Genomic DNA, 144,034 nt, shown 5'->3' with positions numbered 1-144,034 from the left:
AAATCTTGGAACCAAACACCAATGTGTTTTGTATTTCATGGTTTTTTTTTTTTCTAATTTTGTATTTCCATGAAGAGAATGGAATGTCCTGTGACTGAGACCCAGGCTTGAATATAGAATTTGCATATTGTCATGCACAACGTATACACTGGGTCTGAAGGTGATGTTATGTAATATTTTAGTGCATGCCTTTTGACTTTGCCCTATTTCTGTTCATGGTATGTCAGTATTCAGAAGTTTCAGATTTGGGGCATTCCAGGTTTAGAATGTTCAGGTTTCAGGTGCTGAATGTACAATAGAAACCAGCAAATAATGTAGCCCTGGCATACGAAGACAGTGATTACCACAAAGGGAAGAAATGCTACGGTGTTAATTGTGTATCAGGGTGCACATGTACATGTGTGTGTGCACGCATACACTTGGGAACCCACCCACGGAAGCCGGAAGAGGACACTGGTGTCCCTCTCTGCTTTGCTCCCTTCAAAACGGTCTCTCACTGAACCTAAAGCTTCCATTCTGTCTGGGCTGGAAGTCCAGCTAAACTCCAGGATGTGCCTGTGTCTGTCTGTGCTGCCATGCCTGGCTTTTTCTCGTTGGTGCTATGGATTTAAACTCAGGTCCCTGTGCTTGTTCAGCAGACACTCTTGCCCACTGATCTATTTCCCTGCCTCCATTTTAATGTTCTGAAGTGGAAAAAGGAGCACTATAGTAAGGAAATCAAGGGTTCTGACCCAACTATGTGGAAATGCTTATATACCAATTCCTCTCTACGCCCTTGCATCTGGATCACAAGTGAAGACGGGGGACAGTGGGGAACAGAAGAGGAAGGACATGGAAACTTCTAGGCCCAGACTCGAACTCCCTGAGACTGTAATTGCAGAGATCTTAGGTCAAGCCATGAATCAGGATTGGTCCAAGTGACATGGAGTTCATTAGAGACCTTCATATTTAGAACTACAGGCTTTTGGCAAGTTCTGCACTGCCTTAGGCCGCCCCCATAACTTTCCTCCTTCTGGCTTAAGATTGCCTGGTTCTAGCTATCTCATGTATTCTATGCTGAATAAATGTCTAACTTGTTTTGCCTTGCCTCCCCCATCTGTAAAAATGGGAGTTACATTAGCTTGGAAGCCGTTCTAAGTAAATGAGCAACTGCCAGAAGCTGTAGCCAATGTCTGCTCTCTAACACAGTTGCTGTCATGTAGTTCTAAGTCTCAGATAGACTCCTTTGACTTCTGTAGTCCCGTAGAAAGAAAAAGGGCAATTACTTTTAACTAGAAAAAAAGTGATTAAGTCTCAAAAGTCTAAGGAGATTTGATTGGCTATATCACACATGTACACATGCATACACACAGTTTGTGTGACGCCTTTACTTTCTATGTGTGCATGGTGAATTCAAGAATACCAGATTCAATATTACATATTATGATAATATTCAAATGATGGATGATGTATTACATTTTTTCAGATCTTACAGTAGCCATTCAGTTATGATTGTGAACCCATTTTCCAAGAGAGAAAGGCGGTATTAGCAGGTTGGTGTGACACTCAGGAGCACGCCATTTGCTCCTGACTACTTTTACCCTAGTGAAGTAAGAAGCAGGCACCGGCCCGTAAGTGGAGGCATCAAGGGCACACTCAGGACTCAGAAGAACCACACAAGCCCTGCACCCTCTTCCACATTGAAAGAAGGTGGGAATCACTCTGTCATACTAACTGTTTAAGAATGAGCCGTCAAAAATAGTCCCCTTGGCTGGCTTGAATCCCAGCACTTAGGTGACAGAGGCAGATGAATCTCTTAGTTCGAGACTAGCCTGATCTACAGGGCAAGTTCCAGGACAGCCAACTTAGTAGAAAGGCCCTTGTCTCAAACAAGCAAACAAACAAACAAAAATGAGTCCCCTTGAAATTTTCTGTCAGTTTTCTTTTTAAAGGAGGCTTCGGAGGTTACATGCAAGGCTGTTACTTGGATGCTGGAGGGCAGCACTATGGTCCCTTAGAACCTCAGGTCCCACCCACCTCAGGAATGTGCTATCACTCATCCAAAGTGAAGTCATCTCAGTGAATTCTTCCCATGTTCCTTTTCGGAGCAGGGATTGTCATGGGCCCTGAGATGATATGTACCTTCAGTGGCCTCCAAAGTGTATGTGGTGTAGGGTTGCCTCCAAGCTTTGGCACTATGGGGAAGTGGTGGTATTTTAAGGAAGTTAGGCACAGTGGGGAGTATCATCACTGGACTGTCCCCTCAAAGCACCCATTCCCTCCTTCACCTCTCTGCGGTAATGCGATAACTTACCAAGATCTAAGAGCAATGGGCCAGCAGGTCCTTCACTGGACCCTCCAAAATATTTTCTTCATTAATTTGTTTCAAGAGCTCGTTGAAATGGCAGACAGTCTGACTGACGTAACATCTATGTGTGTGGTACTGTTGGCTGCACCAGCTGTATGTGTAAGAAGCATGCCATGTTTGCTTTCCTTGTACAGAGTCTGTATTTTATTAGCATGTGTTGCTCCCATCAAAATGAATTCCCAGCAGTAGTTTCATGGATACAATTTATTTTGACCCTATTCTCTTTCCCATTCCTCTCCCGTGATCCCACCGATCTCTTCTTCCTCCAACCTGGTCTCTCTTTTACTTTTACTTTTTTTGTTGATTGATTAAGTAATCAATTTATTGGTTTTGATGACCCAGTGAGTTTCATTGTTTACAGAGTCCTGGGTGCGGATTTATTTGTAGGAGCATGGGTCTCCTACCAGTGGCTATATCACTGAAGTAAATCTCTCCATCCCCCAGCAGCCAGAAAATGTTCTGGAAGGGCTGGGGCCTCGTGAATCATTCCCCAGTAGCTACCATTGTCTGCTTGGAGGTTCTGTGAAGGGGCCTGAGGGTCCCTTCTCCTCACTTCCCACATGGTAGGATGTTGACCAGATCAATCTTCTGCAGATCTTGGGTCAACAGTCTGCCACTGGGGGATTAAAAATGTTAGTGATATCACATGTAAAGACAATGTTCTTCCCATCTCACTCCTTCCTCTTTTGGATTCTCTCTCCTCCATCTTCTGGATGGTTCCTGAGCCTTGGGGGAGGAGATATTGAAATACCATTTATGGTTGAGCATTAAACCATCTCTGACCCACAGCACTTTAATCTCTTAATGAGTCTCTGTGCTTACTGCTGTCCACTTCACAAAGGAGCCTGTCTGCCCAAGGATGACAGTAGCAGAAACCTGTGACTATAAACAGAACTGCTTAGAGCAGCAATTTCATGGGCACAGCTTGTCCATTTAGCAGAGCAAGAAAGAGCAGGAGCTTCTCCACTAGGGCCTTTATTAAGTGTACTTTTCATATTGGTCCCTTTTGTGAGGCTCTTAACATCCTAGAATTTGATGCCCAAACCACTGTTTACCTGGTACCAAGACATAGGAAACCTGGAAGATGTTCCTGGTCAGAGAAGGAGGAGCCTGAGGCAGTGAACCAAGTCTTTTATTAGACTGGTGGGTAGGGAGGAGCTGTGTGAGGATTTCAGGATCACTCCTGCCTTCCCTTTTACTCTCAGGAAAATTAAAAAATGTCTTTAAACAGCCAAGCAGTCCTCATGTCAAAACTGGCTTTAAATCAGGGAAGAAGAAGAAAAAAAAGAAGAAGAAAATGTGGTTCCTTATACAGCACAAGAAAGTGAATGAGTATGATTATTGGCCTGTGAGGCAAGGGGTTAAATGAGTGCAAATGCACTAGAAATTTTTCTGACCAGTTAGGTCAGATGTGCACTGTTTGCACCGAGAGATAATGGTCTGTAGCATGCAGAGGGTATTGGTCCTTCTCCAGATGGGCTAGGCTAGAGGGTATTGTTAGGTGACTAATGAAAATCTAATGTCCGAAAGAGGCCTCTGGGTGTCTCCCCTTTGAAGCACCTTGTGTTGGCTCACGTCTCTCTTCGTCTCACATCTCTAGGGTTTGTGCTGATGAGGCAAGCTTACTCAAGGCCACACAATTACAGGGTGCTACAGCAATTAGTCTGGGTGGAGAACATCTATTTAATGTAACCCAGCTCCAAGGTGGATGAAAGGATTTTAACTTTAATGTCTCTCCATTGAAAACTCCAAGCACTGAGCCATGTGTGAGGGACAACAACTCCCAAGCCAGAGCAGCTCCTCTGTCCCAGGTCCCCAATCACAGGAGACCTTTCAGCATGAGAGGCAGGCATTAAAAATTCCCTAGAAAGATCGTCTTTGCTTTACACAAGAGATATGCAACAGCCATGGAGGACTTTTAACTGACTGGAGGGAGAAGCTATCATCCCCCTACCTGCCTGGCATCAGTAACAGAAGCTGAAAACAAGAAAGGTTTTACCACTCCCCTTGCCATACAACGGAGATGTGGGTAAGTCTGTGTCGAGCCATCTGACATTTTCCCATAAGCTCCATGTGCCAGCCAAACACTTTATCAATACCAGTTGTGTTGTAATCTATATTCAAGTTTCTGCACACTGTATGATTCATGGTATCAGAAATGAGTCAGAGATCTCTCTCTAGCCCTCCGTTTCTCTAGCTCCCTGTGGGCCAGCCTTCTTGGTGTTGCAATTAAATGTGTGTAAATTTCCACCTCACCCACCAGAGTGACGCCCTTACACCTTGGGGTAAGTTGCTCTTATGCCTTCTTCAGTTCTCCCAGTCTCTTATCTTTAAAATGAGGTTAATTATACCTACTTCTTTGAGAAGATGGGCACGTAATTAGCCTGGATGGGGAGTCTGAGGATGAGAAGTAGTTTACTGCTGTTGGTCGTGCTGGTGATATATGTTCCCGGTGAAGGGGCATGTCCCTTGAAAAATGAAGAATGGAACTATCCCGTTGTGACAGGGCTGTGGTCGCCTCTCAGCAGGTGAGCAAACATCTTCTGGATCAGGATTCTTCTATAGCTCCTGAAAAGAGCGCTTTTCTAATCAACGTATTCCTTTGAAAACTGACTCAAAGAGAAAGAACACGTGGTTTCTGTGTTATGAATCTTAGATAACTAAACAAAGTGAACATATGAAGGTAAATAAAAAGAGGCTTTCATTTAGCTCATAAACACAAGAGGAGGTGGGAATAAAACCCCTAGCTAATTCATGTATCTTGGCTCATAGTTTCGAGAATTGTTACCATCACAAAAGGGAAAGTAGCCGGCTAGGTATGTCTCATAACAGACAGCCAGTGCCCCACTTTTAAAGTACTTTTCCTGAAACGTTCAGAGCTGGAAATAATGCAGCTCCTAGGTCTAACTATAGATTTCAGGAAATAAAGGCGATCAGAAAATGACACCATGGAAATTCAAAAGTTTTAAACCAAACTGCAGGAAGTACCCAATCGCCCGCCATTTCTTCAATAGTTAAACTTTAAGGAGAAAATAAGCTAAAGAGAAAACTTACGAACTCAAACGGATGTATGAGACAAGTCCAATAATCGGACTTGGCTGCATTTCGCATCATCCACGCTGCTAAATGATAACAAGGAGGAGGAGGAAGAGGGAAGAAAGCCAAAGGAACTTGAACTCTCATAGAACGTGGAGGATATTAAGAAACTGGGGAAGGGAGGAGGGACTGTATGGCAGTGGTGGGACTGAGAGGCAGCAGCGGTACGGATGTAAAATGGCTAAATTAATTAATGGGGCAAAAAGGAAACCGATGTAAGCCTCAATGGTCACTTTTGAAGTGAAATCATTTTATCAACAAAGCAGAGGCCTCAGTGGCGAGGGCAACAGAAGAGCATGTGCAAGGCCCTGGGTTCGGTCTCCAGCATAGCAGAAATAATAACATGTAAATAACCTGAAACAATTATTATATCAGGTTGCGGTTTCCTAAAACTCCCCTCAAGTAGAGATAATCCTTAGCACAGGAGAAATAGACTGGGAGCAGAACACTTGTGTATCGAGAACTGGTACTCAACCATCAGCATTGCAGAAACAGAAGAGATTTTTTTCATATAAAATTATGAAATTACTTCATTACTGTATTTGTCTCACTTCCAGATATTATTGAAATACCCTATATATATTTTTTAAACAAAAATAGATATAAAAAGTAAGTGTGATAGGTTGGTCACTTTTGAAGTGGAATCATTTTATCGATAAAGCAAAGGCCTCAGTGGCGAGGGCATCAGAAGAGGACACAGGGCAAGAAGAAAACCGGTGTGCCAGAAAAGCACCTCGGGGCAGTTTATAGTAACTCATACTCTGTTAGGCACTTTCCTCAGGTCAAGTGCTAGACAGGAACCAGTATCCCAGGCTGTGCATGAGACTTCAACTCTCCATGTCCCAGCTTGGCGGACTAGGGACAGTTGCTTACCACACTGTCTCCTCCCTCTTCCTATGAGGTAATAGCAATGAGACTCACCTCCCAGAATTCAGAGAATGTATTGATCAGTGCAAGCAAGACGTTAAAGCACAACTTAGCATCGCACCTATGTATGGAAAAAGCTATTGCCCATAGGTTTTTATTTTCATCGGCTGATGCTCAACAACATTGATTATTAGTGAGAAACTGGCATTCAGATTAGCTCAATTCAAAGCAACTCGGTACATCAGCTGTAGGCGATAGCATGGAGGAAATGAAACTCTCATACATTGCTGATGGGAATGCAAAATGGCTCGATTGCTTTCGAAAGTAATTTGGCAATTTCATACAAAACAAAACAAAACAACACTTAGCATATGTTGCAACAGCTCTGCACAAGAGGGATGAAAAAGTATGTCCACATGAAAGTTCGCATAAAAATATACATTTGTGTGTTTTTACAAAAGAGAAAAAGGAAACAGACCAAAGGCTATCAACAGACAACAGACAAATTGTAGTACATTCATACAACAAAATAGTATTTTATAACTGGCATAATGCTATATGACTGTAATTCAGTACTCAGGAGATGAGAGAATTGTGAATTTGACGCCAGCCTGGGCTACATAGTGAGAGCATGTCAAGAGAAAGAGGTGGGTGGAGAAAAGTGATAAGAGATGAGAGAGCGGTGGGGGGGAGGCAGAGACAAAGAGAAAGGAGAAACAGAGATAAAGTGAGAAAAGGAGTAGGAGGGGCAGATGAACAAATGGACAGGGGGGGGGTATGGAAGAAAAGAGAAAGAGAAAGGAAGAGACAGAGACGGAGAGAGACAAAGGTAACCAGGAAGAATCTGAAAGCATTGTGCTAGGCAAAGAAATGTTGATATAAAAAACACATACTGTGTGATTTTGTTTGTACAAAGTCATTGAAAGGATAAATCTTTTTAAAGGTCAGTGGCTGTCTAGTCAGGGGTGGGATAAACTGGGGGTGGCAAATACCAGAATCATGCATGCTGTGCTACAGTTAAAGTGGATGTGCTGTGACATGTGTAAACTTTAATCTCAGTACAGTTGAATTTTAATTCCCAGTCAGGTAATGAGATGAGTATGTGATTTGTATTAGATCCTGAACCAGAGAAGAAAGGAAGGAGAGAGGGAGAGGAGTCTGAATGAGGCTTGTGGATTAGGCACATTTAAGTACCTGGGATTGGCATTACAAGGATGAGCAATGGGAGTTCACTGATCTTGATATTTATACTAGGAAGATACAGAAAAGTTTCTTGTTTTGAGGAAATGTTTTGAGGTAACAGAGCAGCGTGTCTACAATTATTAAGTGAGTCATGGAGAAACAGAATGAATAGCACAGTATTTGTGGTAAATAATGTAATTTGAAGAATTAAGATGAATGTATATGGGAATTCTTCAGACTATCATTGCAAATTTTCTAGGACAGTAATAGGAAATTATAAAAATCTGTTTAAGCAATCTTTAGGTAGTTGGAATTTTTAATTTCAGTTATAATTTCTCTTCTTAACTTATACAAATGAATGGGAGTGTCAAATCAAATTTATTGAACCCAAATACATAGAATACATAAATACTTGAGCCCCAGGCTGACTTAGAGGCAAGCCCAGGGGTTCCATGGAGGTAAAAAATAAAAATAAATAAAAATAAAAAACAGGGCAAGCTGCTGGTCAGAATTTGAAAACATGCCCTGTCCAGTAGATAAGAATGAAGGTGTAAACTCTGAGAAAGTCATCTTCTGGCAGAGCTGAGCTTCTGAGCTCCAAGGAAGTCACAGTTGCTTCGGAATCCTCCCACCAGTCTTGATATGCTGTCTCTCAGAGGTGCAGAGAAATCTTGCTTAAATAATAATAATAACTATTATTATTATAATGAGGAGGAGGAAGAGAAGAAAAAGAAGACGAAGATGATGACAAAGAAGAGGACTAGTTATAAGAATAATAATAAATATCTGTAACCAAAAACATGTCATTCCAGGAAAATCCAGAATACTCTCTTCATATAGAATAGTTTTGGGTTTTCTCTTCATTTTCTTATACTTTAAAGCATGCCTCAAATAAGAGTTTCTACAATTTTTAATTTTAATTTGTAAATTTAGTGATAATAATTTCTGGGCTGGGGAAATGAAATGCTTGCAAGCATGAAGACTACCTAAAATCCAGGATCAGTAGTGCACATTCAGCACCAACCCTAGGGGATGGGGTCCAGTCGTTTGCAGAAGGGTGAGCCTAGGTTCAGTAAGGGTGTCAAAAACTAAGATGGGAAGAAATAGAGGAAGAACCCAATGACCGACCGACCACCTCTGACCTGTGCAAATGCACACACTGGAGTGCACAGCTGCACACACATATCCACACCCTTGAAATGAATTTCCCACTCTGATATTCCTAAAGTCGATGGACTCTTACCTACCAATCAGAAAGAAATGAATGAGCATGATGCCATTTGTTTGCATTTCTGAATGGAAGGTTGTTTTACTCATCCAGCTCATACTAAAGTGGTTGGGTTGTCACTTAATCAGCAGGTCCAAGGAAGATGTTTAAGTGATCATGCATACATCAAAGTACAAAATGATAGCCCCAAAATGAGCAAAGGATTACCGTTTCTAGTAACAGAAATCCAGAAAATCTACTCAACCTTTCCACAGAAAACCCTCAGAAAACAAGAGCTGGAAATTTATTTTAAATGGTCTGCATGAAAGAACTAAGCAGAAATGCAGGACCTCTCAAAGTCCTAAGGAGACAACCAGAGAGGTAAGCTGCAGATTGATGCTATTTCCCAGCGTTTCCCATTCAGAAGGGATGACCGAGAGGGGGTCTCAGTGTCCATCCCAGCATCTCAGGGTCTCCCGAGGATGGAAGTGAAGGACTATGGAGCCAGCAACCATTGGAACCAAAACTGTTTTATCCTTGGTGATTCTTTTGTCTATAACTCTTTTGCTATTCTAAGGCCAAAAGGTGTTGACTTCTGGTAATTAGCTCCTGATGTTAGCAGAAGAGGATTAAGACTTAATTACTTTGGTCTTTTTCTATATAACTCAGACTTCTCTCTGGCCAAGCAGGAGGCTTGGAGTTTCTTAACTCTTTGTGAGCCCGAGAGAAAAGAAACGAGAAGGAAAGGAAACGAAACGAAAGGAAACAAAAGGAAACACAAAAGGAAAGGAAAAAGAAACAAATGTACCGGATAAAACTGAAGAAAAGTGCATCACCATTTTTTGTCATTCTTAGTTCTTATACTTTCTCATGATAATTGATCACATGATTTTCCAAACACCTTTACAGTCCATAAGTTCATAACAAGCTCAAATTCATGTCATAAAATGACAGAGTTTACATGTTTACATGTCTGTCCATTACAGCTAGTACCTGACCAAACACTCATTATCTTTTACTAACTCCATAAGTTCATTGCAAGTTTAAATCAATAATTCTTATGTCATCAGCATGATTTTGTCAAAAAACAAATCATCTGCCTAGTTTTGAAGTTTTGGATAGATAAACCAGTTACTATTTTATTTTCTGTCCTCGCACCTACAATTAATTGTCCATTCTCAGTTTGTGATCTTTGTTTACCAGATAATGACCTCACAGATAACCTAGAAGGAATGTTTTCTCTTATGGTAAATTTGTCCCAAGCCTGCTTTCTTATCCTAGTGCAATCACCACATGACACATGAAGGTTTTCAGAGCCTTATCTGCAGCTTTTAGAGGTCTTGAAATTACTTGTATAAATTTAGGAATGTTATAAAATCATTATTCAGAATTATGAAATCACTAATTCACCTACACAGCATTGCTACATGAGATTACATCATCATGCTAACCTGCAGAAACTCTGCCCATTAGGGTGTGCTACTTCCCAGGAATCGTTAGGCTATGTAACAGTGAAGGGAAAGGCGTAACAGCAGCAAGAATCGATCCTGGGATGAAATCTCTTGGGGTCTTACCTCTGAGCTCACCCATCACAGGCCATGGAAAACAATGGGCCATCTCCAGAAAAGTCACTTGTATGCCTTTAGCCTTTCCTAGGTGGGTTCTGACAAGGGGGAGTAGCAACTGTGACTATATCACAGGGAGAATAGAGGGACTGGGCTTCTTGTGGATAAACACCAGCCTGGTAAACTTTCCAGGGTCTTCTTCGAATCCACAAAGGGGAAAATCTGAAGGAAACATTCGTTGGGGCTTCTACGCCCTCTTACAGGGACTACAGATGAGCCTGTGTTACTCAATTTGTGACACACAAGTGCTGTCCTCCAGTGAGACAGTAGTTTTACATGCTTAGGAGAAGCAGACCTGCATCCTTTCTGGAAGACGGTATCTGTTTGGGAAGCCTCACATCTAATCAACAAATTCTCAACATGAAAATGGGTATGCAGTGGAAGAACAAAAGAAATAAATGTCCTTGCAGGCTAGTAACAGACAGCATGAATAAGAACAAGATGATCAATAATTGAGAGAAAAGCCAATAGATCTATTGCTATGGGCATGCCAAGTCCAATCCACTGAAAACCTAAATAGAGTAGAGAGACTAGGTGCAAGAGTGACCCTCTCCCATCCATCTGACCCTTTGAACTGTGACATCTAAAAATTCTCCAGCCTGGATTCAAATCCAGACGGTGCATGAGACACCAGCTTCCAGGTTCTTACACTTGGAACACAGACTAGAATTATACTTTCAGCTCTGTGGCATCTTAAGATTGCTAACTAGAGATCTTGGAGTCCCTTAGCCTTCATAAATGCGTAAGCTAGTTCCTTATATTAAATACATGCATATCCCCTATTGGTTCTGCTTCTCTGGAAAATATAGTCTACTATGGATTCTGGTACTGATATCTCAGGATTTGCAGTAGCAAATACCTAAGTTCAAGGAAAATCTCTGGACCTGTGTACTGAACAAGGGTTAGAAGCTGAAAGAGTTCTAAGGTGCATGCTACAAAGATGGACATTAAGACTCAGAATAGTAAGGTCTCCAATGGACATGCAGAAAACACTATTAGAAACTGCAAGAAGTTTACCTTTACCACTGTGCCAAAAATATTACCTGTCCTGATTTTATGATCTACTGTTTCAAAAAGTAAAAGTTCTGAGCAATGAAATTAAACATTTAGCTAAAAAGTATTTTCAATGGGATGTTGAAAAGCAGCTTTGTTTCTCGGGGTTTCTTAGAGTAGAATAGAAGAAAAAGAAAGAGAGCAAGAGACAGACAGATAGACAGACAAACAGTGAGAGACAGAGACAGAAACAGAGATAAGACAGAGACAGAGGCAGAGAGAGGAAGGAAGGAAGGAAGGAAGGAAGGAAGGAAGGAAGGAAGGAAGGAAGGAAGGAAGGAAGGACAGATAGACAGGCACGCATGAATTACAGGGGAGTTAAAGAGAAAAGAGCCAGAACTTAGACACTGATTATTTCAGACCTTTCTTATTGTTTATATAAAGAAAACAGGAGAAAGTAATGTTCTGAAGGAAACACCAACAGAGAACTGAATGGCCATTCAATAAAACACTTGTAAAGTTATGTGAGGAAAATGCTGATAGAGTAGTAGAAGGTGGAGACAATATGAAATAAAGCAAGTTGGAGACAATGTGAAAGCAAGACAATAATAAAGCAAGTCTATTGAGCTTCTTCAGTTTGATTAGATAAGGTAGACTTAGCTGTGGGAGTATGGCATTATTCAAAAGGAAAGACAATTCAAAAATACGGTTCATGTAACCATATAGTTAATTCTGAGATTAGTACCCCAATGCCAGCAAGTCAGACAGCTTCTACCTGGAGGCTTTACTCTAAGACCACCCCCATGTCCATAGAATTTGAATTCCTACCTATACTATATACACAAAAATCTATTCAAGGTGGGTCACAACTTAAACACTGGGGCAACACTATCTAAAATCTTGGACTACAACAGAGATCTAAATCTCTGTAGCCTTGGATTAAACAACACTGCATTAGATATGACATCAAAAACACAAGCCATAGGAAAAAAAATTGATTTTATTGCAGTTAAAGTTTTATGTTGAAAAAGACACTACCAGAAAACCAAAAGAACACCCAGAGAATAGGAGGAAATATTCGAAAAATCAGATAAGGAAATTGCATGTAACATACATAGAGTCCTTACCTGTTGACAATTTTAAAAACCAACTTTTTATATGCTAAGGATTTAAATAGACATTTGTGCAATAATTACCAATGGCCAATAAGCACACAAAAGGATAATGAAGAATCCCTAGTCATTGGGGAAATAATCACAAGAGATCACCTTACAGCTATTAAGGTGGTGACAACGTAAAAGACAGATATAGTATGCATGCTAGTGACTATGTGGAGAAGCTGACACTCTTATATTTGTAGTCACAAATAAATAATGCAACTGCTTTGTAAAAACAGTACGATATTTCATTAAAATGCTAGACACTGAGTTGTCACTTGACTCACCAGCTTCATTCCTCATTATACACTCCCAACATGAAAACTCGTGTCCCTGAAAACTCACACATCAATTCCCATAGCAGCTTGTTCAAATGTGTCTGGATGCGTCCGTGGATAGAGACAACATGGTACACCCATACAATGAAGTACTATTTCAGCCTTAAAAACAAATCTAATCTGATACATGCTACAATATGGATGGTCTTTCAAAGCATTACAGTAGGTGAAAGAAGCCAGAAAGAATAGACCGTATGGTGTACAGGTCCCTTTATACACAATTACGGACTGTCAGTGAGGTTCTAAAGAGAAAATAAAGTAGAATACAAGGAGGTCTGCAGAGCAGAAGCTGGAGGGGTTGGCACATAGGGCGACCTTGTTAAAACACTGCTCATCATGGTAGTGGCTGGGGGAGAAACTCACAGGAAGCATACACACATTGCAGACATGGTTTCTTTGTAATTATGTATCAGACCAAAGTAAGCATCTCAGTAACACTGGAGATCTCATTCCATAATTCTCTTCAAAAACCAGAAACTTGGATTCTTAGTGCCTCTGTCAAATCTCACATTCACTATTAAAATAAAAACTTCTGTATTGTGACTTACACTGTGAAGTTCACCCAAAAAAATATTCTGTACAACTTCAGGAAACATTTATGGTCCCTGTATTTAGCTGAAAGGATTCCTTTCTTAATCCTTGAGTCAATGGAGCAGTGAATGGGGCATTTAATGAGAGTGAACAATTGCCCCCAGGAATTGGATGTGTTCTGTGAGTAACCATGAGTAGGTTTAAGGCTCTATAACCTTGCCGACACTTACATAGTCCAGCAGCCGATGTCATCATAGGCAACGGAAACAAGAGATGACCAGACTGTTGTTATGGCCCTCTACAGAGGATGCTGGGGAGAGAGGCTGGGAGAGAGCCTACTATATCAACTGTTCTTTTCCATCTTTACTAATGAATTAATTTTCACAAAGACGCAAGATAATTGAACTTGGAGAAACAAGAGGTACTTGTGCCAGGAGATCCCCTGCAGGCTGGAACAGACTGTCTTTTACTATTCCAGCCACAGCAAGTAGAAGTCACTAGTGTTGATGAGGGAGACCTCATTGTTTCCTCATAACCAGCATTCCTCATAAACACTAAATTTACCCGCTGGCAAGGTTGCATCCAACGTATTGGTCATTCAACCCATCACAGGCATGCTTTTTAAGACACATGATGAGCAGTAAGCTTCTTTTTCCAGAACAACCCTCAGCAGGAGGCACTAAGATACATAGAAAGGCATAGCAGAGAAACCACCAGCACTACAATACTCATCCTTAGGTCAATCAGCAACTTCTCTTAGCCTGTATTTGCAAAGCAGGAATAACTATATGAGACCCATAGAATTATTACAAGGTTTTGATAGACACTTTTAGCTGTGTGTAAACACTGCATTCAACTGGTTGTCAACATTGTTGTCGAGCCGGAATCCTGCCTATCCTGACTGCATGTTAGCATCGTTGCAGAACATTTAGCAAATCCAATTCTCAAGCACTTACTTCCCTCAAACTCTGACCTGGGGTGGCATCCAGGCATCCTTAGTTTTTAAAATGCTTCTGGGTGACTGTAAGTAGCAGCCAGGGTTGAAAAGAGCTGGATAGAAGAGGTCTCGAACTGAGACTTGAAAATGGTTTCAACAGAATCACCTAGAAAAACTGAAATGAGCATTAATGGCAGGACCCCACCCAATCCTACTGATTCGGAATTTCTGGGAGGAACCCTAAAATCTGCATGAACAATCCCAAGTAATTGGAGTATATTATAAAACTTGAAACTAGGGAGGGAGGGAGAAGGTCATTGGAAACCAGTATGTTCTAAATCTGGTTGAAAAGACAGATCTCTGGATGCATGCCCAGAAAGGAGCATCTCTTTAAATACCATTTACTCTACTCTGTGCCTGGACTCAGGAGGACTATTTGTGTTGTTTCTGCCACTGCTACTTGATTAAATAATTAAATGTATGATACGTGGCCAAAAATCAGGGTGTATATGCTCATAAACCAACTTGCCTTCCACATTTCAACAACTAAAAACAAGATTATGGAAACTCAGTAGCTCATTCAATCAGGAAGAAACATAGATTAATAAGGTGTTGAATTCCCTATCTTCTCTCCTCTCCCTACCCCCTTTAAACTTCTTTCACAGCGTTGAGGAAAGTTTAAAAGGAAGATTCAGAGAGAGAGACAGAGGGGGGGGAGGGAGGGAGGGAGGGAGGGAGGGAGGGAGGGGGAGGGAGGGAGGGAGGGAAGGAGGGGAAGGGAGGGAGGGAGGGAAGGGGAGAGGGAGGAAGGTGTAAAGATTTTACTTCAAAAGATACTGTTTAGAGAGCAGCAGGGCCTTTCAGTGTCCAGTGGGCATGGCTGAGTGCAATTGAAAGACAAAATCAGGAAGTGTTGAATGCACCATAGAAACAGCCTCTTCTCATTTTTAAGGAGCCACACATATTCTTCTTCAGATAAGACACTGAGGGACTGGGGTAAAATCTTTGTATAACACTCACTCAAGGCACACAATAAGGTTGCCAACTCCATTCATCTTGTAAAGTTTCTGGAAAGCATTACACTTCTGAAATCCTATTATTTGTCAAGGATGCCTTTGATGCTTGTTTGTTTATTTGTTCATTTATTTATTTTACATCCCAATTGCTGCCCCGTTCCTCGCCCCCCTTCACACAGTCCCTCTGCCGTCTCTCCCTCCCCTTCCTCTCTGAGATGGCCCCCTCCCATCCTTTAACCCTAGCCCAACTGCAGGGCCAGGTGCATTGTCTCCCACCGAGGCCAGACAAGGCAGCCCAGTTAAAGGAACAGATTCCACAGACAGGCAGCAGCTTTAGGGACAGCCCCCTCCAGTTGTTGGAGGACCCACATGAAGCCTGAGCTGCTCATCTCCTACATGTGTGCTGGGGGCCTCGCAGGATTTGGCTGCGGGTCTGTGCTCTGGTTCAGTCAGCTGCTGAGTGGAGCCTCTCGGGGAATAGCTATGCTCGGCTCCTGTCTGCAAGTATAATAGAGTATCATTAATAGAGTTAGGGATTGGTGCTTGCCTATGAGATGGATCTCAAATTGGGCCCATTATTAGTTGGAGATTCCCCTGTCCACTAAAAAGATCACTAAAAGGCTATGCTTCTGAGTAATGTGTTATTAGTCTCCAGGTAGCATCTCTGCCTTGTGGGTTATGATTACAACAATTGCCTAGCATACTTCTTGAAGGACTTGAAGATCATTTTGACAAAAACACCAACTGTTCAGTTGGCCTACATGTATGGAGAGGGTGAAAAGTCTCAGTCTCTCTGATGTCATAGTCTCTTCTTCATCGCCATGAGTTTCTATACTCAACTCTGTAAGCAGAACACTGGGTATTTGATAAATGTATTACCCAGTGTCGGCGCCTGCACTGCCAGTGTGTGAATATCGGGCATAGGTCTGCGGGATTGAAGGAAAACACGTACATGGGTCACCTGTACATGGGCTCATTGATTCCACTTCACTATTCCTGCTGCTCTTGTTGGTCATCCCATAGTACTGGCATCTCCATCACATGGGGGCTTTTCACTGCAACTAGGCTACCAATAGCCTCCCATCGGCTCTCCTCATGATACCAAGCCTCAACTTCTTTGCGTGATGCCTTCAGTCCTGGGCTGTCAATTGCAAACAAGGCTGTTCTTTTACCTATGGCCTTCCCTGGCCTCTCACAATGTCAAACCTCAGCTGCAATCCATGAACCCTTCATGCCTTCAAAACCAGTATCACCTGGGTGACTCTTACTCATTACTAAGTACAGTGCAGCATAAGTTACAACCTTGGTCAACTCTGGAACACAGCTTCTTTGTGCTCTTAGAAAAGACTTCCCAGAAGATTTCACCTCTGTAGTGGTGCTCTCTTCTTAATCACTGCTAATCTCTTAGCTCCAACTAACCAGCATTAATTATTCCAGTCGTCCCTTCTATTCCTGACTCTAAAGCCAGAGCTACATGGCTGAAACTGCTGAGTTCAGCTGCTTCCTAGAGCTGAAACATGGCCCCCTTGTCCTCTTAGATTATCGACAGCTTTCTGTTTTCCAATTTCTTCATTGCCTAAGCTTGGCTGTTCTGGAACTTGCTCTGTAGATTGACCTTGAACTCAGAGATCTTCATTGCTCTATCTCCTGGGATTAAAAGTGTGAACTACCATGCTTAGACCTAAGCTTTTCATGGCCACTATACCTCAAGATCCAGATCAAAAGCCTGTGGATTGTAGTTCATTCCAGATTAAAATTCCAGATGAAAACAATAACCAAGTAAACAACAAGCCTAGCTGATGGAAGCTTGCCCCAAAGTCACCACTCCCTTAATCTGTTTATCCCCTCAATAGAGGAGGATTTAGCTACATTGTGATTCTGGTGCCCTTTTATTACTTGAACCATGCGTTTTGTATTTTTTTCTTTCTAAGCTTGCCAGCCTTCATCAGAAGGCTCTTCATAACACTAGACCACAGCACAGAGTCTAAACTGGGTTGTTTTGAGACTTCCTTTGTCAATGCAATTAATTCAACTCTCTTCCTCTTAACCTTCGGCAGACTCTTCAGACAAGAGCAAAAAGCAGCCACATTCTTCATGAAAGTATCACAAGAACAGTCTTTAGGCCACATACTAAAATTCTTCTCCACTGAAACATCTTGGGTCAGGTCTGCACAGTCCAGAGCACCAATGTCTTCCAAATTCTTACTAGGATGGCTCATTAAGACTCACTTAAACTATTCCACTGATTTTCAAATCCAAAGTCCCAAACTCCACATTTCTCCAAATAAAATGGTCAGGCCCATCACAGCAATAACCCCACTCTTGGTACCGACTTCTGTCTTAGTTAGGGTTTCCATTGCTGTAAAGAGACTCCATTGTAGGATGATGTCATTCCGCAGGTGAAAGCAAGTACAAGATAGAACAAGACCTATAATTAGACAAGAAGGGAGGATGGGCCAGAGAAAAGTTTTAGAGAGAGGAGGAGACTGGAGACTGGAGAGAAGCAGCAGAGAGAACATGGAGGTGGATATTAAGATTGCTTTCTGCACATTTATAAGTTGTTATGAATATTGTCAAGGAACGGATGTGTACCGGGCTTTGTATGTCTAGGTAGGCAATTATATCTTATCAGTTGGATTAGAGGTTGTGTTGTGTGTTCTTTCATGTGGCAATTTAAAGAGTATGTGGTGGCTAGAGACACTAAGCTGCCACGGAATTGAGATGTATATTTCTGGCATTGTGGCAACCTACCTTGGGGACTAGATGGGTAGAGAGAAGCCATGAGCAGTGTGATATGGGATGGAGCAAAGCAGGTGGGAGGCTTTGCTGACTGAGATGAAGATATCCACCAGATACCTTGGGGTGCTGCGGTGCCAGATCTAGTGTGGGATAAAAGACAGTCCATTTTTTATAATTTTACAGCAACACTCCATGACCAAGACAAGTCTTATAAAGGATAACATTTAATTGAGTCTAGCTTAACCGTTCAGAGGTTCAGTCCATTATCATCAAGGCAAAAAACATGGAAACACCCAGGCATTAGATGGCACGGCACTGGAGAAGGAGCTGAGAGTTCTACATCTAGGAGAAGATTGTCAGCTAGGAGGGTCTCAGAGCCTACCCCAACAATGACACACTTCTTCCAATAAGACCACACTTCCCAACAGTGCCACTTCCTATGGGCCAAGCATATTCAACCACCATAGTCACTAATTTGAAATTTATTCTCATACACCCATAGTACTGATTTATATTTGCTTAGAATCAAAATATGTGCTGGAGAGAGGACTCCATGGCTAGGAATGATTACAGCCCTCTCAGAAATCTCAGTTTGGTTACCAGCACCCACACTAAGAAAAACAAAAGATGTTTTTCTCTAATAAATACCAGTGAGGGTTTGCACCTCTTTTTCTGGGCCATTGTTCCTCTCTTACCCAGTCAAGCCTGGTTCCATAAAATATCTAAGAAGTCCATTGATTTCCTCATCAGACAAGACATTTGGCTGCACGATACAAATGGAACTGGACAGGTTCTCTGCCCAGGGACTGGGCATAGTTCCAAGTAGGGTTTGTTTCCAAAATGGCAACACTAACAAGCGCCTACATGAGGACCTCTATGGCTGGACTCTGAGAACGAATGCCTCTCTGTCACACAGTGCCCACACTCTATCTTCAGCAAATCTTGGCTCAAAAAGAGAGGCTTGCACTTTGAGAAGAATAGGGAAAGAATTATAGGGCCCTTAAAAATGGTTCATATTTCAGGTCCTTGGTCACTCCGAGTTACTGAATGGGAACCCTGAGGAATACAACGTAAATATTTGAATCTGTCATCATGGCATGGACCTTACCTTGGGGATATATTTTATGTTGCAATAAGAAAGAAAGTACATATGCACAAATTTTTAGAGATACATTTACAGCTCACAGAACTAGAAGCAGAACTACATGTTTCCCAGGGGAGTCTTTTAAACTTCCTCTCAACGATGACTCCCAAGCTGGTTATTGCCAATGAATGACATAATTGCTATCTCATTCTGACAGCACTTTTAGAGAAATTACTCAGATTGGCCCAGCAGACAGACAAGACTGGGAGTAGGGGAAAAGTATAACTCCTCTAAGGTACTATGTGCTCTTTTTTAATATTGTCAAATATTAGTCAAATGTGTAGGCATTTATTCAAAGTTAAAAAAATTTACTACTCAATAATTAAAGTAAATAATTATAATGACATAGATTTCAACCTCAATACTCTTAATTGAATGCACTGAAAAATGAATAAAAATAATTTTAGGCTTGTAATACAAACCCTCCACAGGAAAAAAGGTAAGTCTTGTTTTCCCTGAATCCGCCACTTCCCAACTGGGCTCAGCTCCCATGGGTTCAGGTTCTGCCTCCTAAGCATTGTAGATGCAAATCCCTGGCCCTGACCATTCCTCTCCCCTGACCCCCATGCCCACGTCTTCATCCCGAGCAACTCTAGCTCTCTCTGAGATCCGCATGATGTTTGCCCACTTCCCACCTCTATGCTCCTTTCCAATCTCATGCTCTTGTGAACAGAGTACAGAGACTGCATTTGGTGGTGTGTATTGTTAGCTGTCACTTCTGCGCCCTGTGTGCAGGTTTCGTTTACACTCAAGGTCTCTCCTGTTAGCCTTAGCATGGCCAGAATTGACAAGACTGAAAAGCAGAAACTATCAGAAAGGGAAGAGGATAGAAAAGCCTCAGTTCTAGCTGGTATGTTAGTTCAGAAAAAGTTCAGTTCCATTTCAGACAGTGAAAAGAACACCCTTTCTAAACAGCATTGGCCTTGGCTTACTTTTGCTCTTCAAATTATAGACAGACCTGAGGACACACTTAGGCAATACAGAGAGGAGAAGCCAGAAGGTTCTCAGCAGAGGAGATCAGGAGAATGGGACATGAGGATAATGTTGGTTAAGATTCTTAACAAATCACATTAACTTCAGCTTCTGGGAGGCAACCAAGGGAATGTCTAGATTATTTTGGAGAGTTTCTCGGAATCCCCTTGACCAACAACTTGATGGGAGGCTTTCCATGTCTGGTATTGGGGTTTTGATAGACAGTCCATGGCTCTAAGAAGCATGGGGAGTGCATTATCACACTACTTGATCCTTTTAAACTACCTGTGTGTGTGCTCACGAACATGTGAACACACACAAACATATTATATATGGATGGATATTTTAAAGCAAGTTTACAAAGTAGTGTGTTTCCCTATAGCTTTTTCAAACATCCTTAGCGCTCTCTCTCTCTCTCTCTCTCTCTCTCTCTCTCTCTCTCTCTCTCTCTGACCCTGAGTTGTTATCCTTCCTCCTCACCTCTCCCCCACACCCTCACCCCCACTGCCACCACAAGTTAAAGTCTCCCTCCCCCCCCCTTTAAGGATATCCCATCTCAACTCCTTGGCCCTGCCCTCTGTGGGCACTTTCTACTTTCTTTCCTCTACACTTGATTTTAGGTGTATGCCCAAATCTGTGAAGATACCACACACTTGCAACACAGAACTTAGAACCTGGAGCTGGAGCTGGAGCTGTCTGGAAGACCCCACCCTCAGAGCTTGTCTGCACAACATTGGAAGGCGCTATTCAAACTGCAAGGGAGAAAAGCAATCTGTTATGCTGCCCTGGTCTAAAGCCCACAAACCATAGCAATGGCCAGTCTGGCAAGACATCCCCAGTGATGTGACTGATGGCATGTTTATCTGGGTGGGGAGACCCAGATGTCTAACTGGGCTCAACAGAGGTAAATTCATGCCTACTATAAACCTAGCTGCCTACCCTGGCTGCTGAGGCAATGGGCCCTGGAGCAGAGCTTACCTGTTATTTTTCCAAGCTGGTTTAGTTTTTAACTGCATTAAAATGCTTATCCTTATACCCACAGATAAGAGTAGCTCTCACCTTTCATCAAGAAGTCCCTTTGTAGGCTCTAGGGATCTCCAAAACACTGGTCAAAATGCAGAAAACAAGTGGCCACACAGTGGGGAATGGGGAGACACACAAAGTATGGATAATGCCACCCTATATCTGGGGCCCAGAGAGCATTGTGGAAGAGGCGGTGGAAAAGCTGTTAAGGCCAGAGGACCAGAACATCTGCTAAATAGTGTCTTCCAGAAGTGATAGGGAAGCTGTGCCCATGAAACCTCAACAGTATGACTGTCTAAACAACACCTGCAAAGCACCAGTCAGCAACACCTGCAGCAGCACCAGTCAGCAACACATGCAACAGCACCAGTCACTCAGCAACACCTGCAAACAGCACCAGTCACTCAGCAACACCTGCAAACAGCACCAGTCACTCAGCAACACCTACAAACAGCACCAGTCACTCAGCAACACCTGCAAGCAACACCTGCAAACAGCACCAGTCAGCAACACCTGCAAACAGCACCAGTCAGCAGACCCACACTAGAGGAAGAGCTCTAAGCAGTGAGGTGATGATAGCTCGCTCATACGTTTAATCCCAGCACTCTGGAGGCAGAGGCAGGCAGATCTGAGTTTGAGGCCAGCCTGGTCTATGGAGGGAGTTCCAGGACAGTCAGGGCTACACAGAGAAACTCTGTCTCAAGAAACCAAAAGGAAAAGAAAAAGAAAAGAAAAGAGGTCCAAGCAGTCTGTGGCTGCTGAGAGGAAGAATTAACCTTCTCCTTGCCCCTCATAGGCTGTCTGCCTCCTCCAAGGGGTCAGACATGAACACTCAGAATGGGCTGTGTGTATGTGTGAAGCAATAATTGTAGTTGAGGTCATGAACTTGGAAGGGAGTGGGGGAATCGAAAAGACGAGAGAGAGAGAGAGGTATGGGAATTATATAAATATAACACTCATGTATGAAATGCTAAAAAAAAAATTAAATAAAAGTTACCCAGGTAAGTGTGGAGCGAAGGTGAGCCTGTCATGAAAGTCTATGATGAATTTTGGTGAGGTAGCTTTCTGACTGCCAGCATTCCACACCCACAAACTCCCGAGTGTATAATTCTTTAGCGCTCATCACTCCAGTCATGAGCCGAGAGAGCAGATGGCTGCAGCCTGTCATGGGAGAGTAGTAGGACCAGAAGATGCATACAGCCGTGTAAGCACGTGGAAGGATCAGGCCTGCGGGCCAGGGGGAAGGGTGAGTACGTCGAAGAGGCAGGCTGGAAAGGGAGATGGACAAATCCTTCCCTTCCAGAGTGAACAGCGAAGAGCTCAGCGGTTCTCAAGCTTCCTAATGCTGTAATACGGTTCCTCGTATTGTGATGACTCCCAACTATAACATTACTTTTGTAGCTACTTCTCGACTGTAATTCTGCTACTGTCATGACTTCTAATGTAAATATCCCATATGCAGATCTCACTACCCACAGGTTGAGAGCTGCTGGAGTAAGTGATGGGTGGAATTTACTTACCTAAAAGCAGAAGTGGAGCGTGTCATTTGGACACATGGAAGTTCTGTGGCAACTGATTAAATGTGATGAAAGTCCCTCAGAGAGGGGGAGAGGTGGAGAGAAGGAAGACACACAACTCTGGCGTCCCCGAGAAGACTAGTAAATACCCAAAACAATTCACTAAAACATTTACGTTGAAAGTGGCAAGGCTGAAGAGAGAGCTCAACAGTTAAGAGTGTGTACTCCTCTCACAGACGACCCAAGTTTCAGAATCCCCATGGGTTGGGGGATGTCATGGTGGGAGGTGTGGGGTAGGGAAGAGAGAGAGTGAGAAGCTTACCTATAACTCCAGCTCAGCTCCAGAGGGAGCCTCGGGTCTCTATGCCCACACATTAAAAGTAAAGTAAATCTTTGGAATTGGTGTATGATATTCATCCTGTGTCGATGGCATACTGTTTTTTAAAGCCCCCTTTTTATAGCTTGGTATTGCTATTACTTTTCCCAATGTGACAAGACCATATTGGACAACCACAGCCAGTCTCCTTCTGTATCTGTAACTTCCGCTTTAGTTAGAATCTACTTCTGGTTTAGAAGACAAAAAAGAAACAAACTTCCCACAATTTCTTTTAATTAGATTCAACAAAAGTCCTTAAAAGAAAAAGATCCTCAAAATCAATAAGAAACATAGTTAGGTTCATTTTTATTTTTATTTTAATCCACTATATACATTATTTCATTTATACACAGACACGTGGCTGCTGGCTCCAACCATGGAAAGGCTTCGGAAGGAGAGATGTAGGCCCATCCACCCAACAGGTGCCTGGCATCAAACACCATGGTTTCCCCTCGATCCCATGGTTCAGTTCCCATAAATGCAAGGACTGGCCCAGAACTTCCAACGTCTGAGATGTGACTCAGTGGCAGAGCTCCTACACAGAATACAGGAGGCATTGTGTAGTAGCCCCAGCACCATAAAGCAAGACAAAACAGAAGCTTGAATGCTTAAAACTCGGAGCATGTAATGTCACATACCTTCTGGATCCATGATTGAACTCTTGCTCCGCCAGCAAGGATACAAGGACACATCAAACTTTAGGGTCTGTGGATGGTAAATTGTAAAGCTATGAACGGGATGTGCTTTGCAAGGGCAGCTTGCTGTCGTCAGTTATACACTGTCCGATACGGAAGCTGCTAGCTCCAAGGACCACTGCTCACCTGGATATGACTAATCTTCACCAAGATGAGTCATATGGAGGAGCCACGTGCCAGACGTCAAAGTCTCTACAACAGAAGACGTAAATACCTTCTCTCTTCTTATTATGACACAGCGTTGGGAGGGTAACATGGAAACATAGGTGAATTAAAAAAATCACTGAAATTAGTTTGGCTGGTTTGGTTGTTCTTTTGACAATGCTGGGATGAACCAAGGCCTTACAAATATTCCCCAAATGTCTCACCACTGAGCTACACTACGCTGCCTGCTTTTACTTTTTAAACAATGTAGTTTTAATTTTAATTTTGCATATGGTTTGTGCTTTTGTCTATGGAGAAACATTGTTCAGTTTCTGACTGCACTCAAGGAGCCATGGCCAGACATAACTCCCATCTTGTTGTCTAACTTGCATTTCTGCCCTGCTATTACCACCTCTGACGATTTTCTAGTTTTCTTTCCTTCTTGATTTTTTGACGTAGTGCTCCTCTGTGTAACGCTGGCTGTCCTAGAACTTACTTTGCAGATCAGGCTGTACTCACACTCAGAGATCCACCCGCCTGAACCTCCATAATACTGGGATTAAAGGCGGATCCCACTATACCTCTACAATTTTCAAGGAACCACAACTAACTACTCATTTTGAAATCTTTGAGATTTGGAATAGAAAGTTGTAGTTTCTAAATTTTGCCAGTAGATGGGGCCATTACCACACTTGACTGAAACTGAAAGCCGCCAATTAGCACTGTTTGGAATTCTGTTTTGAACCAATTCGAGATTGCTCTTTAACCGACAAGTGAACAAAAAATGAGAAAGTGAAGGTAATTCGTACTAAATGAGATAATGAATTTCTTTAAGCTTTAGAGATGAACCCAATATTGGGAAACTGTTTTCATAAGCCTATAAATAACGAAAATGAAAATCAATATTTAAGCGATTTTACTTTTTTCTGGAACATCTTCTGAATTATAATTTAAAATTTTATAAAATTATTTAAAATAATAATTTGAGTACCTCTTCCTGATCGCTAGACACTGATAAATAAAATTACAAATTGTCCTGATGTTATTATTTATAAAGGAGCTTCGCCCTGTCATTTGTATAAAATATTTATAGCCAGGGAAGACTTGGTTGTCAATATTTAATGCTCTACCATAGTTATTGCAATTACTTGTATGAAGTTAATTGTTCCCAGATTCTGGTTCTTTTTGGAACCTTCTGGAATATTGGGATGATAAATTTGTTTCCTTTGAAATATTGCTGTTACTCAGAGCTCTTGCCCTGCTGTTCTTATATTAAATTGGGGGGAACTTGGGCAAAGAGACTCACTTGCTCATGGGATGTGGTGGTGAGAGAGGCAGCGATATGTCAGGGGTTATGGGTGAGCATCAGACGGACACAAGGTTGGTGTGCCTTCAGAGAATTTGAGTTTGGCCAAGTTGATGTCTGACATCAGACTTCCACCCTCTGAGAGAATGTCTCTTCTGTTTGAAGCAATCCTAAGATACTGAACTCTTTGTCCCCGACTAAGGAAAGGAAGTTTAAAAGAGTGGAAATCACTCACTCATGACACTTTTCTCTTTTAAGCATCAATGCACTTGACAAAGTATCTTTTTGTTTATTAATTTAGAAGTTCATTTGGGTCTGCAGAGATGGCTCAGTAATTAAGAACACTGGCTGCTCTTCCAGATAACCAAGGTTCAATTCTCAGCACCCACTTACAGCTCCCGATCTTTAAATCCAGCCTCAGGGGATCGGCCACAGTCTTCGGCCTCTGAAGGCGCTGCAGGCCTGCAATGCCCAAGACATAGGTGAGGAGCAGAGCACCCGTGCACATAGAACGAAAATAGATTTTCTTTTAGGTTATTTTCAACCAATCACAGAACTATTCCAGACTAACGGAATTAGGAAACTTACAAATCCATTGCAATTTCATTTATCTCCACATGCACGTAAGTGAATTCTTACATGATCAATAAAACCACAGAGATGAGGACGGCCCCACCCTATCTGCCATATCTCTATCTGCCTGGAGCTGACCGAGAGACCGGCCTCGCGCTCATGACAAGCTGCTCCCAGTGGCTTCCTGCACCCCTGCCTACTGCTCACACCAGCTTCTGCTGTTGGCCTGACCGGTTCAGGAAAACTAGACAGCACATGGTCCTCTTCTCACACTCGCTGTCCAGCGCCCCACGCTGGCTTTTTCTTCTCCCTGTTAGCCTTAACAAGGGTATTCCCAGCAGAGACGAACTTCTGGACTGAGTGATGGGGCAAAACGAAATGAACACTAACTTGAACGGTCTCCAGGGAGAACCCGTTCAGGCCGCAACCAGCACCCGCCTGCCCTACACCTGCACTCCACAAGCCGCGTCTGTGAACCCCGGCGTTCATGTGATCCTCTAAACTACAGATGCATCCCACCCCACGCAGCTCTTGTTTAGCGCCTCGTGTCTATGTTTTCCTTACCATGCTACCTATATCTTAAGTAACCTGCTATTTTAAATCGGTCCCTCAAAGCCAAACGTGGTTACAGTACTTGAGATCACCATGCATGACAGAGCTTTAGGCTTGACTCTTGGGGACCTAAATAGGGACAAAAGTCTTGGTGATTTTGAAGTGAGACTCAAGGACGACCACTTCAATGCTTTCAAATGTACTCTTACTTTAAGGCAAGATCAGTAACTCCTTCTTTATAAGGCTACTGCAAAGATGAGAGACAATTGGCTGGGTTTTGTGGCCTGGAGTGGAAGTTCAGTGAATGGAGGGGAGAGCATTCCACCTCTACTTTTACCTCTATGAAATACTTACTAGCAAGGGATAGCATTTTGTTCCTAGGAGAAAAATGCAAAATATTTTACAGCAATGGGCCAAGGGCAGTGATTCTCAGCCTTCCTAATGTTGTGACCTTTTAATATAGTCCCTCTGGCTGTGAGGACCCCACCCATATCATTTTATTAATGATTTGTAACTGTAATGTTGCTGTTGTGGATCGTAATGTAAAATTCTGATGTGCATGATGTCTGCTATGTCACACACACACACACACACACACACACACACACACACACGGGGGTCGGGACCCACAGGTTGAGAACCAGTGGCCTAGGGCACCAGCATGTCTAACCCAGTCTTTGATGGAGACTGTTGAGCATAAAAGTGTAGGGAGACTTACTCCTGGCCTCTGTTTGGAGAGCATTATTTTACTCAGGTACATGGAACGATGCGTTTGTGATGTATTGCAGGCAGATGTTGCCGTTATTTCTAGCCAATAACACACGTGGGTCCCACGGGTGTTTAGTTCCCACAGGCTCGAGCTAGTGCTGTGTTGTTGACTGAATGGGGCTTCTTCCGATCAGCACGTTCTTCTCATAGTTTAGGTTCCTCTTTGTAATCATGATTCCTGCTCATCATGGCCTTAATGCTCTGTGCATCTGCATCTTTACCACATTATGGATTCTGTCGGAGGCTTCTTCTTTCTTTTAGTAAAACAGAACAGCAGGCCTGGGTGTCCCATCTCTTGATCTCCTGGGTACCAGCATGACTCTCCGAAAGTTGTAAAGCTCCCATGTCTTGCTAGCTGGGTTTGCTTCTCAGGCTGACTTCTAGCCAAGTGATTTACCCCTCGTCAAGTTCACTCCCTGGTTTGGGAACTAGAATTTATTGTTGTCACTTCCAAGTCCTTTTAGAAGTATATTGTCTTAATACTTTCCCTAGCACCTCCATATCTACTCTCAATTCCTGTTCTCAGAGTTCATAATCCATCCCTAGTGTAAGAAATCAATGTTATGCAATAGTCTGTGACAAGAGTGAGCAGAGTGGTCCAGTGACTAGTGCTGGGATGGGCTGGCTACTCAGAGGAATCAAATCTTGAGCTGCCTTCTGTACCTGGGAGTGCAATGGAAACTGAGTTTTCATATTGTAGCTGAGTTCTGAGGTGGGGTGTCCTTTCAAGCACACCCCTTCTAACTCTCTAAGAAAGGCTTTGGGCTATCAAATTAAAGTCTGGATTCAAACCTAGAACTTGAGGATTCTAAGCCTAGAGAGACCCCTGTCCATCACTCCACAGTGAACAGGCATAGCATATAAAATCACATCACTGTTATTTCTAAGATATATTTGTATTGTAATACCCATGGGTTACATGATCCATATACAGTGCTTCTCTTTCTCCTTTGAGAAATTTAGAAGGACCTTGGAGGGTGTAAATGCTTCTCACATAATAATCAACCTAGTATACATCTCTTAATAGACATGTTGGCCACTTGGATCAATTACAGGATACTTTATACTCTGTGGTCTTTGAAGAGATCCGGCTTATGAATAAGCTAATGTCTCCAACCCCCTCCAAAGTATATATCTTGACCTAGATCTGCCATTTTGGGGGCTCTTATAATATCCATTTTCTAGAGTTTCTCACTTGTTTCTGGCACAGTAAAACTTCTTTGTGTTGGGGCATTTCTTCCCTTAATAGGGATAGTATACTTTTTCTTTTAAGAGGGAACTTGAACCTTTTGCTTTCATTTAAAAGATAGGTCCACAAACACGAGAACTGAACAGTGCTGTACTTTCGTGCCTTTATGTATAATGCTTCTAGGCCTGGCATCCCAAAACTGTGTGTTTAATAACTATGGACACCTTGCCAGAGTAATGTATAGAAAGCATTTATGATTAACTCTAGGAGCCTGTGTGTGTGTGTGTGTGTGTGTGTGTGTGTGTGTGTGTGTTACATGTGTTTGTGCGGGAGCATGGGATCATGATATAGAGATCATCTGTCTTCTCACTGAACCTGAAGGTTGCTGATTCAGCAAGAATAGCTGACCAGGAGACTCAGGGACCCACCCATCTGTGCATCCTCAGTGCACCAAACCACACCTACAGTTTTATGTTACTGTTACGGATCTGAATATCAGTAAGCAAATTATCAACCAAGCCATCTCCCTGGCCCACACATAATTTTATAGACCTGAATTTCTCTTTACAAAACCTATTGGCAATGTTGCTTTTCAGACTACTATCTACTGTCATTTACAGGTCACTGGATGTGTCTTGTGTGATACTCTTTGTGCTGGTCCTTTTTTGTACTAGTTTGGGTAAGCTGTAGAAATATCAGGGTACCAGGAGCAGAAGTGGGGTTTTTTTCTATGAAAAAACACAGCCATTTTGCAACTTCAAAATATATCATTGGCCAGGAATTCCCCTTGGGGATAGCGTGCTTGGCATCAGATACCTTATTTTCCCAGGATGACCCTAGGATATAATTTGGTAATGAGATCATTTGGCAACTTGGGCTTTAATAGTGAAATTAGATAATTGAATTGGCATTGGTTTTTAACTTACACTTAGTTCACCATCGTGGACTTTGGCCAAGATTATGAATAAACATTTGGGCTTTCAGAACTTCCATTTTGTCATTGCAATTTGAATAATAGGAGAAGAAAGCTCTCCTTGGTAGCACTGAGTGTCTTTATGTGAACAAGTAAATTCCTTCATTGTGCCCACTCTGCAGCAGGCACAGTTCAGGGCCAGCCTTTTCTGGAATCATTAAATCTGGGCATTTCTCACCACTTGTTTTTAACTCCTTAAAGCATCCACTTTGTCACTTATCTGGGGATGCAAAAGCTGCTTTCTGCTTGGTTTTTTTCAACTGTAATGCAGATTTTCAGAACAACAAGACCACGTTTGACTTCTCTTTGGTATCTGTTGGATACCAAATTCAACTGCAGTGTACCCATCAGCATCTCAAACAGCACTGGCTGGCTATTTAAAAATTATCACTGGTTCAGGAATAGCTGTGTTACCAACTCTGATGTGTGTTCTTGGAGTCCTTTCCACACTGAGCACTCTCCCTGGCCTGGAATATTTCCTTATAGGTCACATGGGTGTGAGCACTGCGACTACCTAAGATTGACCACTGGAACCCACAATGGATATAGAAACCTGCCTCCTACAAGAGCAGAAGCATGTACATGCACACATACACACACACACACACACACACACACACACACACACACACTCCTACAGATACACATATGCACACACATTATGCATTCATGTACATATAAATGAAATATATTTAATATGATTACATGCTACATGCTTTGATCTAAAATCCAACCTAATTACGGCTATCATAGGAACAGTATTAAAGCCTTCCTAAGTTAAAGCCCTGACCGTAAAGTACACTAAAACATCTGCTTCGAACAACCTTAAGGTTGTTGGTTTGGAGTTTTCCATCTAACCTGTCTTCAAACATTTTTTCTAAGATTCTAGTTTTGTTTTTCATCATGTGAATCTACTTGCATGGGCATGTGCCTGCAAACGCCGGGGACGTGTGGAGGTAAAAAAAAAAAGGCACTGGATTTCTCGGAGCTGGAGGTACTGGTGGCTTGGAGCCGCCTGGTGTGGGTGCAGGAAACTGAACTTAGATCTTCGGCAAGAATGGTACTCATTGCTTGGTCGTCTCTTCAGTCCCGCAAATCTATCTTCACGTGTTACACACAGAAACTGAGAAGTCATGAACACACAGACCGCTTGTAGTCCTAGGTTTCATCAAGTTGCTGATTGCCTCAGGGAGCACTCCTCTATCTTCCTATCTCCTCAGCCTAGAAGAGTATCCTCACTTAAAAAGTTACCAAAGGGGCTCCTTACTCAGTGCTCAGCCAATGAAGCCTCTTCTCCTGTTCTCCATAAACTACAGTCAGTTTGTGCTTTTCATGGGAATAATTAAGTCATTTTTAAAAAATGTTTATAGCTGCTGGAGAGATGGCTCAGTGGTTAAGAGCACTGACTGCTCCTCCAAAGGTCCCGAGTTCAATTCCCAGCAACGCATGGTGGCTCACAACCATCTGTAATGGGATCCGATGCCCTCTTCTGATGTGTCTGGACAGCTACAGTGTACTCACATAAAAATGTTTATAGTTGAGGACTGGGAAGATGACTCCGTGGTCAAAAGTGCTCGTCGTTTTTGCAGAGGACACAAGTTCAGTCCCCAGTCCCCAGGTCAGACGGCTTATAACCACTTGGAAGTGCAGCACCAGGAGATCAGCCTCTTCATCTTGCCCCCTGCACACACATGCACATTTCCACATGCACGAACCCCATGAAGTTGATTTTAAAAATCAAACATCATACCCTGTCTCCAAAAGACAGTGTTTACAGAGTCAAGAACTGATATGTGTTGATCGACTTTAAAAGCAAAAGGGAGAGGTCAGCACAGCCCACAGTTGGACAAAGACTTGCTTGGCGTGGATACAGGAGATCTCCTGAAAGGAGATCCAGGGCTGCACTGCTTTAGAAAGCCAGATTTTACTCTTTTCTGGTATACATATAACTGCTACTCTTATGTTGTGTTAACTTTACTTCTGCTTAACCCTGTTGAGGTGACCTGGTTTAAAAACCGAATAGAAACGTGAATCAGTAACATGTACTACAGTTCCTAGAAATGTTCGCTAAGCTCAGATAACAATACACAAAATTGTGTTGCTCACACAAGTAATCATTAGCTTAGAGATGACACTGTCACTATCTGGACAGTTGTGCTATCCAGTGCCGGAACATTCTATGACTGAACCTAGGCTCCACTTCTAAAGCTCTACGCTAAACCATATGTGGAAGTTGGGGCATTTTAACTAAAAAATTATTCCATCCCAATATCTGTCCCAGTTTCTTTCCTGGGGTTGTGACAAAATAATCAATAAAGGAACCTGAGGGAGAGGGGGTTCTGTAGGCTTAAAGTGCAGAGTCAGCAGCAGAGGCTGGAAGCAGCTGCTCACTTGTATCCACAGTCAGGAAGAAGAAAGCAGGGAATCCTTGTGCTTTGCTCACTTTTCTCTTTAACTGTTCATACTCTGAGCATAAGAAATGATGACACCCACAGTGGGCGGGTCTTCCAACCTCAATTAACTTAATGAAGACCATCTCCACAGGCATGGGCGAGGCATATTTCCCAGGTGACTCTAGATCTCATTCTGTTGACAACTGGGATTAACCATCACACGCTCTCAATCCACAGCTTTATCTTGAGATAGTGACAGTTACCATAGTGAATTTTCACCTGTATAAAGACAACAGGAAAAGTCACTCTGAAGGTGTGCTCAATAGAAAATTAAAGCTCCTTTGTCCTTTTTTTCCCTGATATACAACTGCCAACCACACCCCTATACAAAACCCTAATAAACTTCAGTAGGCAACACACTAACACACACACACTCTCTCAAAATATATTAAAGTAGAAAAGAGGCTATTGGGAAAAGGAAGTGGGTGTAAACATGATAAAATATACACTACATACATATATGAAAATGTCATTGTGAACTCCCTTGTTATAATGAGCATATTTAGTGGGAATTTCGGCTACTCTGCTTTATGCTCCAGCAGATTGCACATGCACACCTGCCCATGAGCTATTTTTGGATTTTCAAATGAAACACGCACACACATTAACCTATTTTTAAAATGCTACCTTGGGCTGGAGAGATGGCTCAGCGGTTAAGAGCACCCGACTGCTCTTCCAGAGGTCATGAGTTCAATTCCCAGCAACCACATGGTGGCTCACAACCATCTGTAAAGAGATCCGATGCCCTCTTCTGGTGTATCTGAAGACAGCTACAGTGTACTTATATATAATAAATAAATAAATCTTTAAAAAAAAAAGAAAAAGAAAAAAAAATAAAATGCTACCTCAAAGGCCGGTCACTCCTAAACTTCCCCTGCTACCTAAAGCCCAATCGGGGAAGTGGCCGGCAGCCACTGACAGGGCTGGTTGGCTTTATCTCCTGCCGCTGCTGTGTCCCATCTCCCTTCCCTGAGTCATGGTGGTTCTGTGCTGTTCCTCTCTGAGTCCTACCAGAGTAACTCTAAGTGCCCTGCCCTGTGCCTGGTCACTGGCCATTGGCATCTTTATTGATCAATCAAAACCAACTGGGGACAAGGGCCTCCAATGTCTGGACATGCAGATTACCAATTGAATCAAAGCATTTGAACCAATCTCCAACAAATAAATGTTAATTAAATATTTGAAAAGCATTTTTGAACTTCTGTGTGGGCTGGAGAGGTTCCCAGCACCTTCATCAGGTGACTCCCAACAGCTGATACTGTAGCTCCAGAGACTCAAGTGTCCTCTTCTGCCCCCACGGACCCCTTCACACACAGAAACACACGCATGTAAGTAAAAAGAAATGTTTTTTCAACAATGATAGGTTGATCACAAAACCCATCCCTCACCTCCCACGCCTCCTCTGGCTGCATAAGAAAAAATGAGGGCCTGGAGAGATGGTGCAGAAGTTAAGAGCACTAGCTGCTCCCCCAGAGGATCTGGGTTCAATACATCCCAGCGTCTGTATCACAGTTATCTGTAACTGCAGTTCTGGTGATCTGACACCCTCTTCTGACTTCCACAGGCATCGGGCAAGTATGGAATACACAGACACACATGCAGACAAAACACCCATCTGAGTCAATAAAATAAAATACTTTACAAAAATAAAACAACCTAAGTGAGAGAGGGCTTGGCTTTCCCAATACTTTAGTGTATTCAGAAAAGTATGCCACTCCAAGTGGGCCAACAGGTTTCCAGCCTGAGAATGCAGGTGAGTCACCTCGTTCACAGACCAGCCCTGCCAGCACTTGGCCTGTTTACTAGTTCTATCCCCAGCCATAGATGAGATGGAAATTCAGCAGGCAGAGACCTGACTCCTGGGTATACATGGATGACTGTGCTGGCTACAAGGAGGGTCTTACTGTTCTGTGCCTCCTTTAAATCTTTGCGTTCAGCCTAAAATGAATTCTCTCTTTATGAAACTACGTTTCCTGTAGAAGTCCTTCAAGGGCTGAATCCACAAAAGCCACCCTGAGCTCCCCCATTTTCCAAAATCCTTACGTCTAAAAGTGTTTCTCTGAAAGGTTTCCCTTGAGGGAGGGGAGTTTCTATGTGCAATTAACATTAAGTAAGCACACAATCTGTAGGTATATGTCAATGTAAGGGCAGAGGGAGTTACAAGACATGGAAGGTTTAGTGCCCAGGGGATGGCAGTCTAAACCAGGGACTTTGGAGATTTTGTGCCTAGAAAGGTAGGATATTGTACCAAAGTGAGAGTAACAGATTTTTCTTATTTGTGATATACAAGCTCTTAATGCACAACATCTAGGGAATTCAAGTGCCAACATATAGTGAGAATGAAGATGTCCCCAAGGTGTCATAGGACATGACACTGGAGCAGGTGCTTGAAGAATCTTTGTGTGCTTATTTAACCAGCTGAGTTAGTCAAAAGCAACTGAGGAACATGAGCTACTATTAACCAAAGTTCTGCCCATGAGTCAGGGCAGAAGGTCTGTACTCCAGGAATGGGGAGTATCCTATTGGCTCTATGGCCCCTTTCCTAAGGTGTAGAAACAAGACGCCTATTCATCCTATTACCCACTTTCTCTTGGTTCATTCTACAATCCCTACATCCATCTTCATAAAGCCAATATCCCACAAATCACAACTTCACCAGAAAGAGAAGGACTACCAAAGCAGGGCTTCCACAACCCCAACGACCTTGAGGAAAAGCCTAGCACAGGAAGCATGAGGCGCTAAGCACTCACCAGTGCCTGCTGATATATTTCTAGTTTAATTGCCTGCCACTCTTTTTCCAAAGTATTTTTGCTTCCTGCGTGCCGGCCTTCCACAAACACGTTGGGTGGCTTTCATCTGTTGTGCATTTATTCTTGCTTTGACTGCTGTCTGAAATGGCCTGGTCTGTGGAAGTCAGTTTAAGAATTTGAGATTCAGCTCACACCTCTCTAGGGCATCCTTGCCCACGTGATCAGAACTGAGCCTCCTCTCCGGGGTCAGGGTTCTTTCAACCTCTACTTGTTTGCTGCAGTTCTCAGATGAGATTGCCCTTGCGGATAAGTGACCTGAGTTTATTCTCCAGCTGTGCAATACCTTCCATCACCCATTTAGCTTCATTTATAAAAATCAGACACATTTCTCACAGAATTCAGTAAGATAGAATATATAGAGAAGTATTCTGTAAACTTTTAAACACATAAAGAATTTCATTTCCATCTTACTTTGATTGAAAAGTTTTTCCAAACACTGTATCTTGACTATGATTTCTCATTCCCTAACTCCTCCCAGGTCCCTTCCACTCACTCATCTCTAGGTTCCGCTTTCTCTCTTTAGAAAGTAACAGGCAGAAAAAGAATCCAGAGAAATCCACACACACATTCTATAAAAACACAGAATTAGAAACTGTAGTATACAGGAAAAAGACAAGGTAGAAAAACATGTTTAAAGTATGAGACAAAAAGTCTACAAAAATACCACTGTGGGCCTATGGCCTGTCCTTATGTGTGGTTTATATACCCAGTAAGACTTCATTGAAGAAAATTAATTTTTCCTTTGCAAGTGGGCATCAGTTGCAGACAGCTTCTTGCTTAGCGGTGGGAGCCCACGTCCACTTCCCCCTGTCAATGCTGGGACTCCATCTGACTTGAACCCTGTGCGTGCTGACCTGGTGTCTGTTTTACGTGCCTCAGTCCTTTCGTGTTTGGAGACCTTGCTTCACTGGAGTCATCCAACTCTGGCTCTTCGTCTTTCCTCATCTTCTAAATAGATTCCTGTGTCCTGAGAGGAGGGGCGTGACGAAGGGAGTCCATTAGCTCTCTCTGAACACTGACTATTCAGTTGTTAGCTCCCATACACTACAAGGGGAAGCTCCTTGATGATTGGAGAGTGAATCACTGATCTATGGGTGTAGCAGAATGTTGTTGGAGTCATTTTTATTGCCATGTTCTTTTATCACGACAACAGTATTTAGTTTTCTCCTAAGACCGTGATTATCCAGTCTAAAGTCCATGGCTACCCAAGCAGTTCGAAGCTTGGGTTCCATCTCATGGAGTGGGCCTTCAATCCAATCAGAGAGTGGCTGATTATTCCTACATTTGTACTAGTACTGAACTAAGAGATCTGCAGGCAGTTCACCATTGTAGGTCCCACGGTATGTAGCTGGCTCAGTGGTTACCTTTCTCCTCTGGTACTGTGCAAAGTACTTCCCAGTACCGTAAATACTAGTGAGAGGTCAAATCTTTTAAATTCAGACTCCATTTAGAGAACCTGACCTAAGTTTAAACTCAGGGAAGTAACAGGCTGGTACCTACCATTAGTCTCCAAGTTGCCTCCCTAGCTCAAGGCTAATCTCCAACAAGACCAGCGTTTCCAGGTTACACCCTCAACAAGACCAGTGTCTCCAGGTTAGTCCCCCAACAAACCTGTACCCCCAGGTTACAACCCCACCCCCTGCCTAATGACCACCAATGCAGAGGGAAACAGAAATTAAGTTTATGATATGACTCTCGGAACCAGCTATTTATGTCAAAGGCCACAGTAGCTTTCCAATTAGAAGCTCGGACATGTACTCCCTGCCTGCTGCTTACTACAAAGCCTTGTCCTAGACACTCCAGCCCCCCACTCCGGTTCCCCTTCCCGCCACATACACTATGGTGTGCTGGGGATGGGGGTGTGTGTGAATAGAGCTAGCGCCAATAGAGTAAAGACCCTTCTGCGAGTTGCATCAGATTGGCTCCTGTTTTGCGGGGGCGGGGGGGGGGATCACTAACATTTCCCTGGCATTATACTAGTCAGTAGGGGTGAACGTTCCATTTACATTATATATGCACAATAAATATTTTATTGTGTTAGAATGTAAGGAGCAGATAGCAGTTATTTCAAAAAGAAAACATAGTTTGAAGTGTTTGCAGGAGAGTTGCAGAAAATTAAAGAATTCCAACACATTTGTCACTCAGCTTTTTCTACTAGCATCTTAAATGACTGCAATATGCTTATTAAAGCTAAAATGTTAATACCAGCTACATTAGCTGAGCTACACACTTTTCTCACACTTTTATCCGTTCTAACTACCAATGTCCCTTTCCTGCGCCAGAATTCAATCCGGAATCCCAAACACGCGTCAGGCCCGACTTCCGCACCGTGACTTCCTGATCTCATTTCGCGAGAGCTCATTTGTGGCGAAACGCATCCTGGGTGACTGGTTAGCGCGTGTGCGGATGACGAAGCGGAAGTGCCCGGGCCGGAGGCGGGACCAGAGCCCTAGGGGCTCGGAATTACGGAAGTTTTGTGAGGAGGGTCTGGTGGCTGCTGGAGTTCCTGGTAGATTTACTGCTCTAGAGCTGGGACTGCCGCTGGGGGTCTCAGAGCCGCCAGCCTCCGGAGCGTTGCGGCTGTGACCCGGGCGCGACTCGACGGCGCTGCTGCGGGCCGGCCTCGTCTGTAGGGGACCCTTTGGATCTCCACCATGGCGTCCACGAACACCAACCTCCAGGTACCGCGGCCCTTCTGGGCCCCTCTAGAGAGCCGGAACCCGCGGGGAAGGGGTGGGGGCCCGCGGTGGGCGGAGAAGCGGCCGCGTCCCTCTCCTGGCGGAGGAGGGCGGGGCCGCGCAGACCCGACCTGGGCGAGGGGTACTTACCAGGAGTGGCCGGCTTTGGCATCTCCTCAGTCTCACAGTCTGTGGAACTCTTGATTTGCTTGTGACATTGGAAAACAAAACAGCGGAGTTTGGAACTGGGCCTGTCTCCCCAATCCGGAAACTCTCCAGTCTCTACCAGGAAGAAAGGAAAAGCTTAATTTTTTTGTTTTCAAACCACTACTCTGGACCAATTTAGAATAAGGTGCTCTTCTCGGTTTGTTATGCTGATGAACAAAGACGTCCAGGTACCTGGTGAAGAGAATAGTCCAAGAAGCGTAGGTTAGAGCGGGCCAGTACACTATCTCCGTGAATTCATTAAGAATATGTCCTTGTGTATATTCTCCCAAATTACTGTATTTAAGATCAGGTTGTATTTTAATCTGTATCTTCACTTTCCCGCCCTCATCACAAAAAAAAAAAAAAAAAAAAAAAAAAAAAAAAAAAAAAAAGCAGTGTTTTCTACATTCGTTTGGGATTCCTAAGAGCTAATGTTAGAAAAAGGTTATTGCTGCTTTGTGGAACGATGTTCATTGACAGATGTTTGTGACTGTCTCCATCGTCCTTGGTGGGTCAGTGGGGTCCAGAAGGTGGCTGGGTATCCCAGACTTCTAGCGCAGTAGGTTAGTTAGTTTGTTACCAAGATGTAAAACAAAGTATCCTTCAATGTTGGTCTTCTGGTAGTCAAATAGGTATTTGTTCAGGGTCTAGTATAAGTAACAATGATAATGTTAGTGTTGATTTAAGTGCGTTTTTTCTCCATAAGCCTTTTCAGCTTTATCAATCAGGAATTTTAGATGAAGAATTATTAAATGAGTAATTTCCCCAAGGAATAAAGCAGAAATCTTTGTAAATTTGTATGCTTTTAATCTAATACAGAATGTGAATAACTAAAAAAGACAACAAAATCCCACCACAATTTAAATACAGTTCCATAAGCTTATAACAGAGTCAGAGGTCAGTGTGAGCTAGCATCCAGGAAGGGAATAGCTCACTCTTCCAGGGATAAATAAGGCATGTTTCTCTGAGGTGATGTGATCTTAGATAAAATGAGCCCTAACTGTAGTTGGCTCAGTGTTTGATGTGATCTCATTGACTCCTCAGAACAGTTCTTCAAGGCCAGTGTTACTCCAGTTTCACAGTATTAGAAACTCGATCTTATTGAGGGGGTGATGTGCCCAAATCATGCTATAAGTCAGTGTTGGTGTTAGTTTTGAATCCAGCTCTGTGTGCTTATAAGCTTGTGGTTTTCTTTGACTGTAAAATTCTGTGTACTTGCATATGAATGCGCTCTCTCTCTCTCTCTCTCTCTCTCTCTCTCTCTCTCTCTGTGTGTGTGTGTGTGTGTGTGTGTGTGTGTGTGTGTGTGTATACATGAGTATGTGCCATAGCATTTGTGGGTGGTCAGAGGACAACTTCGAGGAGTTTGTTCTCATTTTCTGTTGTATGGTTCCCAGGAATGAAACTCAAGTCATTAGTCCTGGTGGCAGGTGTCCTTACCTACTGTGGCATCTCACTAGCCCCATGGCTCTACTCTTTCCCAGTCGGAGTGTTTATGTTCTTTATTATGTATGTAAAATAAATTACAGTGTATTTTATTTTATGTGTATGGGCATTTTGCTTGCTTTACGCCTATGTTCCATGTGTGTTCTTAATGCCCATGGTGGCCAGAAGAGGACATTGAGTTTCCTGGAAAAGGTGTTGTAGATGATTGTGAACTACCATGCAGGTGCTGGGAACTGAACCCAGGACCTCTGGAAGAGCAGCCAGTGTTTTTAACTCCTGGGATATCTCCAGCCTCTAAATTACAAAGCTTAATCAAAGTTTTATTTTGAAAGCCAGATGGAGGCAGGCAGATCTCTCTGAGTTCCAGGACAGTCAGGGCTACACAGAGAAACCCCATAAAAAAAGTTTTATTTTGAGATAACATGCAGTTTTCAGAAGTGAAGAGAAATATCCAGTGGACCCTTCCCCCAGTTGCATGTTGTAAAACTGGTACATTATCATATCAGGATGTTGATGTTGACACCCTCTGCAGTTCTTACTCATCCCCCCAGTTTGACCTGTACTTCTGTATGTATTTGTGTGTTTTCCGTGCAGTTTGGGAACAGTTCAGCCATGAAATCACTGAAGGCTGTCCGCAGCATTCACTTAGGTACAGGTTTTGTGCTAACATAAATGTCCCTTTTCTAGAGGATTGTCTAGGAGTGCAGTTCTTTGTTTATATTGTTAGTAACATATTTTGTTAAGTAAATACGTGCTAGTTCTTCAGATGCTAAACCATTATCCACCAGCATTGATGTTGTCACTGGTTTTAATTTTAGCTGTTGTGATGGGTGTCTGCTTTTTTCACTGTGGTTTTAATTTGCATTATCCAAATGGCCATGTATATGGTCTTGTTGGTGAAGTGTATTAGTTAACTGGGTTGTTTTTAAAATGTGTGAGGGCAAGTCAGAACAGCTTACAAGAGTTGCTTCTCTTCTACTGTGAATCAGTCTCCTGTTCATTCTTCTTCTGTTGAATCAATTAGGCTGGGCAGCAAGACCCTTTATCTGCTGAGCCATCTTCTTTTTAAACTGTTCTGTCTTCAGGGTCCCTTTATGTGTTCTAGTAGATGTGTCACAGCTTCTCTTGGTCTGTACTATGTCCTTTCATCATTTTATCAGAATCTTTCAGAGAACAATCTTTTTAACTGACATCCTCCGTGTTAACATCTTTTCATTTTACACATTATGCTTTTGGTATACTTTTTTGGGGGTTTTGTTTTCTAAAGGTTTTATATTTAAGTCTGCCCATTTTGAGTTAGTTTTAGCTGGACATATCAGATTAAGGTAAGATTCTGTTTGTCCTCTCGTGGATGTCCCTTTGCTGTACCCCTTTAAAAGCCTATTTCCTCATTGTAAACTTGGTTCTCTATCATTTTTAAATAGTTGCTTGGCTATATTTGTATAGTTGGTTCTGTTTCTGGGAAGTCTTCTTTTTTAAATCCCTACAGAAGTTCTTACCACAGAAGATGTGAAAAGGTTGAAAATAAATCCAGATCAAATCATCAACAGATGCCCTTCAGATACTTTCCATGTTTCTAAAATTTTATAATATTATTTTAATGGCCTTTTAATATTATTTAATGTGATAATATTTTGTTTTATTAATGTCTTTGCTCAGTATAGTTTTGGGAACCTTTCAGCGTATTAATATCACATTGCTCCATTGTTTATGCTTTAGGCAAAGCAGCACCAAGGTTTTTTCAAATGCTTTAGGTTTATGTGTATAGGTCTTGTGCCTGCATGTTTGTCTGTGCACTGTATGTGTGCTTGGTGCCCACAGAGGCCAGTCGAGGGTGTTAGATTCCTTGAACTGGAGTTATAAAGGTTTATGATCTGACATGTGGGTACTGAGAATTGAACCCTGGTTTCCCAAAAGACTAGCCAGTGCTCTTAAGCTCTAAGCCATGTCTCCAGTCTACAGCACTTAACTTTTGACACTTTCCCTAACTATTTCTTTGTAATTAAATCTACTCTGCTCCCCCACCCCCACCCCTTTATGTGGGTTAGGGGATGTCATTTGCTTCAAACTTAAGATTTATGCTTTCATTTTAAGTTTATTGTTTTGCTTCCCACACACAGAAAGCAATAGATCTTGCAAGCAAAGCAGCCCAGGAAGACAAAGCTGGGAACTATGAGGAAGCTCTCCAACTCTACCAGCATGCTGTTCAGTATTTTCTCCATGTTGTTAAATGTAAGACGTGCTTCATTTTATTTAAACCTGTACACTGAAAGGGGGAAATGTTACATTTCTAAAAGTTGAAATACAAAGCCACGAGAATTCTAAAGATTTAAACCACCATTAAAAAGATACTCCTTTCTTCTAGCTTTTAGTACTATTACAAATGTGCCAGCTGTTGTAATTATTACTTTATATACCAGTATTTTGTTGTGCATTCAGTAGAGAGAACGTTATTTTATGGGTAGATAATCTAGCTGGATTATATGATTTGAACAACCATTTTCTAAGCATATGTTGAACATTATTTTCTTGTAAAAATAGGTTGGGAGGTATTAAGTTTATTTAACAAATGCATATTTGATGTTTATTATGGGCCACGCTTTCTTCTGGGGACTGGATATTCAACACTGAGAAACAAATGCATGAAAACCTGTAAGGTCCATCACCAATCTTAGTGCCACTGGGTTATTTGATGTTTTTAATTTGAACATTTCCTATTTAATTGTGTGTGGGGGGCTGTTAAAATAAAACTGAGAATGAAATACAGCACGTAAGGGACATGAGGACAGTCTTATGTGTTGCCTGTATTGCTGAAGTCCACATTTCAAAATAGCTATGTAATAAAGTTACTTTGTTGGTAGTCACATAATGTATGCAATTTCCATTACTTTGTATACTTCAAAATAAAGCAGAGAAAGATGTTAATGGAAATAGTTAACTACTGCTTATCATCATCTTTTACATCAGTACTTTATTCACTTCTGTTGATTTCCTCTATCAATATATGCAAAAAGTATACAGAGAGCAAGTCTAGCTTCCACTTTCCTAATCCTCCAATTCCCAGCTTTTAGTACTCCCTACTGTATGTACATTCAGAGTTCTGTTGTTTCTCTTGTGATTGGTTTTATGTGAGATAAACAGTGTTTAGCTGTCTGCAAATGGTTAAGGGAAGAATTTGAAACCTATAGACTGTTACTTTATTGTCACTATTATATAATATTAACTTAAAATATCTACTATTTTGCTGTGATTTTTTTGTTTTTTTTGTAAACTCAAAACTCAATGTTGGCCTCCAACCCTGAGTAGAAAGGAATAGAAAAGGGTTGATGATCACTGGATACAGTGAATTAGAGAAGCTTTGTCCTCCCTCTTCCAACACAGAAGTTGGTTGTTAAAGACTGTATCTCTCATTTGACTCTTCTCTGGATGATGTGATAGAATACCCTGACAGAAAACCAAGTTAGGGAAGGAAGGCTTTATTCTGGTTTGCGTACAGTTAGTTCTAGAGGGAATCCAGCCCATCATTACAGGGAAGGTGAGGCAGCAGGAGTGAGGCCAGCCTTGGGATCAGGAAGTTAACTGACTGCTTCTCATCAACTCATGGGAGATGAGACAACAGGAAATAGAGCCAGGCTATAAAACCTCAAAACCCAGCCCAGTGATATATTTCTTCCTAAATGTTCTATAACCTTCCTATTTAGCACCGCCCACTGTAGACATTTGGATACATGAGCCTGTGGGGACATTCTATATCAAACAAAACTAATGAAATAGTGTCTCATTCCCTTCTACAGATGAAGCACAAGGTGATAAAGCCAAGCAAAGCATCAGGGCCAAGTGTACAGAATATCTTGATAGAGCAGAAAAACTAAAGGAATATCTGAAGAAAAAAGAGAAGAAGCCACAGAAGCCCATGAAAGAGGAACAGTCAGGTCCAGTCGATGAGAAGGGGTATGTATTCTAAAGTGTTAGATTTTGTGTCCTATAACTTTTCGTTTGTGAAACGTTCATTTGTCTAAGCCAGGGATTTTCCAGCCATGATTCATGAGCCTAAGTGGATTTATTGCCTATTTTAATCATTAAGTTTTATTGAGACTAGCCTTGCACATCCACTTATATATTGTCATCTCAGACTGTTTTTGTCCTTTAACAGAGTTGGGTGGTTACAGTAGAGATTGTGTGGCCAGGAAACCAGAAATATTTTCCTTCGAGCCTTTCAAAGACCAGAGTTTGCTAGTCTGTGCCTACTGCACTCTCCTGCTTTCATTCAAGGTGTTTTCAAGTAATTGGAAAAACACCATGGGCGTGACACCAGCACACCCCTGGCTGTCAGTAAGACTGAGAGCTATTGTAGGAATAATCTGTGAATTACATTTGACCCTATGCACAAAGGGAAAATATCAACAATGACATTAATTTTTATTTTATGCAAAAGTGTGTTTACTGTAGATTTGCATTATGTCATCATGAAGAAAGCAACAGCATAATTTTTGAAGCAGTGAGCCCCAGGCGTTGAATGCCTTCCTAGATTCATGAGGTGTCACAAATGTAGAGTGTTGAGTGGATGCATGTCCAGCTCTGCTAAGCAGGGAGGACTTATTCTAGCTAGATTTGCCCTTGATGGTTCTCGAAATGGGTGGGCAGCATGGTCTCGAATAACGTGTTAGGAAAATGAGATTTTCGGTTGATGTGGACTGACTGGATTTGAAACATTGAGGATCCGGTGGGTTCTGGAGCCTGTGATGCTCACAGTTCATGTTCTACAAGGTACATGTGCTACCCAAAGGGACAGAGCTGTTTAGGCTATGCTCCCCTCCCATGCATGTTCACGGTGGAATTTTGCCAGTTTCCTAGGCATTGCCTATTTTAAGGATGGAGGGCGGGGGGCAGCTATAACAATTAGAGTTATAATTCTTAAAGTACGTGGCAGAGTCTGAGGAAAATTAGAAGCCTAGAGTTTTATATTCTCTGTTAAAATCCAGTTGGAAAAATACAGTGGCAGCCAAGAGTAGTTTATATTCTGTACATGCTAGTTCCCAATGTGGAATGCACAGAAAAGGAAGAATTTAACTCATCATGAGTATACAGGGCTTCCACATCTATCTCATGAGCATCTTTTCCTGTCTGCTGGGACACATGCAGTATTAGTGAGGACCCTGTAGTCATCTGCTGTGCTATGGCAGCCAGACAGGGGCGAGCCAATCTTTCTTTTATAATACATGTCTATCAGTCTTGGTTATAAGCAGCAGAACTCACTTTGGCTGATTCAATATGTTCGATTCAAGATGTTCTGGCAGGGATTATATTATAGAATTTTGAGGACAGAGAATCAAAGTTGGGTTCCCATCACTAAGAGAAATAAATACCCAGGATTCCATTTGGGGACAGAGAGTTTTAAATTCATGCTTGTGGTATTTTATGTTCAAGTAGAGATCTTGCTGCTGCCACCTCTCCCACAAGACACTGCTAGGGCTCAGAAATACACTGTAAGGCCCCTGCCACATTTTCCTCAGGGCAAACCATGGTCTTACCTGTAGATTTGTTCTTCACACAAGCAACCTTCACCTCGGAAGAACTCAGGTCTGCTGAGGATGAAGCTCCCTCCAGCGGCAGTGTGTATTGATGATCTGTACAGCATGAGATAGTTTGAATAGATTGGGGTATCAGTGACTCGGTAGTTACTTCATCCTACAAATAACCAAGGCTTTCCCACCCTGTTACAAGTCCTGTTGAATTGTTTTAACCCTTTGTGTGTATTAAAATCTAAAAGTTGGCAGAACTTTTCTTCTCTGGATCACTTTTCACCCAAAATTGTAGCAGGAACATTTTTCCATTACATGTTTCTACAACATTGGTTTTAAAAGCTGTATTGTATTTTGTGATATGCTTTTATTGAACATAAATTATTTGTTTTTTTCCACAATGGTACTGTAGATGTTACTGTCCTTGTAGTGAACTTTAAAACTTATCTCCTTAATGTAAATCCCTAGATGTGATATAGTGCTGTTCTAGTTTGCTTCTCTACTGCTGTGCTAAAATATCATGAGCAAAAGCAATGTGATTGGAGAAACGATTTGTTTAGAGGGTATAGTCCACCACGGAGGGATTCAAAGGCAGGAAGGACTCAAGGCAGGAGCTGGAAGCAGAGAGTGATGGAGGATGCTGCTTACTCGCATGCTTTCCCTTGCTTGCTCTTCTTTCTTGAGTCACCCTAGGTCAGCCTGCCTAGGGACGGCACTGCCCAAAATGGGCTGGGCCCTCCTATGTTTGTAAGTAATCAAGATACTGCCACACACGTGTATTTGAGGTATTTGAGGCAGTTCCTCAGCTAACCAACACAAGTAGGTTGGCCTTTTTTTTTTTTTTTGAGCTGAGGACCGAACCCAGGGCTTTGCGCTTGCTAGGCCACTGAGCTAAATCCCCAACCACCCCTCCCCTTTTTTTTTTTTTGAGCTCATAAGATTTTCACTAGGAAGTTTTATCTGTTCGTGGGACCCTCAGGCTAATGATTACATTGTACATAATTATGTTTTGTGCCCTTTTCTCCTAACACAAAGTCCTGTTGAGTTATAGTTTTTGCCTAGTCCTGAGGTTTTTCATAGTAGCTCATAATTTTCCTGTACTTTCTTTTAAGTCCTTTATGGAATAGTGTGGGGCATACACCTGTGGGTACACATGCACAGGCATGTCAGGAGGATGGAGGTGTTCCTGACTCTATCCCACTCTTGTCCATTTCCAGGTATACTTACCTATTGATTATTCGCCTATTCCCTGTTTTAATATATTCTTAAGTGCATTATTTGAAACATTAAAGTAAAGATAAATTTTGCTGTCAATGTCTTGTGTAAACGTTTCAGGTTATCTTTCCTTCACTTTTGTATTGTGTACTTAGCAGTGAGTGATCTTTTGCATATATTAAATTCTTTTCATTAGGAATGACAGTGATGGGGAAGCAGAATCTGATGATCCTGAAAAAAAGAAACTGCAGAATCAACTTCAAGGTTACTTTGGATTTCATTTTAAAATTTACTCTTATTGAAAATATTCGTGGATTGTCTGATTGAAGAATTTTGTTTCCCCCTTTTTCATTGAGTTTCAAAAAATGGCTTTAGTTGTTGGTGGGTCATAAAATGGTTTGGTTCTAGATTAGAATTTATTCTCAAGGGTTTCTAATAGTTAGGATTTTTTTCTTTAACGGATTACAAAAAGTCTACCTTTAAAAGGCAGCCAGCAGTTACTGTTTTTTTTTTTTTTTTCACTTATTTGCCGCTTGTAAAATAGGCAATATTGCCCCTATTAGCACAGGGCAAGGCCAAGGAGCAGTGTGGCTTAGGAGTTAGGTCCATCCTCTGCCATGGCTGCCACTGACCTGTGGCTTCATTTCCTCCCTGTTCTTCTCCTCCACTCCCCAGTTTCACAGATATGCTTATTTTGTTACACGTTGTTTTCTCTTTCTATGCAGTGTATATATCAAGTCCCTTTGATTCTGGTGTCCTACAGCGTAGTGGCATGATGGAGTGGCTACAAATACACATCTGGGGTCCACTCTGAGGATTTGCCACCTAAAAGTTTTCTAGGTTTGCACAAGTTCCCCAGCCTCCCAAGAATCTGAGTCCCCATCTTGAAAATGGACATTTCTTGCAGGAAAAGGAAATCAAGGCAATGTAAAAAGATCTTAGTAAATTCTTGAGGCCTGTTGATGAGCTCAGGCTATCTAAAAAAGGATCCACTTGATTGCTGGTTTCTCCAATTGTTGAGACGTAATTGTTATTTTGTAAGCTAGCCTATGACTTTCCAAGTAAACTTTATGCTTAGGCACGGGGAGTTTGCAGGTGACCATTAAGTCACCTAAACAATATTTAACTAGAAAGGATTCCCATCTATATTCCCATTCTATTCAGTTTGGTTATTGCATAGCGAGAGTGCGTTTGTGTGTGTGTGCACATGAGTGTGTGCATGCACATGGGTGTATATACATATATACACATATACTTAAATGTATTATACAGAGGGGTATGTGCGTGTGTGTGTGCGTGCGTGTGCGCGCTTGCAGAGGGGTGTGTGAATGTACATACATAAGCATGTGTATATGAGTGCGGAGGTGTGTCTATATGTGTACATATGTGTATGTGTCTATGCATGTGTGTGTACATGTGTGTAGAGGGGTGTATTTGTATGTGTATATCTATGTGTGTGTGTACATATGTACAGAGGGTGTGTGCATGTGTTAGACTTTTAACCTTGCTTATACTACTTTCTTCCTTTTGCCAGTATTTCTGTCTTACCAACCCCACTGGGTTATGTAGGAAAATATTGTAAACCTGGTACACTGAAACCTGTAGGCTAGAGAGCTGAGTTTTTTAGGTGTTGGCTTTTGTTTTTAGATTTACTCTTGTAATTTTACTTAGGTGTGTGTGTCCTTATCTGTATGGATGTGTGCCGCATGTGTGTGCATGCCCACAGAGGTCAGGAGAAAGTGTCAGGTCTCCATGGAGCTGATAGTACCAACAGTCGTATGCTGGACCTGGTAGTGTCAACAGTTGTAAACTGCCCGAGGTGGGATCTAGCATCCAAACTTGATTTCTCTGAAGATCATTATGTGCTCTTAACACTTAGCCGTTTCTCCGGCCCCTGAGAATAGGCCTTTGTTGCCGCTCGGTTGGTTTGGTTTGGTTTATATGCTGAGGACTTTGGTGGCAGTAGGTACAGTTCCTAAAAGAACTTGGAGTTTACACCGCTGCACCGCACCATGTGCAGTGATAGAGCGCTCACTGTGCACACTGTTTGACACGTGTGCACTAAGTAGCTCTCTCGAGTTATAGGACAAGAAGCTGTTTTCTGTTTGCCTTACTGATTTGGGTTTGCTTTCTCCCTGTACGTCTCCGTATCCCTGGTAAAAGGTTAAATCATATATTCAATTTGGAAAATTAGGGTTTTAGCAGAGATTTTTGTAAATTCCTATCAACTATCAATCCTAAGACAACTTTTAAATATAGAAACCTTTGGAATCTCAGTATGAAATACTATGAATGGAGCTTTAGTCTTTTAAGGGGGGGAGGGGTGCCTCTCCCTCTCTTTTTAAATACACACACACACACACACACACACACACACACACACACACACACACTCACACACACTGTCTCATATAGGCCAGACTAGCCTTAAACTTCCTGTAGCTGAGAATGATGTACAATTTCTGATCCTTCTGTCTCCACCTCCCAAGTGCTGGGAATAGAGGTATGTGCCACCATGCCTAGCCTTTGTCCATCTTTTAATGATTTGTTAAGGGATTATTATTCTTATTTGTTCCAACTGGGAAGATAGTTTAGTCAGTAGAATGCGTGCTACACAGCATGATGAGAACCTGAGTACAAGCCCCAGGTACAAAGGCCGGACTTGATGACAGACATGTCATCAAGATGTCACCCTACAGCTGAGGAGGCAGAGTGAGGTGCATCCCTCAGGCCTGCCAGTCTCTGCCCAGTGAGTCTCGCAAACAAGACGGGTGGCTCCTGAGGAACAGACCTGAGGTGGTTCTCTCACATACACACACACTATCACTTTTTAAATTTTTATTCGTGAAATAATATTTTAATATTTTACTCATGTTTTAGACTGTGGGATTTAATATATGATTGTTATGACTTAAAAAGGATTATGATTTAAATTTTCTGTTTGCTAATGTTAGCTAATTCAGGAACTTGTTAGGTTAAATGTCTTTGATTTTTTTACATTTTTTCTGCATTTATTTAATTTACATGTATATATGAGTGTGGGTGTGTGGGTGTGCACGTGAGCGTGTGCGTGCGTGCATGTGAAAGTTAGAGGACAACTTTTAGGAATCAGTTCTGTTCTTCCATCCTGTGGTTCTGGGGATCACACTTGGATCCACAGGTTTGGCAGCAAGTGTGTTTAGCCACTGAGCCATTTTACTAGCCCCTAGGTGACATTTAAGTATACTATGCAGTATGATTTTAAAAGTACATTTATATTCTTGAGGATAGTCAATTTTATTTTTTAGTAGTGTTACCTTTTTAGTTTTGTAAGCCTAAGTTTTGTTTAGCATTTAATCTTTTATAAAATTCCAGTCACCTTTAAACTTAAATATTATTTATATATATATATATATATATATATATTAGATAATGTGGAAATGAGCCAAATATGGTGATGTTCGCCTTTAATCCCATATAGCACTTGTGAGGCAGAGGCAGAGGCAGGTAGATCTCTGAGTTTCAAGGAAAGCCTAAAACATAGTGAGTTCTAAATTGCCAGAGCCGCAGAGTGAAACTCTGTCTCAAAAAAACAAAAGACGGAGGAAATCTGTTACTTATGCTTAGTGCAGAATGGAAGTGTGTGCAAGCTTATGTGTCCCCTTGTGGCATGGGATGTAGAAGCCAGTGATTGACTCTGCTGCCTTCTTGATCATCCTCTACCTTATGTATTGAGGCTGAGTATCTCACTCGAATCGAGAGCTCACCAAGTCAGCTAGTCTAGTTAGTTGCTTGCTCCAGAGAATATCCCATGTGGCCCAGCCTCCCAGCTGGCATTTCCATGGGTGCTGGGAATCCTAGCTCCAGTGCTCCACACTTGTTTGGCAAGCACTTTACCCAACTGAGCTGGTTTTCCAGCTTCTCATGGTTTTAGATCCCATGAAAATCTCAAGCTAGCCAGATGATGTACATGGATATAGTGGATTTTGGTACCAAAGTAAACCTTTTTGATGCAAAACTATAGTTTTATTTAATTTTAGTCTAATAACTAAAGATTTTTATACTTTAGGAAATTTAAGTTACCAAGTATACTAATAGATGGTATTTCCTAACAAGAAGAAATTGGCTTTAAAAGTAATTTCATTATCAATGATTGTGTAAATGGAGATGTCTGTGCCATCTGTGTGTGTGTGTGTGTGTGTGTGTGTGTGTGTGTGTGTGTGTGTGTGTGTGTGGTATGTAGAGGCCAGAGGGTGACTTCAAGCATCTTATTGAGCCAGTACAGCTTGGCTGACAGCCAGTGAACTTCCTGTTTCTGCCCCCACCCAGCCCCAGATGGTGTTACAGAGGTGCACCCTCACAGTTTTGACATGGGTGCCAAGGGGTCTGAACACATATCCTCACACTTGCAGGGGCTTTGCTGACGAGCTGTTTCCCAGCACAGTGGCTGCTCTCCTCTTAGAGCACTAGTGATTCACAGTAAAGCGGGTCCTATATACTAGAAGAATGGGAACACCTGATGAAAGTAGCTGGGAAAGTCTTCTAATAAATTGCAGGCTTTTTTTTTTTTTTAATAACACTGTAGCTTTTGAATATACTGCTTTGAGAAACTAGCTCATTCCTTTAAGTAACTTTGTAATTTTTTTAATGGTTCTGTTTAAAAGCCAGACAAAAAGTGTGATAAACTCAAGAAAGAACTGCTGATCTTTAGGGACACATTTGTCTTTTCTGTCACCTGCTTCTCCCTCATTTCTATCCCTTCTGACTTTGCTCTGATTTCTCCTGTCTTTAGTTAAAATCACTGAAGTGTATGTGTGCTGGTATTCTCTCCTGAGAGTGATAACAAGAGAAACAGTAAACCAGCCAGCCCTATTGGGAAGTACGTTGATGGCCCCGAGCCAGTACACAGCTCTAATACCCACTGTGTCACCTGATCCTTGTGATAGCCTGTCTGTGTCGCTTGGCCAGGTAGGCCTAGTGTCATTTCACTAACGAGGTGGCAGAAATTAGGCATTGAGTCAGGTCCATAGCCATACAGCCATCCACCTAAGTTCCTGCTTCGTGATGATTTCTAACTGCTTCCTTTTTGCATTACTTTAAAAAGGTTTTAGTACTGAGAGCTTTCCCAGACAGTTTTGCACTGTGGATTTTAAATGTTGCTTTCTAGCTTTGCTGAAATAAACTTCTTCTATTGAAAGATAACCGATATTTTGCAGGTGCCATTGTTATAGAGCGACCGAATGTGAAGTGGAGTGATGTTGCTGGTCTGGAAGGAGCCAAAGAAGCTCTTAAAGAGGCTGTCATTCTGCCTATTAAGTTTCCTCATCTGTTTACAGGTGAAATGGCTTCTAATCAACTTTATTTAGAAGAAACCAGTGGCTGCGGTAGAGCACTTGAGTCATGCCAATGGTAGTAAATCTAACTCCTCAGAGATGTGTATATTTGTTAGTGTACATTGCAAAATAGTCTGTCAGCCGATGAGGCTTACGGTAAATCTCTGGAATGCTGCATACTCACTAACATACAGTGTGTGTATCCATATTAATAAATCTAAATCCACATGATAATTTGTTGAAACATGTCTATGTCTATTATAAGGATCAGAAAGAAAATTATAAAAAACATACAGTATGAGTCCATGTTTGTTAAATAGATGTATACTGTTAGAAGTAAATGTCAATAGATTTTAAAATGTAGTAAGTGCCTAGAAAATACAATTGCAGGTGAACTTTAGCCTCTGAATTTTATCTGAATTTGTGCAGTAGTCATGTGTTAGTTTTCAAAGTGTTTTCACTTTTTTAAAAAGAGGAGTTAAGGATTAATTTCCTGCCTCAGATGAGGTGCACATCCTGAAGGGGCAGGGAAAGCACTCCTTACCTCTCAAGAGAGTTTGCTGACCCCCAGCACCAGGGATAGCTCAAGTTCAAGCTACAATGGAAGCAACCATCTGCACTGTGCTGGACTGTTTCTTCATGTTGTCCCTTTTGTGACTGATGTCCTCTGTGCCTGTGATAAGACTACACCCACAATCTAACACAGAGGTGTTGGGGTTTTTGTTTATTTGTTTGTTTGTTTGTTTTAAGATTTATTCATTTATTATATATAAGTATACTGTAGCTGTCTTCAGATACACCAGAAGAGGGCATCGGATCTCCTTACAGATGGTTGTGAGCCACCATGTGGTTGCTGGGAATTGAACTCAGGACCTATGGAAGAGCAGTCAGTGCTCTTAACCACTGAGCCATCTCTCCAGCCCCTATTTGTTTGTTTTTTAAAAAGCAAGTTGATTCCTACTGCAGACTGAACGGGTTCAAACAGTGATGCCACAGAGAGCAGATGCAGCAAAGAATCTGGGCTGCCTCTTACCTACCTCACTTTCGGGTGCTGCTCAGAGCTCAGTCCTCAGGACGTACACAGAGGGACATGCAGGACCTTTTAAGTCAATGTGTCTATACCTGCTTCTTCTCCAGAGATCAGCACTCATCATTTCTAATACAGTAGATCTTCCCTGTATTTGAGCTTCAAGTTTTCTTTTTTTTTTTTCTTTTACTTGGTTATAATTATTTTTAAAACTACTTACTATCTATGATGAATGAAAAAGTGTCTATCAAACATATTTAAAAGATAATCATTTAAAAGTATATAGTACCTAAAATCATTTCCTGTCATACTAGTGTTATGTGCATCAACTGAGCAGTACTCACTCAGGGCAGAATTTACTTAGAGTTGTTTGCATTTAAAAGAGAAAAGCAAAATTCAAGTAATCAAGTCAATCTGAAAGTCAAATACTTGAAAAATCAAATCTTCCATAATCAAGATATTAATCTAGTTTTTCATTAGTTATATAGAGACTAGTCTACAGACACTAGGTACCTATCTGCAGTTTATGTAGACTTTTAAACTTATATTTTATAATTCTATACAGCCTGCTGTGTTTTAGGCAGCACAATCATTTCTGATTACCAAATTAAGGCACAAAATGTTATTTTCCCCCTTGTTTCTTTTAAGTAGCAGTAGGACTTAGAACAGTAGCTCCCACATCATTACCCAAGCATTAGCTGCTGACAATGCCCTGCCTGTGCTTCCTGGTAAAGCAGGAACTCCTTAGAGCTCCCCACAGAGTGCACACCTTGTCCTTCCTCCATAGCTGTAACCATTTAGAAGCCAGACTTTGTACAGCCCTGCTCTGTGGCTGCAGTTTTCCTGCATTATTCTAGCTTTGAACAGTACCCTTTGACTGAACTTTGTCCTGTGAAGCAGACATCCTTTTGTCTGTCTGTATGTCACCCTGTCATCCTATACATTGGCTGAGCAGATGAGTGAACAAGTAATGAACTTTCTGTCCCGTGAAGCACTGAGTGCGCTTCTGCAAGTGTCTCGAGAAGAGCAAGCCGTATACAATTAAGGCATGTGTTAGACCTTTTTAAACGATTTTTTTATTCTTACTGATAGCTTTCAAGTGAAGACCTTTTTATGGTATTTTTTGGTGTGGCTGATGTCTGAAGTAAGTAAAATGAATAGTCCTGAAATTCTCATGTTCTTTTGTAATGCAACTTGTAGGGAAGAGGACACCTTGGAGAGGAATCCTATTATTTGGGCCACCAGGAACAGGAAAGTCCTATTTAGCCAAAGCTGTTGCGACAGAAGCAAACAACTCAACGTTTTTCTCAATATCTTCCTCCGACCTGGTGTCTAAGTGGCTGGGGGAGAGTGAAAAGTGAGTGGTGATCGAAGGGCTTTACACTGGGCCCAGAGGCGGTCCCTAGGGCAGTCTGTGGTTCATGGGTGTCAGGGACCTTTGCTAAAAACTCAAGGGAGGAGTGTAACAATGGGTATTCATCCCTCAGTCAACCTCCGTACCTAGCTGGGAATGTGTTCTGTAGGAAAAAGCTAGTAAGTATGTGTATGCATTTGTACATGTGTGTGCATGCACGCGGGTGCACGTGGCTGCTTCTGTAACTTAGAGGATTGCCTAGTTGTGATATATTATTCTCTACACCAGCAGCATGACTAGGTGGTAGGCGTGCATGGTTCTTACAGCTTTTGTATATTGCCTTGATGTGGTCCTTTAATGCTTTTCAGAAACTGAGCTTTACTCATTCTTCTTAGACTGGTTAAGAACTTATTCCAGCTCGCCAGAGAGAACAAGCCTTCCATCATCTTCATCGATGAGATTGACTCTCTGTGCGGATCCAGAAGTGAGAATGAGAGCGAGGCTGCACGGAGAATTAAGACTGAGTTCCTGGTTCAGATGCAAGGTAGGATTGCTGGACTGTGACAAGACGCTTTCCGGTTCTTCTTCCACCATTGGTGGGGGAAAGTTTAAGCAGAGTTCTCTAGAATATTATTCTTTTCGTTAGTTTTTGTTTTGAGAGAAGGTCTGGCTGGCTATTAACTTCCTGCATAGACCAAGCTGGCCTCACAGAGACAGATCCACCTGGCTCTGCCTCTCTAGCATCGTGCACCACTGCTCCCTGCGCGAAGCTGTCGTCTTTTTAAATTATCTTACAGGGTCCACGAATGTTATTAGTAAAGAGGTTAATATCTCTACGAATTTACCAGGAGCTTCATGAAAGAACATTTGGAAAAGAATATTAATAGTCTTTGCTTGCTTCTTCAGACGATTTGACTGATACCAGAGCAGCATGGTTCTTGATTAAGTTTAAAGTTTTTGTAACGATGAAGATGAAACACTTCAGTGTTATGTAAAGCACTACCTTTCTTAATGGAACATACAAACGGCATGGAAAGTGGATTTAAAAGGGTGTGTGTGTGTGTGCGCGCGTGCGCACGCACGCACGTGTTAGGATTTATTTTTAGCTGCAAAGAATGAAATTAGGTCACTTGCAGAAAAATGAATATAAGTAGAGATAATCATATTAAGCAAACTAAGTCACCCTCAGAAAGACAACTATCTTATTTCCTCTTATTCGTGGTTCCTAGATTGTAATGAGATATGTAAATTTACAGGTCTCTATATTGCTGTGAAAGTTAAATAAACTGCCTCGGGGAACAAAAGAGACTCACTGGGAGGGAGAGATGGGGCGCTGTATGTGCCGAGTGCCTTCCATACTTCTTTTAAAATCTCCCTCGGCAATAGTGTCATCTGTAGTGAGGATGCACCAGGGACCAGAGTATTGTTTGAAATATTGCCCATTTCAATGCAGGAGTTGGTGTGGACAATGATGGCATTTTGGTTCTGGGAGCTACAAATATCCCCTGGGTGCTGGACTCTGCAATTAGGCGAAGGTATGGTAATAGATCAACATCTTACTGCTAACGGCAGGTGTACCAGTAGTTGGTAATTTTTCTTTCCTGTAAGAGCTTACTTTGATGCATTTTCAAAATCAGTTAATGACTCCTAGCCTCGTGTCCTCATGTTGGTTGTGAGGAATCCCTATTTGTTTCCCTCTATAATGACAATAAGTGCTCTCTTGGAGCCTTCCACTTTGGAGAACACATTGCTTGGCATCTGCTTAACTTTATTTTAGTACATTTAGGAAGATTGATGCTTCAAGCTGACAAGAACAGTTTTGGGTCTCAGTGAAAGTTCTTCATATAAAGTGTTGCTTACTCTGTAGCTCAGACTAGCCTTGACTCAGAGCATCCCCTACTTTAGCCTTCTACGTGCTGGGATTACAGGCCGGAGCCACCCTGGCTAGGAAGATAAAGTTTTAGTTTTAAAAGAATAAAGATTTATGTCTGGTATTGGGCAAATTAGCAGTCACCTAAACACCAGCACTTGGGAGAAGACAGGAGAGCCAAGAACTCAAGGTTATCCTCAGGTTTGTAGCACGTTCCAGACCAGCTCGGACTGTATGAAGCCCTGTTTAACAGTAACAAGAGTCTGTCCTTTTTTTGTTTTTTTTTTTTTTATGTGAAGATGCAGCTTCAGCTGTAGGAGCAGTATATAGACTGTTGATAGCTCTGCAGCTCCCTGGCGCATTCTTTAATTGCATGACAAAAGGAGCAGTTGAGTGCACTTTTATCCCCTTCATTTCTGTAGATCTGACAGCGTGCTAGATTAGTGCCCAATACCTCCAGAGGAAGTGTTAGGCAGGGTTCCAAAGCCTGGTTCCAAAGCAAGCCTAGCTAATAAAGGTAGGAGAAACTTTAAAAATGTCACTGCCTCAGTGGGTCTATAAAACATTGTCCTTCACTGCTTCCTCTCTCTTTCCAAATGCCTGAATTTAACAAAGGCAAGTAAAAATACTAATAAACTATTATGTTGTATATAGTGCAGGATTATTCAGAATGAACTCATAGTAAAAAGAACACTTTGTGTAATGTTCATTCTGTAAGGTTTTAGGGAGGTTTACTATTTTGAATTTAGAGAACTCTGGTAACCCTTATTTTATATTATGAATCATTACTTTTCATCATAAGTTCAGAATGAAGTCTTGTGAGATATGCTTTTATGCTATAAATTCCAGACATAAACACAGCCAAAAAGGACCCACAAGTTGTTTGAGAAAGAGTAAACCCCTCAAAACTTGTTTGCCGACTATTTTGCTTCCAATTTTAGTTTTCAGTGTATTATAGATAGTCTCCCCTTAAGTAGGTATATGTGTACGCATGAACACGTAAATATATGTGGATTTCACTGTGGTGTTGGTCACCCTATCTTAGTATAATAGAGACTATCTGGCATTTTTCTAAACGTGCTTAATTTTACATTGAAATTAAGCCTATATACTTAACATCATTTGTATAATATTTTTTCTTATTTTAAGATTTGAGAAACGTATTTATATTCCTTTGCCTGAAGCCCACGCTCGGGCAGCCATGTTTAGACTGCACTTGGGCAGCACTCAGAACAGCCTCACAGAAGCAGACTTCCAAGAGCTTGGGAGGAAGACAGATGGCTATTCAGGAGCAGATATAAGCATCATCGTACGGGATGCACTTATGCAGCCTGTGAGAAAAGTTCAGTCGGCTACTCACTTCAAAAAGGTAAGCAGCGTTACTCAACCCTCTCATGTGCTCTTTAAATGGGACTGTCCCTGGCTTGTTTTCCAAAGGAGTTGAAGTGCGTTCGGTGTTGTATGATAATGTAATAGGTATGTTTATGTAATAAATATATTCCTGTTGCATTGATAATAATTTCTCCATTGAAGATTATTCATGGTCCTAAAGATTGTGTTTTCTAAAAAGTAATTTGAGGTGTTTGTGAGTCATTCTGCTAGAAGTACCATAGCTTACACGGCTGAGAGCCTGCTTTGGGGATAGCCAGAGCAGCGGGGGCAGAATCTGCTACATGTGCACCCTACCAAAAATGTAGATGCAGTACATGCTCAGCATGTCCTTCCCTGGCCACCGTTCAGTATTGTGCTGTGTCACAGAGGAAACGAGGTGCATGGCGAGGGAGTATTAGCCGTGAATCTGGAACGTGGGTGCTAACACACACAGTCCTGTATATTATAGTTCACTTGGGCAAAGGTATAACATTCTCTTAAATAGAGATAGCACTCTTTGAATACTTATTATTGTAAGGATCTTGTGAAATAATATTTACACACAACACTAATCGTAATGTCTGACAATTCACTGTGTACCTTCTCTGCCATTTCCTCTCTAATGTGTAGTACTTCTGTACAGAAGCAGCTTGTTAGAGAGAAATGCGGCTCAGAGTTAAGTATATGCCATAGCCATCTTATTTGGTTTCAAGTTCCCTCTGCACTTAGAGACATATGTGAACATGAAGCCAGGTCTTTCTTAATATCATAAAAGATAAAGCAAACATAATTTAAAACATCATAATTACTAATGTATATTATTTGTACAGATGAATGACTTCACTGTGACACATGCATCACACACGGATAGAATGTACATAGTGTCCTTGATAATCTGATTAGCTTTAACAGTAGGGTTTTGGGTCACCATCTGCAGTAGATATTTCCAATGCTTCCATCCTTCTCCCTTTGAAAGTGTTACAACTAACAAGAACGGACATATTTGCCTGTTTATTTCAGTTATTAGTACAGTTTCGAACATACTAAATCTGAGCACAGAGTTCAATCAGGATGCAGTCCAACAAAAATAAAGACAAAAATCCTGCTCTCATGCAGGTAGGGAAAAAATAAGTGTGAGTGTGAGCACAGTAGGTTTGTACACAGTTAAGGAAGCAAGTATATTTTACACCTATTCCACCCTGAAGTAAAGTTGATCATCATGAAATAGACTTGAAAGCAACCATCTAAATATTTTTTTTTAAAGATTTATTTATTATATATGAGTGCCCTGTAGCTGTCTTCAGACGCACCAGAAGAGGGCCTCAGCTCTCATTACAGCAGATGGTTGTGAGCCACCATGTGGTTGCTGGGATTTGAACTCAGGACCTCTGGAAGAGCAGTCAGTGCTCTTAACCGCTGAGCCATCTCTCCAGCCCCCTAAATATTTTTATATGCAACTTTGTAACAAAGGTTTGTTTTCTAGATATTGCTAAAATCTTGCTTAAACTGTTAGGTTTCATGAAATGACATAGACATTAGTAAGCATGTGATTTGATTTCTATCCTAGTTTTCTATTGCTGTGATAAAACAATATAACCAAAAGCAGTCTGGGGAGGAAAGGGTTTATTTATTTGGCTTACAGGTTCTGCTTCTACCCCATGGTGAAAAGAAGTGGGAGCTGGAACCTGGAGACAGAGACTGATGCAGAGACATGGAGGGGTGCTTCTGACTGGCACTCCTTTCTATAAGCACAGGACTTCCCACAGTGGGCTCGGCCCTCCCATGCAGGTCCTAATCAAGAAATGTTCCACAGACTTGCCTGTAGGCCAGTCTGGGAAAAGCATCTACCTTGTGTCAAGTTGACATAAAGCTAACTAGCACAGAACATAGATGTTTTAGTTACTTTTCTATTGCTCTGAAGACACCATGACCAAGACCAGGACAGCTTATGAAAGAAAACATTTAACTGACGGCTTGCTCGCAGCTTTCAGATGGTGAGTCCATCAGCAGACAGGCATGACACCGGGGCAGTAGCTGAGAGCTTACTCTTTAATCAGCAAGGCTGATAGAGGAGAGAGAGCTTGTCTTGGGCTTTGAGGCCTCTAAGTCAAACCCCAGTGACACACCTTCTCCAGCTAGGTCACACCTCCTAATCCTTCCTAAACTGTCTACGTCTGGAAACCAAGCATTCAAATATATGAGACTGTGGGAGCCCATCTTACTTAAACCAGAACACATGGGTTTTTTGTTTTAAGTTTTCGTTGAGACCTAAAGATTGAATAAGACTAAATTATCCTGTAAAATATCTCAAGTTTTCAGCCATGAGAAAGAGCAACTTGAGAGAATTTTGTAATGTTTGTTTTAGTTTATAAGGTAGGTAACTACCATTTAATAAGCACTAGAGGAAGAAAAGAGAAAAGGGAGCCAGGAAGAACTGTTTAACTTTTCTGATGACGGAAATCATAATTCTTATGTCATTTACTCAGATAAATTCAAGTTACTGTCACTACAGGTTCGTGGGCCCTCAAGGGCTGATCCTAACTGCATTGTAAATGACCTGCTGACACCCTGCTCTCCGGGAGATCCAGGGGCTATTGAAATGACGTGGATGGATGTCCCTGGAGATAAACTCTTGGAGCCAGTTGTTTCCATGGTAGGACATGTTAAATCTTTGTACACTAATTTGTCACTCATTTCTATAGCACTAGAGAATGTTATGATCAACTCGTGTATTTAATACTTGTAGAATTCTAAATATTAATTTTGCTTAGATGTAAAAATAATCTGAAGTTTTGAGACTTGTGTTAATGAGAAGATTGTATTTTGAAAGCACAATTTTCTGACTTTAAGTCATCCACAAAATTTTTACATATATTGCATAAAATATTGTTAGGACTTAAATAAAATATGAATTTTGCCCTTGAGTCTCACATGTTTAAAAATAACCAGAAACATCAACACTTGTATGATACTATACGTAGTATTGTTTTATTTTACTTCTTTAGGATACATAGAAAGTTTAAATAATGGAGTTCTTTACATTTTCAACTGAAAACATTAAGTTTTTTTTTTTTTCAAATATTATATAGGACTTTGGAAAGATTTTTCACTGTATATATGTTTACATTTTAGGAATTAAAGTAACTTTACAGATTTCTTTTGTAAAGTATATCTTTGGAGAACTAGGGTGCTGCAGAAGTCAATTTGGTTGCTGATAAACAGCCAGAGTCAAACTGTTTTGGCCTTAGCTGCCAGTTTTCAGAGTGCCTTATGGTAGCTGGACAGGAGCATGAGGAGAGGAGACTGATTCTCACACAGAGAGCAAACATAGTCTGCGGTGTGTGTCTGTGTTGGGGACACAGGCATTCAGTGCTTGTCTGAGTGTTCAGAAGTCCCTTTACTGAAGTCCTTCGTAGATGACATTATTGTTTAAGTTTTTGCATTCTGTCCTGCTTTGAAGAATTCAAAGTAACGTAGTGGTTCCTTTTTTCATTTGTGATGTAATTTTATAGGAAACATTCATTTTTAATAACTTTCTGATGGTGTATTTTCACTGTTTCACTATTAGTTTTAACTTTGAAAAATATTCTTATTACTATTCCATTTAAGTACAATCAAATGACTTACAGAAATGTATTTTTGTACTAAAAATGAGTACAATTAAATATGCCTAAATTCTCTAATTCACAAACGTTGTCAAATTGTAAGGAGAGGAATATAGTGATATTACTGCAAAGTACAGTTTATAGTGTTCATCGGAAGGATTAGAGTAATATAGAGGGTTTTACTATTATTGAAAGTTAATAGACTTTCAGAATTTGCTGCTTCAGTTACAGAATTCCACAGAGACTGTAGTAAATTATTAATTGTTTGTGCAATTACCATTTTTCTTCTGGGAAACAGACCTTAGTGAAGGTAAAGAGTTAGACAGGAACGAGATGATGGCCAAACGGCGGACGGCCTTGGTCCCAGCCGGTCTTTGTAGGAGGTGGTGAGCATGGGGAGGCGCACTGGGGAGCGGCAATGGAAGTTGCTGTGGAGCTCATGACACAGCAGGTTTTCCTAGTCCACTGTAAATTCACAATTAAGAAGGACATTTACCCTGTATCAAGCCCATTGTTAATATCCTCTTTCCTTTCTCTGACAGTGGGATATGCTGCGGTCCCTATCCAGCACAAAGCCCACAGTCAATGAGCAGGACTTGTTGAAACTGAAGAAGTTTACAGAAGATTTTGGCCAGGAAGGCTAACACAGAGACAGCAAGAACATGTTTATGCTGCATTTCCTCTCTTTTGTAGGTATTTTGCCTTTCTCGGATGGCATTCAGATTATTTCCAGCAAAACTCATTTACCCAGGGAAACATACACGTCATTTGGTGTCCCTTAAGTCTCTGTTGTCCTTTTCCTATACTACCTGTTAAGTTCTCCAATTCACAAACATTGTTAAATTGTAAGGAGGGGAGCCGGGGCATGTGGAACAGCAGAGTGGGGACAGCGAGGAGCCTCACCCTGCTTCATGGACAGCAGCTAGGATTCTCATGAGCACTCACTCAAAGAGCAAGGCCTTTCTTTTTCCTTTTTTAAAAATGAAATTGAGACAGGGCTAAAGCTAATGATATATAAATGTCTTGAAAAAATCTTTAAGCATTTTACCAATGTAAAGTTACTGCTTTATTAAAAATTAAGAATGGTAGAATCTTTACTCTCAGGGATGGGCAGCAAAACGTAGAGCACTGTGAAGAATTTGGGTCTGTGGCACAGGCAGTGCTCGTGTTGAGTTTGCAGTGGGTTGATTTCTCCTGCGTAGATTAAAATGATTCCTCTAAAGCGGGCTTTTATAACTCCATGACTCCTTCCACTGTGCACTTGAGACTTTCTGAATCAGTCATCATCTTTGCCTTGTCTACGTCAGTGTCTTTTGTAGCCAAGATTGACCAAGAGAGGTGGCAAAGAAGTATACAGTTTTTGAGAATTGTCCTGAAATACTGTAATGGGAACCTTTAATATGAAAATGGCTTCCTTTTGACTTTGGGATGTTTCCTGTGGATGATGTGGGTATGTGTGTACATATATATACATACTTTTTTAAATATAGGCTAACAAGAGTCATGTCTTTCACTTTTAAGTTCAGGGAGCAGTTTGTTCTAACCACACAGACATTCTCAGTGTGGTATTTCATGGAGCTTTAGAGACAAACTGGTATCTCATTATGTAATGAAATATAAACATACCATCATGTTATTTTAATGTCTTCAAATACATGATCTGAGGGGGGTGTGTCACACACTTGTGTACCAACTCTTAGTTGTGCCTTGAACATTTGCATTGACTACCTGCAAACAATTACTAGGTTAACTAGAATTGCTATGCAGTTCTATCTTGCAAGTGCTACACAGTAACTGCAGTTTAAAGTATATTTGCACATTTTACATGCTATGCTATATGATTGCCTTTGGGTTTTCTGTACAGATTATTTTTGTTGATATTCAATGAAAATTGTAGGCGGGAAATATATTGTTCCTATGTGAAGTAAATTGCTATAACCTGCTTTTGGCTATCTTTTATGTTTCTTTATTTTGGGACCTTATACATAGGAGAAAATGTCTAAATTGGTTAGATAAAAAAATAGTTTATTTTTATTAATGAGCATATATGGAAGAATCAAGTGTAGAAATGTAAACCTATAATCTCAGGAGTTCAAAGCTAGTCTGGGCTCCAGAGCAAGACCCTGTATTTAAAAGGTCATTAAAGTTATGTCTTCAACAGCTACTGTGCAAAAGCTGGAAGCTATATATTGGCAGAACAATACTGAATTCTTTCTAAAGAATTAATTTATGTAGCATTTTAATCGGTTGTTGATTTAAATTTTAATTAATTAATTAAATTAATTAAGCCTCAATGCTTAACGTTCCCAAAGAAAGACACACACAGCTTTTATATTTTGATATGCCTTAAACAGTGCAACAGTTGGGCCACTTCCTAATCTCCGTGTGGTTAATCCGTGTTCCTCTGATAATCCTGACCTATCACTTACTACATTCTCTACTCTCCCCTGGCTGGCCTGGACCTGGCTGGGCAGCCCTCTGGCCACACTCTCCCCATTCCTTCATTGCAGCTCTGCCTCCCTGTCCTCCACACTCTGCCTGCACGGCAGATCTCCTCTCCTGTCTAGGGCTCAAGCCCTGGGATCCTCAAGTCCCTCTTCTGTCTCCCTGCCCAGCCATTACCTGCTGGCATCTTTATTTACCAGTCAAAACCAACTGGGGGCAGGGTCACCCACTGCAGACTCTGTGTTGCAAACAATTTTGAGGACCCAAATTAACATAAGAATGTGAGCAGCTTTAGGCCAAACCCACTACAGTCAGTGTTCTATTGCTGTGTAGAGACAACATGGCCAAGGCAACTCTTAAAAAGGAAAGCATTAATTGGGGCTTGCCACTGTTTCAGAGGTTTAAACCGTTGTCATGGTGAGGAACATGGCAGCATGCTGGCAGACATAGTGCTGGAGTAGAAACTGAGAGTTCTGTATATCTGCAGTCAGCAGGAAGAGAGAGCCCACCGAGGCCTGACTTGGGCTTTTGAAACCTCAACATCTAACCCTAGTGATACACTTCTTCCAACAAGGCCACACACACCACCTGGCCTTCTCAAGTAGTGCCACTCCCTGATAACTAAGCATTCAGATACAAGCTTTTAGGGACATTCTTACTCAAACATAATCTGTGAATAAAGTATATATAAACTGTCTCGATAAGTCTCTGGTTAATGAGAATTAATATAAAGTTATTTAAATACATTTGAAAGTGAGAATTTTTGTGAATCCAAAGTTCAAAGAAATTCTATATAATTTGGTTAAATACATGAGCAAATGGTAACCATAGTGTTGACAGTAAATGCTATAATTGCACTTAATTTTACTTCTTACAGACAAGGTCTTACCTGGCTGACTTGAACGTCATTATGTAGGCCATGCTGGCCTTGAACTCACAGACATCCACTTGTTTCTGCCTCCCAAGTGCTAAAGACATGCACCACTATGCTCAGCCCCTCACATTTGATTTTTATATCTTCTTTAAGGCCTCTGTGTTTCTGTGATGTGGAGTTATTGCTCCATTCCATAAATCTATTTTTAGGGAATAACTTTATTTATGTAATCTAGTTAGTATCTTTACACTTTCGGAATGGTAAGATTTGCTTTATAAGCTATTTCCGTGTATTTAAAAAGAACATTAAATTGTGTGTATGCTTTTCATGCTATGGTGAGGAGAGCACTTGTGGAAGTCAGGAGACCTTAGTGGAGTTGGGATGTGTGGATGTCGGGATGCGTTTGTGGAGTTAGTCCTCTCCTTCAGCATTTGTGAGTTGAGATTGTCAGGCTTGCCTGGCAAACGCTCCTGTGCACTGACCTATGGTGACAACCTTTTCCGTGTTCTCTGTGTAGAAAAGTAGTGGAGCCGGTGCGTACATGTTCTTCTGCTTCTCAGGTCTGCGACTGCTATGTAGTTTTAGGTAGACATTTTCTGAGCCATCAAGAAGACTGTTGTGGCTGCTCATCTTGAGCTGCACACCACATGGTTAAAAGCGTTATCCCGGGGCTGGGGATTTAGCTCAGTGGTAGAGCGCTTACCTAGGAAGCGCAAGGCCCTGGGTTCGGTCCCCAGCTCCGGAAAAAAAGAACCAAAAAAAAAAAAAAGCGTTATCCCGCTCTGAGGAATCGCAGACACTGATTGTCCAATACAGCAGCAGAGAATTGACTGCTGAGTTCACTGTCTGCTGGCAGGAAGCCAAGATGGTACAGCTCACACTGAAAAGCACCCTTTGCCACTGCCGTGAGATAGAAGAAGTGAAGCTACACCAGGGGTCAGGCATTGCCAGTGGGTTTCTTTGGTTGGGTTGGGACTTGACGGAGTTGGGGCTCTTTGTTTATTTTGAGATGGGATCGCATCCCCTCTTGGCCTCCCAGGTGCTAGAAGTGTAGGCACCTGGTACCAAGCCTGGCTCATAATGAATGTTGCTGATTGCAGGAGATTTTTGTTTGTTTGTAAATACTGCGCATCAGGTAAAAATGTGTAAATTTGAAAAGTAGACAAGCGTGTTGCAGTGTGTCTTTTGAACTTCATGTAAAATATAAAATGTAGAGCAAGCACCTTGCCTAATAACTTTAGCACACAGCATGCTTAGCCTAAAAATTCTTACCCACTTATCAGATAGAAGGGGCAGTGGAGGGAGAAGCTAACAGTACTTACAACTAATGATAGGAATATCAGTGAATATATGATAGAAATTAATCTCAAGCTCTGGGATATAACAGAAGAGTAAGAGTGTGTGTGTGTGTGTGTGTGTGTGTGTGTGTGTGTGTGTGTGTGTGTGTGTGTAAAATAATCTGTTTTAAGACATAGAAAAACAGGATCACAAAGTTACTCATCCGACCAATGTCTTTTGAAGAATTTCTGTCCATCCAAAATGCCTTCCTGGTCTGAGACATGCTCTGGCCTCCACTATGGAAACTCAAATGGGGAAAACCTTTTTCCTTCATCACTGTCCAAGGCTAGTGAGTGCAGCCATTCCAGTTTTCACTTTGAACATCTAGAACAAAGAAAGGCAAAGCATTGAAAATAGGATTGTATTTTTGTGGTGATACACACCTTCAATCCCAGCATTCGGTGCAGGGACAGAGCAGACAGATCTCTGAGTTTGAGGCCAGCCTGGTCTACAAAATGGGTTCCAGAGCCACCCGGCCTACAGAGAGAAACAGAAAGAGGGAGAGAGGGAGGAAGGGTAGGATAGGATTATGGTTAGCAGTAGCATCTAATAGGAAGCCTTTTGGCAGCTATAGTAGAATCACAGTGAAAACTTGCAGAGCACCTGGTAGAGGCTGAGGCAAGGATAGAAGCCCAGGGATCTCCCTTGGCTGTCTTCAGCATTTCTGGTAGTCACAGTACTAAAATAATCTAGGTGGTATTTAATCAATATTTGATTTTGCAGGTTTATAATTTGTGTTAGTCATATATCCAGACTCACCATGTGATCCATAGAGACTTGGATATATGCATTTGTAGCATTGAGAAGAATCTGACTGAGTAATATGAGGAAGGTGTGTGAAAATGGATCATGTTTGTAGTCAGCCTGGAAAAGGAGTTTTCAAATGTAGAGGCATAGAGTTGGCTTAGTGTTTGAGAGCACTTGCTGTTCCTGCAGAGGGCTGGAGTTTGGTCCCCAAGCACCCAAATGTTAACTTGCCACCATCAATCCGTAGGCACAGGTGTGGTGCACATTCCACATTCATTCAAAATATTCATATATATGTAGTAAATATTTTTAAAGATTATAATTCAAATACTATTTCAACATGGGAGCAATTAGTTTCTGCACTATGTTGTAGTTTGAGCTGCTAACAGTGGTTTTAGGCACTTGCTTGATGGTTGAAGAAACTGAACTTGACAGTGTATACTCTGAACTCCAATAACATAATGTAAAAACAAGTACTCAAAAACTTCAGGGACAAGAAAGCTAGAGGAAATTGATTATGTCATGTCACCGGCAAAGCCATTATACTTCTGGGAGAAGACTCAGAGTCCATCCCTACATCAGCACTTAGCTGGGTAAACAGAAAGGTGAGCAATGTGTCTAAGGTCAGTAAATCAATATAGAGTATAAGAAGGCATGGGTTAGCTCAGTTACGTCAGCGTGTATTGTACTGTACTTCAAGCAGTCCCAAACCCTGTGGGCTAGTTGTTGAAGGAAAGCTTTTCCGCTCTCACTAGAGTCCCCTATACAGTTGCTTGCCTGAAGCAGTGGACTAGCGGAGAGCAGAAGCTCTAGGAGTTGGCTCCACATCCTCCTCCATAAAGGCTCAAGGCTTCTGCCAGGGATCTTCCTAGACACACAATGGGGGCCTGAGAGAAGCCATTGCTGTGTGGTTGCTGTGACTGAACATTGCCGAGCAAGTCCAACACACGTCAAAGTGGAGCTATACACCCTTTGCCAGCAAGGCTCAGAAGTCACTGTCACCATACCTTTGGTTGAAGTAGTCACAGAAGCCCACCCAGTAGCAAATGGAGAGAACAAGGGTCCCTCCCATCTGTCACTGGAAGAAAAGTGTGGGTTGGAGAGCAACAGTGGATTTCCCAGTCATATGCAACATGAAAGTGTTTATAAAGTGTCCTGCTTTAGCAACTGATCTGAACCTCTTCTACCAGTGACCAGCACTTGCTGTGTCTGCTGGGAAGAGAACACAAGGAACAAATCAATCAAGATATATGACTCATTCTACCGAAAATGGGCTGATTTCTCCAAAAAGCCAATGTTATAGGGTAAAATAGGTTAGTGAGTCTCATGCTCACTAAACACAGTTCAAGACAGCAGAGTATTTGAACCTTGATTGGATACTGATTCATAAAAAGGAAAGGTGGAACTGAAGAAATGTGAATGTACTATTAAGTAACATTACGGAATTGTGAGTTCTCTCAGACATGCTATTGCTGTTGTGCTTGTGCTGGTGAATGTCATTTTAAAAAGCCTGTGCCAAGTCACAGAGGTGAGGAATGAGAGATGAATTATCATGATGTTCTTAACTTTGAAATGACTACACATACACATTCTCTCTCTCTCTCTCTCTCTCTCTCTCTCTCTCACACACACACACACACACACACACACACACACACACACACACCCATTACCTCCCTCCCTCTCTCAAAAGTAGACCTCCTTAAAGCAAATGTGGATAAACTAGACTGGAGGTTTGGAGGTCAGGAGGTTGGTGCTTCCCTGAAGAATGCTGGCATTGCCTCCATACTTAGCACGGGATGTGAGTCATCTGAACAGGTCCATGCTGCCGTCCTCCCTACATGCAACTGAACACCGTTCTTTTCTAAAAGCCAAGGCTCTGACTGTTAAAATTCCTTGGAAGTTACCAGAACTGTAGTACTTCCATACTTAATCCAAAGATGTCTATAAAATTGTCAGTACATTCTGAAAGGCTTGAGACAGCAATGATTCCACAAAGTATATCCATGTGTAGAAAAGTCTAGAATATTACAAAGAATGCTAAAATTGAAAATATCTCAAGATGACGAGGATGAAGCAATAAAAATCCAAGTAGAGTGTGGGTTCGACATGACTGGGATCATCTGTCATAGCTGTCAGTCTCCAAAGCGATGTACAAACATGGACAAGCTCCACTCCTCAAAGAGAAAAATACTCATTTCTTCACATTCCTGCTGTAGGTTTCAACACAACACAGGGTAACCTTGGACTTTTATTCTGTAGCTGTTAACTGAGTCTTCCACAAGGTATGGTAAGTGCAGGTTCAATTTAGGAAATGGAATCGGGAAAGAAGTCATAGTTACAAGTGATCACTAAATCAAGGTCTGCTATGCTAAAGGAAAGCTGTTGGACACCTTACCTACACACCTCTACTTCAAAGTGCTGTACCAAGTGGTAGAAGTATATACATACAGTTTTGAAAGAAAACTCTCCACTGCTCTTCAGATATCGCCAACGTTTAATTGCACAAGCACAAATAAAGCTCAGCTCTCCCTCCCTGCCAGAAGCAGAGTAGAGGAGTCTTGCTGAGCTGTGTGCAGTAGTTCATATGTTTAATCCCAACACTTGGGGGGGGGGGGGCAGAGGTCAGTTGCTCTACCTATTGAGTAGCCAGGGTTACCTTTGCTGGGTAAGAATGCTTGCTATGCAGCTATTGAGATCTCAGTCTGAATCCCCAAGGACCCATTTCAGTAAGCCAAGCATGACTCATATTCCTGTAACCGCAGTGTGAAAAGGCAAAGCCAGGTGGATCCTGAGAGCTTGCCAATCAACCAACCCAGCCAGAATCTACAGCTTTCTGATAATGAAACACCTTGCCTGGAAGGCAGTCAGATAGGCGAAGACACCATGTTCCTCTGCTTTGTGCCTGTGTGCCCCTGTCCATGCATGCTGCACACACATACATGTACTACACACAAAAAGAATATCTGACAAAATCTCATGTCTTGGTCCTTTCCCAGACTTATGTCCCTGACAGTTTCTCTGAGGCTGAGCCTCTAAGTGCAAGAATGCAGCAGCTAGGGCAGGAGAGGGATGACTCCAACCCTCAGATAAACAATATTGTTTTCAGATGAGACCTGCATCCCCATTGCTGTCTGCAAAGTTCCTTTTCTCCACTGCTCTCCAACAATTTAGCGTCATCTTTTTAGTGACAGCGGAGGCTAAGAGATGGAAAATGTGTATTTTATAGACAATTCTGCTTTGTTTATATGAGGCAGGGGAACATAACAGCCTTCAAATGAGGAAAGGAACAAACACAGAAAAAAAAAAAAAAACCTGATTATTTTAGCAAACCCTACCAAATACTGTAAAGTTAAATCAGGAGAAGTCATGAGAAAAGTCTTGGGCCAAAATTTAATGGAATTTATCTCAGGGTAAAATAAATGACTTATCTTTTCTTGTTTTCTATATTTCATGGAGTTTATTTTGGTAAAAACTATGTAGTAGAATTTGCCATTGCAGTCTTTTTATGTGTGTAATTCCTTGGCTTTCAGTACATTCAGTATTGGTCAGCCATCAGGATGAATCATGTGTAAGACTTACTCTCATCCCTACCACTCTCAGTCCCTGGTAACCGTTATTCCACTGTTTCTTAAGAATTTGTTTGCATCATGCTAAATGAAATAAGTCATACACTTAAGGCCACTTGTAGAGTTGGTCCTTGGTTATCAACGGGTATGCAGGTATCTATCTGAGTGCCTGTTTTCAGTTGTTCTCCATCCATACCCAGCAGTGGATCTTGTGGGTCATGTGTGTTTCTGTTTTGAACCCTTCAAGGACCCACTAAGCTGCGGCCCAGTCGCTGCAGCACTTCACATTTTAATCAGCAGTGCGTGAGAGGTCACGTCTCTTCATTCTTGTCAGCATTTATTGTCCATGTTGTTTTATTATAGACATCATGATAAATTCAAAGCAAATTGTTCTTAACATCAGAAAAGGCTAATAGTTTACAGCAACCAAGAGCAAGGTAATAGTAATCTTTGCTTGGTTATTGGCAATAAGAATGCAATCCAATAAAAGTTTCTGCTGTTCATAGTCTAAGACAGTTTTTGCTGTAGGTTACTTTTGTCTGTTGTGAGGCAATTTTTTTTTTTTTTTTTTGGTTCTTTTTTTCCGGAGCTGGGGACCGAACCCAGGGCCTTGCGCTTCCTAGGTAAGCGCTCTACCACTGAGCTAAATCCCCAGCCCCAGTGAGGCAATTTTTACTATAGTTTCTTAACTATGGTTTGCTTTCCATGATTTTTACATCAATTTGGATTTTTAAAAATCTGTCCCTTAAATATATATACATATATATATATGCATATATATATACATATATATATGCATATATATACATATATATATATATTCATTCCCTTTAGTCTTGTGCCAAAGCTGAGCCCTTGACTTGCTCAGTGAGCCTCGATGGGTCTTGCAGGTTGTTACAGGAAGCATCCTGTATGAACATAACAGTGCTAGTGTGGCTAACCTGAGGCTCCCACAGGCCAGATCTGTTCAATCAATATCGTACACATTCCTACCCTCTTCAGAAAAGAACCCCAGACTGCACTACAGGACAGTTCAGTACTCCAGGAAAGTAAGAAATCCCCTAGGATTTTACAAATTGTTCTTGTGTTTACCAAGAGTAAGTGTGTATGCTCACACTTACACACCCTTCCCACACCTCTGTAATTAGGTCTAGAATCTGGCCATGTTTGTTTTGCCTTTTTTTTATAATCCAACTGCTAAAATCTGAGGACAATATAAATCACATCTGGATTTTATAATACCTAAGAAGGGAAGCCACCAGGAGTTTGGATGCAAAAGAGATTTGTTACCAAGACAACAAGGAGTGTTCCCCAACTGTCAATACCTAGCACCTTCATACAGCAACGGAAACAAATCACCCTTGGTATAACGCTAGCCAAACAACACCTCCTGGACATGTCACCAGATTCCCCACTAATTTCACTGCTGTGTTCCAGGATCTGACCTGGGACCCAGAACTTAACACATTTGGACATGAATATTTCATTATCTGTTAGCTTAACTGTAGCAATGCCCAGCTGAGTGAAGACCACTGCCTTGGGATTAGAAAGTGATAGGGCTGTAGGGCCTGGAGAGGTTCCTGCTGTTCTCTTGACTTTGCACTGAAATAAACTGACAAAAAAGAGTAAAGTTTGCAGGGGAAGATACTAGCATCTCTCCATGGGAGCCAATCCCAGGGATCTGGTTTCCCAAGTGGCAGATCTGTTCTGAGGCTTCTATTCTTCCCTGATAGCAGAGAGGAGCAGAGGGTGCAGACTCTTGGAGGAGTGGTAATTTATTACTGGGCAAAGGAAACAGGCACTGCCTTTGGACCTTGAATAAGCCCACCAGGTTGCATAATGGAAGTCTGTCCATGTGTGTCCATTTTTTCAGCCTTTTTCCAAAGACATGGGCTTACATTCCCTTTTGCAGTCTGTTATGAATACAGATAAAATCCCAGAGGTTCTCATGGGTAATCTGAAGAGTAAGCCTCTCTTTACAGCAAATAGAAAACCACATTGGACACAGTGCAAAGGTCTGCATATCGTGGGGAGCCCCACCCCAATGTATACATCTTTATCAACACCTGCAGCATCAAGAAACATGGAACAGGGAGTAGAAATATTTTAAGAGCTATGCTAGGAAGTCTGGTGAAACAACCTGTCATAGAAATGGCTACATAAGGGGGCTAAAGAGAACCCAACTGCTCTTCCAGAGGTCATGAGTTCAATTCCCAGCAACCACATGGTGGCTCACAACCATCTGTAAAGAGATCCGATGCCCTCTTCTGGTGTATCTGAAGACAGTTACAGTGTACTTATATATAATAAATTTTTTAAAAAATGGTTATATAAGACCAGAACAATGACAATATCAATAGATTTTCTATTGAGGACAGGGGAAATCTCCCGGGGTCACTCCCACTGCTGGACAAAGAACAGGCAACTGGCGACTGCTGAGACACAGACGGTTACCATGTTCTAGGCAGGAGCCCCTTAATTTATTATCTAATACAAAATAGTCTTGAAATCATATACACACAAAGGACAAATAGACTGAGCAGGCTGCATTTATAGATCTTTTTTTTTTTTTTTGTTCTTTTTTTCGGAGCTGGGGACCGAAGCATTTATAGATCTTACATGTAAACACATGTAACTGGTAATCGGAGAAGAGGCTGTTAATCTGAGAGACGCTAGAGGGAGGAAAGGTATCTATTTTAATTGAAAATAAACTAAAAAATCTGTCCATTGAATAATATAACAAAACTTACCACACCATATTTTTGGAGAATCATTTTCTAAGCCCCAAACGAATCTAATGGGAACCTGTAAGCTCAGGGTGGTATAATGCTGCCATATTTTGGTCATGTGATCATGGAGAGCTGCAAACTGGATATAGCAAGAACCTAGTAACGACCACTGTCCTTTGACATTTTTGAGACAGGGTACCATGTAGCCTAGGTTATCTTGGACTTAAGGTATAGCTGAGACTGACCCTAATGACTGATCCTGTCCCCTTCACCTCTCAAGTGCTAGGGTTTTATGTGTACACCACACTGTTTACTCTCAAGTGTGAGACTTAGTACCTTATTGTGACACAGTATCATAGGGTGTTCTTTACTGGGGTTGTAATACTCTGTGGATAGCCAAATGTATTGGGAAATAGAGTTTAAAAGCCTCTGGCTCCCTAATAAACCCTTCAAGTGTTGGAGGTTTGTTTTGCTGAAGTGAGCTTTGCCCAAAGGCTAGATGTTAGCTACTTAGCCAGAATTCACCCTTATCCAGGAATTAAGTTTTGGGAAGGTTTTATAGGAATGTCTTTGTTTAAAGGAGGCTGGCCAAACAGGACTTTAGGGCGGAGCCGATGCCAGCAAGGTGAGCCAAGTTGTTTAGGTGGCTCTTTTGTGCTCTTTTGCTTAGAGATGGACTTCCACTGTATTGACATCTTTCAGTCAAGGTTATATACTTAGGCCCCAATCAAAACTTTGGACATGGAAGTGCTAGTGGGTTCCTCTGCTTACAGTACTGAGTATATTACCATAAATGTGGCTTGCCAGAGCTTCGTGAGAGACTTTCTGAAAAACCACAGCAATAAAAAGGACTGGGCCTCACTGCCAGATTCCAGCTCTACCCAGTCCAGTTGATCATGATCACATGACCAAAGCTATCTGGCAGAATGATACCACCTTAGGCTCGTAAATTCCCCTTGGACTCTGGGTCTCAAAGAAAGACACTTCATGAGGGGTCAACTAAAGCAGCACCCCAAGTCCATGGGAGGCTACAACAGTAGCTTTGTGTTTGAAACCTCCAGGCTGCGCTGTGCACTGTTTCTTGGTACACTCTGAACTTTGTCTTTTCCCTGTCAAAAGGATTCATCCATGAGTGTGTCAGCTCTGCTGAGGCTCTGGGAGTCCATCCAACAAACTTCCTTTCAACCAGAGGGCTTGGGGGCCCTTCAATTTGCAACTAGTTTTACAAGTCCCGGGAACTGTTCCCTCAAATCTACCAGCTTAACTAATACTGGGCACAGATTGATGAAAGAAAAAGATCAATTCCTTTTGCTAGTTGTAAACACAACTACATTTCTCAAAAGAAAGAAGAAGAAAAAGAAAAGAAAAGTAATAAACATATTTACCAAGAAACCAAAACCCACAAAAATCTGATGCATCCACTGGAAAGGTTTTAAATATCCAGAGGACAGAAGCCTTGGAGTGGAGGGTTGGAAAGTCAGGAGTTCACATAACTGAATGAAAAGTTGTGCTACTCCTTAAGAAAATGATTTGGCAAAGCCCTTCAGATGTTGTTGCAGCGTGGCTTGGGGGCCAGTAATTGACAGAGAGCCAAATCGTGCACACAAAAACTTATGTGTGAAAGTAGACTCTGCCATAGATTTGAGATTTAGGACCTTATCATGACACAGTATCACAGTGTTCTTTGGTGAGAGTATAATATTCAACGACTAGCCAAATATATTGAGAAATAGAGTTTAAAACCTCTGGCTTCCCATGCGTCCTCCAAGTGTTGGTTTGTTTTGCTGAAGTGAGCTTTGCCCAAAGGCTAGATGTTAGCAACTTAGCCAGAATTCACCCTTATACAGGAAGTAAGTTTTTTATTTGCTTTGGGGAGGTTTGATAGGGGTGTCTTTGTTTAAAGGAGGCTGGCCATATATGACCTTAGGATAAATTAATTCAGTGAGTGTGATGGTGTTAGTGAACACCAGGACATACTAGTGGAGGTCAGAGGACAGCTTGCCATGTGAGTCTGGAGGGATCCAGCACTTTCTTCAGGCTTGCTAGCTAAAGTCCTTCCTTTTTGACCCAGTGTCATTGTTTTTTTGGTTTGTTTGGGTTTTTTTTTTTTGTTTGTTTGTTTGTTTGTTTTGCTTTTGTTACTGTTTTGATCAAAAAGTGATGAGTGAAAAAATGATCTAGCCTACATTAGGGTCTTCAATAAAAAGAAATTACTGATAGGTACACTATAGAAGAATCTTAAAAACAGTATGCTAAGTTAAAGACAAGAAAAATAAAAAATAAAAAAAAAGAAAAAACAAAAAAAAAAGAAAAAAAAGTTAGGCACTGCAGAGGACATGTTATTAGAACTCTGTATGAATAGACAAGTCCAGAGACAGCTTTGTGATTGCTCATAACTGTGCACCGTTTAAGAGAAAAGGATCTACATGGACTGACCCTGGGCTCCAACCTCATAGGTAGCAATGAATAGCCTAGTAAGGGCACCAGTGGAAGGGGAAGCCCTTGGTCCTGCCAAGACTGAACTCCCAGTGAACGGGATTGCTGGGGGGAGGCCAGTAATGGGGGAAGGATAGGGAAGGGAACACCTATATAGAAGGGGAGGGGAAAGGTTTAGGGGGATGTTGGCCTGGAAACCGGAAAAGGTAATAACAATTGAAATGTAAATAAGAAATACCCAATTTAGTAAAGATGGAGAAAAAAAGAAGAGAAAAGGATCTATGACTGCTAATGACTACAGGATTGCTGTGGAGGGCAACAAAAGATTGTGGCGATAGTTTAGACACTAAACTAAAACTACTTTAAGATGTTAGAATTAAATCTCCGCAACGGCGGCTTCACACCCCCGCCCTCCCCCCGGCTTGCATCTGCCTTGGCAAGGATGTATACTGTTTTCAGCGAAGTTTAATTATCAGAAATCGAAGTCAAGGCGCAAAGCGAAAGGGAGCATTTTCTGAGTGTACCAGAAATACACGAACTGGAACCTGTGATTTCAGAGTGAAATCCCAGGACTTCACCACAGAACAAAATCCATTGTTCCAAAAGCCACCGTTTGCAAGCCTCCCAAGACGTAGGCTGGCGGGCCCAAGGGAGGCGGGGTACCCGGAGCCTACGCACACACAGCCTGCGCAGCCGCAGCCAGATGCAGAATGGGGGCGGGCCCGAAAGCAAGTCAGACGGCGGAGGCCGCCCCGCCCTGGCTCCTCCTCTTCCCCTCGCCGCGGTCCTGCCCTCTCCCGCAAACCCAAACACTCCCGGCTGCTGGTGCATGTGATCTCCCAGTAGACGCTCGGGCAGAGAGATGTTGCTGCTGGCCGCCGCCGGCCTCGTGGCCTTCGTGCTACTCCTCTACATGGTGTCCCCGCTCATCAGCCCCAAGCCCCTCGCGCTGCCCGGCGCGCACGTAGTGGTGAGTGGCCTCCTGTTGCTGAGCTTGCCGGGGCTGCTTGGCCGGCTTGGGCCACCGAAGCCACGGTCCCGGAAAAGGACGGTTGAGTGGGGCGGGTTACCTGCTCCCTTCGCCCCGGCACTACCTTGCCCTGTCCGACCTCAGGAACCCGCCTTCCGGGGCGCCGGGGTATAGGGCAGTGCCACGGGGAAGGCACCAGCCGAGTTTCCAGGGCTCTGGGGTTCTGTGCTGCTCGCTGATCCCCGGAGCATCCTTGTCTGTGACTGTTTGGATCTTCAGTTTTCCCAATGAGTCAATAGAGAGACTGAGAAACTTTACCAAGGACACGACAGTCGGTGACTAGCAGGATGAGGGCGCAAACCCGGATGGGAGCAGCCACAGCCAGGGAATCCTAAGGAGCCCAAAGCAAGGAAGGGTCCGGGCCTCGCTGGCTGGTCCAGGCTGCTGAGACTGTAGGGTGTCAAGTGCAGAGACAAAGAGCCACCACAGGGTTCTAGGAAGTGATATATATATATACCTGAGGGGTGACCTGGCAGGTTGGGCCAGCAGGCTTGTCTCTGAACTCAGCCCAGGCTCTGCTGGTACTGCTCAACTGCAATCCTTTACTCTTCCTGGCGTCGGAAGGATGAGCTAACCAGCTTGGTTTGTGACTTAAGATGGAAGGAATTATGAGTGGTTTGGTTTGTTAATGTCCGGCAGCTTGCGCGTTCCTAACGTGCAGGCTTGATTATGCCTCCACCCCACAGTTCAGCTTCAACCCCGGCATTTCTCATCGGTGTCCTGTATAGACCTCAAAACCGGAGGCAAGGAGTTGTGTCTAAGGACAGCTAGTATCTAGACCGGCAGCATGCATCTCCTGGTGCCCTTAGATGACTTCTGTGAGTTCATCCAAGTGAGTTCCCACTCAGTTGTTTCAGGATAGGGTCGTTATTTATCTTAGTGTGCTTCATCCCAGATAAGGGTTTGTGGATGACAACATGCGTTTCCATTCATTTGTCTTTTGTAAAATTACTGGTCTATTCCAGGCTGCCGCTAAGCATGATGTGGAAAGAATTATTAGAAAGAAAAGGCCAAACTTTACAATCATGCCAAGTTTTTAAAGTTTTACATCCACAAGGGAACTTCTCTTAAAAATCGTGGCTGAAAGGGTTGGATTTAGGGGCTGGGGGAATGGCTCAGTTGGTAAAGTGCTTGCCATGCGTCCTGTCCAGAGTTAGGGCCAGAGAGCCACAACACTGGGGCCAAGACCTGGGGATCCCTGGAGCTCACGGGTCAGCTTGCCTAGACACGGGAGTGAGCTTCGGGTTTAGGGAGAAAAGCCTTGTTCAAGAATGAAGGCACAGGGTGACCGAAATGTCAAACACTGCCTGTTGACCTCTAAACAGGTGCACCTACATACACACAAGGCTAAATAAACTCGTGCTTGGGTAGAGTAGTGGCCCAAGGGAGGAGAGCCAAAGTCAGAAGGAAAACTGATTCAACATTTACAAGGTACTCACAGCTAGCCTTGACACTCGTTCTTGTGTCCCCAGCCCTTGTCACTCTCACCCGGGAGGTGAGGGCTGTTTCAGTAGACACTTCCTTTTTTCCAACATATTATTTTTATTGATTCCTTGGGAAGTTTACATAATACAGTCAGCAGGCTCACTTCCCAGCCCTCCCGTCATCCTTCTTTCATACAATAAAAAATAATTAGCTCTATGCATATATGTATACCAATATAAACAACATGCCATGACTTATTCATAGGGCGTCACTATCTGTCTTTTTTTAATATTCAAAGAAGAGTAAAATGTGATTTAGTTGAGATCTGGGATCAGGAGAGTGAGCTCAACCCTAACTCTGTCAGCATGAACAACTCGTGATATTTTCTGCCTCGTTTTTAGAGCAGTTCCCATCTGCTGGTGCCCTGTGTCTGATCACAGCAGCGAAGGAAGCTGTGCTGGTCTTCTCACCACTGGATGCTGTTTCAGTGTTTCCCCCTTTTGGATGACTGAGAGTAGTGCTTCTAGCAGCAGGGAAGCTGCCTGTGCCCTTAGGAGCTGTGTGCTGTGGTTAAAGAGACAGTGTCATTTAAACGGTATTTGCCGTATCACAAGGAGTGAGAAAGGAAGAGAAACTAAATGGTTATCTTCTGTACCCACCGTTTGGTAATAGTATACATTTAACATTTTCTCAGCCATTGTGAACAGCCCTGTGACAGTTCTAATAGCATCCAGAGGAACATATTTCAGAATGAGCCTAACCGTATTCTTATATGCCACTCAAGAATTAGCTGCTTTGGCCAGATCATTTTTAATGCACCTTGATCCAAAAACTAGGTCTTACTCCTGTGGTGAGAAAGTGACACTATTTCCTTTTCTGAAACTTCTGGCTTTTGTTTACATAATAAATACATCAGAGCATAAAAGATGTCTTGGCAACCTCATTTCTAATTCCATCAGTTTACTGAAGAATAAATAGGGAGACGTTTATTTGTAAGCTTTGATGTTGTTTTGGTTTGTTGGTTTTTTCATGGAAATGGCATTAGACAATATTCTGCAAACTAAGGAAAGTATTTCTTTAGTACCTGCTTGTGCAGACCCCGTATTGTGTGATGAGGGAGACGGGCTGGCTTGGTGTTTGTCCATAGGAACTGTGAGTTCAGCCAGGGGGCCAAGATATATCTAAATCGCGTGCAGGCTACATGGTGACCAGCCGGGAGGAATGACTGATGTGTTCAGGAAAGGCTCTCAAGACTTGGAAGAACTGCTGTGGGGTGATGTGTGTTACAGGGAGGCTAAACAGCCTAAGACAGAAATTTTTTAGAGGCCCTGCCGAGAACTGTGAAGAGTGAAAGTTCATAAACCAAAACAGCCCATAAGCTATCCTGGTATCAGGAGCCTCGGAGACTACATTTAGTCAAGGCGACAGGTGTGCTTTTGTAACAATCCTCAGTAGACATTTGATTAACGGTCGACCTGGTGCATCTCTCCATCAGAACCAAGGTGAGACTAAAGGGAAGTGAGGTATTCTCAAGTACACAGAGAAACATATCTGTGCTTGGAGGGCTTCCTGGCGATGTGAACATCAGTGTAGGAGATGTTCTTTCATGGTTTTAGCGTAATAAAATAGTCAAAGGAAACCAAACGTCTGACCGGAACATGGCTAGGTTTTGACAGAAGAGATTTGTGTTTGCTTCTGATACAGGGTCTCACTATGCCGGCTTTGAATTTACTGTGTAGATCAGAATGGTGTAAATTCAGACAGATGTGCCTGCCTCTGCCTCCAGAGGTCTGATATTAAGGTGTGTGTCACCACTGCTATGTCTGGCCTGGATGGAGCTCTTTTTTTTTTTTTTTTTTTTTTTTTTTTTCCGGAGCTGAGGACGGAACCCAGGGCCTTGTGCTTGCTAGGCAAGCGCTCTACCACTGAGCTAAATCCCAACCCCTGGATGGAGCTCTTTAAATACAGTATTGTCAAGCCTTTTAATTTTCAACATTGGCAGCATATCTCCCCTCCCTCCCTCCCCTCCCCTCTGCACCCCCCCCCCCCACACACACACATTAAGATCAAGGCCAAGGCCTTGCCTGTGCTGGGTATGAGAGTTCTACCGCTGATCTACCTCCTTGACTCTCTAACATGTTTTTACGTAGACCTAGTCTTATGTAAATGAGCTGGAAGGAAATGAGATTCGTTTGTGTTTATAATCTGCAGCACTAATGTATTATTTCTTCCTAGAATTGTAGGGCGCGTTCCCTTTGGTGACCTGAAATGATTTTAGATGAAGTTTATAGCTCGGCACTAAAAACAAAACAAAATAAGACAAAAAATGGTCAAGGCTGTAAGGCCCTGCTGAGAGTGTAATCTTTGATCCTTTCACTGCATTCCAAGTGACAAATCTGCTAAGAGGAGGTTGTGGTTCTTACAGACATTTTGTTTTGTTCTGTTTTGTTTCTGAGGCAGAGCCCCATGTAGTCCTAGCCAGTACCGTGAAACTGTCCGTGAGGTTGAATGGCTTCAACCTTGACCTCCTGATCCCCTGTGGACATGCTCCTGATGTATTTTTAAAACTCATAATTATGTCATAGTCCTTTGTAGTACTAGAGATCAACCTGGGACCTCACCTAGGCAGGTGGCTGCCCTGAACTACACCCCTGCCACTCCCAGCACAAATAGCTCAAATAGACTTTGTACGGAGGAGAGGAGGAGACGTTGCCAGCGCTAAGAATCGGTCTCACTGGTCTCTCTGTAGGTCACAGGAGGTTCCAGTGGCATCGGGAAGTGCATTGCTATTGAGTGCTACAAACAGGGAGCGTTTATAACTCTGGTTGCACGGAATGAGGTAAGCATTCTCGACTCCTCATGACTAACGGACTAATTCAGGAAGTACTAATGCAGGAAGTCCAAGACACCTGTCTTGGCGCTCACGGCCATGTTGGAACTAGGCGTCATATCTGTCATTTTCCTCTGTATTTTGCTAATGACTTGATACGCATCTTTGGCGGAGTCCCCATGCCCCAGGAGAGTTTCATCCCTTCCAGTGTGTGTAGCAAAGTAGTTTTTCCTGTGTTTAAGCAATCGGGGGTCTGTTTTTCTTTGTATTGGGGTCTACAGTCTTGCCAAAATTGCTTTCAGAGCATAAAGCAGTGACTGAAGACACCTTTGTTTCTCTTTGGGGTCTGGGGCAGAGACTCTGGCTTCATGGTCAAAAAGTCAGCCTTGCTTGCCATGGAGCAGACATTCTGTTGAGCAACAAAATGAAAGAAGAGAGGCTTTGGGTGTGCTCCGTGGGTTCAGCACTTACCCAGGGTGAATGAATCAAATCCACACAGTACTCAAGAAAGGTGCAGGAGAAACCTAGCGCTACAAAGTTTGAGGCAGAAGGATCAGAAGTTCAAGACCATCCTTAGCTACACAGCTAATAGTCTAGCCTGGTCTATGTGAGACCCTGTATTCAGGGAGAGGGACGAGAAAGAAAATGAGAGTGATTCCTTGAAAGGGGTTTAGGGGAAAAGGCTGTTAAGGATCTGTGGAGAAAATACATAAAAATAATCACCCAGCGTTAGGCTAAAATAACCATCAGTTCTTTAAACAACAAGAAAATAGTTTTTAAAAGAAATTATGGCTTGGACGTACACACCTAGTCACCCTACACAAACAGAAGCACAGATTTAGGAAAAGGCCACTTTTGAGGTTTTAGCAGGGCTAGAATTTGACAGTGAGTGAGGGTGGGAACTCACGCAGGGCCATGTTGGAATGAATATAGAGAGAGTTTGCTGGCCTGAAGTCGATTTTAGTTTCTCACGTAACTTTTTATTGCAGTTTTTTATTGGCAAAGTCTGAATTCATTCCCCATCATTCAATAGCAATGCACTGTTTTGTCATGGGTATTCGTGTTTGTAAATTCTACTTGTCCTTTGAAGATACCTGCCGGCCCACCCCCACCCCTCTATGAGACAAGGTCTGGAGTATCATGAGCTAACCTGGAACTCTGTAGCAGAGGATGTCCTTGCCAGATGCCTGCGTTCCTTCAGGCTTGGTTTTAGCCTTTCTGGGGATTGAACCCAGCACTTCAGGCGTGCTGGCACCTTCTCCTTGGTTCTTCTACAGTTCTCTTTTCTTTAAATTCATGAAAAATTAAGGTTCTGTAAACACAGATCCGTTTTTATGAATAAGCGAAACAAAATGGAGGACGTGGGAAAACTTCGCAATTATCTGAGTAGCTTTGCAAGTCTGAGGAGTAATTTTGAAAGTAGCCAGATGTAGACTATCTAGTACTTTGTAAGAAGTGATTCAGTTTTACTTGAGGTTATATGGAAGAGAGTTAAGTGCTGATAACATCTCATAAAGACCTCCTGGTGTGGAATCGGCCGCATACCTTTAGCTTTCCAGAGCATTTTGTCGCTGTGTGTTACTCTGTGTCACTGCTAACTATGGGAATGAAAATGTTGACACGCTGCTCGCTTGTAAGCGTGAATGTGGCTAAGAGATATGAGCTTGGTTTCTTTTTCTTCCATCTCTCTGCAACGGACTGAACCCCTTCTGTGACTTACCTGTAACTTCATATATTTTGCCGCTTTCTTCCTCAAGCCTACGGTTCTGTTTTATAGAATGCAGTGTCTGTTCAGATGCTGTGTTTTCTTTTCCTTTTAACAAATGCAGACAGACGTAATTATTTCTGTATTGCTTCTAGGACAAGCTACTGCAGGCGAAGAAAGAGATTGAAAAGTACTCCATTAACGACAAACAGGTAATGTGGGGCCTGCGTTTTCTTTCCTGATTGACACAGTTGTTTAAAGGGGAGGAAGGAGGTCACTTCCACTGCGACTAGACCACTGAAGGCATTTATCATTTTCCCAGTTAAGATATATTTTAGGCTGCTTTTTAAAAGATGAAGTTATTTGACATGAGTAGGATGCAGGCCAGTCAGAAACCAGAAGGTACGGACTCATATATACCTAAAAAAATAGCCAAGCAGTGGTGGATGAGAAAAGGGTTTCGTTTCAATTACTTCAAAACAAAACAACAAGCTACACAACTACTTAAGTGGAAAGGACATTTGAAAAGATGTTGTATGATTTGGGGAACTAAAATGATATATACAATGTAATGTATATTTCAGTGTACAGCTCACTGACAGGTTAACTCCTACAGACCCATCATCTAATCTAAAGAAATGGAATTTAAATGAGTTTCTGACCCCCTTTCTCCAGCCTTTGGGCCCAATGCCAGCCTCTTCTTCCTAGAGGCCACCTTAAAACTGACTCAGATGTTGTTCATTCATTCTTTGCTCTTCTTTGAAATTTTACCATCTAGGGTAGTGTGTGTGCCCCTAAATAGTGTTTTGTATGAGTATATGCAAGCATTCGTGTGTACAACTGTACCGATACGCATGCACATTCGTGCACACACTTGAGAAGCCACAGGTCCATGTTGGGTGTGTTCTGTGATTTCTCCCCATCTTATTTTTTTGAAATAGACTCCTTTGGTGAGCCTGGAGCTCATGAATTCAGCCTGACTTGCTGGTGAGCAGCCCCCCTCTGTTGTCTCTATAACCTCAGCACAGAGATTGCATGGGTGGGTGCTGGGGATCTAAGCACAGGGCTTCCTGCTAGCACCTTGCCAACTAACTAGTCATCTCAGCCCCTAGGTAGCACGTGTGTACGTGCACATGTGCGTGCATGCGTGCGTAAAAATTTCTGGGTTCTGTGTCTTATCTGTTCAAGCTCTGGCATTATCCTTATGTCCCTAAGCTGCCGTAATGAGACCTTGCACACAGAGTGGGTCTGTTTAAGATACCCACTTCCTGAGTTTTTACAAAGTTGTGCAACCATAACCACAATCAATTTGGAAATCTTCCCAACACTGAAGTCTCCAGGCTGCCATTAGTAGCCACACCCTACTCTTGTCCTTCCTCTCCTAGCCCTAGCCAAGCACTGATAACCTTTGTAACTTGATGGACTGGTGGACATTTTTTTATGCAGTATTCTGTAACTTTATTTCTTCATTCTATGTTAATTTTAAAATTCATCTGTGTTGCTATTCAGCTCATGTGGTCCTTTCTTTCTGTTTGTTTGTTTGTTTGTTTGTTTGTTTGTTTAGAGATTCTTTCTATGGCTGTGCTGTCCAGCTAGACTCAAATCCTAGGACTGTTGTATAAAGTTTTAATTCAATCTAGAGTTTCTATCCTGCCTTTGATCATTCACTTCCCAGATAAAAGACACACAACTTATTATTTACAATAAGCCTTAAACCACACAAGAGCTCTGCCCTCTGTGCTATTACAATCCACTTTCCTATGGCTAACCCCAAGTTAATGCTGACTGTGTTTCATCTGGGCTGCTCTTAGCTCCAATTGGCCCAGCCTCATAGCTGTTTCCCTCACTCCTAACCCACAGTGTCTTTCTCTTCTCTTCCTCTCCCCACTGGAGGTTCTCTCCCAACCCCCAAGCCCTGGAACCCTAAACCTGCTCAAGTCTCTTCTGCCCAGCTCTTGGCTGTGGGCATCTTTATTTACCAATCAGAAATAACCTGAGGGCAGGGTCACAGAGCATCACTTGGTCTGTGTGTTGAGTCTTTCTTCTCTGGGGCAACCAGGTCTTGAGGAATTAGTATTAGCATTAGAATACAGCAGCATCAGGCCAACCCTAGGGACTCCAGTGTTTGTCCCGTCTCAGCCTGTTAACAGTATTTGCAACAGGCATACATCATTATACCCATGTTCACTTAAATTTATTATTGATATGTAGCATGTAGTTGTATATATAAACTCCTTTAACTTACCTGTACTGTCACTAATAGCTATTTATTTGCTCCCATATTTTTGTGTTTGTTGTTGCTGCTGTCTTGGCAGTTTTCTTTGTGCACATGCTCAAAAGTGACTCTGCTGCCTTGGGTCTCGTTCCACTCTTACTGGCTGGGAAATGGGGCTAGGGGGTGGAGAACTTCCCTCAGGATCTTCTGTGTCCTCCAGGGCACACCTCAGTAGCCTAAATTCTTTTTCTTATGCCCTACTTTTTAAAGGTTTCACCACCTTCCAATAATGCCTTGAAGACGTTGGCTTTGGGAATACAAATTTTAGAAGCAGACTTTCCACCATATCCCTTGCCACAAGCCCATGTAGGCATACTGCTTTGTGACAGGCTGTTTCTTGGCTGCCCGTGAAATGAGCCCATTTAAGTCAGATTAGAGTGTATTAAAGGCAGGTTTATTGGGAAGCTGCTCTCAGGTGGGCGAGTTCACTGGCCCCAAGGACTGAGGCCGGGGAAGTTGCCATGGGGAAAGGGAGGGCAGGTAGGGCAGGGAAAGAGAAAAAGAAAGGGAAGCACACACAGAGAGGGAAGAGGAGAGGAGCCTCTGGGGAAGGGAGCCCAGCTCCTGGACTGGAAAGTTCAGGGTCAGGGGCCAGGGTATGCCGGGTAGAAACTGAGGGATGCTGGGAGAACCCGGAGGCCAGGTCTGTGGTATGTAAAATGTGCATCTCAGTCTCCAATCCTGGGGTCAGAAGTGAAACACTTTGTAGGTCTGCAAGGATAAATTGGTCTTCATTATTAGAAAGAGTTGGTTTTATTTTATTTTTAATACCTTTACAAAGAGTTTTGATAGCCCAGCATTTTGGTGTATACTTGCAATCTTAGTTATCTCAGTATTTGGAAGAAGGAACAAGAGGGTAGCTGTGAGCCTAAGTTATTCTAAAGTTCAAGACCGGCTTAGGCTCTGTAACAAGACTGTCTCAAAACATAAAAAAGGGGCGCTCTAGAGCTCTCTCTCTCTCTCTCTCTCTCTCTCTCTCTCTCTGTCTGTGTGTGTGTGTGTGTGTGTGTGTGTGTGTGTATGTGTGTGTGGTTAGAACAATCTGAAGATGTCATTCTGTCCTTTCACCATGTAAGTTCCAGGTCACCAGGCTTGGTGCCGAGCACCCTCACCTGACTCACCTGGGAGCTGTCTTGCAGGTCCTGATCCCGTTCCCCCCTTTTTCTTCTTCTGAACAGGTGGTGCTGTGTATCTCAGTTGATGTGTCCCAAGACTATAACCAAGTAGAGAATGTCATAAAGCAGGTAAGAGGCCAGGTGATTTCAGTTCACTGACTGACTTTGGTTGGTTCTTCCCAGGAGTTGGCAAATCTTCTCTGTAGGTTGGGTGGGTCAGTGAACTTTATTGACCTCGTCATTCTGGACAATGGATCTTCCATTCTCTGATGTAATGTTCTGGAATATTCCTCCAGGCACAGGAGAAGCTGGGTCCTGTGGACATGCTGGTCAACTGTGCAGGCACCTCTAAGTCAGGAAAGTTTGAAGAACTTGAAGTTAGTAGTTTTGAGGTGAGTAACAATGTTTGTTCACTGCCATTCAAGGTGATTTCTATATTTTAAAACCAGCCCGCCAAGTCAAAAACTCAGCTACTGCCTTACTTCAGCCCTGAGGAAGTGGACGTTGTGCTTGGCAATGCCACAGTCTTGCTTTCAGTGTCCTCTTTCCTGGGGGGTGGGGGGGAGTTTGGAGAGCTCGACTCTGAAGTTAAACTGCTGTCAGAACCATCTTCTCACAGGCTGCAGTCAACGCCATACACGCAGAGATGCGAGGCCTGCAGGAGAATCAGAGCGTGGTAAAAGGCAGAATGCTGGGACCTGAGTGTCTGAGTTTGGGACACCCTGTCACTGTGTATGCCGCACTGGCCCACCTTTCTTCCTAAGCACTAGGGTCACAGGTCTCTGTCACCACGCTTAGTGTCACCACACCTGGCAGAACTGTTTGTTTACATGGAGTAATTCAGAGGTGCTTAGCATATTGTGATGTTGTGTGACATCTAATTCCAAAACACTTTCATCTCTCCAAAAGAATGTACTTTAGTCAGTTTCTCTCATTACCCCAAACCCTTATTCTAGCTGCTGGCTACTGCTAATCTGGGTCTGTCTTGCCGAATCATAGAACTGTATGACGCCTGCCCTCCTGTGTCTGGCTGTTTTTCACATGGTGAATGCCCTAAAAGTTCCCTCATGTTGAAGTGTACACCAGTGCTTTACGTTTCTGGGTTGGTAATAGTCCCGTTGTGTGGGCAGACTGCAATGTGTTTGTCTGTTTATCATCCCTGAATATTTGGATTGTTCTTGCCTACCCAGCCCATCCCAGAAGCCCTAGGTGTCGTTTGAGCTCTTCAGGGTTGTGCTGCACAATCCTGTCGTTTAGTTTCCCAGTCCCCAGTCAACACTCAAGTTTCTGTGTCTTGCCAAGTGTGTCACAACTTGTTGTTTGTTCTCCAGCTTTCAAACTAGTGTTGCTTTTCCTTTCATTTCTATTTTCTTCTCTTGGGGCTCTTAGCTGGACTAGTGGCTCATGCCCAGAATCTCAGCTCTTGGGAAACTGAGGCAGGAGAATAAGGATGAGTTTGAGGCCACCCTGAGCTATAAAGTGAATTTCAGGCCATCATGTACTACAATATTAAGACTCTATCTCTAAGACAGGCAGACAAATAAATGTCCTCCTTACTGGTGCTTTAGTGAGTTCTCTAAAAAGAGCTGAGGTAAACATGGCCTTTTGTTCTTTCTTAGATACTTCTTGGGGATTCTTACTACTAGAACAATGTCATGAGGGACTGGAGAGATGGCTTAGTGGCTAACTGTCCGTTGCTCTTGCAGAGGACTAAGGTTCATTTCCCAACACTCTGAGAGGTCACACTGTAATTCTAGTACCAAAAGATCCAGTGCCTGCCAGGCACACACATATGTGCATGTAAGACACTCATACGCACATAATAAAAATAAGTTTTAAAGGTTAAAACAAGACAGTGATATTAAAACATTCTAGAGAGAGAAAAAAAAAAAAACCAGGAATCCTGGCTTCCAAACATGATCAGTATTTTCAGTTTTTCTTTGCTTTTGCAAAATAACGTGGTGAGAATTACTATCTGCACATATCCTGCCTTCTACTTTTTAAAAACTCAGAGCATAAATTTTTTCCCTCACTCCTGTGTTTTCAGTTCTTGTTTCTTGAAGTTTCTTAATACTCTGCCACACTGCCATGGTGGTTTGTGTGCGTGGCCTCGACTGGGCTTTGTAGCTGTGCCGGGTGACAAGGGTAAGGCTTTCGGTGTGAAAGGTTCTCAGGTTGAGCATAGGTTTAAGAGTTCTGGGACGAGCGGCTAGGAGTGTCTCTACGGGTGCTTTCCCTCATGGTGGACTAGCCAGTGTGTACCGAGTTCTTACTGTGCAGTACAGACAGATCTGTGCTTGTACCTGGCTTGCTTTTCCTTCGTAATCCTGAAGCATCCTGAGGTAATGCCAAGATTAACCCTATTTCCTGCTGAGGAAATGGCCAGGCTCGTCTCGTGAGATCTGGAGTAGGGGGTGGCATGAAGGCGTAGCTGTCCTGTTAACTGTACCATGTTCTCTGTGTAATCCTTGTTTAGCCGGGAACCCACAGTGTCAGAAGTATTCAGAAGCTTTCTCCTAAAACTGCCTTTCAAGAAGTGTCACCTACAGGGACCTAGAAGGATGGCTTAGGGGTTAGGTGCATTAGCCACTCTGGCAGAGGACCCAGGTTTAGTTGCCAGCATCGTACAACTCTCTTTAATTCCAGTTCAGAAGGCCTCGTTCTGACCTCTGTGGGCACTGCACACACATGGTGCAAAAACCTATGCATATAAAAATTCATTATACAACATTATATACAATATGCAGTGTACTTTTTTGACCATTTGTGTATGGTGGAGGCACTGGTTAATGTTGGTCTGTCTGTCTGTCTGTCTGTCTGTCTGTCTGTCTGTCTGTCTGTCTCTCCCCCACAGCTATTTTTGAGGCAGAATCTCTCACTAAACCTAGAGGTCACTATTTTGGCCCCACTGGCTGAAACTGCCCAGTAAGCCGCTGGGGTCTGCTTGTTCCTGCCTTCTTGCTCCCAGTGCTTGCGTTAGAGCTGTGTGCCCTGATGCCGGGCAGACCTTTGTGTGGGTGCTGGGGATCCAGACGCAAACCCATGCACTTGCACACAGAGTACTTTCCTGACTGAGCCTTGCCCCATGTACTTGCACACAGAGTACTTTCCTAACTGAGCCTTGCCCCATGCACTTGCACACAGAGTACTTTCCTAACTGAGCCTTGCCCCATGCACTTACACACAGAGTACTTTCCTAACTGAGCCTTGCCCCATGCAGTTGCACACAGAGTACTTTCCTAACTGAGCCTTGCCCCATGCACTTGCACACAGAGTACTTTCCTAACTGAGCCTTGCCCCATGCACTTGCACACAGAGTACTTTCCTAACTGAGCCTTGCCCCATGCACTTGCACACAGAGACTTTCCTGACTGAGCCTTGCCCCATGCACTTGCACACAGAGACTTTCCTGACTGAGCCTTGCCCCATGCACTTGCACACAGAGACTTTCCTGACTGAGCCTTGCCCCATACAGTTGCACACAGAGTACTTTCCTGACTGAGCCTTGCCCCATGCACTTGCACACAGAGACTTTCCTAACTGAGCCTTGCCCCATGCACTTGCACACAGAGTACTTTCCTGACTGAGTCTTGCGCCATGCAGTTGCACACAGAGTACTTTCCTAACTGAGCCTTGCCCCATGCACTTGCACACAGAGACTTTCCTGACTGAGCCTTGCCCCATGCAGTTGCACACAGAGTACTTTCCTAACTGAGCCTTGCCCCATACAGTTGCACACAGAGTACTTTCCTAACTGAGCCTTGCCCCATGCAGTTGCACACAGAGTACTTTCCTAACTGAGCCTTGCCCCATGCACTTGCACACAGAGACTTTCCTGACTGAGCCTTGCCCCATGCACTTACACACAGAGTACTTTCCTAACTGAGCCTTGCCCCATGCACTTGCACACAGAGACTTTCCTGACTGAGCCTTGCCCCATGCAGTTGCACACAGAGTACTTTCCTGACTGAGTCTTGCGCCATGCACTTGCACACAGAGTACTTTCCTAACTGAGCCTTGCCCCATGCAGTTGCACACAGAGTACTTTCCTAACTGAGCCTTGCCCCATGCACTTGCACACAGAGACTTTCCTGACTGAGCCTTGCCCCATGCACTTACACACAGAGTACTTTCCTAACTGAGCCTTGCCCCATGCACTTGCACACAGAGACTTTCCTGACTGAGCCTTGCCCCATGCAGTTGCACACAGAGTACTTTCCTGACTGAGTCTTGCGCCATGCAGTTGCACACAGAGACTTTCCTAACTGAGCCTTGCCCCATGCACTTGCACACAGAGTACTTTCCTGACTGAGTCTTGCGCCCAGCCCTCATTCTACCATGTGTATCAAAGATGGAGCTGCTGTCACTATGAGAACTCTCGTCAAACTAGTCTCTAGAGCTTAGGCCCTGAGTGTCCTAGTATCTGCAGCATTTGTTCAGTTCCCCGTACAATATTCAGCCAAGCTCCCAGTCCTGGGCTTTGTTTTAATTGCTATTCTATTGCTGTGAAGAGACACCGTGACCAAAGCAGCTCTTACAAAGGAAAGCATTGAATTGGGACTGGCTTACAGGTTCAGAGGCTAGAGCAGTAGCTAAGAGCTTTACATCCTGGTCCACAGGCAGGAGAGGGAGAGAGGGAGGAAAGGAGGAAGGGAGGAGACAGACAGACAGACAGAACATGAACAGACACTGGGCCTGCTGTGGACTTTTGAAACTTCAGAGCACACTCTCCAGCGGCACACCTCCTCCAACAAGGCCACCCCACCTAATCCTTCCAAACTGTTAATCAAGTAGAAATGAAACCTACAAATAGATATGCCTCTGGGCTATTCACATTCAAACCACCGTAGGTCTGCCTCTCTTAAATAAATTAGTCCTGGGCAGAGACAAACCCCCTAGAGCAGGGCTTAGGCTCTTGCCCTTGTTCCCACCTCATGTGGCCTCTTTGTTCCTTGCAGAAATTAATGAGCATAAATTACCTGGGCAGCGTGTACCCCAGCAGGGCGGTAATCACCACCATGAAGGAGCGCCGGGTGGGCAGGATCGTGTTTGTGTCCTCTCAGGCAGGACAGCTGGGGCTGTTTGGCTTCACCGCCTACTCTTCATCCAAGTTTGCCATAAGAGGATTGGCAGAAGCTCTGCAAATGGAGGTAAAGGGTGCATCTACGTCTGTGTGTCTTCTGAATCAGCGCTGGGGGCTGGGGGCGGGCGGTGTCCTCTCCTAGCTTCTTTGCCAAAGGCTTAGGAAGCTGATATCTGCAAAAACAACAAAGAAAACCTAACTCAGTTGTGAGTTCTGCGTTCTATACTCTTTTTTTTTTTTCTTTCGGAGCTGGGGACCGAACCCAGGGCCTTGCGCTTGGTAGGCAAGCGCTCTACCACTGAGCTAAATCCCCAACCCCTGCGTTCTATACTTTTATCTTATGAAATTTATACACAGGAGGAGGCAAAATGACTGTGAGGGTGGAGGGATTGTCTGCTGTATAGAGTACTTGAAATCCCTTCCTGGCGTTGGTCTGCTTCTGCTTGAGTGAGCAGAGGTATCATTACATAGACAACTTTCTTAAAGATCTGGAGGTGACTCTGGGGGAAATGCTTCTTGTCCAGGTTGGGTACTAGGGTTTGGCTCTCCAGCATTCGCATGTATGTTGGGTTGGTTAGCAGTCTGCCTGTCATTCTGAGCTCAGCAGGTGAAGACAGGATACCCAGAGCACCGTGGCTAACAAGTCCTCTCAGTCTGAGTCCAATTGAGAGAGGCCTACCTCAAAGAACAAGATAGAGGATCATCAAGAAAAACTCAACATTGGGTTTAGACCTCTGCACACACGTGCTGGGTTAATAGGGCATGCGTGGCTGTGAAACTGCAAGAGAAGAGCCTGGTGATTCTTTTGCAGTTACTCTCAAGGACTCTTTGCAGATACCCACGTTGGTGTGTGTACATGTCTGTATGTGTGAAATGTGTGCAGAAGCTTCTGCATGCTACTTTCTGGAAAGGGAAATTGAACTTTTAGTGAATTCAGTGAGTTACTTAGATGCACATCGTCACTTGGTGACAGGTACTAACAAGCCTTAGGCCTGTGACTGCAAGCCCCATCATCCTTCGCAGCAGAGGATGTGGGCGGAAGTTAGCAAGGGCACCTGGCAGCTGCTTTATCTGGCTTGGGTTTTAGTCTTAGAATCTATGCAGGTGCAGAGTTTGAGAGATAAAAATAGATGCCCATTAAGGCCTTTCCCGTGGTCTGACAATAAGATTCACAAACTGATGGCAAAGTGTATCTGTGGGTGACTGCTTTTCATTTCAGAGGGAGCAGGGACCCAGTGGCTGCAACAGAATCCCTGAACTTCTTGATGGCAAGAGCAGTCTTCATGCTGCTTGCTGGAGACTAAGTCTCCTTCACTCCTGTGCACTAGAAGCATTGTTACCTAAATAAACAAAAACACACCATCTAAAAGACTGCCATTTTATTTGGAGAAGATAATTGAGGCTTTTGTAGCAAAATTTGCCTCAAACCAAGATTCCCTTATAAACAAATAATTATTTTTTGAAATGTAGATAATTTGATCAGTTTTTCATGAATAAAATCAACATAGTTGCTTAAATGCTTAATGCTTTAGGTAAACTTTTTGTTTTAATTAACTTTTTAAGTCTTTCTAGTTACCACCCTGTTCCCTGCGACAAACTCTGAAAATAAACTCTGAAAATGTGGGCACAGTATATACTCGAATGCTATGTGGGTATTTTGGATTTGATTTTTTTTTCCCAGAGCTGAGGATCGAACTCAGGGCCTTGCACTTGCTAGGCAAGCGCTCTACCACTGAGCTAAATCCCCAACCCCTTTCTTTTTTCTTTTGCAGTCTCTTAAATACAAATTTATTATTTAAAGGCTTTTCAAAAACACAATGTCTCTAGAACGTGTATTTCTGAAGTCATTTATAGCCAGAGATGTATTCAAGGTTCAACCAAAACGAAGCAGGACTCCCCATCCAGCACCTCTCCTGCTCTTACTCAGACCGTTCCTGCCCCCTGCCCCATCTCTTCCCACTAGTAGACCAGTAAGCTGGAGCTCGGATTCTTTGGTTTGATGTAAGCAGCTGGGGTTCCCTCTCCAGCCCCAGTGTTCTTCTTTTAACAGAACAGCTCTTAGGAGGCACTTCTTTTTTTTTTTTTTATGGTAAACTCCTTCTTCGGCAAGACATCCATTGTCTTGCCTGCTGGAGGCTGATGCCAGGTGGAATGGAGAAAATGGAGACAGGTTGGGAGAAGGCGGGGTGGGAGAGTAGAAAATGGCCATTTCCTAGGGACTGAGAGAAACAAATGAGCTAGGTGTGATTCGGTGAGATCAGATGTAACGCTCATCATCAGAGTCGAATGTTCGCTAAGCTGTCCTCTTTGTGTGGGTTGTAATGTTAACAGAGAGAGGTGTAGGAATGATTCTGTATGCTCTGGTTTTTGCAGATTATGTGAACGAGAGCATCAGGAGACCGGGAACTGGGCGATGGACAGCGAATTGTCCATTTAGTTCATGCCTATATGTGAGAATATGTGGGCGTACAGTAGTAATTTAGTAAGCATTTGCTGGAAGCACTCACCCATAGGCTAAGCAGGATAATTGTGCTTGATGATTACAGAAACAGCGTTGGTTCCAAAGGTGACTGACCGGTTCCTCTCCACCTTGCTGTTTATGGTCCCTCCCCATGAGAGAGCTGTCGTAACTGTAGATTGAGAGACACGACTTTGAATTTTATTTATTATATAGAAGTACACTGTACCTGTCTTCAGACACAGGCTATGATACCAGAAGAGGGCATCAGATTTCATTATAGATGGTTGTGAGCCACCATGTGGTTGCTGGAATTTGAACTCAGGACCTCTGGAAGAGCAGTCAGTGCTCTTAACCACTGAGCCATCTCTCCAGCCCGAAACATGGTTTTGATGATTATAATAACTACTGCAGCCCTAACTGTGGAGGCAAAGCAATGGGGGAGGCACTGCAGAGTGGGTCCGAGAAACCGGTCTTTGTGACGCCTAATTATCACTTTTTTTTTCTTTTGAAGCCATTTTTCTCTGGTCCCAATACAGGGCTGACCTCCAGAGACATTTTATTAAGTCACCATCTCGAGAGCAAGTGTGAGAAAAGTCACTCTCACTCATCACTGCTCAGGCTGGCTCACTTAAGAGTCAGATTGGCCTGGAAGACAGCAAGCACTCCCTGGCAAGGCCAAGCCATGTACCCGCATGGAATGGAACCAACTTTCGTTCCTGCGGTCACTTGGATGGGTGCACTGTACCTACTGTTTTCTCTCTTGACCCATGTAACCCTCCCCAAGGCTTCATAGCTGTGTCACTAAGAGAATCTGGGAGCTGCAGAGCAGGCTCCCTGGTAGAAGGGTGGGGCTGTGGAATGCTGTTGGAGTTCTTCCTTAAGATTTTTAGCCCTAGCCTTGTTGCCGCCCCTTCCAATTGCCCGGATGTCTTTATGAGGACAACAGTAAGTAAGAAGGCAGGCCAAAGTGAACCTGATGGCCCGAACCTTTGGATTGCTGGTTACCAGGCAATAGAGGAGCGGACGATGGCAACGGGGCTGCTGGTGGACAGTTTTGGGAAACTGGGCGTCGAAAAGGACTTCTGGGATCTCTGGGGTGTCTTCATCAGTAGAGTGGCTGACTGGGAAGAGAAAGAGGGAGGCAGACGGTGTTGGAAGAGCTAGAGTGAGGCAGGAATAGGCGTAGTAGCTATAAAGAAAACCAGGGGAACCTATGGAGGTGTGGTGAGGTATGGGCGGTTGGGGGTGCCTCAGCAGGCCCATTTTAAGGCATCTCTTCCCCCTGAGGGTCCCACCACAGATAATATGTTGAGGGCATGGGGAGGGGAGTTAAGAGGGTAGTATGGGCAGAAAAAGGCAGAGAGAGAAGAGTCAGCCATGAGTGTGAGAGAGGGGAGAGGGGAATGAGGAGAGAAAGGACAAAGGGGGAAGAGGGTAGAGCAAGAGGGAACAAGAGAGTGAGAAGGGGGCAAGCAACCCCTTTTACAGTGTCAGGCATACCTGACTGTTGCCAGGTAACCGAGGGGTGGAGTTTAGGATGCTAACAGGCCTGTTTATAGGAGTTGCTTGGCTGGTTCTACTTTGGGGGTCTGTCCAGCGTGAAGATACTTTCTGCCGATGGATGCTGTGTGGGTGGTTGTACAGGGACTTCTGCAGGGATGGATAGAGTTCCAGTCCTGGATTCAGGCACAGCAATGCACAGCAGGGTAGTCACTGGGAGACACAGTATTTTACAGTTGAAATGATCATAACAGTATTGGAAGCAGCCTGAAACGCAGAAGAACTAACCTCATAGGTAGGGCATAGACCTGCCTCCTGCCTTGAAACTGTTCCGTTTGTGGGCAGAGTCTGTGATAAACTTGCACACTGTCGTTCCACAGCACGCGCAGCGTGCACAATCCTCCCTGGGCAGCTCCCAGCCCCTGCCTGGTCAGCAGGAAGGAAGAACCCGACTAGAAGGGGCTTGACACACTCGAGAGCCAGCTATGGTCCAGTGTGGGTCAGGGGAACTCATGCTACTGTTTCTAAGTCATCTTCATGGAGAAGGCCCCTTGGACATTTTGTGGCTGTTCACTGACGGCCTGACAACCATCAGTGTTGTCAATCTTCCCAATGCTATGGCCCTTTCATCTACCTCATGTCATGGTGGCCCCTGACCATAAAGTTGTTTCATTGCTACTTCATAACTGTAACGTCATGAATCAGAATGTATCTGATATGAGGATATCTGATGTACAGCCCCCCAAAGAGTCTGTGACCCCAGCTTGGCACCGATGCTCTAAGAATCAGGGCAGCTGAGACTGGGTACAGGGATGAATACAAATGCAAAGTGTTGTTTACTGAGAATGCAAACCTTGTTTGTGTGAGCAGGTGAAGCCGTATAATGTGTACGTCACTGTGGCCTACCCACCAGACACTGACACTCCGGGGCTGGCGGAGGAAAACAAAACGAAGGTCAGTATTCCTTCATAACGCGTTCTGTGAGGCGTGCGCGCACGATGGTGTGTGTGTGTGTGTGTGTGTGTGTGTGTGTGTGTGTGTGTGAGTGTGAGTGTGATATGTGTGTTCTGTGTATGTGATATGCGTGTTCTGTGTGTGCTGTGGCGTGTGATACATGTATATTGTCTGTGTGTTATGTGTGTGTGATGGATGCTGTGTGTTCTGAGTGAGGTGTGTGTGATGTATTTTGTGCATGTGTGTGCGTGCACACACGCACACATGTGTGTGTATGTGCGTACGTATGTATGCATGTTTGGGAGTGTGCGGGTGTGGATAGAGACTAGAGAACAACCTTGGGTATCCTTCAGGTGGTGTCCATGGTTTTGAGACAGGGCCCCCCACTGTCCTGAGTTGTCAAGTAGGCCCTGCTGACTGGCCGGTGAGCGTTCTCCTGTCTCTGCGTCCTCGTGGCTGGCTTCACAGGTGCGTGTGCTCAGAGGCCAGATAGGCAGGCGCTTTATCTCCCTAGCCCTGCTCTGCAGCTTTAGTGTCATTTTTGTGAATTTACCCCACTATGGCCTGGCCATTTACCAGGTAGTGGGTCTGTGGGGTGCAGGGTGTCAAGCCAAGGTTTGACTTTCCGGGCAAAGCTTCCTCCTCTCTTTTTCTACTCTCCAGTCCCTTTTCTTAAAGTTGAACTTGTTTCCAACTTTTAGCCCAGTGTTCTCTCATACGATGTAGTTGTCTAATGCTGCCTGTGGCCTATTTCTCCCACTTCTGATCCCCAGAGGGAGCCATTCACACATGTGTCTAAAACCAATCCATGCATGCGTACGTACCTACATAACGTGCGTGTATGCACTCATACATATATACATTCATACATACCTACACACAGTCATGCGTATTTTAACTAGGAAAGCTAAATGCTGGGCCTCAGCTCTACTTTGCTCTCCCTGGGTCACCTCTGATGGAGTCAGACTCTATGTTTATGTGCAACTTTATGAATGTTATTGAAGTCGAGCCTCTGTATAATGGCATTTCCTTTCTTGTGTGTATCTATTTAACTGTGAGCATTTGAAGCTCATTCACTGGGGAGAACTGAATCTTTTGGTCCATGTGAACTTGTGGTTTCTGTTACTTTCACTTTTCATCCCTCAAAGCCTTGTCTCATCTCCTGACAGGACACAGGCCCGGGCGGGGGGTGGGGCAGCATCCTCTGCACTCCACTGTCGCTTGTTGGGGTCTGCGCCTTCCACTTCTGTCATTCCTCTGCTCACTTTGGTGGCCCTTCAGTCGTGCCAGAGAAAGGCCCGTGAGAGGTAACATTTGTTAGAACCCGCCTTCACAAAACTGGCACCTTCCTCTTGCTATCTTTTTGTTGTTGTGTTTGGTAGGTTGTTTTACTGGATGGGAGTTAAAAATGATGGTCCTCACAGCTTCTCACTGAGTTCTAGCTTCCACAGTTCCTGGGGACCCACTGACCAAATGCCTGAGAGAAGCAGCCTGAATGGGTTTCTTTTGGCTCACGGTTCAGAGACGCCCGCCCATCAGGACAGGGAGAACTGGGCAGGCAGATCAGTTCTCTTTTCAGGGAGCAGAAAAGGGGGGTACGGCATACAGACAGGCGAGCCATAACCTCAGCAGCACATTCCTCCCCCTGGGCCTCCACCTTTCCCCACCTTACCTACCGCAATGCACTTGGGCCATGCCTTCAGCAGTGACTGAGCACCCTCAGACTTATGGGCGGTGTGGGCTGCTGGCGGTGTTTGTTTGTGACATTCCTTTTCCTTCTTATCTTTTACAATGTCACTTTACATGAAGTGTTCTCGTTTCATATGCTAGATCGGGGGTAGCCCTGTTGTTCTGTCTCTCGCTCACATGCTCCCGGTCTGGAACATCTGCCTCACTCTTGCCCCTGGGAGTACTTGGAAGCATTCTTTGTGTAGTTATTTCGTAGGAGCCCCGCTTTCCTGGCTGACCACATCACCTCCTCACTCACTCACAGTTTCTTTCTCCTCCAACTTTGCGTTGATATTTTGATTTCTACTAATTTTTTTTAAAGCTTAGATCTGTCCGTCATGGGTTTGTCTCGGTGACTGTTCTGTTGTTGTGAAGAGAAACCAAGACCAACATAACATAAAAGAGAGCATTTATTTGGTGCTGTCTTACAGTTTCATAGGACTAATCCGTTATCATCATGGTAGGGATCATGGTGGCAGGTAGGCAGACATGGTGCTGGAGAAGGAACTGAGAACTAAATCCTGACCCACAGGCTGCGGGCAGAAAGAGACACTGTGCCTCAGACCTGCTAAGCAAGCATATTTGCTGCATACTCCTCAAGTCTGAAGCCAGTAAGGTAGTGACTTCCCTGAGAGTTGGTTGTTTAACCCCCAGTAAAGTTTGGGACAGATTTCTGGTGACTAGAGCCTGCACTGATCTGTGGGCCCTGTAGGGGGCGGCAGACACCCTTCTAACTCAGTGCACCCTGCATGTCCCTACCCACCTGGTTTGGAGGAACAGCAAATCAATGGGATGTCTGTCCTCTCAAAATCTTAAAAATGCAAAACAAACAAACCCCGGCTTTTGTAAGCATTTAGCATGTCCCTGTAATTAGAGGTGGCAGGTCAAGGGTTGCAAGCCTGCCCACAAAACCAGACGTGGAAGAATAAATATATTCTAGGCTTTCTCCTCAAGCCTATGCTGAGAGTCACATTAGTCTCCCGTGGCTTACTGCTCCAGCTCAAAACTTTTCTTTTGAAGAATGTCTGGATGTGTGTGTAAAGTGATACTAAGAAAAGCCAATCGGAAAACACAAAAAGGTAACTGCTCACAAGTAAATTAGGACACAAAGTGTGAATACAGAAGTAGCTGTAACATGAATTAATGAAGAAATGAATGAGAGGAGGGAGGGAGAGAGAATAGGAGGCAGGGGGGAGGAGAGAGAGAAACTGAGACACAAGGAGCAAGGAATTAGGAAAGCTGTTCTGAGCTAAGTGTGAGTCTGACCGACCTTGATCTGTCTCTTGAGGAGCAGAAGCCTGTGATTTGTGTAACTGTCTCTCAGCCAAAGTAGGGACTAGGCAGCGTTGATGCTCAAATGCCAGTGTCTTCGCTTCCTCTGCTCGTCCCTGAGCAAGTAGATGCAGTTCTTCAATGGGGCCTCGGCCGAGACTGTCCTCACTCAGGCTCCGTCTGTCCCCAGCATCACTCCTCTGCTCGGTGGGGACTCTATTCAGAATGGAGGCTCTATCCTGAGACAGGCCATGTTTGCTCAGTCACAGGGACAAGCCTCTGTGCACATACTGGCTGGCAGTTGTCTGGCCAGTAAGAGGAGGGGCCCATCCTCACAGTGACACACTGATCTACTCCACCAGCTCCAACCCCAACAGTCCTGACTAGAGCCAGGCTTGCGCCACAGGAAACAAACAGCAAGCACCTCCATAGCATGCATGGGCAGTGGACATGAGCATTCCACAGGTGCAAAACTGACCTAGAATCTAGATTGATCTTTATCTTAAACAGACTTACTTGTTCAAAGGTCGAAAAATGACAGTTCTTTGTAATCAGTCTGTAAGACATTCATTTTAATTCAGTGGACGCTAATTTGTGTATTTCCCCCACTTGCAGCCCCTGGAGACCCGGCTTATCTCAGAGACCACAGCTGTTTGCAAACCAGAGCAGGTGGCCAAACAAATTGTCAAGGATGCCATAGTAAGTAAAAGCCGTTGTGTGGCCTTCTGTCCTACTTGTATTTATATTTCCGAGCTGCACATCAGGACTCACTTCAGAGCAGAGCATTCAGCCTGGGGTCGGGTTTGTCTGATGTTAGCCGCCACAACCCCCACATGCTTTCCATGGATTCAGTACTAACCTGAGGGATAGAATCCCGCTACTGTGAGAGAACTGAAGCTCTCAGAAAGCAGATGGCCACGACATCAGGAGAGGCGCCGTCTTCTGGTTTTTATTTGTAGTGTTACTAGTGTTACTAATGTTACTGGTTTTATTTGTAATGTGTGGGTGTGAATGTCACCTTCTTACAGGAAAGGTTCTCTTCTACCGCAGGAGTCCAGGGGATTGAACTCACGTCAGGCTTGGTGTCTGGGTTTACGCACTGAGCCTGGCCTCAGGCCCTGCTTTATCCCTTCCCACGGTTTGAGACCATCTAAGGTACTTGGTTGCCAGGCTCAGGGTGGGTTTTTCTTTCCCTTCCTGTTTCCTGTTACCACTTTTCTCATGGTTCACAGCCAGAGGTAAAGCACAGGCCGCTGGCCCCACCGGTCCCCGCAGTGTACCTCCTCTCCCACTTAATTTGTGGGGAGTTGGCTTTAGAAACCATTTGAAGCATTATATACAACGCCCACCATGCACCACAGTTCGTAGGACCACATTCCGATTAACCCACTGTAGAGCAAGTCTGAGGGATGTGCATAAACTCAGTGACCTGCATGACTTTGGAAAATCTAGAGTCTGCTGTCATAAACAGTGCCCAGACAACATGGGGCAGCTTCTAAATAGCACAAGGGGTGTTGTGCCAAGATTAGCGGAACACGGTAAGAGCAGCCTCACCAGCACCCCTGAAGGCCTGGTGAGACTGCTCAGTGGGTAAAGGGATGGACCCCCAATCCTAATAACCCACGTTCTTCACACTCCAGTAGTGGAAGGAGAGAACGACCTCCTCAACTCCAGTTCCAGGGGCTCCCATGCCCTCTTCTGGCCTTTCTGGGTACTGCACATGCCACACATATTTTTTAAAGCTGAAAACAACAGCGACAAAAGGACTGAGTTCCTAGCACTGACATAAAAGGCCAGTGTGGTTGTTCCTACCTGTAACCTAAGCCCCATGTGGACAAACAGGCAGATTCCCAGAGCTTGTGAGCCAGCCGGCCCATCCAGGGTCACATGGAGACCCTTTCACAGAAGATATGGTGTAGGGTGATTGTGGTAGACATCCAACATTGACCTTTGATGACATATCCACAGACGTGCACATGGGACTGAGGTGGGGTGGACATACTTTGCCCTGGTTGCCTTCAGACGCTCACAGAAGTGGCATGGAGACATGGAAAGCTAATTTGGTTTTCCCTCGAGTCAAAACAAGCATCCTGCTTAAGATTTAAAAAATATGTATGGTATGTGTGAATGCCTGCATGTAGGCATGTGCACTGTGTATGTGCTGGTGCAGTACCCAAGAAGGCCAGAAGAGGGCACTAGAGCCCTGGAACGGTAGTTAGAGGAGGCTGTGCTGCTTTAGAAGTCTAGAATCCTCTATAAGAGTAAGTGCTTTCAACCATTGAGGAAGCTGCCTCACCAGCCCTGCCCCACCCCACCCCTGCTCAGGGCTTTAATGACTCCAAATAGAGCTTCCAATTTTGGCAAGATTCATCTCCTAAGTTTGCAGAGTTTTCCTTCTCTTGACCCCATTATACTTTTATAAATTAAACACACGCACACGTGTGTACACACACACACACACACACCATATATTTATCTGGGCTATATTTCTTTTGTTTGCTTGTTGGTTGTTTTTTGAGACAAGGTCTCACTATGTAGCTCTGGCTGTCCAAAAACTCACTGTATAGATCAGGCTGGCCTTGAACTCAGAGATACGCCTGCCTCTGCCTCCCAAGTGCTGAGATTGAAGGCATGTGCCATCACATCTGACAGGCCTATATTTCTCAATACTTGCCATGATAAATATTGAAAGTGTAGTTTTTAAAATATTTAATTGCAGGACCGGGGAGTGTAGCTCACTGGTGCTTGCCTTGCGTGTACATGGTCTTGGGCTCCATCACCAGCAGAAGATGGGAGAGAGATTTAGTTAGGAGATAAAGTCATTTGATATCAAAGAAATTGGGACTAGGGAGTGCCATGGTGGTTAAAAGCACTTGTTCTCATAAAGGCTCTAGAATCAGTTCCCACCACCACCCGGGGGCTCAGCAGCTCCTCAGGCAGCACGTTGTACCCACACATGCATGCAATCAACACACACACACACACACACACACAGAGTAGGAAATAGTAAAACTTAAATACATTTATTACCTCTTTAAACAGCTTTATTTATTCTTTTAATGTGTATTTTACCTGAGTGTATGTATGTATGTGCAGTGCCTGCAAAGGCCAGGAGTGCACTACATGCCTGGAACTGGACTTAAGGCAGAGTGTGTGTATGTATGTATGTATGTATGTATGTATGTATGTATGTATGTATTATGTTTTTATGTATGTGCAGTGCCTGCAAAGGCCAGGAGTGCACTACATGCCTGGAACTAGACTTAAGGCAGAGTGTGTGTGTGTGTGTGTGTGTGTGTGTGTGTGTGTGTATGTATGTTTGTATGTTTGTATGTATGTGCAGTGCCTGCAAAGGCCAGGAGTGCACCACATCCCTGGGTCTGGACTTAACAGGCATTGTCCCCTCTCTTTATGGTTTCTTTTTAATTGTGTATGTGTGTGTGTGTGTGTGTTGGAGGTCGGGGGTTAAGTAGGTCTGGGTGTGCGTATGTAAGGATAACAGTCAGAAGACAGATTTGAGGAGTCAGTTATTTCCTTCCCTGGGGTTCTGGATCAAACTTAGATCATCAGACTCAAGTGGCAAGAGCTTTTGTCTGCCAAGTCACACCTTTTCAGTTTCTTTAATATGGGGCTCCAGTAGCTTCAGACTCAATTGTAGCTGAGGGTGGCCTTGAATTACTAACTCTTCTCCCACTTCTCAAGTGCTGACTGATATTACGGGCACGTGCTCCTGTGCATGGTTCAAGCATAGGTGTTTTCAAACAGAAATTCATCAGGAAGAGTGGCATTGTATTTTCAAGAGCCTTACAAAGTCCACATGAATGGAAGCCAGCTGTTTCCGATGTCTGCTTCTGTGGCCAATCTGTTAAATACATTCTTTTTGAAACATTTGAAGAAAATCTGACTTTAAATAGATACATGGTTGGGAGGGAATGAGGTCTTCATGGCTTTTCAGATAATTATGGGCATAATGTTCTTTTTTATATTAACCCCCATCTTGACAATTAGGGGTTTCTTAAAGGTTGGCTGCAGTGTGAAATTAGAAAACCGCACCAATGAGTTTTTTGTTCTCTGTGACACTGAAATCCATGTCTTGTTTCTGTATTTGGAAACAAGCGTTAGTCATTTGGAAAAATATGGAATCTGAGTTATCAGAAGTCACATTCTTCAGAGATCAGGGAAATATCAGGAAGCCAACTGTCTCTTGCTGATGGATAGTTTTCATACATCTTAATTTTTCCCCGCACACATACGTACTCTGTGGTCTTCTTGCAAGCCACAAGTTCAGTTCATTTGTCTGCCCTATTTGTGCTTCAAGCCCAAGTCAGAATGTCCTAGCCTGCTGGTCGACAGTTGTTAAACAGGAAGCTTAGCTCTGAGGGCTTTTCTTCACAAGAAAAAGCCTCAGTATTGTTCCCAGTCAGGCTGGAGCAGTGAGTTTCTTATGTGTCACCTGAGAACAGGAGCCTTGTTCCCAGTGTCCTCCAGGAGATGGACTGGTTCCTGTGAATGCTGTGTATACTCCTGTGAAATAGCCCAGCTGGGGATGGCGCTCCATTGGTAGAGTGCCAGTCTAGCATGCATGAAGCCCTAGTTCCTCCCTAGTACCATATAAACAGCGTATGAGAACACAGGCCTGTAATCCCAGCACTTGTGCGGTAGAGAAGAAAGGATACAAAATCCAAGGTCATTCCCAGTTACAAAGTGAGCTCAAGGGCAGCTCGAAATCCTGCCTCAAAAATAAATAAGCCCCACACCTGTTTAATTGATGGATTAAGGCCCTGGTTATACTGAGTAGCAAAGAAGTGATGCATAGCCCATGGGGGGCAGATCGGACAGCCCGAGATCCAGGTACACTGTGCAGACAGCATGCAGTGGACCATTCTTCCTGGGATGTCCCAGGTAGCTTTCTCAGACCTTGGCTGACCACGGGTACATGAAGAGGAGAGGGGAGCTTGTATGAAGGAGAAATGTCCTCAGGATTACTACTTAATAAAATGGGGAGCTTTGCTGTTTTAATCATGTGTTTTTAAGTGTGATGTGTCTTTCAGGTTCATAAAGACTTTCTGTTGTGTGTGTGTGTGTGTGTGTGTGTGTGTGTGCCCGCGCTTGTGTGTGTTTCTTTGTTGCTGCGATGGTGGTGGCAGTGACTGCGTTAGGCCCATACCCTGAGAAGCTCTGCTTCGTGTTGTAGCACTTTTGTCCATAAGTATAAAGGCCAGTAGCCGAGCAGCTAATGTCTCAGTGTTATGTGACAGTTTCCTTGTCCCTTGAGACCCTGAAAAGGTCTGGAACCCACAGGGATCTGTGGACTCATACTTTCAGAACTGGACATATTTTAAGTCTATGTGTCCACTTTTAGCTCTGGTATATTCTAAGTTGCTATGCTAGCCCACCTAAAGTGAAGGGACACACTTCAAACTAACTCCAAACTTATTATTTATTTATTTTCTTTTGCTTGCTTCTTTTCTAGCAAGGGAATTTTAATAGTTCTATTGGCTCAGATGGGTACATGCTGTCCTCCCTGACCTGTGGGATGGCCCCGGTGACTTCCATCACTGAAGGACTCCAGCAGGTAAGGCCTTTCATAGCCAGCAACCAGGCACACATACAGACAGATAAACTAACAAAACAAGAATTACCGTATCCAACTTCTGTGAGAAAAATACGTGCATAAGTTCTTTCCCTCATGTCTGTCTGTACACCGTGTGTGTGCAGTGCCCATGGAGGGCAGAAGCAAACACTGGGTTCCCTGGAACTGGTCTGACAGAGAGTAGGCTGCCAACCTGGTGCTGGCAGTCAAGTTTAGGCACTCTGGAAGGAGAGCTTATGCTCTGGACCTCTGAACCAGCTCTCAGGTCCGAGAGTTCACTCCTGTTGATAAGGTTCTGTCTTCCCAGGTAGTTAGGTGTAAGAGGATTCATTAACTCTTTAACTCTTAAGGAGTGGCCGAGGCTGGCGGGCAGTGTGGATGGCAGCCGTGTCATTAGAGCTCTGATGGAAGGACTGTTTGGGGACAAACCCTGGCCTTAGGGATCTATGCAAGGTGCATTCAGATAACTCCTAGTTCTTTTTCCTCAGGCATTTTCCTAACCTGTCACATTTGGAAATGTACTCCCTACCGTGTGTACATTTGTCTGACACTAAGCCTTGTTACTGCTGCTTTGGTTGATGTATTTTAACTAGCAGATCTTACTTAATAGAAAGTATAGCACGTTTCCCATATACCTGCCAACCATGGCCTCTGTCATTGAGTCCTTACAGTAGTGTGGTATCTTTATTTCAAGTGAGTCAGTATTGACATACTTTTCTCATAAAGCCCTCAGTTTACACTCTGGGTACTGCTGTGCTTCTGTGAGTCCTGTATCCGCCCATGGCTTCAGGGCACGTGGGATCATTCCACTGTCCTGAAACTCTCCCAAGACACTCTTTCATCACTTCCTGAGACCCTGGCTGTTTGCCATCCTTTGACTCCTTTGCCCTTCCTTGCCCAGTTTCTGTTTAGTTTTCTTGGTTTTTTTTTTTTTTTTTTTTTTTTTTTTTTTTTTTTTTTTTTTTGCACTCACTCAGACCATTACCTAAGGCTTTCTGGGAGAATGGGTCCTCCTCACTTCACTTTGTGTCCCCTCTGAGGCAGCCACCCCTCTTAGCAAAGCCTCCACCATTGTCCCACTGCCTGGAAGTGTGCACCTGCCTCCTGCTGCTCTCTCTGGAGTGCCTGCTGTTGCCTTCAGCATGGACCAGGGCTGGCTCTCCTGCATAATACCCATGCTGATTTCCTTACATAGCCGTATCATCATTACCGTTAGATCTGAATCTGAGAAAATGTTCTTTCTCCTCACAGCTGAAGTTACAGTATTATTTTTTGTCCTTTCTGATATTTTTTTACCCTGAGATTCTTGAAATGGAAACCTTGAACTTGGGATCCTTCTCAAGTGCGTTACCTCAGGTACACGCTGCCAGGCCTGTCTTTTGTGGTACTCGGAGGAAGCCAGGACTCCATGTGTCCTGAAGACACTTAACCAGCTAGCCACATGCCCAGCCTTGAAATTTATTATAAATTCATTGCTGGCCTTGCTCTTCAGATATTTACAAATTTCAAAACACCTGATCGCACGTCAAACCTCTCACTTTCTTTATCTTATTGTCAGAAAAGGATACCTGGGAGATAGTGTGTCCTTAACTCTCTGAAAATGAGTTGCTTTAGTGAGAGACGGTCACTGGGAAGGGTCAATGGCTGTGGATAATTCCCGCCTTACCCGAGACAGTGGTTTCTTCCTCACTTGATTATCTTTCCACCACAAGCTGAGCATATTTCCCCCCCCCCCCCCCGCCTCCTCACCCCCGCCCCTGTCCTTGCAGCCACTTGGAAGGCTGAGCCAGAGGGTCACTGGTGATTACAAGCTGAGAGCAGTCTAAACAACATAGTAAGACTTCGCCTCACTAAATGAACATCCGTTCAGGTAGGAGAGGAATATATACTTCTCACTTCACTCTCCGGAGCACCCAGCAGAGGGGCTCGCTACTCAGAACATCTTGCTTGTATCGAAGCCATCTGGAATGTGGGATTGCACTGTCTCTACGAGTTATAACCCGGTCTTCTAAGAATACCTAGTTTGTTCTTTTTATACTTGGAATTTGTTAATGCAGATAAATGTTGTTGTCTGTGGCCATCCAGTGTACAAAGCAGACCTATTCTGTTCTCGAGAATTCCTGGCATTTACAAAGTTTTCATTATACTTGTTCTTGGAGCAGATTAGATGTGTCCTGGAAACTGTTTAGAAGAGATTTAATACTGTAAAATGGGCTATTGTGCTGTCCTGTTGGATGAGCTGACAGGTCCCCCCTTTATCTTGCAGGTGGTCACCATGGGCCTTTTCCGAACAATCGCTTTGTTTTACCTTGGAAGTTTTGATAATATAATTCGCCGCTGCATGGTGCAGAAAAGAAAGCCTGAAGTCGGAGACAAAACTGCCTAAGTCTTGCCCCTTGGACGAAAGACTGAATCCAATGATTTGTCTGGTGTGCTGCTAATGGAGCTCAAGTTTTGGCCTGCAGACTCTTGTGTCTTGTTTTTGAATGTGTGAGATTGGACCCCATGCTCCTCGGAAATCTGGCTGCAAACAGAGGGACATGAAGCCATCTCTACAACGTTACTGTTAACACTATGCAAATACGGTTTTCTGGGTTTTGCGGGTGATAGTGTAAGTACTAACAGCAGGAAAACAGGGTAAAGAGCAGAAGGCAGAATGCTAAATTCAGCTTTCCGGTTATATAGCCCCATCCTGCCCATAGCGATCAAGAAATGTACTTTGTGGCACATAAGAATTTCTGAGGATTTCTTTTGGTTTTTGGTTTTAACTTTTCATGAAAGATGGTCTGGGTTTTTATTTGTCTTTTTTAATTTTTTGTATTTTTTCAGTGTATGTTATTCAAGGTGTGTCTTCAGGTAGCCCCTCATCTGACTCTCAGCACCTCTTGCTGTGCCTGGGACTCGCTTCTGCTAATGAAGCTGGTTTCTCTCTCTTTGATCCCATAAGGCTCGAGGGGGATGGGAGAGCAGCACAGAGGAAGGCAAGGGGTGAGTCCTTTGTGACAGCAAATGGGGCTTTCTTGTCTCCTTAGACTGACGCTTACCACGTTCTCATTTTTATTCAGGGGGAAAGACAGCCTCCTTACGTGTTATCTGAAGAGAAATAAAATCTCATAGAAGCTTGAAAGTTTACAGTTTCTTTAGTAGCTATGATGACCCGAAGTTCACATTCCATTCCAGCTCAGTTTCTAGTGCTTCTTGACGCTTTCTAGTTCTGCTGATGCTACCTTAATATTTTTATTTTTGTAAAAAAAAAAGAAAGAAAGGAAGGAAGGAAGGAGGAAGAAAAAAAGATGGAGACGAGTGCAAATGTTTTTGACCTGACTTTTTAAATTAATCCATGAATTCATTAAAATAAAAAACTTAAAAGCATTACATTCTTACTCTCAGAGAATACAACGGGGCTTTAGGGAAGGCAGCTGGTTGTGTATTTTTCCGTCTTACTGAAAGACGGTCGATTTTGAAGATGCTCATTTTGGAAGTTGGGTGTTGAGCTGCTCTGTCTCCCACACTGACTCTGAGCAGTATCTGCAGCACGGTAAGGAGCCCTCTGGCCCTTCTCGCCCTCCACAGCGGCCTGTGCGCGCCATGGGTGAGCCAGCAATGCGCATGCGCTGTGTGTTGCAGGCCTGCTGTTCCTTGGATGAGCCTGCTGCACATACCTCTGATGAGTCCAGCCTGATTCCACTCATCCTGTTTGTTGTTCCCAGGTTGCCACAGTTTCTATGTCCTGGCGCGTTTTACCCTGTCCTTCTTGTATACAAAATACTACACTCCAGTTCATTCCATCGGAAAAATACCACTACTTTCAAAGAAAAACTTTTTAACTGTTAAAAAACAAAAGAAAAAACAAACAAACAAAAAACCCCAACAAACAACAAAAGGGTTTGAAAATTTAGAAATTATTACCATGGCAAATGTTTGGTTTTGCTTTTTTTCTTTTTTTTTTTAAAGATTCATTTATTTTATGTATGTTAGTGCACTGTCACTGTCCTCAGACACACCAGACGAGGGCATCAGACCCCCATTACAGATGGTTGTGAGCCACCATGTGGTTGCTGGGAATTGAACTCAGGACCTCTGGAAGGGCAGATAATGCTCTTAACTGCTGAGCCATCTCTCCAGCTCTCCACACACCTTTTTTTTTTTTTCAAAGGTGAGTTTTAACTGTGTGGTCTTTTGCCTCAGCTACCTGAGTGCTGGCAGTATAGCTTAGCACCACCATGGCCAGTGAGCCAAGCAGGTTTTGCTCTTTGAGTTTTCAAACTCTTGACTTTATAGTGGCTTAGTTTTTAAGTAATAAGATATTTGATGGCTCCATTTTTATCAAGGTCTGGAAACATTTTAAATATCATTATAGAAGATATTCTTCATTAAATGCATTACTGTTTACAGGAGCAGGTTAACAATGCCAAACCCCTTCAGTCCGATCTAGCCACATTTTGCAGCTTCTGTCATGTTGGACAGATGCTGAGGTGGAACAGTAGGATCTGGTTCCCAGTTCACAGGAGACAACTGTGCTCCTACCTGGACACTTTCCCATTTTATTTTCTTTGAAATCTTCCCAGACAGTTGGCACCTTCTACTCTTACCTGTTACAATTTAATCCCAGATGTCTGACACAGTACAACTTTTTTCACTATACTATTTTCAAATATTCCTCCACTAGAAGATGGCTGTGTGGATAGCGCCTGAAAAGCTTTGTTCTGCAGTGGGAGGTGCTGACCCTAACCCAGTTTAAACTCAGGTTTGCCAAGACTGTGATGGCATGGAACGAGCCTTTCTGCCCAAGGTATTAGAGGCCTGATTCCCTAAAGGTTAGAATGAGCTTTACTTTTCTTCGAACATCGATACCATAATCACAGGCGAACCTGATGTGAGAATAGTGTCATTTTTATTCATGGCACATCAGCGTGATGTGCCTATTTGCTAACCTTACCAGACGCAGAGCAAGCACCTTGCCTGTCAGTATGTATTCCACCACATTACCTTTGAAGTCCCACAAAGGAACTCTTAATTGATACTGCTGCTTGGGATGCGGCATTGAAACAATGCCAACGAAGATGCAATTCGATTTGGTGGAAAACTACAACTTTTTGCAAAGAAAAGAAAGTTGGGGCGGGGTGGGGAGGACAGTCCCATTGTTAGGGAAATTATCATTTGTTTTCCTCAGAGAGTTTAACACTTTGCATTCTTTACCGTGTGCTAAGGCAGAGTCAGGGCGCTGAGGCTTTTCTGTTTCCTTTGTATCATTTCCTCTGTGTGCCTGAGGGCTTCTGGGGTTTCAGTTCTGAATGCCTGCTCTAAGAGTCAGGTTGTGTTACTTTATTTTAATATATCCTTATGCTCATTTGAAAATTAATATTCTGCTATATACATTTAGGGACTCTTCATAACTGAGAATGGATAGGAGGCAATCATTCCTTTATTAAAAAAAGAAACGGAATAGTGGCCCTGAACTGGGAAAGGGTTTCATTGAAGAACATTTGCCTAGTACACTTGGGACCCTGGAGTTCATTCCTTACTGCAGTCCAAAGACATTCTTTATTAAAACTGTTCTCTCTATAGTTTCAAATTTTAGTAATTATTCAGTTGATATTTAAAATGTTGTCATGGTCCTCTTTCTGTATAACTTAGTGATAATGTATTTATCTGGATGTATTAAACCATATATTGATTCCTGAAAGCACAACCTTTAAGATGATCTTCTAGGTGATGAGAACATTTCTATAACACTTGCTCCACTCAAAGAATCCTATATATCTGTCCTTGTAGAAGGCTGTACAATGAGTTATGTTGTGGTATTTAAGTTTATTACATTGTATTCTAATTGAAATGTGTCTTGCCCAAGACCACAGTTAATAGTCACACTTTTCGATAGAAGATGCTCTCTTTCTTATCACCCTTAGTCCTTAGGATCCCAGTTTGAAAGACCCTGCTGACTGTCACCCTCCGGTTCTGAACTGGATCTTGCTGTTCTGATCATGCTGAGTTAATGAATGCTTATGGGTTTGATTTTTAAAAATGAGAGAGTTGCCATTATATTTTATACTTGTTTGTGGTGTGAGCTCTTAAGGCGCTTTGACATTGGCAGAGAACACAGAGCTGTTTTGATACATTATTAGGACAGCTACTTTAGAAGAAGCTTTTGTGGTGGTACTATATTGTGACAGTGCTGTAATGTGATTTTTATATCTTGTATTTCTAAATTTCACATACAGAGTGGGGAACAAGCTTTACTGATCTGAGAATTTATTTTTCTAGAACATTGTCTTTACAAAAGGTACTTAATCAAACTGAAAGAGTCTTTTATAGTGTCTCTACTTGACTTTCTAGGCATTTCATAGGGCCTGATTTCTATTATTTTTAGGAAGTAATATATTTTATAAGATATACTTAGAAATCTGTACATTTATTTCAGGTATGCTCTGTGTGGGTAAAAAAAAGCCTATGAAATATAGAATTTAATAAAGCTTTTGAACAGTTACATTTCATATACAAATAGATTTTCTGGCCCTTGTTCCTGCTTATTATTCTATGAGCTGTGTCTAAGTTTTGACAGCAAGATGTGAGTGAAAGAACACCTTGGTTTCTTATAAGAATTGTCTGCTCATCCTGAGAAGCTGTTCCTTAAACACCCTTTTCACCATACTCTTTCCTTCGGTGCTTGTCTGCACTCTTAGGGGAAAATGCACAGACATCTCACCAGTACATAGACAGTTATTTGTAAGATTTTCATAGAGAAAATTTCTTAGGTTGGCAATATCTCATTTCCTATTTGCTGAGAGTTTTTTCATGTTTTTTATTAATAGGTCTCAAATTTTATTGTATGTTTTTTGCATCTATATGTTGGCTGTATGTTTTTTTTTTATTTATATCTTTAAATTGCTTTTATTCATTGTACTCAGTGGTGAGTTTTATAAAGACATTTCATTTAAGTAGACCATTTTGGAAGCATCTTGCATTACAAGCTGAAATTTTCTTTAAATTTGAAACGTTTATATTCAAATGGCATGTGATATCACTTCTCTAATTTGTATGTTTGGATATTTAAAAGAAAAGTTATTTCCTTCCACTCTACTAGTGAGTTTATGTAAACCCCCATTTTCCTCATGTTACATATATTGGTTGAATCCCAGTGATGAGCCTGCTGGGCAGGCTCCAGGGGTGAAGACCTGTGTGTTCCTCCTCTCCCTCCCTCCACCCTTGGCTGTCTGTGTTATAGCCTTGTGTGTCTTCCCTTCCCTGAGAACTCCCTGTATCCACCCACATCTTTGGCTAGAGACTTTTGAGTTTCGATAACACAAAGATGTAAATGCCAAGTGCTTTTGTAGACATGGGAGTGTATCAAAGATGTCTCTTCCCTCAAATGGTCCATAATCTAGCAGAGAACAGCCAGAAAGTGTACTGTGATTGACAGGATAATAATTAAGCTATATTAATACTACAGAACAGATAGGTTCAAGGCACTGTTGAGCACTGCGCAATTTAACTCAGTGAAAGTATACGTATGCACACTATGGGTAGCAGTCATTACACCTCTGCTTCTAAATGAGGGAACATGCACAGAGAGAGGTTCATTAACCAGCTCAAGGTCACAGCTATCAGTTCCATGGAGCCAGGATTCCGCCTGGGGCTTCTGGTTTTTGTTTTGTTTTTGTTTGTTTGCTTTTCATCTCTTAGCCTCCAAAACAAACTACATCTAAGCTATCTGGGTGGAGTATGGAGAAGTCAGGGCTGGTTTCACACACAAGTGTTTGAGCTGAAGCTTAAGGGACAGGTATTTCCAAGGTGGAAAGTTAGGTGTGTTTTAGAGAACAGAATGTGGAGGCAAAAGATGCTAAGAACACATTTCAGACACAGCTCAGTGGTAGAGCTCTTGTCTGTCATGTGACAGGTTTGGTCCTCTCTACTGCCAAAGGAAAAATAAGAACAAAGAAAAACAAAAAAGCCATCAAAGGTTAACACAGCTCTGAGAAGGGCAAGTGGGAAGGGAAGGAGGGAGGGAGGGAGGCAGGATTGGGCAGACAGAGTCATAGGAATGAGACACCAGCCTTTGAACTCCATTGAGCAGAAGAGAAATAGCAAGATTGGAGTTTGAGAAGGGTGTGGATAGGCTGGAGAGATGGCTCACAACCAAAAATATAAGAGAAGGGTGTGGAATCCCTTGGAATTCAGTTTTAATGTTTCCTAGACTGAAGGGATATCTATTGCAGCAAACAATCTTCATTTGTTTGAGAGGCACCCCATTAAAGACAGAACTGCTGGTGGAAATGTCACCTCAGAAGTGGCTGAAGTGCCTTGCCTTTGGAAATACGGTTGATATTGGTGTCCTCATTAGTCTCAAACAGAATAACCAATGGCCTTATAAGAATAGGAGAAAAGGGAGCTATGCAGGAAGGATATCTTGATAGGGGCTGAGGTGGGGAGGAGTGACAGCAGAAATGGCGGGGGAGGGAGGAGCATCAATGGCTGCCATCAGGCTACACCAGCTAACTAAGAGATGAGGGAAGACTTCATCCCTTCCAGAGCAGAGGAGTACTCAGCCCTGTTCTAAGTCACACAGCTTGTGGTGTCTGGACACAAACATGCTAACTTAGCTATTTAACTATTTTAATTTGTAGTTAGTATCGGGAGACATGGTGAGGTCTGTTAAATAGCAAATGAGTGTAGTTATTAGGTAGAGGAATGTAAATTCTTCTTTCTTCTGTCCCCTTGGTATGAGTGGTGACTTCCCACTTGTTTGTTCAACCACTTTAGTTGCTATCCAGAAACGAGCAGGCTTTGAAAACTGTCAGACAAGTTCCTCTCCTTGGCCTACTTCACCTTAAATGTTAAGTCATTCATTTGAAAGGCAGGAAAAGGTCGCTTCTCTGTGCTTTCTTTTGTAAACCGAAAGTGAGTACCATTTCCGCATGTCCACTCTCATGCTGGGCAACCCAGTGCCTCGCAGACCGGGCCACTCACACTCCAGGCCCTTGCTCACTGTTAAATATGCACTCCAGTGTGGCTGCCTTCTCATTCGTGCCTAGTGGCAGAAGTGGCTTCTTACTGTAATGGGTTTGTGAGGCTTAGGTGAGTTTCTAGGCTACGGTAAGACTTATTTCTTTTGAGCTGATGAAAGCATTTCCCAGCTATGACAAGAACGGCAGTCATGGGAAGAAAGGTTTGAGCCTCAATGTTCTGGGACCACCAGTGGGCACGAGTGTGTGCCCACCAGGGTCTTCACACTGAGTATGTGCCCACCAGGGTCTTCACACTGAGTGTGTGCCCACCAGGGTCTTCACACTGAGTGTGTGCCCACCAGGGTCTTCACACTGAGTGTGTGCCCACCAGGGTCTTCACACTGAGTGTGTGCCCACCAGGGTCTTCACACTGAGTGTGTGCCCACCAGGGTCTTCACACTGAGTGTGTGCCCACCAGGGTCTTCACACTGCTGTGCTCAGAGGCCCATGGTGTGCACACAGGTTCTGTGAAATCAAAAGCCAGTGCTTTGTCTTACACCTAGGCCTATGGAATGTCAGTTTTTTTAATAGTTCATTTTATTCAGGTTATATGGTGTCAGTCTCAGCCCCACCCCACTCCCCCACCCCGATCCCTAACCCCCATTTACAGATTTATTTCTACTTCATCTGCTTACAGTTTTTTTTTCTTCTTTTTTCTTTTTTACAGAGCTGGGGACCGAATGCTTACAGCTTTTAACCTGAAATAACCCAAAGGGTTTCTTTTAAAATTTATCTTTCTATTATTTTTTTTCTCAGTGAAGAGTCTCTTCCTCAATTTCAGTTAAAAATTCCATAGCTGGAAGGATTTGATATATGTAATTTACACAACCAGTTCTGTGTTCATTCTAGAATATTCTTTTTCAATTTCATAAACTTAGGAAACTTTCACACTGATCCTCAGGAGAACTTCCCGAGTAATGCTGAGCAGCACCAACCAGCAGGTGGCGACCCTCGCAATGAAAACTTTCTGTTTAGCAGAGGATGGAGAAGGGTTCAGACCCTTGTTATGTCAGCCTTCCCTTTTCCCTTCTGGATGGAGGCACCAAGCAGAGGTACCAAAGGTTAGTCCCTGGCCTCTGAGGAGATAGAAGCTACCTTGGGAAGGGGAAGGCCATGGCACGTTTGTCCAGAAGGTCTCAGTTACTTGTTCCCAAGTCAAGGCCAAAATGCCACAAAAGGAGCCGGTCTGCGAAGACCCTTAAGGAAAAGTCAGGAACCATTGCTGTTTCTGGGAGTGGGGTCCTTTCATTCTGGCTGTCCCTGTTGCATAAGTACAGCACTCCTGCCCACCCCATTCCTGTCCTCTTGTTTCCTCAGCCCAGTGCAGGGCTTTAAACGTGCAAAGGCTTTCCATTCCTCTGAAGTAATGTGGGAGGTTAAGACAAGGTTCTAAGAAGATCCCTGAGCCGTTTTTATACCATCAGTGCCCGTTCCATTTCGGTGAGCACACATACCTCAGTGCCTCCCTTCCGTGCTGGCCACCTCTCCAGCTCTGTCAGGGCCATCAGAGAGCTGCAGAGGATCCATTCCCTTCATCCCTTCAGTAACAGACACCGAGGAAGGAATCCATGCTCACAGGACAGAGAGTGGTCTCGTGGCTAACAGTGAGCTAAGTGAAAAAGAAAAAGAAAGTGACGTGCTATGTGTGTGTGTACATACATAGTAAATAAATGCTTTGGTGCCGAGGATGTAGCTCTGTTGGTGTAGTGCTTGCCTAGTGTGCATAAATCCCTAATTCAATCCCCAACATCACACAAATCCTAGCACTCTGGAGGCAGAGGCGGGAAAATCATTAAGTTTATCCTTTGTGCCGTAGCAAATGCAAGGCCCACCTGGACTACATAAGGCCCTGCCTCTTATTGATTATTTATTATTTATTCATTTATTTTATGTATGTGAGTACACTGTCGGCTGTCTTCAGACACACCAGAAGAGGGCACCAGATCCCATTACAGATGGCTGTGAGCCACCATATGGTTGCTAGGACTTGAACTCAGGACCTCTGGAAGAGCAGTCAGTGCTCTTAACCACTGAGGCACCTCTCCGGCACCGAATGAACAGTTTTTCTTGGCGTTTTATTTATCTACAGCTTGATTTTTTTCTGTCACTGTTTATATAGGTGTGCTGTGGGTACATAGACATGTATCTATATGGCTGTATCTTCTAAAGCCATCTCAGGTTGTCTGCTGGTTAGAGCTGAGGACATCAAATCCATACCTATACCATGTTAGGATCATGGCCTTGAACGGTGGCAGGTAGCACTCCCTGAGGTCTAGCCTCAGCTCAGCACTGGGAGCATTAGGAAAAACTGTTCCTGAGTTATTTTAAAGCTCTCAATGCTGCTACTCTCCCTTCACTGGCTCACTGAGAGTTGGGTCTGGCGTTGTTCACCAAATTGGGTAATGACCGGATACAGATTAAAAGGGCCTAGGTGCTCATGTGGTGTCTGCTCAGACACCTCCAAGGTAACTCCGAATACCACTAGTGAATTTCTTCAACTTTTCGTTAACAAGCCAAGAGCATCCGTGACTGCCATCAGTCTGCCACAGTCTGCCACCATCTGACTAAGAAGAGACAGGGAAAGAGCAGCCTGAGGTGCATCCCTCGCTGGTTGTGGACTTCTGCTCTTCACAGCACAGGAGCACTCACACCTGTTCTAAGTTACACACTTGGTGGTTATTCTAAGTATTTTCATTTGTAATTAATATCCTGGACACAGCATTGGAAGCTGCCTCTCTACACCCAAGGGCAGCATACGGGTACCACTCACTACTGTGGGGTCAATGTATGCTTCAGTAATCTCTCTGGCTGCTGAGAGCTGATAACATAATGTTTTTGTTTTTGTTCATGTACGCTACACACATTGCTAGCTGAGGGTCTGTTTGATTTTATACACTACATGTGGTTGTGCACACTACACTGTTTAGAGGGTCCATGTGATTGTAGATACACCACACACACACACACACACACACACACACACACACACAGTGACTGTGTGTGTACACACTTTACATGTGGTTAGAAAGGGTCCATTGGATTGGGTACATCCCATGCACGCGGTTAGAAAGGGTCCATGTGACTGTGCACATGCTACATAGAAACGGTCCATGAGGTTGTGCACACCCCACACCGGGTTAGAAAGGGTCCAGGCGACTCGCCACTGCCTGACCCTGGCAATAAGCGCACCCATCCAGCAGACAGCCCCGCAGGCCCGAGGAGGCCCCTCGCACACTCACTGGGTTACGGCCCCCCGGGAGGCCCGCGCCACCCACGGTCCCCGGCCCAGCGTAGCCCGCGGGTGGCCGCCACCCAGGCCAGCGGCGGTGGTCCGGCGCGCGCTCCCCGGGGCGGCCGCGGCTCCTTTAACCCGGGCGGCAGGCGGGCGGCGGGCGGAGGCGGCGGGCGGGCGCTCAGAGGAGGGTTCTTTCTTCTTTTTTTGAATGAACGGTGACGTACGTACAGGAAACCAGGCGCTCCGACGGAGAATGAAGTAAGAGGCCGGGCCCCCCGCCCCGCGCCCGCCCCCTTCCTCCCCGGCCCGTCCTCCCGCCCCGCGTCCAGGTCCCCGCCGAGCCGCCGCCGCCAACACCGAGGTGCCCGGGCCCTCCCCAGCCGCAGCCGTCACCACGGAACGGGCTGCGCGGCGCGAGCACGAGGAGGCGGCCGCCAGCGCCGCCCGCAGCAGAGGAGGAGAAAGGGTGCGCAGCCCGGAGGCGGGGTGCGCCGGTGGGGTGCAGCGGAAGAGGGGGCCGGGGGGGGGGGAACTTCGTAGCAGTCATCCTTTTTAGGAAAAAGAGGGGGGGCAAACCCTCCCCCACCACCTCCTTCTCCCGCAGCGCACCACACACAGTGCGCGGGCTGCTCCTTGGGCACCGGCGGCCCCAGCGCGTCCTTGCCTGCATTTAGCAAGCTGCTTTTTTTCCCCTTTCGGAAAACGCATTGGCCCTTCGGAGTTTAATCAGAAGAGGATTCTGGTCCCCGTTCCCCGGCCACCGCTCCTCCATCGTCCCCCTGGCGTGTCTCTCCCCTGGAGGTCTGAAGCGGTCTGGTGGATACCGATCCATGCCTGCGCTCCAGCGTGTGTGTGCGCGAGTGTAAATTGGCGAGAAGAGGGGAGAATCACAGGACTTCTGCAAATACTGCAAATACTGAACATTGTAATTCATCTGCTGCCGCCGCCGCCGCCGCCGCCGCTGCCTTTTTGCCCCGCTGCGGTGCTCTTGAGATCTCTGGTTGGGATTCCTACGGATTGACATTCTCAGTGAAACCGGAGTGTGAGGACACAATTCTGATTTTTTTCTTCACCTATCCTCCAGACCCCAACTCCTGATTCATTGCAAGTTTCAAAGAAGCTTATACAAGGAGACTTCTGAAGATCGATGGTGTATTTGTATTTGTTTGGGTTTTACCAAAAAAAGGGGGGAAACTTGACAGAAGATCATGCGGTCCCCAGAAAATGCAGTAAGTTCTTTGCACAGGAATTTGGTTTGATGTAACTTTCAATGGACGCGTTTGAAATATTTTTTACTTAAAGTGCATTCGAGCAAATTTAATTCCCAGACAATTTAATGCATTTTCTTTAACGTGTAACTTGTAGCGGATATACCTTTCTTACAATAAATATATAAAGGAAAACACACCTGATTTTAACTGCTTACATCGTCCTGCCTCCTCACCTTTCAGCATTGCGGAGGAAGTAGATTGATATTAACCAAGCTTAATAAATAATGTGCCTCATGAAATAAAAAGCTGAAAGGAATTTGAATAAAAATTTCCTGCATCTCATGCCAAGGGGGAAACACCAGAATCAAGTGTTCGTCATAACTAAAGACACCCCTTCATCCAAGAATGCAAAGCACATCCAATAAAAGCGCTGGATTATAACTTCTTTTTTCTCTCTTTCGGGCCGTGGGGCGGGAGCCGGGACGCGAAGTGCTATTGGTACCTGCAGCTTCTTTCCCCGGAAGGATGGCGCAAGCCGGGAGAACAGGGTATGATAACCGGGAGATCGTGATGAAGTACATCCATTATAAGCTGTCACAGAGGGGCTACGAGTGGGATACTGGAGATGAAGACTCCGCGCCCCTGAGGGCTGCCCCCACCCCTGGCATCTTCTCCTTCCAGCCTGAGAGCAACCGGACGCCCGCTGTGCACCGAGACACGGCTGCCAGGACGTCGCCTCTACGGCCCCTTGTCGCCACCGCTGGGCCTGCGCTCAGCCCTGTGCCACCTGTGGTCCACCTGACCCTCCGCCGGGCTGGGGATGACTTCTCTCGTCGCTACCGTCGCGACTTTGCAGAGATGTCCAGTCAGCTGCACCTGACGCCCTTCACCGCGAGGGGACGCTTTGCCACGGTGGTGGAGGAACTCTTCAGGGATGGGGTGAACTGGGGGAGGATTGTGGCCTTCTTTGAGTTCGGTGGGGTCATGTGTGTGGAGAGCGTCAACAGGGAGATGTCACCCCTGGTGGACAACATCGCTCTGTGGATGACTGAGTACCTGAACCGGCATCTGCACACCTGGATCCAGGATAACGGAGGCTGGGTAGGTGCATGTCTGGTTGAATGAGTCTGGGCTTTGATCTCAAGGCCGGGATGCTCAGGTTGGGGTGTGAGTGGATTCTGGGTCAAAATGGGCCGTCGAGCCGATGAAATAAAATCGAGTTTGTGGCTTTGCTCCCCTGACCCCTCACCCCCTTCCTCTGGGTAGATCACGCCTTGCCAACCATGTGTTAACTCCTGCCCACTGGCTGTGAGAGAGCAAAGGTTCAGCATTTTTGATCCAGTAGGATTGGGAGATAAGTAGTATCCCTCCAGTGACTCAGAGTTACTTAGTCCAAGTAGCTTGCTGCAGATGTTTTGGGTCCTGTGTAGGAACCAGACCTCCAGTGCTCCCTCTTGACCAGTGCACCTTTAGTTCCTCTGGCGGACTAACAAACTTAAAAAGGTCCAACTAGACAAACAGGCTCCACCAGAGGACGCAGGCAAACCTTTTCTAACTCACTTGGGAACATTTTCCCGAAGAAAAACAATACAGCTGCTTTTCCTGGAAATCATAGCTAAGCTTGTAAAAAGGTAAGCTTAAGTATCCGTGGATGTTTGCGGAATCCAGTCAGTCTGTGCCATAGCCCCAGTGGGCACGGTCGTGGGTGCTTTGTCCATCGGTGAATCTGCAGGGATTTAGAAGTTTGCATCTGCTTCAATGTCTCTTACTTACCTCTACCTATAGTCTACATAGTTGTGCGATCTCCACTGAGTGGACTTATATCTAGGGTGCCTCTGAAAGGAGTGGTGGAGTCCACTTAGCTGGGGGGTCTCCAGCCCTGACAAGTTAAAATGATTTGTATCGAGCGCTTACCTAGGAAGCGCAAGGCCCTGGGTTCGGTCCCCAGCTCCGAAAAAAAGAACCAAAAAAAAAAAAAAATGATTTGTATCCGTAACTTTGATGAGCATCTGTGGAGTGATTGTTTTCTGGTATCTTGGGAGGTCAAGCTTCCATATTTTACCATAGGATTTAAGCTTTTTCCTGGTTCTTCGCCGGCAGAGAGCAGACTCAAGGCTTGTTAGACCTAAAACAATTGAGTTATGAGAAAGCAGTAATTGTTGTCTGACTTTTTAAAAAAGAACTTGCATTAATGAAAAGGGTTTTCATTTTAGTCCTGCCTTGGTAGTATCAAGAGAAGAAGTAAAAAAAAAAAAAAAAATTAGAACCTTACAGGGACAAAAAGCCTATAACTGGCTGAATGTGAACCAAATATCTAGAAGCACATTATGTTTTTACTACAGTTTGCAAGATGTGCTAATATTCATAGGTCCCGAAAAGGAAAAAGCCAGGAAAAATAGATGATTGATATGAACATCTGATCTTATTTGACCAATGTTGACAAAATATTGGTGGCACTGTTCAATGTTTAAAAGTAAAATTAACTCAAATATCAGAGTTTAAAGTGCCTGAAATTCACATGCTGTTTGTGAATTGCATGTTTGTTGACATCCCACAGGATCAGATTGTTAGTGGCGCTGGAAGACTTGGCTGAAGGACAGAAACTAATTTGTTAGATGTTGAGTTAAGTAGGTTTTTTTTTTTTTTTTGCCACTCTATTCAAAGAGGTGGGAACTTCAGAATCATTTTAAAATCAAAGTAAAATTGATCTAGGATTATTATTTCATATTTCTATTAAAAAATAAATGTTTCTTTCTATTTGAAAGAAATCCAAAGCAGTGAATGTGTGGTGTTGATATCAAGTTAATAAAAAGGAGGGAAACAGGATTGTATGTTTCTGATAGAAATTCAGATACAACCTGACCCTTGGTGTCGACGTGCAGTGAGTTAACGTGCCAGACAGCTGAGCTTTCTCTTTAAATGAAGCGTCCCATTTTTCCGTGTTCATCATCAAGTTTTGGTCGTAGGGCATATCTTTGTGGTCAACAGGTATCTGAAGTTGATAAATGCATAGGCTTCATGTTATGAAGCCAAACCACAATGGCATATTGGAAGAGATGCTAAAAAAGTTTTTTTTTTTTTTGACAAAGCCTCTTAATAGTAAACGTAAGTCATATAGAACCACAAATGGATGATGGAAAAAAATGAAGTCTAATAGCTTTCAGAACAACACATGAATGGGTGACTATGCAGGAAAAGAAAGTACATTGACAAGAGTATGTACCAGAAAATGGAATCAAATGTTAACACTTTGGAATAAAAGTGGGGGTATTTGAGAATTCTTAGTGATTGGTCTATATCAGTCTGTGATTTCGAATGTCTTGCTAATGTAAATGTTTGCTTTAGGCATTTGGCATGTAGATTTCCCTTTAATTTTACATTAGTCAGGATTTTATCTCTAGCATGCTTCGTGCTGCAGTGAAATTTTAATAAGCATAGTCATGTTTCAGCTGATAGCTTCTTTTCTTGACACGAGGTAATAATGGGAATGGTGGTCATCATTTCCCATGGTTAGTGGAGCAGCTTGACGATACACCTACAGGGAACATTCGGAGCTTTACATGCACTTGAAGTCACCTTTTGTTTTCTGCTTCCAAGTCAGAGTGCTCCAATACTGGGGATGACAGCGGGTTCCATGTTTCATTGCAGAGAAAACGGTCCTTGGAAGGACCAACTTCTGACAGAGGCTCCCAGAACCTGCAAATTAAATAAAGAATAAAGAAACGATTGGGTTTAAAGCAGAGTATGGCTTGGCCCCACTTCTGAATAAGGGCTTTGTGACGTCTAGAGAAAGGCAAGAAGGAGAGAGCAGGGTGACAACAGCAATCTAGAAAATGTCTGAGGTCTTACAGACCACCAGCATGGGTGTTACCGGGACCTCCTTGGGCAGAGAATCCCAGTCTTCACTCCAGTACCATTGGGTCACAATCTTGGTTTCTTTGTACAGTGAAGTCTGAGGTGCTGACTGCCACTTGATCCTTTCTGGCTATGGGTGGTTTCCTGTTGCTGGCTGGTTCTGTTTTGTTTTTGAAGGGTCAATGCTGCCATGGATTCTGTTGACCCCTTTTGGTGGGTTCCAGAGCCAGAATGATACCTGGAATTCTGTTTCTCAGGTGTCCACTACAGCAGTCTGAACCCCCAAAAGGAGTAGAGAATGAAGGCAAGAGAGAAGTTAAATAAGCCCAGTCGTACTCCTCTTGGGAGTGCTTCTCGTGGTGGTTACGGAGTTTGCGTTGGCATTACGAGCACCATTAAAGTGTAATAGGTTCTCCTCCTCAGCTAAAGGGAAACTCCTATCTCTGTACGCAGTAGAGGTCAGTCCCCTCTGTTTTAGGTAGTTAGCCAGCAAGTACTTTCCCCCTCTGGATCCAGTTCAAATTACCACTCTCATATCCGTGCGTGAACTACAGGAAAGAGCACCATTTCTCCAGTGGCCAGTATCAGCCGCCATGGTTAATTTTGGCAGCAAACTGATAGTATTAAAAATAGCATTATGATGACCCAGTCTTAAATAATACAGTCCCTGATGAACTTTCCTTGGGAAAATGTCTATCTCTGTCTGCTAGGAATCCCATGACCACTTTCAATAATTTATTTTCTAATGGAAAGAGTCATGTTATTGGTCTTCGAGTTCTTAGTCATGTGCTGTTGACTGTCTTTCTGGAACTTCACATGAGTCGCGTTCCCTCCGTTCTCTTTCTGGGTTGGAGTTTTTGCTGCTACTTAGCATCCTCTAAAAAAATGTCTTTTGTGTGTCCTGTCCCTTTGACTTGTGCTTTCTACAAAGAGCTGGTTGCTGATTTTAACAACCCTTGATTGAGCTGCTACATGTCATATTGTTTAAATACCTTAGACCACACATACCTACCACATAACAGAAATCTGCAAAGGGGGAAAACCAAACCAAAACCTTGTTCCCCGCCCCCTTGTCTTCATCTTGTTTTGTATCTTGGATGGATGATAACTTCATGCAAGCAGCAACATGGCTGGGTCCTTGAGAGCATTACAGTAGGGGAGTCCCCTCGTGTCGCACCATCGCACTTGCTTCAAGGACACTTACTGTGTCTTCCAAGCAGGTTAGCAAAGGAGTACATTTGTACAAGAAAACAACACTGCCTTTGTTGTGTACAAGACCAAAGTTTTTTTTTTCCTCCTAGAGGTTTATTGTATGTGAGAGTCAAAGGTTCTACTGAACCTTTTTAAGGAAATCTGATATTACCTTTCTCGGGGATGGCAGTGACCTTTCATAGAGACCACTCTGAGTTCATCTTACGATGAAGTCCGTCTTTCCCTCTCCTCAGTTTAATTCAGACACATACATAATGTCTGGGCAGGTTAATCATTCAAGGACTGAGTTTCTAGCAGAACAACATGGCAAGCTTCACACGTGCCGGGCAATGGATTAGGTTGGGGTCATGGGAAGGAAAACTTCCCCGAGACCTGGATAAATCGCAGGCTAGGGTTCTGTGTGTCCTAGTATGGCGCTCAGGAGCTCAGCGAGCGAGATCCTGGACTCCGAAAGAAAAGCACAAGAAGTCTGTTGTTTTGCATGTGCTTCAGCCTTGATCTTAAAGTTATTTCTAGCCATATGCTTGTTCATGTGTGCATTGGGGCTCATTTAAATAAGGGGCCAAATGCAGGTAATAATTAAAAAATAACTATTTAACATAGACATCGGATTAACAGAACTGAAAGGTGGGGGGAGTTCCCTAATTACATAGTAATCAACTAAACACTCTTTTCACACAGAGTAGACTTAATAAACTCTAATCTACAGTTTTAAAAGAATTTCATTAAAGTGTTTTAAGGGAAAGACAACCAAGGCTTGCACTAATTAGGACATGGTAACTTGAAGGAGTGTCTTAAATAATTCTTTCTTATACACAGAAAGATGCGCATCTGCTTTGAACCAGACAAGAGACTCCCCCCACCCCACCCCCAACCTTTGAGAGGAAGAAAACGCTTCTCTTTTGCTTTGGTTTCGGTCCTGGTACTTTTCTGTTATCAGATGTTTCTCTTCTGAAATGTGATTCACAATTTACGGGGATTTGTACTCTCACTGTGTTCCTCGGCAGCGGGGTACGGTACCTGGGGGCCTTTTTCTTTAACTGCAGATGGGGACAGTTTTAAAATGAATAAGTTCTTTCCCTTCTAGCAAGGTCTTCTTGCAGGTGACTCTTTGCTAGGAGCCAGTTGTGTAGTGCAAGCACTGGCCTCCAGTGAGCATGAGGGTTCCATGCTTTTAATGATGGTTTCTCTCCCTGAGGCTTTCTAGATTCTCTCATAGGCACCCTGGCTTAGCTCCTTGTCACCATGCAACAGTTGAGGGGTAGGATTCACTTGGAGAGCTTGGCATTGCATCTAGATTCTTCCAGGAGGTAGAAAGTAGTGAGGTTTTACTGAAGCCACAGTATAGCTCGCCGGACTCTGATCTTGCCACAAGCAGAAAGGCAGGTGAAATTTCTGTTGGCAGGTACTGCCCCTTGCCTCCAGAAATCATGAATTCCAACACAAGCAGAGCAGAATAGCAGCCGGCATAGTCTTTTTCTTGTGAGGATCCCTGCAGTGGGTGATTCCAGCAGGCAGATGGCCTGGACGAAGGTAACTAAGATAGCCTATTGTAAAGACATCTTCCCCCAACCCCACCCATCAACTCAACATGCTGGAAAGGAGATCTTGATAACAAACTGGTGTAGCCACTCTGGATTGCATCTTGCGTAGTTTCCTTGGGTGATGCAGACTAACCATGGATCTGAACACACCCTCTTTTACACATGTCACCTGCGAACATGGACGTCAACAGCAAACATTAGGCAACCTTACATTTCTGTCCAGTTGTTTGATTTTTCTTCAAGATTTAGGGGTTTTATTTTCATTCAGGATTTGGGGGCTGGAAAGTATTCTCTTTTTATTAATAATCTGCTCTCTGGGATTTCAGCATCATGACTCAGAAGCTTATGACCAGCTCTGGTCTGTTCTTTATTTCATCTCCTGAAAACAAATGGAGAGCCCACTGTGTCAAGAGAAACTTCAGTTTTTCAAGGGAGATCGTTTTTTCCATTAAGACCAATATGTCTTTTCTTGTGGCAGTTCCGATTGCTCTGTTTCTCCATTTTAACCTATCAAAAAGACAAGTAAGCTGTAAAAGACTAATGGGTCATTTACAGATGTTTATATGTAGGGCCCCAAACAAGGGCTTCGAGTTGCAGGGTAGGTTTTGCTGTCTCTTTCCAGATCTCCATAGTAAATAGCTAAGACTTCAGCTTTGCAGAATGAGGAATTTTATTTCTATGTTAAGTCTGAAGTTACATCGCAGCCAACCCTTCCCCTCTCAGCTGCATCTGAAATTTCCAAAGGAAGATGGGAGTACAAATGCTTAGGCTTCTTAATTTGGTGCTTGTCTGGTGTATAGTACATATCCATACAGTTAGGACAGAGTGGAAACAAAGTCAACCTGGGTCATGTCATCAGCTGGGCATCTTGATTCGCCTCTTGGGTGGGAAGAAACAGTTCCATGCAGGCTGGCAGCCCTAGCACCTCGACGCTTACAGCTCCAGGGCTATCACTCAGCCACTTCCTCTTTGGATTCTTGCCAGTGTCTCCCCCCACCCTGAAAACAGAGGTCTGAAAGTGTTTTACAACAAAATTATGAGTATATCGAGGCAGAGCCACCTACTAAACATGGAAATGGTAGCACAAGAGTAAGATTATCTAAGGAAGCATTAAGAAAGACGAGTAGCTGCCCATGAACTGTAACCTCAAGTTCCCAGGATCTAGAACAATGACTGGCATGGATGGGTTCAAAGGATCTTGTTATTTAGGGAAACATACACACTAACTTTTTTTTTTCTGTAGAGGAAACCATTTATTAGAAACCTACATACGGAAAGCTCAGTGCTAGGTGTTTTGGTTAAATAAGATTTTTAAAAGAACAGACATTTGGACTGGGACAAATCTGTCAGTAGCCAGGCTCTTACTGTTTTGAACTGACAGAGAGCTGCTCTGGTAAGAGTTCCACTGGGAGACAGTTTTGAAACAAATGTTGGAGAACAGAGATGTGGGGAGGGAGTATTTAAGGCAGTGGAGCCAGAGCTACCAAGCAGGCAAGGATGTGTGAATTGTGTATTGAATTGTGGCTTGATTAGGGCAGCAAGACCATTCTGGGAATAACCTAATCTGAGAATGTAGTCTTTGGTCCTAAACTGAGGGAGACGTTGTATTAGTCAGGGGTCTCTAGAGTCACAGAACTTACTAAGGGAAATTACGGGAATGACTTACACTCTGCAGTCTAACTAACACAACAGTGGGCAGCTGTGAATGGGAAATCTGAGACTCAGTCCTACAAGGCCTAGGTGCTTCGGCTGCTCTTCTGTATAAGCTGGAATCCAGGAGAGGCAGGTTCCAACAGATGTGCTGGCAAGTAAGTGCAAGCAGATGAAGAAGAGTGAGCCTCCCTTCTTCCATTGTCTTTATGTGGGCTCCAGGAGAAGGTATAGTCCAGATTAAAGGTGTGTACCACCTTGCTTGAGCCTAAGGTTTTCTTGGCCACTATTCCTCAAGATCTGGACCAAAAATCTGTATCTTCCAGCCTCAACGTCTGAATCACAGCTGTGCCCTCTATTTCTGGATTGCAGTTCATTGCCACTGTAATCAAGTTGACAAGTGGGACTAGCCGTCACACGTGCATATACCTTGATAGATGTTCAAAGGATCCTGTGACAGAGAAGGGAACATTTGTTAGAGAAAGACTGATGATGCTTGGTTCTAGGTGGGAAGGTAAAGTACATTCATGGGGAGGGGGAATAGAAAAGGCTGGGTAGATGTAATAACAAAAGATTTGGATTGCATGAAGAATAAGGGACAGAAAGAATCAGAGGACTCGAGGTAAATACCAGCTGGCTGGGGGAAAAAAAGACACTGTCTTCCAGGGAAGGGTAGACACTGTCTTCCAGGGAAGGGTAGACACTGTCTTCCAGGGAAGGGTAGACACTGTCTTCCAGGGAAGGGTAGACACTGTCTTCCAGGGAAGGGTAGACACTGTCTTCCAGGGAAGGGTAGACACTGTCGTCCAGGGAAGGGTGACACTGTCTTCCAGGGAAGGGCAGACACTGTCGTCCAGGGAAGGGTAGACACTGTCTTCCAGGGAAGGGCAGACACTGTCTTCCAGGGAAGGGCAGACACTGTCTTCCAGGGAAGGGCAGACACTGTCGTCCAGGGAAGGGTGACACTGTCTTCCAGGGAAGGGTAGACACTGTCTTCCAGGGAAGGGCAGACACTGTCTTCCAGGGAAGGGCAGACACTGTCTTCCAGGGAAGGGTAGACACTGTCTTCCAGGGAAGGGCAGACACTGTCTTCCAGGGAAGGGCAGACACTGTCTTCCAGGGAAGGGCAGACACTGTCTTCCAGGGAAGGGCAGACACTGTCGTCCAGGGAAGGGTGACACTGTCTTCCAGGGAAGGGCAGACACTGTCTTCCAGGGAAGGGCAGACACTGTCTTCCAGGGAAGGGTGACACTGTCTTCCAGGGAAGGGCAGACACTGTCTTCCAGGGAAGGGCAGACACTGTCTTCCAGGGAAGGGCAGACACTGTCTTCCAGGGAAGGGCAGACACTGTCGTCCAGGGAAGGGTGACACTGTCTTCCAGGGAAGGGTAGACACTGTCTTCCAGGGAAGGGCAGACACTGTCTTCCAGGGAAGGGCAGACACTGTCTTCCAGAGAAGGGAAGAACCACTTGCCACGTTGCATGATGGGTAAATGTAATGAGTCTAACTTTAAAGTAGCTCACCTTGGCACTTATGAGACTGTCCAAGTAGAGGAGTCAAGGAAGCAGTGAAAGCTAGACATCAGACATTCAAGGGGAAACAGGGTGGAAAGTGAACTGCCTTTGTGCCTAAGCTATGAGGGCTTACAGCAGCCCTCTGCTCCTCTCATTCCCCACAGCTGTCCCAAGCACTGCTGCTGAGTCCACCATATTCGCTGCTGTTCAGGGCTGCCTTTCCCCAGTCTTTGGATTGGATTTCAGGGTCGGCCCCAAAATTTGCTTTTCTGAGCCTGTCTTCCCACTCCTAAACAGTAATTTAACTTGAGCTGAACTAGTAGTGTCCTGCTAGCTGCTAAGGCCCTCCATTTGTGATCTAAATTCAAGGGACTTTGGGTGTCTCTGCAACTTCCCTGTGAACTCATTTATCCCATTGAATTTGAGATGGAATCTTGCATCCATGAGCCTAAGTATTTTATAATAAACAGTAAACTTATGAAAAGAGTGAATTAATGAAGTGACTCTAGTGAACCAGTCCAGGAGTTTAGCTCATCCTAACTGGCCAGGCTTGTCTTAGTCTCTTAATGAGTGATCTGTGCCCAACTGTCACATCCTTCTTAATTAATATTTATTAAAAACAAAGGAAGAAAACATACCTATAATTTCCTTATATCTTTTTCTTTGAATTGAGGAGGCAGAATATAAAGACAGATCTGGATTCTGCTTTGCACTAAGCTTTCCTCGGATATTACCCTCTCTGTGCCAACATCGGGTTCTATCTGTTTATACAAAGGTGTTATGCACATACGTAGTACTTGCTTTCCACCCTCCTTCGGTTTCAGATATAACACAAACTGGGTCTGCCTTGCTGTCCGAGATTTTCATCACCTTATTAAAGAAAGCAAGGCTCGTGCAAGGCTCCCGAGGAGGGAGCAAGGTGAATTTGAGCTCTGATTAGTGCACTAACTGAAACAGTGCGAGAATTGCACCCAAGTCATGAAGATAAATGATACAATCAGGCAGCCCATTGAAGCTGGAAGTCAGTTCAGGTCAGCATTCCCAAAGTTTAGAAAACTTAAGAGTTCATTTCTAAAGATCCTGACCAATAAGAAGAGCACAGGGCAGTCACCAGTAACGGGATCATTGGCACAGTAGCTTTGGCTACCTTTGGTCTGTTCTGGTTGTAGCCAAACTCCCGGCCTATCTATGGTTATGAGAACTGGAGGAATTTGTGTTTTGAGAAGCCTCATCTTTTGGCATAAAGCAGCTTTAAAGCCTCGCTGCTCATCATGTGTCATCTGTTTGAGGAAGATCGTAGGATGTGTTTACTTGTAATGAAGGTTGACTATACTTCTCTGGGGGCTTTTAAAAAGATGGATGTGTCAACTTGCAGATTTGTCCCCATGAATGAAACCACAAACAAATTCTCTTCTGATTCCCCTCCCCCTTCCTCCCTCTCTTCTTCTATGGCCATCTGTGCCTCTTTCCCATTGCCAGCCCCTCTTCAAGTGGCTTATCTTTGAGTGAATTCAGAGACTTCAAATTATAAAGGACACCCAGATAATTGGCCTGGTCTCCAAACTATCTGTCCCCTGTCCAACTGCCAGATTCCTTCTTAATGAGTACATCCACTGACAGAGGCATCTTACGCTTGCCCACATCGTGAGAAAATGAGCTCGCCTGCTTTGCAACAGCTTGCAGCACAGGGGAAGCAATGACAGCCATTGCACAAGTTGTCTTTGAATGTAGTTTTCTTTCCCATAAATGATACTTTGAGAATACAGTTAAGGGTTATTAGTTTTCTATTTCATGGTTGGCCTGTGCGTGAGAATAACACAAGCTGTCACTGCAAATCAGTAGCTTTATCTGGTTAATGTGAGCCTTTAATATTTGGCTTGATTAAAAATTAACTGATGAAAATCCATGTCATTGGAATCTGAAAATGCCTTGTGTAAGAAATATTTCAAGGGCATGGCCAAAGAGTAAATTAGTGCTTTAAACACATGGAAATTGAGGGGAGGTATAATGTGAGTGGGGATGTTTGACTTTGCCTTGAAACCTCTACCTGTTTGGCACAGGAAACTGTTGGAAAGGGCTGCCTTAGTTGTCTTTACTAAGCACCAACTCAGATGTTTATTGCATTTGGTATTAAGTGAACAATTTTTTTTTAAATTGGCCATCATTTACTGAACATAGAACAATAAATCAACTATTAATGTAGATGACTTTTTACACCATAGTGAACTAATGATGTTTATATAATGTCAACTCTCGTACCTTCCAGAAAGTACACAAGGAGGAAGGTTTGGTGGGCTCATGGTTTTAGAGGGTTCAGTTGTGGTTATGTGGGCCAGTGCTTGGTCAGAGCATCATGGTGTAGAGTTTATGATGGATGCTCTTCTTGGCAGATCGGAGTGTCAGGGTGAGGCTTCATGTAACACCGGCCGTGAAAGTGGTTCACAGACATACTTCTAAGAAAAACATTCATGCCCATAAATAAAATAAATATGGGCCTGTTGGAGGACATTTCATATTCAGATGATAATGTTTGTATATAGGCCAGGTCCTGGAGCAAGATGGTCTTCTGATTTTCAGTCCCGGAGGTGTAGGGGATTCAGAATCAGCCAGCACTGACAAGCATCTCCCATGCTGTGGGAGAAGAATGCTACCGTAGCAGAGGCATTTGTGAGGTCAGGGACGTACCCCAGGGAGTAGACTGAAGCCTGCAGGAGGGGCAGAGTTAGCCTAATGCAGGGGGAAATGTGGGATCAGCTGACACAGGTTGTAGGGACTAAGGAGGCCAGCCTGAGTGGCACAGAGATCACAGGACATCTGTATCAGAGAGAGGATGCTAGAGACTCGCTGCCTACAAGGGCTCTTTCGACACAAGCCGATCCGAGCCCCTCACACCGTTGATGGCGTTGGGACTGGGAAGGTATGAGGGGACAGTGAGAGGCCCTGTGCCTGGCCTCGGGAACAGCAGTGAGGATGCAGGGATAGGATGCAGAGATTATTAAAGAAGACATGATGATGGACTGAGTACTTCAGGTACCACCCATTTTCTTTTAAAGCTACAGTGAGCTCCTCGCCTACATATTTTTCCTAACTGTGGCTGTTGTTTTAGTTCTTTGTGAGTCTCACCTCATCTCATATTCCTTCGACCAGCAGTGTGTGGTCACGGGCCTCCCATGGCTAGTATCCACGGTGGAACAACCCCCTTTTGAAAGATCAGCTCACCGGCACATCTTCGAGGAGAATTCAGTCATGGAAGGCAGCTGTCACAGAATTTTCTCATATGCGAAAACAAAGGACAAAACGATTCTGTGGTTCCCCCGTGTTGGGCCCTAAGACAGGCAGGTACTCACCACCTTCCCTGCGGTTTCCAGCCCACACTTCTGCGTATCTCCAAGGGGGAGACTTGCCAGCAGTGCTCTAGACCCGGGAAGCTTGGGAGGTGCTCCTGGCACCTGGTAGATCACTCGCCTTCCTGGAATGGTTTCTGAAGACCCAGGTTCTCAACCCATGGGTTGCGACTCCTTTAGGACCATCTCACAGGAGTAGCCTAAGACTGTTGGAAAACAGATATCTACATTATGATTCATATCAGTGGTAAAATTATAGTTATGAAGTAGCAGCGAAAATAATTTTATGGTTGGTGAGTCATCACAACATGCGAAACTGTATTAAAGGGCTGCAGTGTTAGGAAAGTTAAGAGCCACTGTCCTAAGACACCAGATTACTTGATAGGAATTTGATCAACCCTATTTAATTTTGGAAATATGTATCCTCTACTGCTTTCTAAGGCAAAATCAATCAATCACAAAAATTAAAATGTGGCTTAATGATAGAATGTGTGCCTAACCTGGGATTGATTCAAGGCCAATACACACACACATACACACACACACACACACACACACACACACACACACACAAATAGAATGCTGCTGATACCCATACATTAGCTCAGGACCCTGTGGGGACTTATGAGCCTGTCAGGTGGTTTTGGCTCTAAAAGAACAGTCCTAAAGGGCTAACTGGAGACTTCTATATTACATGAGATAATTTGCTGAGAGGGGGCAGGGTGGGGTGGTGACAATAACCACAGATGGTGGCTCTTGGTTGTCACTACTTAACCAGTAACTGTGGTTTTTATTTGCATTTAAATATGGACTCTTCTCTAGGTAAGCAATAAAACAATGGGCATGCATTCATTAAATTAAAAAGAATAGTAGAGCTTTCATCTTTAGGATAGCACCGAAGTGCTAAAGGGCCCTGAGACTACTTTTCCCATTCAACAAAGCATTTATGAGATCATTGTGAGGCCGGTGTTTGCTCAGCCGTGTGAGACTCGTGCAGAATATCTCAAAAAATTCTTACTGTTGGGTGTGGTAAGTCATTGATCCAGCACTCAAGGCTGAGGCTGGAGGATTACGGCTAGTTCAAGGTCAGCCTGGACTGCTTGTGCAAACCTTTAATCCCAGTATTTAAGAAAAGTGGAGGCAGGCAGGTGTCTTTTGATTTGAGGCCAGCCTGGTCTACATAGCATGTCCAGGACAGTCAGAGTCACATGGTGAGACCTGGTCTCAAACAAAAACGAAGCAAAGTAGATTGTGTACCGAGTGCTATTCTAGGAGACGAGAGCTGAGACAGAAAGCATGAAGTTCAATAGTTCTTTCTGCTACAGCTCTTGAATGCGCCAGTGTGGAGAAGTCGGGGCTGTTCATGGGTAATTAGCGGAGTAACAGGAGAGCCGCCAACTAAGGAAGGGTGCGTGAAACCCGTATGCACGAGGCAAGGGGCACTTGTGTGTCCTGGAACGTCATTGCAGTTCACACAGCAAAGGACAAAGGCCTTCGTTCATAAACCACCTCAAACTTAGCGCTCTACCCTTAAATTTACCATCAGTTTGAAGTCACTTACTATGCAACAACATTAATTAAAGAGAGCTACTATTTTTGGACTACGTGCCTGAAGCATCTCTCCATCCTCCGGTTGGTCTGTCTCACCCCTGTTTTATTTATTTTAGGGCTGGCTATTGGTCTGGGCATTAAGAATAAGGAAGGAAACAAGCCCTCACTGAACCCCCATAAGTCCCAGACCCTACCCCCCCCCAGCTGGGGACCGAACCCAGGGCCTTGCGCTTCCTAGGCAAGCGCTCTACCACTGAGCTAAATCCCCAGCCCCTCCAGACCCTACTTTTAACCTTAGTAACCTCCTAAGAGTGGGAAGAAGCATTATAGACTGGGAAACCCCACAGTGACTTCTCCCACTGAGAGGCAGGACCAGTCCTTACATCCAGGCAGCCCCACTGCTAAGGAATGTCCTCTGGAACTTAAAGAAAAATGGAAGCATTTAAACATAGACCCAGGGGCTGGAGAGATGGCTCAGCGGTTAAGAGCACTGGCTGCTCTTCCAGAGGTCCTGAGTTCAATCCCCAGCAACGCATGGTGGCTCACAACCATCTGTAAACATAGACCCGTTAAGAATGACAAATTGACACATGTGAAGTTTTTGTTTTTGTTTTGTTTTCTTTAAGAAGCCACTTAGTCGTCTGCATTTCAGTAACAAGGAGATGAAATCTTTCTCACTTTATGGGGTCCAAACGGTCTTTCACAGCTAAGAGAAAAATGAAACTTTTAAAGGAGTCTTTTCCTCCTTCTCTGGCTCCGGGATCTGTGCAGCTTTTGGAAAAGTAGGCCGTCACCACTTTGTCCAGGGCCAGACACCTGAGTGCTGTGCTCTTCAGGGCTCAGCGTATTCGGAATAACAACCCCCATGCTGTCCTCCGCCCAGGCAGTGACTTCACCAGCAAATGGTAGCCTGCCTAATGCCTTTAATAAAAAGGTGGGAAGGCCTGTGGCTTCAAGTCCACCGTCCTCCTGACTCCCCGGCTGTTCTTTTTTTAGGCAAGACCTTTGTGTGTGTTTTTTCCAGAGTCCAGCGGTGGAATGACATGTTGCTCACATTTACAAGAGGATGATGTTTCTCTTTTTAAAGTTAGCTGTAAATTTTCTTCTACTCAGAAACAAACCTACCCTCAGCCAAGAGGAGGTTTTCATGCCTGAGTCCCAGAACACACAGTGCTTCCATACTAACTCTGGGAAAGGGTGCACGCTGTGTGGTGAATTATGGGGATGAGGGAGGTCCGGTGTAGGCCAGGAAATGTCTTTCTTCAACGAAATCTAGACACTAAACTCTGAATAGTGAGAAAATTCTTCCTGCTCCTTTGTTATTGTTTGTTTTGTTTGAGCCAAGATATGTATCTCTGACCAGTGTGGAACTTGTCATGGAGACCAGGCTGGCCTCAAAGCCAGAGACCTTCCTGCCTCTACCCACCACATACTAGGATTAAAGGTGTGGACTACCACACCTGTCTCTTTTCTTCTCTCTCTCTCTCTCTCTCTCTCTCTCTCTCTCTCCCTCTCCCTCTCCCTCTCCCTCTCTCTCTCCCTCTCCCTCTCCCTCTCCCTCTCCCTCTCCCTCTCCTTCTCTTTCCCCTTCCTCCCCTCAACCCCCTCTCATCTCTCTCTGCCCATGGACTGGGATGCAAGCTCAGCTACTGCTCCAGCATCATACATGTCTGCCTGTTGCTACACTCTTTGCCATGATGATGAATTAACCTAGAACTGAAAGCAAATGCCCAAATAGATTGTTTCTTTTAAAAGAGTTGCTGTGGTCGTGGTGTCTCTTCACAACAAAAGAAAAGTAACTAAGACACTTTAGTGTTCTTGAAGCCTCTGGTTCAATACCAAGGACCACAAAAAGAAACCAAATATGACTTTTAGCTAAGTGTGGTAAATCATGCCATTAACCCTGGTACCAAAGAGGTGAAGACAGGAGGGTCTGTAAAACCTTAAGTGTAGCCTCCTCTAAAAGACATGAGGTACTGATGGTGGGAATACACTGGGACAGTAAGGGTTTGAGAAGAGATACAGTGGCCTTTTCAGTACTACATTGTTGGGTTATTCCTTATAAATTAAACAAGAATAAACAGTTCAGTCACACCACAGAGGTTGGGCATTTGAGGGGCCTCGTGTTGAACTCTATCTTGCCTAATGAAAGGTTATTATTTTCCCTGGACCTAAATAACAATTTCTCTTCCTTTTTTTTTTTTTTTTTTTGGTGTCTTATGAAATTCTATGCTGTTCTGCTCTTAAAAGTTAACATTAGTTTTACTAGGGGGGGGGAACACTTAATTTTGTATTTATCTATGCTTTACTAAAAAAATTTAATACATGTGATTCTTTAATTGACTCTTGAGTTTTGAGTTTTGAGAGGGAGATGGAGAGGGAGAGGGACAGGGACATGGGACAGGGAGAGGGACAGGGAGAGGGACAGGGAGAGGGAGAGGGAAAGAAAGTGCAAGCGCCACTGGGCCCAGCTTGGGCTTTTGAAACCTCAAGTCCATCAGTGACACAGTTCTTCCAACAAGGCCAAACCACCACCGAGCTACATCCCCATGTCATTTTAACAATTTTGTTTAGTACTGTACGGTTGCCACCATTTTCCATCACTACTTACATGATCGCCAATGAAACTCTCCTCCCATGAAATAATAACTGAATTTTTTCCCTTCTCTGAGGAAACACCTCTGTTTTCTGTTTCCTTCTGTAAACTTGACTATTCCACCTACTGTGTGGCATGGAATCACACTGTTTATCTTTCTATACTCAACGTATGTTGCTTCTGCCTTTTCAAAGCAGAATAACAATTTAGTCTATTTGCACTTAAAAGGAATTTTTTCCCAAGTGTATTGATTTCTTTCCATCAGCCAATCAAGACAGCAAATGTATTAAATCCAAGTTGAATAAGAGATGTCTAAATATTATTAAAACGATTGTTCTAGAATCGATGGTGTTGGTCTTGCTGTGTCACTAACAAAAACAATTAAATGAGGCAAGAGTAGCTTTAATTGCCAGGTTCAGAGAGCTTAGCTCATTGTTCTTAACCCTGCTGGTTCTGGGCTGTGGTGATGTTGTGTGTCTCGGCAGCAGAAGAGAGAAGCCGTTCGTCTCATGACAGGAAGTGGAGCAGAAAGAGGAAGAAGCTACTGCAAGACATTCTTTCAAATTAGACCCTCAATGGCCTGCTCCCTCCAGCCACGCCCAGCCTTCTACTTCCCAACAGCCCATTCAGAGCCTGAACCCATCAATGGGTGGAAACATTGATGAGGTCAGATCCCTCACACTGAAACTGTGGAAGTGCTAGAACTAAGCCTTCACAAACTCCTAGGCACTTCTCTACCCAAGCAAGTTGTCAATCAAGGCAGCCTGGGAGCCAAACAGCAGGATCTTCTGTAGCCCTCTGTATGGAGGAGACTTAGGAACCCAGGGGTCCTCTTCATCTCCCACCTGGCAGCACAATGCTCTCCAGACAAGGGAGTTTCTCACAACAACAGGTGGAAAATTTAGAAAAAGTGGGTCATGATTTGCAGAAACACCTCCATTCTAAATGGAAAACGTATTTTGAAAGTTTAGGCTTGAGCCATCTGAAAATTAGGGAGAGGATTCATCCCAACTCACTGTGGAAGAGAGGGTAAGCCGGAAGCAGAGTGTAAGTCGGCTGACCTGCTGACCCGCTTTACTTCTCTTCTCCTATCTTCTTTTAGAAGTGGAGAGTTAGGTAAGAACTCTCAAGTGGGCAAACAGTGCTTTACCAGGCCAGTGTTGGCTTTACCATCGAATCTATATCTTTGTCTGTGTATAAAGTCACATACTTCTAAGAGTCCCTGGCCTTCTGTGTCATCTAGAGTAACTCTGAGGAGGCTACTTCACACAGACTGACCTCTAACCACCATTTTCGGCAGTAGGGTATAACGGCATCCGGCCTGGTTAGAGGCTTTGCCTATGATGGAAAAACCAAGTGGATTATAGACAGACCTGTGAGCTGTCCCGAAAGGAAGCGCAGAGTAGCCATTGGGCCCAATGGTTTGGGGAGGTGACTAATGGCAGTGATTGCAATGTGAAGCTGGGGTCGAACCTAGCCAGCACCCGAGTAGCTGGTGCTCTTGAAGACAGTACTGCCGTTGCCCCAGACTTGAGTTTCCAGAAAGCTGCTTCTCTCAAAGCCCTGGATGTGATGACTCGGGGCAACCGTGAGCAGCCGCAGGATGCTGGGAAGCTTATTTAGGAAACCATTTATCTCTCGTAGACAGAGCATCTGAGATGACCTTAGCAGAAATAACAATGGCAATGATAACAACAGCACAGCCTTTCTCCTGGCACAAGAAACCAGTTTTGTAATGAAAATGGAATTTCCCTGGGGAACAGCCTTAGAGAGAATTGGGCGGGTGAGATAAAAATAACAAATATAAAATAGTGTCTGGTTGTGTTCTGTTCTCTCTTCTGCACTTGGCCTTGTGTGGATTACTTTGTTCAGTTGTCATATTGAGTGTTACTTCATTTGATTTGCATGTCCTTTTGTCCAGAGAGAGAAAGGTGGCTGTGTGGGTTTAGAGGCCATTAGCCGGGCATTACTTTGAATTTGCCCGTCAATGCATCTGGCAAAGAGGAGGCAGTGTCTCAGGGTGAATGTTGCTTTGGGGATGAGTGCCAAGGGCTGTATGGTAGGAGGGGTAATGGGTTTGGTTTCCCACAGTTCTGGAGGCTCAAATCTGAGCTCCTCTGCACTCAGGCATGTGTACAGTCATGGTTCATTGGGACATCAGCTGAAGCTGTGTTTTATTGCCATAGGTCTGAGTCTTGTAAATAAACTCTTGTCATAAGAAAGGATACAGCAGCCATCTGATGTGGCTGGGCCCCTACCCCTTTACCCAGCCAGAGGATGCTAGTTTCCAAGTGGGCATGGGGAAGATTCTACTTTGATGTTGACTCTAATAGGGGGTCTGTCTTGCTAGACTACCTGGGAAAATGGTGACAAATAGTGGTGGCCATAGCATCATAGAGAAAAGAGTGAGGTTTGCAAACCTAGCCAAGCTCTCTTGGTTCCAATTTTATGCAAATTTATGTAATAGAATGCAAATGATTTCTCTGTAACTTGGGGCCCAAGGGCCCATGCTCATCTGTTTTCAGCCATGTTCCTGGGCTTTTTGGTATGGTTTCTTTGGAGGCAGGAGGCGTATGCAGTGAAGCAGGTTAAAGAAGAAGGCTGGGAGGTCCTGTCTTCCCCATCAGCAGATGCTATTGCCTAGGATCGCCTCCTGGAGCTTCAGCTTCTCTGTCTGCAGCCACAGACCAGACTTCCGTGTGCGGGAAACAGGAGGTTAATGCAGACTAATGCATTTTCAAAGTCCTTTATCTCTGCTCTTCTCCCCCAAATGTTTTGGTGCCACAGTGTGTATTATTTATTAATCACACATGGATTATTTATTTGCTACAAGCACTGCAGTAGGTATTGGAAAGAAATTAGTATGTTCTCCTCCTACATGGGAGATTGTGGTACTCTGGCTGTAGCTTTTCCACTTCCGACATGATAGCTGGCCCACGTGCATGTTGGATGTGCGAATGTGGTGAGTCTCATTTCAGATGGATAGCCCATGGAAATCATGTGCCAAGTTTCAAGGACTCTTGGCATTAACGAATGAACTCAGAAATAAATATAAATTTATATAAATATATATTTATAAGTAATTTTTATATTAACTTCCTTTTAAATAGATGGTATTTTGGACGTATTGGTATAAATTAAATACATTCAGTATGGCCACTAGAAGGATTAACATGGCATATAGAGTTCCCATTGTGTTTCTGTTGGACAGCATTAGCTTCTAGCATCTCAGTACACAATGTAGTCACCTTTTTACTTTGGTGTTTGGGAATGATATAGAATGGTAAAAGATGGCCTTTCTTTTTCCACAAATGTGCTCTAGTTTACATGTTTTGCAGCATCCTGTATAACCCATGTCAGAGTGCGAGTGTGCTCCCATCTGTATTTTTTCCACTGAAGTAGTCAGGCCAGCTTTGCCTTATCTTTATAGAGGAAGAGGCAGAGTGGGAGTAACTCGCCAATCTGCAGAATTAGAGCTGAGCTGGGAATAGAATTCTAGCCTTTGAACTTCTATCTCCAGTAGATAGAAGACTGTTGGAAATATGCTAAAGCTTCTCTACTTGGACATTTTTCTTTACCAAACACTACTGTATAAACGCAATCGATTCGGAAGTATATTCAGGCATGCATTTAGGTAACATATACCAGATAGCTTCATCGTGTTCTCTCTCTCTCTCTCTCTCTGTGTGTGTGTGTGTGTGTGTGTGTGTGTGTGTGTATATATATATATATATATATTTATATATTTATATATATATTTATATATATATATAAACTTGTCTACAGCTGGCTAATATGACGTGGTCATCCAAGTTGTAGCTGATGCTCAATTTTAAGGTATAACTTCTGTTGGGTTTTTAGGTTCGTTAAGGAAGAGCAAGGTCAGGGTAAGCAGGTTCATTGTCACTGCTAACAAATATTTTCTTCTCATGTCAGTTCTTGGCATTATAAGGCATGGCTGAGTAGCTCTGGATGAGATTCAGTCATCCATGAGATAGAACGGCAAGGAAAGTTGTCTGAAACTTCAAGGCAATACATTGTAACCAGGAAGTCATTTGACAGGAGAGGTGGCCTAAACATGGAGAGGTGTAGTTCTGGGGAAGAGAAAGGCTGTGTTTGTCAAGGCAGGTGAGATGTGTGTAGTTGTTGAGGGTACCAAGGGCCAGGATATTGGGAGTGTCTTCCTAGTTTTGCCAGGTCCACACCACTGGAGCATGTTAAGACTCTGTTTCTTTACGTTCAATTGAGGGAGTTGAGCTGGAGAATATCTCATCATTTTGAATACATGACTTTTGAAGGCTAGAAAATCAACAAAAAGAATGCTAATTAGCTTCCAATCACAGCAGAGAGCTTTTGGCTCTCACTGCCCTTCCTTCTGTCATCTAGTAGAGCAATGTGTAGTGCATGTGACCATTGGCTTGGACTGTTTACGTGGCCCTTATGGAACATAAGCATATGTAGAATTCCGTTACGACTATGACCAAAACATAGCAGTTGCAGAGTGAGACCTAAAAGCATGGTTCTCTGTCTTTCTGAGCTGACTCTGACCTCCTGACATTATCTGAGTTCTAGTTATTTCTACCATCTACCATTTCTATCATTAGTCTGCTGTAACAAAGGTTCTAACACCCTCATACACACACACACACACACACACACACACACACACACACACACACAGTGATCACATGCTTTGGTAACTCACAGCTTGCTCTTGGTCTGAAACTATTTCTTCTACCCTACACTTCTATAGACTAAAACGTTTCCCAGCCAGAGATGAATGGCAGAAGGATTTTTGCTGCTTTTCCTTCCTAGAGGAAATATTTTAATTGAGTTTCCTATGTTCGGGGCAACAGAAATCCTTGAATATGAAGGTAGCTTTGTGTTGTGGAAACTGAGTCGCAGGGGCACATGCCCTCAGAGAGGGCCCTAGTCACCCTCTTCTGCCTCATTATACTTTGCTTAGCACTGAGAGGCTTGGCAGGCTTTCTGTTGGAATGAAGAGATTGGCAGAGCTACCCTAGACGGCAGCATCCCAAAAACACTGTGGCAGAAGGTTTGGTCTACATACCAAGGCAGCCAGAGGATTAATTGCATTCTGTGATCGCAGAAAAGGTGCTGAATTATGCTCCTCGTGTTTAAGAATGGCAGGTGTTTGCTTTGCCGTCTCTGTAAACAAGGCATCACACAGAACGGAGAAGCCAGAGTTCAGAAAAATCAATACATCAATGAAAAGCACCAAAAGGAAGATCTCTAGGAGCCACCCAGCTCTTTGAAAGGACCGAAAGATGAACTATTTCGTGATTGGAACTGGAAAGATCAGAAGTAGGGCGAGGAAGTGTTTCCAGAAATTTACATAGTCTAATTAAAGCATTTGGAAATGTAATTACGAGTATGAAACAAAATTTTACGTTGCCCACTTCCATTTCATCCCCTTCCCTTTTGTTTTAGAATGTGTATTAGAGAAAATTTTTTTCTGCTGTTCCTGTGTCTATGTTTCTTCTATGGCCCTTGAACAAAGACATTCTCTAAATGTCCAGGGCAATCCATATTCTTTGCGTTGCTTTTCCCCAGAGTCCTTTCGAGAGTGTACACTCTCCACACCCCGCAGTCCTGTGTACATCTACAGTGTCATATCTTTGCTTGTGACATCTCTTTGGTCTCTTTTCACCAAGGGAGGGTGGTCCTGAAGAATTCTCTGTCATCATTTGACTCACTTGGGAGAATAGCTGAAGCTTGTGTCAGCTTCAGGGTGGGGGGTTTTCCTACCCTGACTATTGTTATTCTGCATAGCACCCCACTCTGTCTTCACAAAGCCGAAAAAGAGAAGTCTTGCCCAGGCTGATGTTCAGGGTTTGAGCTGAGTAAATGTTGGTTTAAAATGTTTAATGGCTTGGAGAAAATTTCATTCTGGACAGGGTGCTCCATGCTGGAGGAGACTTTTGACCTGCTATTAGACCTCATTCCCATTGCTGCTCTTTGGGGAGGTGGAGATGCTGCTCTGAGACTCTGGCTGGGAGTGCTGAGTGAGGACTGACTATGCTTGCACAGTGCAGGACTCTTCTGCACTGTCCTCTCAGAGCATGTCCTCAAGAGGGAGAGGTTGGGGCCAGCAGATTTTTGCGTTGAAAACTAGCTAAGATGACTTGTTTTCAACAACAGAAGGATGCTCAGATTCTTACTGCATCCAGGAGAGCCATTAAGTTCCTTCCATAATCCTAGGAGTATGAGGAAGGATACTTAAGTGAGTTACGTGCTTCAGTTAACCTTTCTGACAGCCCTGCCCCCTTGGCTGTTGCACCCACAGACATCAGGTGAAATGCTATACCTTCCCTCCATGCTGTTCTCATAGCTGAAGAACCATCTATGTGAGCTGTGGGTAAACATAGTCCAAAGAGTGTTTCACACAGTCTATTTATGGAGCAGCTGGCTGGCTCCGTCACATATGATCATTTTCTTTTTTACTATCAGGATGCAATGCCTAGTCTAAATTGCTCAGAATGGAAGCTTTTCTGACTGTTTTGACTGGATATTTACTTTAATCTATAAGGCTGGCCATCTTAATTAACAGGACAATTGTATATTTTACCATTTAGAATGGGACTTGTGAGCCCAACGATGCTAAGAAGTTTCTTGCCTTCTTGGACTCCATTGGAACGTCTGTTCTAAGCAAGTATCCACTTCCCTAAGCTATCTTTTTGAAAGGTATTATTTTAAATTATGTGTATGCATGCGCCTCTATGGTGGGTATGTGCATGTAAGTGCAGGTGTCCATGGAGGCCAGGGCATGGGATGCCCATGGAGCTGGAGTTACAGGAAGTTGAAGCTACCTGGTATGAGTGCTGGGGACTGAGCTTGGGTCCAATGCTCTCTTCAGACTCACCATCATCCATCATCCAGCATGCCTTTGTCTAAGAAAAAGGCCTCAAGGTACGACTGGATGCTAGTCCTGTCTCCATCTTCCGGATACAGGAGAGAACATCAAATGTGTTCTTTCAGCAAATGTTTCCATTTTATTGAAACGAAACAAACCAAAACAAACTATAATACCCCAGAGAACACTCAGTACCATGTTTGGTGGTGTGACAAGTAGCCAGTTTCAACCAGATTAAGTGATTCTACATTGCCTTACCTCTGCAGGCGCGAGCGTGTTCCGCTGTGTGTTTCTAGATTGGATTAGTGCTTTTCCACTAAACGGCAAACTCCCCTGACAGCTCTGTCTCTGCCATGACCCCAAGGGTCGGGCTGTGGAGCAGTGGATGCTTTCTGACTCCTAGTCTCCAGGGCTCATAATGTTCTCCTGGAGAGCAAAAGACTGCCCTGCCATGTGTGAGGGCAGATAACCAAGTAAGCAATAGTCCCATGTACTCCAGATTAGCAAGAAGACTGATAACTTTTTGAAAACAAAAAATTGTAGATTTTCAGAAAATTCTTGCTTGCTTTCACTTTTAGCCTTGAACTTCAGTCAAAAAAATAATTCATTCTGGGAACATTTTAGAAATGTACTGACATGCAAGAGTGGAAACCAAGCCTGTGTGCCTCAGGGGCTGATACTGGGAGGAAGTCACCTTTCTCTTGCTAAGGGACTCTTGTGCTAAGGAACGTTTTTTCTTCTCTCTCTCTCTCTCTCTCTCTCTCTCTCTCTCTCTCTCTCTCTCTCTCTTCCTTTCTTTCTTTTTTATTTTTTTTTTGTTTGCACTTTTCAACTGAAGCTAAATTAGGCCACAGGAAAAGGATGATGTACCTTCAAAGAGCCAGTGGGGCTGGTGTGGCAAACAGCTGTGGGTGCCGGTGCAAAAGTGAAGCTTTTGTTCCATGGTGGGAAAGTTGGTGTAGAGAGAGCTCTCTGCAGTGGAGAAGTTCAGTTTGTAGATGTGAGGAGCTTTATCTACACCTCAGCGGCGTTGAAATGTGTCTATAATGAGCTGGGAAAAGAGCCGGGTGGGATGCAGGTGGGTGGAGGAAGCGCGCCCCTACGCATAGCTGGCCTCGCTCGGCCCTGTTTTGTGTCTCTGCGATGACTTGGGTTGCTCTTTTCCATTACCTTCTATGAAACAGCGGCTCACCTTGAAGCTCTGGGTTGTTTTTCTCTGTTCAGTGAAGCGCAACCTAGCTTTAGAAGAGGAGAGCTGTGCCTCAAGGCCATGTTCCCAACTTCCGTGGTGCTGGCTCTCTTCCATGAAGTTCCCACAGTGAGGTTGGCTCTTCACTTTCCCACATTGCACCGCTGCCACAGCCCTTCTTGTGAGTGAGCTGAAGCAGCACCACAAGAATTCCTTGGTGTTTTTTTGTTTTGTTTTGTTTTATTTGCTATGAAAAATATGGGAATGAAGCTCATCTTTCTGTTTGTAAGATATTCATTATCATCATCACCGCTAAGAGTTTGGGGAAGAGTCTGTACCATGGTATGCATGTGGACGGCAGACGAACATTTTGTAGAGTCCGTTACCTCCTCCTCCCTATTCATGATTGTGGGATTGAAATCAGGCCCCCAAGTTTACTCAGCATCAACCTTTTATCTACCAAGCCATCTGGCTGTCCCCACCATTTCCACTGTCATATGTTGGCTAAATGACTTGGAAGTTTCCTGAACAGTATTTATTTGGACTCATTCCCCTCCTCCCCATATTCTTTCTCTGACTCTTGTGAATGGTCTCCTCCTCTCCCACAGCTCCATTCAGTATCTCTATCTGAAGCCAATTCTGCACATTCTAGTTCATGCTCTTTTCTGATGACCCTTTCTATCTGGCGTCCTCGTTGGCAGCTGGAGTTAAACATGTTGTAGGGCTCTTCAGCTCAGCACTAAACTCATCATTGTCCCCCCCCCCCCCCCGAAACCTTTCTCAGACTCAGTACCTTCTCTTCATGTCATTGTCATACTCCCGATGCCCCAGGCTCAGCCCTGCCCTGTGTGTTTCTCTAGCTGCTCACCCGTGCTGAGTCAGGAGGCCCTGCTGGCATCCTTGGCCCATGACTCTGCATCCACGGCTTCTTCGATGTCCTACAGCAACCACCAGTCCCAGCTTGAGCTTGGATCTGCATTCTAGTTCCTCCTTATTCTAGTTTACCTTGTGTCTTCAACACATTTGCTTAAGATTATTCTTCAATTGTCTGCAAGTGCTATCTCTCCTACTGGGTCAGATCTTCATTACCTGTGGTGTGCTGCTTAAGGCTGCCTTCAGCCTTTCACTCAGCACGCATGACGTGAGTCCGGCACCATCTCTGAGTCCTCTGATCCAGGTGGTCCTTTCTGGAACCCAAACCTGTCGCCTCTGTTTTGGAGATTTTTCCTTCTACTTTTATATCTCTGAACACTCTTCTTCTGTCTAAATGCTCTAAAAATTCCCATTGTTTCTGACCTGACAGGAAAACATGGGACCGGTCTCAAAATCTTTGTCTCAGGGACTTCCAACCTTCCTGTGGCACCCAGATAAGTGTGGTCACATGATGAGTAATATATGCAAATGCTTTAATCCACGTTTTCTTCTACTTCCCTTGGGTGTAAAAGTCTTGGCTGTTTGAATATCTATCACTATGCTTAGACTACAGGTCTTGGACACAAGTGCTCAGGGACAGTCAGTGAATGATGTGCAGTGACTACCAACCTTTACTTTACATGTATTTGTTCCTCCCTTCCTTCCTCCCTCCTGCAGTTTCATAAGCCTACATGTGCCTTGTACTCTGCTAAGCAGGTGAATCCATCCCTTTGCATGCTGACTAGAAGTACACACATCTTTTTATTGTCTTAAGACCTTCCATATTTTCCAAATACCCTGCTTAGCTCTTAAATAATAATAATAAGTTATTTTAAATGCTGTCTGTGTTGTGTCTCTGTAGCTTATGTCTGTGATTAAATTTTGCTTCCAAAACGTTGTAGTCTTTTTCATAGTTTGGCGTTCTAGCTCATGAGATTGGTGTGTCTTGGTATGTCTCCATGAGCAGCACTTGAAAATATTGAAAATTGTACTTCATTTTTGTGTCTGTGAACACTAAATTAATTAATTTTCCAAGTTTCTCTGAACTATGGACAGTCTCCTAATTCCAAGTCAAATTACAACATAGAAATATTAA

At 43.6% G+C, this 144,034-nt stretch overlaps 3 protein-coding genes and 1 long non-coding RNA gene across 6 annotated transcripts in view; 3 read left to right on the top strand and 1 right to left on the bottom strand.

The window, feature by feature from the left end:
* Positions 1-36,996: 36,996 nt before the first annotated feature.
* Positions 36,997-62,080, top strand: Vps4b (vacuolar protein sorting 4 homolog B). Its single transcript, NM_001025716.1, is given in 11 exon segments — positions 36,997-37,211; positions 40,982-41,093; positions 42,656-42,812; positions 45,795-45,862; positions 50,794-50,913; positions 53,138-53,294; positions 53,687-53,835; positions 54,745-54,826; positions 56,311-56,530; positions 59,045-59,185; positions 60,680-62,080. Coding segments are annotated over 11 exon segments (1,335 nt in total). The 5' UTR covers positions 36,997-37,184; the 3' UTR covers positions 60,782-62,080.
* A 12,984-nt stretch (positions 62,081-75,064) lies between these two features.
* Positions 75,065-107,078, top strand: Kdsr (3-ketodihydrosphingosine reductase). Of its 2 annotated transcripts, NM_001108342.1 has the most exon segments (10): positions 75,065-75,245; positions 79,480-79,569; positions 81,421-81,477; positions 84,719-84,784; positions 84,952-85,047; positions 89,614-89,805; positions 94,570-94,653; positions 98,269-98,352; positions 103,127-103,228; positions 105,513-107,078. In NM_001108342.1, coding segments are annotated over 10 exon segments (999 nt in total). In that variant the 5' UTR covers positions 75,065-75,137; the 3' UTR covers positions 105,633-107,078.
* An 8,731-nt stretch (positions 107,079-115,809) lies between these two features.
* Positions 115,810-144,034, top strand: part of Bcl2 (BCL2, apoptosis regulator) — a 164,496-nt gene continuing 136,271 nt past the window's right edge. Inside the window, exon 1 of one of the 2 annotated variants that reach the window (XR_015635078.1) lies at positions 115,810-118,328. Coding sequence is in view for 1 of the 2 variants with exons in the window: in NM_016993.2 (NP_058689.2) it covers positions 117,223-117,798 (576 nt within the window). In the remaining variant the exon portion in view is untranslated. 2 annotated transcript variants of the gene reach the window in all.
* Positions 122,465-128,685, bottom strand: LOC148001557 (uncharacterized). Its single transcript, XR_015635844.1, has 3 exons — positions 126,330-128,685; positions 125,759-125,900; positions 122,465-125,709 (listed from the first exon to the last, which is right to left on the bottom strand). It is a non-coding gene; the product is annotated as an uncharacterized LOC148001557 (long non-coding RNA).

Source organism: Rattus norvegicus, chromosome 13 (assembly GCF_021556685.1).
Source record: "Rattus norvegicus strain SHRSP/BbbUtx chromosome 13, alternate assembly SHRSP_T2T, whole genome shotgun sequence".
Classification (NCBI taxonomy): Eukaryota; Metazoa; Chordata; class Mammalia; order Rodentia; family Muridae; genus Rattus; species Rattus norvegicus.
Note: the sequence above shows the minus strand (reverse complement) of the source record. Positions and strands in the feature narration are given on the sequence as shown.

Bases quoted from the DNA above. Each gene is read 5' to 3' on its own strand.
- Kdsr (XM_087581146.1), top strand. From the start codon at position 75,138: ATGTTGCTGCTGGCCGCCGCCGGCCTCGTGGCCTTCGTGCTACTCCTC. The intron at 84,785-84,951 runs GTAAGAGGCCAG...ATATTCCTCCAG, and splicing joins TAGAGAATGTCATAAAGCAG to GCACAGGAGAAGCTGGGTCC. The intron at 94,654-98,268 runs GTCAGTATTCCT...CCCCACTTGCAG, and splicing joins CGGAGGAAAACAAAACGAAG to CCCCTGGAGACCCGGCTTAT.